Raw genomic sequence first — 134217 nt, 5'->3', positions numbered from 1 at the left:
CTCCGTCTCAAAGAAACAAACAAACAAATAAACAAACAAAAAAACATTTTGCAGAGCTGAAGAAAGGCCCAAGTCAAAATTAAAATAATTCACTAAGTGCTAGAAAATATTACTGCACAGGAAAAACAAAATCCCTAGACATATCTTGATTAAATTTCTGAATTTTGAAGACAGACACACACACACACACCAGAAAAAAAGAAGTTTTTCTCCAAAAAGAGAAGCTGGTTTGCCTCATGCTTCACATCTGCAATGCTCAATGCCAATAAAATTTGGAACAAGATTACAGGGCACCCATGAAAATAGGTCATAACTCAAATGCAACTCAAAAGTCTACATCTGGCCTAACATTCACAAACGAGTGCAAAAGGAAGTCACTTTGAGACATGTAATGACTGAAAAGGTTTATCAACTATCCATTTTTTCTGGAAAAAAAAAACCTCAAAAATTATTGTTTTTCAAAAGAAATAAAAATCAAAATAAAAAACAGGAGAAAAATTTCTTCATGATCTTGTGGTAGACAATGATTTCTTAAACATGACACCAAATATTCTAATCTTAAAGGAAATATTGGCAAATTGGACTACTTAACAATTAAGAACTTTGGTTCTTAATGGTTCATCTGATGGCACCATTAAGAGAATGAAAAAGGCCAAGCCCCATGGTACACGCCTGTTATCCCAGCACTTTGAAAGGCTGAGGCAGGAGGATCACTTGAGCCCAAGAGTTCAAGACTAGCCTGGGCAATTCTGAAACTCCATTTCTACAAAAAAAAAAAATCAATGATTAGCCAGACCTGGTGGCAGTGCCTATAGTCTCAGCTACTCTGAAGGCTGAGGTGGGAGGATCACTTGAGCCTGCGATTGTGGAGGCTGAATTGAGCCAAGATTGCGCCACTGAACTTCAGCCTTGGCAACAGAGTGAGGCCCTGTCTCAAAAAATAAAAAACAGAATGAAAAAGAAATCATCACAGTGAGACGAATTATTTGCAATACATTCAACCTTCATAAAACAGGGAGAGAGAGAACTCAACTCCAAAGTATATAAATAATCCGGATGGGTATGGTGGCTCATGCCTGTAATCTCGGCACTTTGGAAAGCCAAGGTGGGCAGATCACTTGAGCCCAGGAGTTCAAGACCAGCCCAGGCAACATCTCTACTGAAAAAAAAAAACAAAAATTAGCCAGGCCTGGTGGTGATTGCCTGTAGTCCCAGCTACCCGGGAGGCTGAGGTAGGAGAATCACTTGAGCCCAGGGAGTCGAAGCTGCAGTAAGCCGAGATCAGGCCACTGCACTCCAACCTGGGCAACAGAGCAACAGTGTGAGACCCTGTCTCAAAGAAAAATAGATGATAGATGATAGATGATAGATGATAGATAGATAGATAGATAGATAGATAGATAGATAGACAGATAGATAGATAGAGATAGATAGATAGATAGATAGATAGACAGATAGATAGATAGAGATAGATAGATAGATAGATAGATGTGTGTATGTATATATACGTGTATACATGTGTGCGTGTATTTGTGTGTGTGTGTGCATGTGTGTGTGTGTGTGTGTGTGTGTATACATATATAGACTCCGGGGCTGGGAGCGGTGGCTCACGCCTGTAATCCCAGCCCTTTGGGAGGCTGAGGCGGGTGGATCGCCTGAGGTCAGGAGTTCAAGACCAGCCTGGCCAACGTGGTAAAACCCCCGTCTCTACTAAAAATACAAAAAAAATTTAGCTGGGCATGGTGGTGGGCGCCTGTAATCCCAGCTACTCTGGGGGTTGAGGCAGGAGAATCGCTTGAACCCTGGAGATGGAAGTTGCAGTGAGCCAAGATTGCACCACTGCACTCCAGCCCGGGTGACAGAGCAAGACCCCATCTCAAAAAAAAAAAAAAGAAAAGAAAAAAAGAAAGAAAGAAAGAAAAGAATCCTACTAATCAATGGGAAAAAGGAAGAAACCTTCAGGAGAAACTGACAAGAGATCAAGAGATTTGAATAGTCACTTTACCACAGAGACTATCCAAATGGCCCAAGAACACGAAAAGATGCTCAACCTTGTTAATCATCCAATATATGCCATTGATATGACAATGAAATACCACCACACACCCGTGGAAGAGCTAAAATGGAAAGAGACTGGCTAAACCAGTGTTGGTGAGGATGCAGAGCCAGTGGGACTGTCATATAATGCATTTTGGTGGGAGGGAAACCAGTACAGTACTTTAGAGAGCTGTGTTTGCAGTATGCGCTAAGGCTAAGCAGTATGTACACTTCATGACCCAGCAATTTCACTTGTTCAACAGAAATGTGGATGTATTTACCACAAAAGGCATGCACTAGAATGTTTGTATTGGCAACATTTGTAATAGTCAAAAATTGGAACCACTTGAAGTCCCCATTGACAACACAGTGCATAAATAAAAAGGTGGTGTATTCATACAATACAATGAATTGTATGAATTCATAATCATACAAAGGTGGTGTATACATGGAAAGAAAAAGGAATGTATTCATGCTTCACCTAACAGTGGATGAAAATATGGATGAATCTCACAATGGAGGCTGAGCAAAAACACCAGATACAGAACAGTATATACTGTATGATTTCACTTACATCAAGTTTAAAAACAAGCAAAGTGAATCAATGGTAATAGAAGTCAGTATGGAATTTATCTTGGGGGAGCTGGGAAACGGTGCTGTAGTAGTGGGGAGGTGGCACACGGAGGACTTCTACAGTTCTGCTAACAGAAATGTCCAATTTCTTGATTTAAGTGGTGGTTATATTGAGAATACTCATTTTATAAAAATTTATCGAGCTCGATACTTATGAAGGTGCACTTCTCTGTATCATATTTTAAAAATTAATGTTTATATATAAATTAACAAATAGAAGCTTAAACACTTGGAAATTATAAGGCAGTCTTCTAAGTTATCTCTTAGATCAAAAAGGAAATCAAGAATGTAATTACAGAATATATAGAAACATACTACTATGTAAATATTGCATAAACACCCATAGTTTCACCTCAAAACTGCACTCAAAAGAAATTCATAGAGATAAATATTTTTATTGTTATCAGAAAGAAAGAAACAAATTATGCTTTTATCTCAAAAAGCCCAAAATGAGGAAAAATAGAAAATCAATATCAGCTGGTGGTAGTGGTTCACGCCTGTAATCCCAGTACTTTGGGAGGCCGAGGCAGGCGGATCACTTGAGGTCAGGAGTTTGAGACCAGCCTGACCAACATGGAGAAACCCCGTCTTTACTAAAAATACAAAAATTAGCTGGGCGTGGTGGCGCATGACTGTAATCCCAGCTACTCGGGAGGCTGAGGCGGGAGAATTGCTTGAACCCGGGAGGTGGAGGTTGCAGTGAGCCCAGATAGCCCTATTGCACTCTAGCCTGGGCAACAAGAGCCAAACTCCATCTCAAAAAAAAAAGAAGAAAAGAAAAGAAAATCAATATTAAGCAACATGGAGGAATACATTCATACAGGTAGTAGAAGAATAAGGATAAAAACAAAAATTAATAAATATAAAAATTACTGTTATGATAAAACAATAAAAGAAATATATGATGAGTCCAAGAGTGAAAACATAGATATGCAACATTAGGAATGAGAAAAGGGTAGTAGGTTCGGATTCCAATTCACAAACTCAGGTGTATTTTCCATGACCGGACTTTGCATTTTCAGACCCACTCTATGGTGTAGCAGAAACAATTTTAGGCATTGAAGTTATCTCCTTTTTCCTGTGTTGGCACTCGTTTTTCTCAGGGGAAGAGGGTGTGCCATACGTAGTGCCATGACTGGAGGGTGGAGGAGAGGTTGTTGAGCTTCAGCCCTGGGTTATTATTCTTATTTGCCATCATCTGCTCAGAAGCCTGTATGCATCCAATTTCTGGATGTCAGTTTAGGTCGCTGTTGAATATACCCTCATTACAGACCACAAGGTTTTTTCATGAGCCTATCTCTCTTCCACCTAACTCCAATGCCTACTTCTTATAAGTGCTAGGAGAAAATTCTACAGCTTCCATACCACTCTAAGATGATAAGCAACTCATTTGCACCTCTCCAAGATGCTTGGGTTCCCAGAAAACCCCCTATTGCAGTGGAGCAAACCTCCAAGCTAGGTCAGGTCTGTCTCTCTGCCTGCCTGCCTGGACCTAGCAGAGCCCTTTCCATTGTAACAGTCCATGCATTGCTTGCATGTTAACCTTAGATATCTTTCTTCTCTTTGGGGTTTTGATGGTAGAGGTAGGGTGGGTGCCAGGTGCAAAAATTAAAAATACCTAGGAAGTAGAGGAGCAAGGGGAGTTATCTGTTGGTTGATCATCAGAATCTCAGGTGACAACACGCAGATGTAGAGTCCAGAAGAATAATTTTAAGAGAATGTTACGTATTCTGTTTAATCTTGATTGAGTATTCACAGTTGGGAAGGCACTGTGGTAAAGGCAGGGCTACAGAAGTAAAGATAGACAAGAATTACTCTTGAATCTTCCCTTTCTCTCCTCTCTTCCCATCCCACCTTTTCTATTCTATCAATTTCTAAGTCCTTTTATTTCTACTAATACTTATGAATATTTGCTGGATCTGCCCAGCTTCCTCCCCACTTTTTTTTTTTTTTTTTTGAGACAGAATTTCGCTGTTGTTGCCCAGGCTGGAGTACAATGGCGCAATCTCGGCTCACTGCAACCTCCGCCTCCTGGGTTCAAGCGATTCTCCTGCCTCAGCCTCCCCAGTAGCTGGGATTACAGGTATACAGCACCACGCCTGGCTAATTTTGTATTTTTAGTTGAGATGGGGTTTCTACATGTTGGTCAGGCTGGTCTTGAACTCCCAACCTCAGTTGATCCACCCGCCTCAGCCTCCCAAAGTGTTGTGATTACAGGCATGAGCCACCATGCCCAGCCAGCTTCCTCCACTTTTGTGGCCATCACTCTGGCCTTCTGTCTGGATATTCCAGCAGTTCTTCCCGGTCTTCCCCTCCCTCCACCCTAATTGTGCGACTGTCCTCTGTTCCAACTGTTCTGAAATTCACCCAGCTTTTTGCAATGCAACTTATTTATTTTGCCTGTAAGTCCTCACACATGTGAATTCCTCTAGTGGGAGTACTTTTGACTCCTCTGTGGCTTTTTATGTTTTCTGTAATTTCATCTTTTATTTTAGGTTCAAGGAATACATGTGCAGGTTTGCTACATAAGTATATTGTGTAATGCTGAGGTTTTGGGTACGATTGATCCCATCACCCAGGTACTGAGCATAATACCCAATAGGTAGTTTTTCAAGCCTTGAAAAGCTCCCTCCCTCACCCTTTTCATAGTCCCCATTGTCTACTGTTGTCATATTTATAGCTGTGAGTACCCAATGTTTAGCTCCCACTTATAAGTGAGAATGTGCAGTATCTGGTTTTCTGTTTCTGCCTTAATTCACTTATGATAATGGCCTCCAGCTGCATCCATGTTGCTGCAGAGGACATGATTTCATTCTTTTTTATGGCTGTGTAGTATTCCATGGTACATATGTACCACACTTTCTTTATCCAATCCATTGTTGATGGGCACCAAGGCTGATTTCATGTCTTTGCTACTGTTCATGCTGCGATGAACATACGAGTTCATGTCATTCTGATAGAACAATTTATTTTGGTTTGGATATATACCCAGTAATGGGATTGCTGGATCGAGTGGTAGTTCTATCTTAAGTCCTTTGAGAAATATCCAAACTGTTTCCCACAGTGGCTGAACTAATGTACATTCCCACCAACACTATATGTGTTCCCTTTTCTCTGCAGCCTCACCAGCATCTGTTGTTTTTATACCTTTTTTTTTTTTTGAGGTGGAGTCTCTCTCTGTTGCCCGGCTGGAGTACAGTGTCACGATCTCGGCTCACTGCAACCTCCGCCTCCCAGGTGCAAGCGATTCTCCTGCCTCAGCCTCCCGAGTGGCTGGGATTACAGTTGTGCACCACTGCACCCGGCTAATTTTTTGTATTTTTAGTAGAGACAGGGTTTCACTTTGGGAGGCTGAGGCGAATCACCTGAGGTCAGGCAATTGTTACCTGCAATCTTCTTGTTATTAAATAAAATGAACACTTTTCAGTCCTTATCATTCCTACTAAACTGTGAACATGGGTACCCATTTACATTATGATCACAATGATGGCAATATAATTACATGATTAGTAGTATTGCATCAATACTTACTCTACTTCTGATTTTTGATTGTACCACTTTCTGACTCCTATCTTCACTTTTAGCATAATACTTTGCATATTCCATAGTTCACTATTTTACTTCCTCTATAGTCATATCCTGAGCCCCTGTTTCTGTTTTCTTGCTTTCATACCCATTTCTAAAGCACCCTCAACTTGGCTCAACCTGCCTCTCTGCCTTCTCTGCTTCCACTTTTGGGCGGTTGATGCTGTTGATGAAAAGTCCTACCATTGTGCAGAGGGCATGACCTCCAGTCAAGTTTTCCAACTCTTCCCAGGTATCCTTCTATGTCTCCCAATCAGTTCTCTCTCCCATTCTCCACAGCTCTTAATTCAGACATTATCCATTTTTATTAAAACTCCCACTTCATTCATCTTCTGCCCCATAGGTGAGTGTTATCTCTCCATCTTGTTTCAAGTATCAGATGGAAGCCATCCTCTGAAAATTTCCTCATTGTCCTCCCACCACACCTGTATGACCTGCACACAGACCTGCATCTCCACCCACCCTCCTCTTTCTCTCCTGCCTCAACATGCCAAAGGCAACCTAACCTGGATCTCATTATCTGCCTCCTTTTCTCTATCTTATACTACCTAATTCTCATTAGCTTTGAAATCAGCTCGTATCTCTCTCCTCTTGAAAATCAGTCCTTTAAATGTCTGACTGTCTGCTATGGTCTTGTGTGTCTTCTTCTTACATTGCCACACTTCTTGAGAGAAACACCTGGATTCACTGTCTCCACTTACTGACCTCCTTTTAATTCCTCAGTTTGTACCCACCTGGCCTCGCCACTACATCCAAATTGCTCTCACCTTGATTATAAACCACCTTCTTATTATTAAATCAAATGAACACTTTTCATTCCTTATCTTAGTGGAACACAGTAGCATTAGAAGGAATTAAAGACCCCCCTCTTTTCTGGAATTTTCTCCAGCCTTAGTGCTAGGAATACCAGCCCCTCCTGGTTTTCTAGCCACTCCCTCTCACTCTCCTTTGCCGATACCTTAAATGTTGGCATTCCTCAGGATCCTCTTTTATTCTCACTCCACATACTGTATAGGTCATAGCTATTCTCATGATTTCAGTTAACATCTGAATGCTGACCCCTTTCATATCTACATCTCCATTGAAGGCACTCTGAGCTCCAGACCTCTCTAGTGAAGACTTTTGGCTTGAGTGTCCCTCAGACACCAACTGATCAAAAATCAAATTCATTATTTTTCCTATCAAGTAACTCTTCCTCATCCTGGTCTTTACTTCTGTGAATGGCACTAACATACACACAAAATTGAGCTCTTCCTCCTCCAAATCCAGAACCTCTCTCTCCTTCACCATCCACATCCAATGATCAAGTCCCGTATTTTCCATTCTATTAACATGTATTCAAACCTACCTTCATCTCTCCATTTCCACCACCATCTGCCCTTTGGCTGGGTTATTGCCATGAGCTAAGTTGCTACCTTTACTTTTGCCTGCCTCCCAAACCCCATCATTCTTTTTTTTGAGACTGAGTCTTGCTCTGTCACCCAGGCTGGAGTGCAGTGGCATGATCTTGGCTCACTGCAACCTCTGCTTCCCAGGTTCAAGAGATTCTCCTACCTCAGCCTCCCATGTAGCTGGGACTACAGGCATGTGCCACCAAGCCCGGCTAATTTTTGCATTTTTAGTAGAGATGAGATTTCACCATGTTGGCCAGGCTGGTCTCGAACTCATGACCTCAGGTGATCCCTCCGCCTCGACCTCCCAAAGTGCTGGGATTACAGGCATGAGCCACCCCACTTGGCCACCCCATCATTCTTTATGTTCTAAATTCGATATGTCGGGTTACTCATCATTTCTCATGTCTGTAGAATAAGGAGGGTACAGCAATTTATCAGATGAATTCACACAAATGTACTATGCTGCCCTTCCCGTGTCCTTGACACTCCAATCCACCCTGTAGCTGGAATCATCTTTCTAAGGTGAAAGGGTTATGACAGCACTGTCTTGCTTAAAACTCTCCAGTGATGCCCCCCTGTCTTCAAAACAAGACTAGACTCCTCAATGTGTCTTATGAGTCCCTTCATGGTCTGGCCCCCATCTTGCCCCCTATTATGGGTTGAATTGTGTTCCCTCAAAATTCCTACATTGAAGTCCTAACCTTCAGCACCTCAGAATGTGAGCTTACTTGGAGCTGGGCCTTTATGGAGGTAATCAAGTTAAAATGAGGTCATTAGGCTGGGCACGGTGGCTCACGCCTGTAATCCCAGCACTCTGGGAGGCCGAGGCAGGTGGATCACCTGAGGTCGTGAGTTCAAGACCAGCCTCACCAATATGGAGAAACCCCATCTCTACTAAAAATACAAAATTAGCTGGATATGGTGGCAGGCACTTGTAATCCCAGCTACTTGGGAGGCTGAGGCAGGAGAATTTCTTGAACCTGGGAGGCAGAGGTTGCAGTGAGCTGAGATTGTGCCATTGCACTCCAGCCTAGACAACAAGAGTGAAACTCTGTCTCAAATAAATAAATAAATAAATAAATAAAATGAAGTCATTAGGATGGACTCTAATCCTAGACAGCTGGAGTCCTTATAAAAATGAGAAATTTGGACACAGAGATAGACACATACAGAGAGAAAATGATGCGGAGATACAGGGAGAATGCCATGTGGACATGAACATGGCCATCCGTAAGCCAAGGAGAAAGAATGGGAGCAGCTCCTTCCCTCACAGTCTCAGAGGGAACCAACCTCACTGACAGCTTGATTCCAAGCATCTGGCCTCCAGAATTGTGAGGCCACCCTGTTTGTAGTTCTTTTTTTGTTGTTGTTGTTGAAACGGAGTTTCGCTCTTTCACCTAGGCTGGAGTGCAGTGGCACGATCTTGGCTCACTGCAACCTCTGCCTCCTGGGTTCAAGCAATTCTCCTGCCTCAGCCTCCCGAGCACACCATCACGCTGGGCTAAATTTTGTGTTTTTAGTAGAGACAGGGTTTCACCATGTTGGCCAGGCTGGTCTCGAACTCCTGACCTCACGATCCGCCTGCCTTGGCCTCCCAAAGTGCTGGGATTACAGGCGGGAGCCGCCACGCCCGGCCACTGTGGTACTTTCTTCTGACAGCCCTGGCCCTCTTTTCTTTCCTACACTTCTGCCAGCGGCACCCCTGCCTCCTTGTTCTACCATCTACATCCCCTGAATACAGTCAATTCTCTTAAATCTTCAGGCCTTTGCACAGGCTATTTCCTCAGTCTGGAATGCTCCTTTCCTTAGCAGTTTGCCTGCCTAACTCCTGTGTCATTTAATGTCTTGGCGTAGTGCCTTCCTCCTCTGGAGAGTTCTTCCTGGCCATCCATCCTTCCTCCACCTCCACCCACCAAGACTTTATTAAATGCCCTTCTGGTAGCACATAGCATGCGATTATCAGACTACGCATTATTCCCTATTTTCTTGTCTCCTCACTAGATGGCAACTTCCTGAAAGTAGGAATTATGTCATAGAAATCTACTATTTCTGCTTTTTCAGCACCCTTTGGTACTAGCACCCCAATTTTCCCTTAGAAAAACTCACCTTCCCTACTGCCAGTCCATGAGATTCAAATGATCCCATTCCATAGCTCAGGGCCGAGCAGGGTATCCAGCTCCTGTGCATGTATTTATATCTGCTTCTCATGGCCATAGATATGGATTCAGGGATGACCATGACCTGCTGGGACCACTGAGAGCAAGCTCTGAGATTTCTGCTAGGATTCTCAGGACTGAGAAACTCTCTTGTTGCTGGAATTGCTACATGTGGGGCTGCTGGCAATCCATGGCCTTGTTGATTCTACATAGGAGAGCCAACCAGAAAGTAAGGCTGACGCAGGGGCAAAGAGAGCTGTGGTAGGGAGAAAGATCAGTTCTTAGCTAAACCAGGGCTTGGGACGTTTGTCCATTCCAGGGCTCTTTTCACAGTCTGATATTTCCCCTATGTGGTTTATAGGTTCACCAATGACAAAATAATAGGCAGGAATAAATTTAAGAGGAAAAAGTAGATTAAAAACTAGGTCTTATTCAGGAAGTCTATACATATAGGCCTCTTGATACCCAGTTTATCCTGTGTTATTATTCAACTTGCTCAGTTACTAAACTGATGAAAACATTGAATTCACTAAGTTGTATATGTATGTATGTATCTTAATGGGCATATACATAGCTTGAGAATCTGTTTTGCAAAAGTTCTGATTTTATTAGTATGATCCATAGTAAGTATCAGTTCAGGCAGTTTGTGCAGTGCTTAAGATCCGGGCTTTGGAGGCAGGCAAAGCACAGTCTGACTCTTGGCTCTGCCATTTCTCAGTTGTGTAACTTTAGGCAATTTACGTATCCTCTAAGCCTGGTTTCTTTATTTGCAAAAATGAGGATAATAATGGTACTACTTCATGGGCCCATTGTGGGAATAAAAGGAAATAACACATATAAATAGTACATAGCATAAGGCCTGGGTACATCACACAGCCACGAAAAAAAAAAAAGTTTTACATTTCTTTTTAAAATAAACATTTTATTTAAAAATATATGCATTTTTTTTTTAAAAAAAAGAACACATGCCAACTTTGGTATTTTAGCCACTGCTTTTTGTCTCTTCCCAATAACCCACATTTCTTTCTGATTATGCTCAATTGAGCCAAAGAGACCAACGTGAAAACACCACTCCACAAGGTCCCACAGAGAACCTATGCTTGCTCTTTTTTTCTTTACAAAGTGTCTCTTTGTGCTTCACTGAGGGAGGATTTTAAGCACCCAGCAATACATTGTCCTCCGTTCCTACTGCAGGGCCATTGGAAAGGAACTCTGGGGAGCAGTGTGGGTTCCTTTCCTTTGGAAAACATTAAAAAAGCTTCCAGCATCCCCATCATTATACTCCCCTTTTCCATGAACACACAGGAGCTATGAAACCACTTCTAGGAAATGCATGCTCCAGTGTTCACGATGGGAGCAGATGGTTAAAATAAGCACAGGAGACCTTCTGGCGTTGGTTTGTCTTAATCCACAGGGAAAATCGCTGATTCCCAGAATCAAAAGGGAACTTACTCACATGTTATTGCATTCAATGAGTCCTATGATAATTTCCCTGGCAGATGACAACAAAATTCTTCCCAGATCTCATCCTGTCTTGAAATCGTCTCCCCATGGGTAGACTCAATCTAGCCAGGGTTTCTCTATAAACCTGGACTCTAGAATCAAACCCAGCTCCTTAACGCAACTGACCAGATCTTGGCACTATAGGATTGTCTTGTTCCAGGACCTGGGCTCTGTGTGTCTATCAGTATCGTCTGTCTAATAAAGCATTGGCAATTTTGACCCTGAACCAACCTACAAATTTATATTGGATTTATGAGAAAACCAAGAACCCAGACTCTTCACTACAGGTTTTCTCATATCTGATATTTGATCGCAAACTGTGTACCAGCAATTTTGGGAACTTCCTTCTGTGAGGAAGGCAGCTGAGGGCTGTGGGGGGAAACCAAGTTGCCTTCATATTCTTAGATGATTTTCTTTTAAGGGCCAGAGGCTCACCAGTAAGTGTCCCTTTTGTCTATAGAGCTGCTATGATAAGTAGGGATAGGACACAAACATGCTTCCTCCACCCTTTCCTTATTTTCAAGGGGCTTCTGTATCTGGCAATCAACACAAATCTTCAAACTCTCATGGATGTTTTAAATGATGGGAGATATTAAAAGATCTCCAAGTGATAGACTACTGGTGTTTGTCCACAAAGAAAAAGACAAGAATTTTGAAGTGAGAGATAGCTTTTAGCTAAAAAGTGATCCCCACCTCCACCCCCTCTTGGAAAAATGAAGACCCTTTTTTTTTTTTTTTTTATCATAGCTGAAAGGTTTCTAGTTTGAGGACTGGGAGATTCTTAGTGTTCTTGCATGTAGCAAATACAACTCCCTGGTCATTCAAATCTGAACAATCTGTGCTGAATCAATTCAGTATTGTTTATCTGAAGATTTGTGTGCTCTGCCCATGGTGGGCATTAAATATTAGCCACTGGATGAGTAAATTTGATGTGGGAGTTTTCAGCCAGACCAGAATCTGTTTCTAAAAGAGCTGATTGACTTTAAAATAAATAACATTTGGAAAGGACTATTTTGAATGCTTGGGATAGGTTCTATTGATGCTTTTTTTTCAGGTTGGACATAAATGTTTTTGAATGGCAAAAGGCTGACAGTTCTCAGACCCTCTATTATTCAGGTGAAGATTGTCTTGGTTTCCTCAATTACTGGTACAATTATTGTAGCGCTAAGAATGACTTCTCCTTAAAAAAATTCTGATTTACTTCTCATAATGTGACAGCTGAACTGAGAAGTTCATACATCAGAAAATTTGGCCCTTTTTTTCCTTCCCTCCTTTCTTTCCTCTCTTCTTTCCTTCCTTCCCTTCTCCCTCCTTTTCTCTTTACCCCCCTACCCATCTCCTGTCTTCCTTCCTCGCTCCCTCCCTCTTCTTCCTCCCTCCCTCCCTCTCTTCCTCCCTCTTTCTCCCTTAGAATAGAATATGTGTTGTCTCAATAACGTTGATAGAAGCAGGGTCACTAATAAGCACTGGCTTCCTGCAAGCACTTGCACGAATAAATTTTTTGACTTCTTTAGATAAGTATGAATCTACCAGACTGCAGCAGATAGCTGCAAATGTCTTCAAGTCTTCATCACCATGGGGGTTCAGAGGTCTTAAGAAAACTACACATGGTCATCTTCAGGTTCTAAGAGCATTAGGGAACTTGACTGTGACCATCTTCGTAAGTCTCTGTACATCTTTTAGTCATGCCTGATTTGTCATCAGAAAAGACACAACGAAGAGTTTAAAAGAATTTAAAATAAAATTCTCAATGGGAGACAAATTCATGGATTATCTGATCTACTGGAAGCAGCCAACTTCATCAATTTTCTCCCAATTATCTCCAGTTTTCTCCCTCAAATTTCATGTCTGAGCTATGAAGAGAGAGGGTGAATGCGGTTTGTGGAGACTGTAGAAGCAGGTTGAGAGCAGTTATCCAGAGATCTGCTCTTTTAACTGTGTTGGTTTGCATTAGGATATAGGAACCATTTTATCTTTTGTCTTCCGTAAGGCATATCTATCAGTCCTGGGTCATAGCCTCAAAGATCCCCATAAAAAGGTACAATCTGGAGAAGTACAGAGGCCTCCTAACTAGGTCTAGTCTCTCAGATAGAAATACCCAAGGAAAAAATAATTAACACTCAGTCCCAGGTCTCAGAGTAGGGGCACTGTGTGAGTTTGTTTTCCAAAGGAAGTAAGGGGAAGAAAAAGAACATACAAACAGCAAAACGTGACACCTGAAAAGTGCACTGACCAGCAAGCTTTGTCAAGACCCCAAGAAAACACCAACAGCTGAGGAATGAACAAATGTGTGGAGTGTATTAATAAGGTTTTCTTCCCCAGTAGCTTCATCTTCAAAGGAAACACTGGCAATTTTTTCCTCTGGATTTTTTTGGTTCTGATGACTGACATAAAAGCAAAATAAAAAATTTACCATGTGGATCTTTTAAAGCACAATACAGATAAAGGAATGTAAAATGATTTTCTTGTTCCTTTCATATTCCTCTATAAGAGACTGTGATACCATTTCCAGCTACTAATGGTGAAGCTGTTCTGTCTTTTCACATCCATATTCATTGCCAAGATGAGCTTGTTCACGATAAGCAAGTAGCTGTGAGTCATCGGGTTGGAGCCGTTAGTCATACACAGAGAGGCAACGTGTAGTCTGGTTGGTTAATCAGAAATTCATAGTGAGAAAGGCCAGGTATCATTCACAGCAGATTAAGGGTTAAAGGCTTTTGGTGTAGAACTCTGTAACGCCGCTTTTGAAGATTCATGCACACACAGATATAATATACACATATGTATATATCTATTATACATACATGTATGTTTGTGTGTGTATGTGTATTCCTCCACATCCCACCCCCAGAATAAGATCTGGCAGCTTTCAGAGTAGCAATCACCAAAAACTCTCTGTGTTCACACATTTTTACAAGTTAACAATGGAATGACTTCTAAATCTTTGGTTTATCAAAAAGAGAGCTTCTAAAATCACAACATTTTTGATTACTTTTTCTATAAGTGCACAGTGAACAACTTTTTTTTTTTTTACAAAAGATAAAAACAGTGCCTTAGTGATTTAAATAAAAAAACAAAACAACAGCAATAGCTCCTTTCTACAGCATGCAACAATATAAAATGGTGAACTGGAGCCACAGTGAGCCTTACAGAGACTGTCCTGAAATTTTAGCTTTTTCCAACTCCCAGCCAAAGCCACGAGAGGTAATGAGGAATGCACATTAGACCACTGTCTTTTTCCTTCCGTCGTTTTCAATGTGCAATTCTGTTTTCTTTCAAAAACCCAGATCTGAAATTCTCTCCTGTAAATATCATCCATATTTGTCTTTACAATGTAATGATTTCCAATTTCCCCAGAGCAACACAAACCAATAATTTCTTGAAAACTAAACGAGAATAGAAAGAACTTCGTGACTGATGGACCAAGTCACCAGTTTCTTCCTCAAGAAATTCTTGCAACTTCCTTTTGCAGCAAACTGTGCGTGTGGAGAATGAGTTCTCCAGAAGAACCTGGATTGTTGAATTTTTCAAAAATGGCTTTCTTAGGAGTATGGCAGCTTGTTAGAACTGAGAAGTCCTCCCCTCCCAATGTTGGGGCAGAAAAAGAAAGATGGCCAAACGAGGAACAGGAAACCATTGGTACCTTTAAGGAAAAGTGGAGTGGGAGAAAGATAAACTGATAATAACAAAACAAAAGGAGAAGTTGGACTCCCATAAGTAATAGTCCTTTTATAGGAACCCAGGGTGTTTATCCCAGGGTGTGTGAAATGATGTTATTCTCTAGTCCTGTCTGAATTATCCCTGGTAGGGCTTCCTTCCTGTGCCTTGAGATATACTTCTACCAATGTGGTCATCTCTAGTCTTTGGAACTAAAGGGGGCTGTGTTGGAGAGCTTGTGGCATCTCCTTCAGGGGAAGAAGGTCTGCATCCTTCAGGGTTCTCATCTAGGACACGTACTTATCAGCACAGAGATGGTGGGAATGGTTGGGCCACTGGTTAAAAAAGAAGAAAGTTCTGAGTGGAGTTCTGTGGACTCAGTTCAGGTTAATTGTTATTAGTGACCACATCGAGTCCTGGGTACAGGTTCAGAACCACTCCAGCAGGGCAGTTTTGTGGTAGAGGGAAAATAGAGTTGATTAGCTTCCCTGGAAATAGATTGGTTTTGTTCCTCTGTCTCAAGAACTTTTGATCTGAAGCTGGGTCTGGCTTCTCTTTTGAAAGATAGTAATGGAGACATTGGGCAACAGCTTCCATTGCAGGTATGTCTTCCATAAGCTTTGAGGGGCTGGCTTCCCTGTACTCCCAAAAGACTACGTTTTCCTTCCACGTTATGTCTAGTGAATTCATGAGAAAAGCTTACAGTGTGAGCTTATGCCCCAACAATGCCTGAGAAAAATTATGGGCTAGAAAATATACTGGTCTTTGAAAAGGCAGTGAAATATCTTTTTTGGCATCCTTAATCTGAGAAAGCACATTCTTTTAATGCATTGTTGAAATCATTAACAGTTACTGACTGTTGGTAAATATTGCAGTATATGTATTTCTAAAAATGACTTTTGTTCTTGTTCATTGGCACAGAAATCATTGCTTCTTTTTAATTCTCTTCTTCTTCTTCTGTTTTTGGACAGTAAAGTATGTATGGCTGTGTGCTTTCCCCCATGGAACTCCATTGGTCTTCCATAGCACTGGTGCACTGGGCATTCTACCACTGCTGCAAGTGAAGGTCCATGGAAGAATTCAAATTGAGATCAGTGACATCCAGGAAATCGATGTTGAAGATGCTGGGGCTGCTGGTGGTGAGGGTGCTAAAGCCTGGTGTGGAATTTGGCGGAGTGAGGTCCAGCCACTCCATGGTTTCCCAGGGAGATTCAGTGAAGCTTAACTGCAGCCCATTGCTGTCCACAGAAGAGGGTGAAAACTGTGTCTGCATTGGAGAGAGGGGGCCTGGCAAGATCTCATGTGCATTGAAGAGGTCTTCTGCAGCCTTCCCAGAGAATCCATCCATTATCCCATCAAAGTGAGGCTCTTCACTCCCAATTTTTAGAAGGGTGACATCACTCACCTTTCCTAGGGGGCTCTGGGAATTTAATAAGACTTCAAGATGCTCATCACTGTCGGTGGCATAGGGATCAAAGGGGATCTGGCTGCCTGAAGAGGCTTGTTCAAAGGAAGCCGAGGGCTTGGTGAGGACAGCAGTTGGACTTCGGGAAGATCTGGGTATCTTTGGGACTTTTTGAAGACATGAGTGATCCTCTCTAGCGTCTGCTGGCATTTCTGTGGGCAATACACGATGTGACTTGTTAAATCACTTCAAATTGAGCATGCCACACAATATGAGTGAGTTACACTTCGATACAGAAGATGGCCACGCTTCCCTGGTCACCGCTCACCACCCAGTCTCATCTCTAAGCTGCTCTATCAATCTCCAATTCATCTTCCCTCTGGTTTTTCCCAAACCCTTTCCTCTTGGGAATTCCACTCTGTGATTATTAAACTCTCTTCTCTGAAGGTTCCTGGCCTACTCCTCTGACCCCTGGTAGTCCCTTGAGGACACTGAGTCCATCCCAACACCATCAGTGAGGGCCTGAAGATGAGGGACCAGGCGCCATGCCATTGCCACTTTCTGATTGCTACTCCCCCCGCTTCTGATGACAACTCAGCAGTTTTGGGTTTTGAGGGTGACACCAATGCCTCACCCCTAGCCTCTTGGTCACTCCCCCTCATCTACTGAAAACTCTACTTCCTACTCCATTGCCTTTTCCCCACTTGAACCCTTCTCATTCTGTAACCTGAGCATCCTTGGAAATCACAGTGTTCATGCTGGCCTCTCAGCTCCCGACTTCCTCCTCAACTCCAGTGATTCCCCCATTGCCACTCTGTCAGACACACCTTGGATTGTGTCATCTCCAAATACTGCATCCCTCTGAAAGCTCACTTTCAAGCTATATTTTCTATTCTCTGTCCATCCTCTCCCAACCCTCCAAGCCACTTATCATGTACCTTGTAACAATAATTTCCCAACCATTTACAGTCACACTAATCCATAGACTCTACTATGTTATCACTGTCCACCAGCCCCTCTGGTCTTCACTTCTTTCCTTGTCTAGCCTGTATTTTTGGCAGAACCCCACACCTGGAGGAACCTGATCATCTGCCTTCGCTGAGCATGCTCTGGATCAGCAGAACATTGCAAGAGAAAAATTAAACAACTAAGCTGACTTGGTTTCACTTTAGATTTCTGAGGTCAGACCTACAATTGGCATTTAAGACTGCAAAACAACCCAGCTGTGTTTCTCCAGAAAACTCAGTTCATTCATGATTAAGTCATAACTGCTCTTCTTCCCCTGAATCTTCCACACTCCCCTTCTGCATCCTCACGCTTTTCTGGCCTTGCCACATATTTCATTAAAAATATACAAGGGCAGGCTGGGCGTGGTGGCTCACGCCTGTAATCCCAGCACTTTGGGAGGCCTAGGTGGGCAGATCACGAGGTCAAGGGATTGAGACCATCCTGGCCAACATGGTGAAACCCCGTCTCTACTAAACATACAAAAAATTAGCTGGGCGTGGTGGCACGCGCCTGTAGTCCCAGCTACTCGGGAGGCTGAGGCAGGAGAATCGCTTGATCCCAGGAGGCGGAGGTCGCAGTGACCCGAGATCCCGCCACTGCACTCCAGCCTGGTGACAGAGTGAGACTCCGTCTCAAAAATGTGTGTGTGTGTGTGTGTGTGTGTCTGTGTGTGTGTGTGTGTGTATGGGCATCTGATATGAACTCTTCTCATCTTTCCATTACAGAACTCATTTACATACATATGTTTGTACCCATCTCTTTCTTCTTCCTTCTTGCTACAATGGAGGAAAGGTCTGTTCACTTGCTTGTTATCTGTCTCCCTTACCAGACTGTAAACTCCATAGAAATCAGGATCTTGTCTGATGCAGCACGGAGACTATGACAACGCCTGGCTACCCCTTCTCTGAGTCCTTTGCTACCTCCGTCTCTGAAATTTTAAATGTTTTTGGCTTAAGGACTCCTCCCTGAGTGCTTTTATTTTGATCTACACATGCTCCTTAGGTCATCTTATTCATTTGTGTGGTTTAAAATTCTAGGTACACACTCCATAATTTTTTAAGTAAATAAATGAACAAATTAAAAGGTGACAAAAAGAACATGCTGATTATGTTTTATTGCTAGCATGGATAACATTTAAGCATGAATGAACTATCCAGTGGAAGGTTGCTAATTGAATTTCACTTTGAGTAGGTAGCACAAAATGTTCATTATCTGCTTTTTTCTTTTATTATAATTGAGAAGGCAGGGGCATTGAGATTAGAACATAGAAAGAAGTAGTGCAGCAAGAGAAAACACTTAAGGAAACAAGGATTAGGCTGAAACATGAAAACTATTAAAATGATTGCTGAAAAATGCTCCTAGGACAAAGGCAGTGAGGAATCATCCACTAAGCCTTCTTTTATCAGCTCTAAAAATGTGCGAGAAGCTCAAAGGAAATGGCTCCCCCTGAGGACTACCTGGTACATCCAACTCACAGTGTGCATCTGATCTTGGTACCGAGAGTTCATTCCTTAGAGTTCATGTGGGCTCAGAATGTCCTAATGGACAGGACACAGGCAGTCTTACCTCCGCTTTCAATAAGCACGTCCAGGAGTTCATCCATCTGCTGACTCCGGGTCATTTGCTATTACAAATTAACCAAAGGAGGACAGACAATTTAGAAGGCGGTTATCTCCGTAGGAAATCATTAGAAGCAGCACTGCAAGATTTTGGACTAGGTTTGGTCAAGGTATTCTTTTTTCCAATTGTGGCAAAATACACATAACTTTAAATTTACTATCAACCATTTTTAAGTGTACAGTTAAGGGGCATTAAGTACATTCACACTATTGTGTGACCATCACCACCATCTGTCTTCAGAATTCTTTTCATCCTGCACGACTAAAATTGTGTACCCATTCAACCATAATTTCCCACACCCCATCCTTTAGCCCCCGGCAACTGCCATTTTCCTTTCTGCCTTAACGAATTTGACTATTCTATCTAAGTCCCTCATATAAGCGAATCATACAGTATTTAATCTTTTGCAACTAGCTTATTTCCCTAAGCGTAATGTCCTTAAGGTTGATCTATGTTGTGACATGTGTCAGAATTTCTTTTTTTTAAAGACTGAATAAAATTCCATTGTATAGATATAACACATGTTGTTTATCCATTCATTTGTCAATGAACATATGGGTTGTTTCTACCTTTGGGTTACAGTGAATAATGCTGCTATGAACATAGGTCTATTGCCTAAAAATTTTTAAACCATGTTTTATTAAGCTTCAGTAGTAATTTTAGGCAGATAATCTACTGAATGAAACAGTCTACTACAACAGGAGAAGGGAAAAAGAAGGCAGAATGCTTTCTAGCACAGGGTACTTTAGAGTCGGTTTAGTTGTTTGAGAGGTTTTCATCCCAGGAGCAGGACATCTTAATATATAGAAAATGTCTTTTTAGGCTCTTAATTTGAAGTGACCTGAATCTACCTCTTGCTTGGTTGCTCCAATGTGGCCCAAGAACTTGGCTCATATTTTGATGGTTCCTCATTGCAGTAGCTTGAGGAACCTGTAGACACCACCAGTAGGGTATGCCCCCTCCTCTCTGGCTCATCTTAGTAGAGTCTTATTTCTGGATGTCCACTTTGCCTGACCCTTTTCTTTTGAAACTGAAGAATTGGCTGATGTTTACAGAAACCAGGGGAGAGGAATGGGGAGAACAAAGGCATATATCCATCTCACTCCTCTGAGAGCCCAGACTCAATAAACACAGGTATCAGTAATCAATATGGATGGGAGCACTGACCAAAAAATGAGTCATTTATCAGTTCAGAAGGTACCAGATGCCTAAGGGTCTGGCAGGTAATGGAAATGAACTGAATATAGAATAAGAAGAAGAGGCAGAGAGCAGAGCATAGCTGTGGCTCAAAGTAGCAAAAGAACCTTGGTTTAGGCAATTGTTGTCTCGCAGCAGTGTGGCTCCTGGTTTGCCAGATCCTCTAATTTTTTAGAAATGAGAAAGCCCACTCTGCATACCATCTCCTGTTATTTAAAACATTCTTTAAGCCAAACAAAACTTAACTGCAGGCTGACTTTGATCTGTGGGATACCCGTATGCAGCAATTGATGTAAATGTTCTTCTCTGGGTTGAGCACATATGAAGGGCTATCGAATACCTTATCCAAGCTCAGACTATTTGAAATAGGGGATCATTAATTGTTTCTCTTTTTCTTTTTCTTTTTTTTTTTGAGATGGAGTTTTGCTCTTGTCACCCGGGCTGGAGTACAGTGCTACAAACTCGGCTCACTGCAACCTCCACCTCCCAGGTTCAAGCAATTCTCCTGCCTCAGCCTCTCGAGTAGCTGGGATTACAGGCACACACCACCACACCCAGCTAATTTTTGTATTTTTAGTAGAGACGGGGTCTCACCATGTTGGTCAGGCTGGTCTCAAACTCCTGACCTCAGGTGATCCACTCACCTTGGCCTCCCAAAGTGCTGGGATTACAGGTGTGAGCCACCAGACCCAGCCTTGTTTTTTCTTTTTCTTACTTTTTAATTTTGAGACTTTCCAAATCCAAATGAAAGTAGAGGATACAGTGAACCTCCTTGCATTTATTATCCAGCTTCAATACCTGTCAATGTTTTGCCAGGGTCATTGAATTTTAAAGCCAGGGAGAACCTTAGGAAGTATTACCCTGACAGTCACTCTCATCTATTTGAGAAGGTATTATGTGCCTGAACAATGTGGTAAGTGCGAGGCTATCTAGAATCCTTACCAAGTAAATATTATCCCCATTTTGCGTAAGAGAGGTGAAGTATTCACCTTAGTGACAGTGGCAGCTGGCAGATGGCAGAACTGGTACCAAAGCCAGACAGGTGACCCTCTTCTCTCCCTGCCTCACACAGCTACACATGCAACACTGTTTTCCAATTATTGTCTAGATAATTTGCTTATTTTGGTGGTGTGGCACATGACATACTCAATATCAGAATTTATAAACTGCATGAAGTTTAACCATATCAAACAATGTCTGTTCATTGAGTCAGTCTATTCTTCCATAAAGAACAAATCACATGGTTACCTGCTTTACGGCATCTTCATAGGATGGAGGCTGTGTTACCTCTGAAATTGCTGAACTTGACTTAGAAAAAGTTGGGGATGGAATTGAAAACTTTGGCCCCACCTTATCAGAAGAGTGTAAACCAGCCATCTGCATGGGTAAAATATGGAGAAAGGCATTGAATTCATGGATCTGAAATTATATTGTTTCTGTTCTAGAAACAACAGGCTAAATTTTGGAAAAATTGATCTAAGAGGAAAAAACAAAAGTCCAGGGCTTAGAAAATAACTCCCATATATTAACAGTAGTGAATGCTACTGTGGGTTCATTGGTGGTGGCGTCTTAGAATGGCAACCTTGCAAGATCTATTTTCCTCCTTAAGGTGCACCCTCTTATTTTAGGGGAAAATAAGTAACAGTCCAATTCAATACAAACAGATCAGGCTAGGCGTGATGGCTCATAGCTGTAATACTAGCACTTTGGGAGGCCGAGGTGGGGCAGATCACCTGAGGTCAGGAGTTCGAGAGCAGCCTGGCCAACATGGTGAAACCCCAACTCACTAAAAATAAAAAGATTAGCCAGGCATGGTGGCGCACCTGTAATCCCAGCTACTTGGGAGGCTGAGGCGGAAGAATCGCTTGAACCTGGGAGGTGGAGGTTGCAGTGAGCCGAGATCGCGCCACTGCACTCCAGTCTGGGCGACAGAGTGAGACTGTGTCTCAAAAATAAATAAATAATAAATAAAAAATAATCAACCCAGGAATTTCCAGACTAATCTACCCCACAGGTCATTTATTCCAAACTGGGTATTTTGCAAAGAGCTGGAGGCATTGCTGAGGTCTCTATGAACCAGCTTTGTTTATTTTGAGTGTGTTCTCCTGTGGAGTGCCTGACCCAATTCAGGGTCTCTGCCCCTTCCGACTTGTGGTATGTGGCACTTTTATGTCATGCTTATCTTGTTTGTCTCCTTTCTGCCACCTCTTCTTTGCCCCTTGAGACTCTCCATACCCTGGATCCTTCATACCCCTGACTTCTTCCACCAGCTGAAGGGTGATGTCTGTTCCTTTTCCATAAAGATATTGCACTGTGACCCCTGCTTTGCACATCTCGCCAATCCTGTCCATGGATCTGTGTCCCTCTCTCTTCCTCCAATGTTGTTTCCCACACACCCTGATCCCAATCTTTAACTTCACAGAAACTGGTTTATTGTTCACGTTGTTTTGCAAACATATGGCCATTTTAGTCATCATGATTTCTGGGATGACCCCAGGTAATGACTCCCTGGGAAAACTTCTAACTCATACCTGTACATCCTTTTAGATGCATTTGGAGTGGATTTGTTTCTCTCTAGAATGAAATTTACTTCTGCCTTGAAAGGGAACTTCATTATTTTTCACTTTGGAGGACCCTTCCAGCCCTTTATAATCAATCTGTCCCTCCCTCCCACCAGCATTTAATGTTGTAAGCATAGATCAGTCATTGTTAACCTATACTGTTCTTTATTTTTTTATTTTATTCATTTTTTTTTTTTGAGATGCAGTCTCACTCTGTCACCTGGGCTGGAGTGCAGTGGTGCAATCTCAGCTCACTGCAACCTCTGCCTCCCGGGTTACAGAAGAGAGAAGAGGCAAAGTGAATCCCAGGTTGAGGCCTTTTTTCAGGTGCCTACCTTTTGCTGTACACGTGGGCTTTTGGGACAAGGGTTGCCCCCGGCACCATGACTGCTGTCTGCTTGGGCTCCAGAGAAGGGCGGGTGGAGGCTGGAAGAATGGGGAGAGAAGCTTGGAGGATGGCCATCGTGTGCTCCTGAATTCTGCAAAGGAAGAAGTGACAAATTACATGGCCAGCAGCAGCTTACTTGAGTGTGACCTTTGCTGACAATTCTGGTTCCTGCCCTGTGTCCCCTGGTGTCATTTTTACAAACTTTCCTAAATTCCATTACCAGATGAACTTGCCTAAAATCTGGCTTTTTAGACATCACCTACTGCTCAGAAACTTCCAGTGGCTCCAGGTATCCACATCATAGGATTTCCGCTTTCAAACCGGATGGGTGTTCAAGACTGTACACTTTGGTGCTATTTACTTCTGCAAGCTTAAGTTCTACTATTCCCGCCATGGACCTCCAGCAGCATGCCCTGTACATTCCATCCCCCTACCTTGTCCCTTTCCTGGCCCTCTACTTTTTAACGTGACACTTCCTGTCAAGTCCAACCCCTTCATGAAAGCTTCCTGGACCTTTCCAGCCCTTTATAATCAATCTGTCCCTCCCTCCCACCAGCATTTAATGTTGTAAGCATAAATCAGTCATTGTTAACCTATATTGTTCTTTATTTTTTTATTTTATTCATTTATTTTTAGACGGAGTCTCACTCTGTCGCCCAGGCTGCAGTGCAGTGGTGCGATCTCGGCTCACTGCAACCTCTGCCTCCCAGGTTCAGGTTATTCCCCTACCTCAGCATCCCTAGTAGCTGGGACTACAGGCGCGTGCCACCATACCCGGCTAATTTTTGTACTTTTAGTAGAGATGGGGTCTCACCATATTGGCCAGGCTGGTCTCTATCTCCTGACCTTGTGATCCACCCGCCTCAGCCTCTCAAGCTGGGATTACAGGCGTCAACCATCGTGCCTGGCCTAATTTTTGTATTTTTAGTAGAAATGGGGTTTCACCATATTGGCTAGGCTGGTCTCGAACTCCTGACCTTGTGATCCACCCACTTGGCCTCCAAAGTGCTGGGATTACAGGCATGAGCCACTGTGCCTGGCCTAATTTTTGTATTTTTAGTAGAGATGGGGTTTCACTGTGTTGGCCAGGCTGGTCTCGAACTCTTGACCTTGTGATCCGCCCACCTCGGCCTCCCAAAGTGCTAGGATTACAGGTGTGAGCCAGTGCGCCTGGCCTGTTCTTTATCATTTTATCATGAAATTTTTAATGTCTTCAAAGAGTCTTTGTGAACCATAAATCACTGTACAACGTTAGTAGCAGTATCATCAGTACTGAAATTTTTGGTCCAGAGCTGTGTCTCAAGAGCTATTTTTACTTTTGTTTCCCAGGACACTACACACTCAATAAATGTTTGTTAATTATGACAATAAATTTTTTAGGTCCTAATTTCTCCCACAGTGCCCCTCAGGGGTAGACATCATTCATTGGAATGCATTGTTCCTGTAGGTTTGTAAAAATTACCTCTCATTACCTTTTGCCACACTTCACACTCTTGGGGTGGAGATATTCCACTTGAATAGGGCATTGTACTTAGAATTAACAAATCTTGGGTTCATGTGATCCTGGGTAACTAATTTAAGCTCTCTGAGCCTCATTTTCCTCAATGACAAATAAAGAATAATACATTGGAGCTCATAGGTTTCTTGTGGCAATAACTGAGATTACTCATAGACATGCCTTGTAATGCTTGGCACTTAGCAGGTATTCAGTTAATGTGAGTTTTCTTCTGATTCCTTTTCTGATAATGGTGATGTCAGAACCTTTTGATAATGTAACCTTTCTCAACTTGACTTATATAGGCTTTCCTAGTAATTCTTCAGCTCACGAGCATAAAGTCTTTGTCAGTCACCTTTGCCTAGTCTTTGAATTAGTGAGTCTTCTAAGCCATCTCCTGTGACCACTTCCATTCTGCTCCGGCCACTGGCCCTTTTTCTGATCCTTGAACAGTCCCTACAAGTTCCAACCTCAGTGCCTCTGCAAGTGCTATTTCTCGTTTGCCTTCAATGCCTTCACCCCAAATATCCACGACATTTTCTTTTTACTGCTTTCAAGGTTTTGCTAAATGTCCCTGGTTCTTCTATTTAAAGTTGCAAATTTCCGGCTGGGCATGGTGGCTCACACCTGTAATCCCAGCACTTTGGGAGGCCAAGGCGGGCGGATCACGAGGTCAGGAGTTAGAGACCAGCCTGGCCAACATGGTGAAACTCCGTCTCTACTAAAAATACAAAAATAGCCAGGCATGGTGGTGTGCGCCTGTAGTCCCACCTACTCGGGAGGCTGACGCAGAAAAATCACTTGAACCCGGGAGGCAGAGGTTGCAGTGAGCCAAGATCACGCCACTGCACTCTAGCCTGGGTGACAGAGCGAGACTCTATCTCAAAAAAACAGTTGCAAACTTCCAAACTACACACACAGACACACACACACACACACACACACACACACACACACACCTCTTTGCTTTTTCTCCATAAGATGTGTCATCTTCTAATATAGTACGTAATTAACTTTGAAATTGTTTAATTTACTTTTAAACTGTCTCTGTTCCCATGAGAATAGAAATTTTTGTTTGGCTAGTTCAGCACTAAGTCCCAGAGATGAGAACGGGGCCTGGCACATAGTAGGTGGTCAGTAAATGTTTGCACTATGCAGACCATTACATGAAGAGTAAGATCTGATGATTTCCCCTTTAAACCTCTGAGGCATTGGTTTGGCCTATGATAAGGTTGGACACCAAGGAATCCTGGGAATCCTGAGAACAGTGGTCAGCAAACTGCAGCCCACAAGCCAAGTTTTGCTCACTGACTATTTTTTAAAATAAAGTTTTATTGGGACAGAGCCATGTGCATTTGCTCACATGATATCTATGGCTGCTTTTGTGAAACAAAGGCAAAACTGGGTAGGTATGACACAGACAGTGTGACCTGCAAAGCAAAAAATATTTACCATCTGGCCCTTTACAGAGTAAGTTTGCCAACCCCTGCCTTAGAGGATGAGTGAGTTTGGTCTACCATGAAGATTCAAGGATTGTAGTGTCTGGGAGATTCTGCTATGCTTTTGGTAAACCCTTCCCATTGAAAGTTCTGACATTAGCTCTTCAGCAGTTGAAAATTTGTAACCCACTTCCAGAAAGAAGTGTGCACCACGCATGGCGCAAGGTGCTCTTACCTGTGCAGTGCACACCTGGCTGCTGATGGGCGAGGAGACCCTGTGCCCTTCTCCCTGGGCCCCGGAGGATGAGGGCAGAAAGTGAGGGTTGTTGGGTGATGGGGGCAAACTGATGTGCTGTGGGCTTTTCACAGCCCCCAGCGGTGAATGCTGAGGGGAACACTGGGGGCTGAGAAATGTGGAAGAAAGTACATTGGTTTGATCTGAGGACTCCACACAATGAGCATTTCCAAGAGGCTGGAGTTGAGCAGCTTCACAAGCCGGCGGGTGACACTCTGAGCTGCTGCTTTGTCTTTTCACAGGTACTTGGGATGCAAAAGGACAGCTGGAGACAGCCTCTTCCTGCTTGATGGAGGCAGCCAGGAAAGGCAGCGGCTTCTTCTCTGAACAGTTATTCCTTTTCTGCTTCTGAAGCTGCATCCTCAGCTCCTCCACCTGCCTCTGCTCTTGCTGGAGTTTCCAGGTGAGTTCATTGATCACCTTCTGCTTCTCCACCAGCATCTTGTCCTTCTCGGAGTCCAGCCCATCCAGCTCAGAAGGAACAGAGCCCCCGTTCAGGCTGCTCATGAGACTTTCCTCCGTGCACACGTGGACTGGGGACGGGTGCAGGCCGAAGGAGGGGGAGGCATCATTGAAGGTGTCCGGCAGGGACCCAGCGACTGACAGGTCAGAGGAGGCTGGGGAGATCGGGGGGCTGGAGCTGGTGCTGCCAAAGTGGTAGAAGCCGTTGGACAGGGCACTGGTAGAAGAGGAAGACTGGTAATTGGGCAGCGTGTTGGGTGTGACAGGAAAAGTGACAGTCGTTATATCCCCAAAGTTCGGCACTGGGTTGCCAGAGCAGTCCTGGAAGGGTCGAAGCCGGTCCATGAGAGCCGTTTTGGTGCCTGACACAGGCAAGCCCCGAATTCGAAGCTGTTGTCTTAATTCAGAGACCTAAAGAAATCAGAATGTGGTTAGTGTGCTGTTTAACGACAATATTTTTAAAAGTGTATTCATTATACAATTAGCTTCAAAACATCACAAATGGAATTCTACAATACCCACCTCTTTTTTATACTTCTTTCCGATTTCCTCTCCTACCCCTGATATAAATCAGTTTTGCACAATTTTAACAATTATTTTTAACTTTATCATATACGGTGTTTTCATGGCCTTAGAGTCATAGAAATGTAGAGCTTGAATGAATGGTAGAAGTCATCGAATCTACTGCCCGTCATCCCTCATGGCGATCTGTGTCCCCATTTTATAGATGAGAAAACATATCTGCCTGGGTTTAGACACAAGCCCTCCAACAATAGTCTTGAAGTACAGCAAAGTCTGCAGCTTTTCTGGCTTCCTTGGTGAGGGCTCTTCCTACCACGTTCTCTTCCTCAAACCTGAGCATGCGCCAGAACCACTGGAGGGTGTGTTACAAAGCAGACTGCAGGGCCCCACTGTGGGGTTTCTGACCCAGTTGATACACATTTCTAACAAGTCCTCAGGTGGTGCCCGGACCTGACTTTGAGAACCACGGCTCCATATAAACGTTTATGTCCTAATTTTAATGACCAGCTGAATAATAGTCATATACTGAGAGAGTATGTGGCGATAAGACCATCAGTTCAACTCCTGGCCCTGTCTGTTACTAACTCAGTGATCAATCACTTCGTGCCTCAGTTTCCCTTCTGGGAAATGGAGGAAATAATGCTTACTTTATGCATTTTTGTGAGGGTTAAAATGGCTTAAAATGTATAAAGCACTTGGAATAGTGCCTGGCAAATTGTTGTGCAATATAAAGTTTTACTAATATTATTATGTTAATTCACTTGTAATTATCTTATCCCTGTATTTTTTATAATGTTCATAAACTGGAAACTCTAAATATCTACAAATATGAGAAGTGGTTAGGTAAATGATAGTGTATGCAAATGATGGGACACTACAGATCCATAAAAGCTGATGCTATATTTGCTGACATTGGATGATTAATTGTTGTGGTATAGTAACAAATGAACAAAGTTTGAACTGATTGTATTTTTCTAAAAATTATATAAACAATGTATGTATATATATATATACATATATACATTTGAACCTATGTTTGCATATGAAAAATCCAGATAAAAATATGCTAAAATGTTAACGATGGTTCTCCTTATCTGTATGTTCTAAATATGCCACATAAACGTATTACGTTTGTAATTAAAACAGGAAACATATTAAATACCTAAATGTCAATTATTTCATAAAACAGAAGACTATAGGGAAATATTCTGATACTCTGTAGGAAAAGATAGTTTGAGAAAAATATTGAAAACAAAATTTAAAACTTCTGTAAGTCAAGAAACTACAAAGCGCAAATACAAATAGCTATCTTGGGAAAAACGAATTGTGACACAAATAATAAAGTGTTAAAAAGCTCAATGTATCAAGTGTGCTAATTGATTAAAAAGAAGATTGATATCCAGTATAAAAATGAGCAAGGGATATATGATCCAGCTTTTCAGAAACAGAAATAAAATTTAAAATATGGACAGTAATGTACGTATATCATCATTAGTAATCCAAGAAATGAAAATCTAATGAATATATATTTGTATTTATTAAGTTGGCAAATGAATAAGAAGACTTTGTGTTAGTTAAGTAGCAGCAAAAATTAAATTAGTTTTTTTTTGAGGCAGAGTCTTGCTCTGTTGGTCAGGCTGGAGTGCAGCGGCATAATCTCGGCTCACTGCAACCTCCACCTCCCGGGTTCAAGCAATTCTCCCGCCTCAGCCTCCCGAGTAGCTGGGATTACAGGCACGCACCACCACATCGGGCTAATTTTTGTATTTTAAGTAGAGACGGGGTTTCACCATGTTGGCCAGGCTGGTCTGGAACTCCTGACCTTAGATGATCCACTCGCCTCAGCCTCCCAAAGTGCTGGGATTACAGGCGTGAGCCATAGCGCCCGGCCCAAAATTACAACGTGTTTGTAAAGCTCTTTATTACATTGCTATTCAAAGTATGGTCCCTAGACAAGCAACATCAGCATCGCCTGGGAGCTAGTTGGAAATGCAGAATCTTGGGCCCCTCCCCAGACCTGAATCAGAATCTTCATGCTACCAAGAGCTCAGGTGATTCAGTTCACACATTAATGTTTGAGAAGTGCTGCTTTGACTTGCTGCTTCTGGGAACAGACACATAAATGTTCAGGGCAGAAATTTTAATATGTATCAAAAACTTTAGCCGGGCGCCGTGGCTCACTCCTGTAATCCCAGAACTTTGGGAGGCCGAGGCGGGCGGATCACGAGGTCAGGAGATGGAGACCACGGTGAAACCCCGTCTCTACTAAAAATACAAAAAATTAGCTGGGCATGATGGCGGGCGCCTGTAGTCCCAGCTATTCGGGAGGCTGAGGCAGGAGAAAGGCCTGAACCCGGAAGGCGGAGCTTGCAGTTAGCCGAGATCAGGCCACTGCACTCCAGCCTGGGCGACAGAGCGAGCCTCCGTCTCAAAAACAAACAAACAAAAAAACTTTAAACAATATTAATATATTTAATTCAGGAATTTTATTCTAGCCTGAGGAAATAATCAGAGAAACTAATAAATGTAGGCACAAAGATCATTGAAATCATATATATATATATATACACACACACACATATATACATATATATACATATATATGTATATATACACATATGTATGTGTATATACATATGTGTATATATACGTGTGTATATACACACGTATATATAGGTTTTGAGACATATATGTGTATATATATACACACATATATGTTTTGTATAGATACATATACATATGTATATACATACATATGTATATACATACATATGTGTATATATATGTGTGTGTATATATATACACACACATATATATATATATGTTTTGAGACAGAGTCTCGCTGTGTCACCCAGGCTGGAGTGTAGTGGTGCGATCTCAGCTCACTGCAACCTCCATCTCCTGGGTTCAAGCAATTCCCCTGCCTCAGCCTCCTGAGTAGCTGGGATTACAGGTGTGCACCACCACACCCGGCTAATTTTTTGTATTTTTAGTAGAGATGGGGTTTCACCATGTTGGCCATGCTGGTTTTGAACACCTGACCTCAAGCGATCCGCCCACCTTGGCCTCCCAAACACTAGGATTACAGGCGTGAGCCACTGCGCCCGGCCTGAAATCACATTTTGAATAGCAAAAATCTGGTAGCTAGTTAAGTGTCCAGCAGTGGAATGTTAACTAGGTGGTGAAGTGATATGCTGCTATTAAAAATAAAAAATTTATTGAATATTAACAGTTATGAAAAATGTTCACGATGTGTTAAGAAAAGAAGTATGCCAGTAATTTATGTACACGTAATTTTTTCAAGACAATTATTTTAAAACAAAATGTTTATATGCATTTTAAACCTAGAAGGAAATATAATCTGCTTTCTGTTAGTCTTAATTATCTTTCAAAATACTGTTTACTTTTCTACACACTATCATATTTCAAGTCAATATATGTTACTTTATAATCAGCTAAAAGTTATAGAAAGGATTGAATTAACTTACATTAGCAATTATTTATTTACCCTACAGTCTTGCTGGAATTGTTTTATCATTTTCTTTTAGATTTGCTAGTTTGAAAAAGTACAAAATGGCAACTCATTATTATTTTAATTTTGAATTACTTAAAATTGATGAGTTCTACATTTATTTTTAGAATCTGTCTTGCCACTGAATAATTTAACTACATTATTAAATAATGTAGCTCATATTCTAAAAATGAATACAGTTGAGTTTAATTTACCTTAAACTTCAGAATATTACACTGTATGGGCTTGTTTAGGACTAAGGTTTGTATACACCTCTTCCCTACATTCACTAATGTTTTCATCACTAATAACTTTTTAAACTATTATGGAAAAATTCACACATACACAAAAGTAGATAGAAAGTCTAATGAACCTCATATACTCATCAACAAACTTCAACAATTATCACTCATGCCCAATCTTGTTTCTTCTATACTCCAACCCACTTCTCCTACCTTTCCTGAATTATTTTGAAGCAAAGCATATATAATTTCATCCAAATAATTTGGTCTCTATCTCTAAAAGATAAGTACTCTTAAAAAGCCATAATATAATAACATTATCACACCTTAAAATATGAATTATTATTTCTTAATATCAATAAGGTATTCTCTCAGTTTTTTAAACTTTCAGTCTCTCTCTTTCTCTCTCTCTCCAGTTTTTTTTGTTTTTTTTTTTGTTTTGAGACGGAGTCAAGCTCTGTCATCAGGCTAGAGTGCAGTGGCACGATCTTGGCTCACTGCAACCTCCACCTCCCGGGTTCAAGCGATTCTCCCGCCTCAGCCTCCCGAGTAGCTGGATTACAGGCGTGCACCACCACACCCAGCTAATTTTTATATTTTTAGTAGAGATGGGGTTTCACCGTGTTGGTCAGGCTGGTCTTGATATTTTGACTTTATGATCCACCTACCTTGGCCTCCCAAAGTGCTGCGATTATAGGCGTGAGCCACCGCGCCCAGCCAGTTTTTTTTTTTTTTAAATAGGATGCAAAAAATTGTCCACATACTGTGATATATAACCATGAACTTTTCAAAAAGAAATCAAAGACTTTTCTCTCAGTGTTCTTTTACTTTTGTGTAGCAAAACATGAAAACTGCTTGCAAATGTCACCTTCATTATATGACCTTTCTGATTACTATTAGCGGGGTCACCTTCATCCATTCCTCTTATTTCTTCCTTTCCCCAATTGTGGTTGCATCATATGCCTCCTTCATTCCTCTTCTCTCTTTCCTTCTCACTCTTTCCATTTTGTTCTTCGTCAATCTCATTCACCCTTCTAGGTTCAATGCTCCATACATTGCACATGATTCTGAAATTTCTTTTCCCACCCCTGACAAGACAGCCTGGCTAATTCTTACTGATGGAAACGGATGACTTTTCTCTCGGTTGTCCTGCTGGTACCTGCGACTTGACTTTCCCAAACTGAATGAACTTGCCACTGTCCCTTCACATCAACTCCTCATTCTACTCTCCCTCTTTCTGTCATTGATGTCACTCTCCCAGGACTCAGATGGCGCCTCTCCCCATACACACAGTGAGTGGTCAAGTCCAGCCATGTTCTCTCCTGCCCATCTCTCTCTTTCCACTCATGTCTCATACAATAGCAAAGCCCTTGAAATAAGTTACTTAGCTTCAAGCCTCAGTTTTGTCATTCATAAGCTGGTTAAACTGCCTATGATTTGACCTCTTTATGATTCTGGTTTTTATTTTCACTTCTTAAATTGGGGAGAGAAAACTTATCTTGCAGGGTGAAAATTAAAGCAAATCTACACAGAATGAATGACGGATGGTTTATATTTAAAAAAAAAAATTGGTAGGGGCTGGGCAGGGTGGCTCATGCCTGTAATCCCAGCACTTTGGGAGGCCAAGACCGGTGGATCACCTGAGGTTAGGAGTTCGAGACCAGCCTGGCCAACTAGTGAAACCCTGTCTCTACTAAAAATACAAAAATTAGCTGGGTGTAGTGGTAGGTGCCTGTAGTCCCAGCTACTAGGGAAGCTAAGGGAGGAGAATCGCTTGAAGCCGGGAAGCAGAGCTTGCAGTGAGCCAAGATTGTGCCACTGCACTCCAGCCTGGATGACAGAGCAAGACTCCATCTCAAAAAAAAAAAAAAAAAAAAGGTAGGCACCATCATCATCATCATCTCCTTATACCTATACTAATTATTGTAACTCTCACCAGCCAATGATTCTGAGCATGTGTATCTAGAGGGATCCACCCGCCTCAGCCTCCCAAAAGTGGGTTTTGAGGGGTCTGACAGATGGCACTATCATATCTGGATCATGTTTCTCTTTGGCTAAAGCATCTCCTGTCTCACTTGTCTCCTGTCTTACTCTTATCTAGAAATAGCCTACTTAAAAATTATTTTTTGCTATGGTAAAATAAACATAAAGTTTGTCTTTTCCCTCTATCTCAAAAGAAAGGGCTCTTGCCCTTTCTTGCCCTTCCACCTTCTGCCATTCTACAATGGGATGGCATTTGCCAGATACTGGTGCCATGTCCTTGGACTTCTCAGTTCTAGAACTGTGAGAAATAAATTCCTTTTCTTTTCAAATTTCTCAGTTTCCAGTATCCTGTTACGGCTGCATAAAATGGACTAGACAACTGGGGTGTTCAACCACAGCAGGATAAATTCTGTCACCTCCTTCAGTGTTTCCTATAGTCTTCTTCCCCTCCCACTCTCTTACTCCAGATATCAGTTGGTCGTGGTGATGTTAACAACATACTGTTGTATTTGTTTAAAAAAAGAAAGAAACTCATGTCAAATCCTATACCTTCAGATCATCCAGGTTAGGTGGGAGTGGGCCTGGTTTGAAAGAAGAGACACCAGTTTGTCCAGAAAAACTGTTTTTGACAGGAGACAAGGGGGTATTGCTCAGTGGCGTTGAAGAAGAGTTTGGATTTCTGACCATCTGTTCATTTGGTTCCCTAAAAAACAAACAAAAAGGCATTTCAAGTACCATCAACTATCGGTGGGATAACTTGCATTTAGATCGGATCCCAAAGTGATTGCCTGCAAGGGTCAGGCATGTAATAAACCAGCAGAAGAGACCAGGGTGAGGAAAAACAACACTGCCGGCTAGATGGTAAGCGGTGCGTGACATCTGAACTTTGTTTAGGGAGATAAGAGGGAGTGGCAGGGACTCTGGCATATGAAAGAGGACACTTCCACCTGTGATTCAGCTGATGCTCTGTCCTGGGGAGGCCAAACACACCTGGTGAAGCTTGGTTGCGTTTAGTGCTCAGCATAATTGCTAGTATATAGTCTGAGGATGACACAGGAGGAATCTACATCTCAACTTTATATGTGGGGATATTGACAATTTAAAGGGTGACCTGGCCAGGCACGGTGACTCATGCCTGTAATCCGAGCACTTTGGGAGGCCGAGGTGGGTGGATCACCTGAGGTCGGGAGTTTGAGACCAGCCTGACCAACGTAGAGAGACCCTGTCTCTACTAAAAATACAAAATTAGCCGGGCGTGGTGGCGCATGCCTATAATCCTAGCTACTAGGGAGGCTGAGGCAGGAGAATCGCTTGAACCTGGGAGGCGGAGGTTGCAGTGAGCCAAGATCGCGCCACTGCACTCCAGCCTGGGCAACAAGAGTGAAACTCCATCTCGAAAAAATAAATGAATAAATAAATAAATATATTTAAAAAAAATAAAAGGTGACCTAGCAATGTGGTCACACAACCTGGGCTCAGGAGTCAATCTTTGAGGGTGTCTGTCAGCTGCTCAGCCCTGTTCCTTCCAAAAGCAGAAGGGCATCGGAATTGCTCATAATTCCAATATCACATTCTTAGACTTTCCATAGTCCAACTTGAAAGTGCTAATACTTTCCTTTTCCCCAAAGGGGCCTCTTATCAAGGGCATTGATTTATAATAGTCCCTCCACCTATTGGCAGTTTCACTTTACAAGATTTCAGTTACCTGAGGTCAACTGCAGTTCAAAAATAGTTGTGTCCAGTACAATAAGTTATTTTGAGAGAGAAACCACATCCAGATACCTTTTATTACAGTATCTTGCTATAATTGTTCTACATTATTGCTAGCTATTATTGTTATTCTCTCACTGTGCCTAATTTATAAGTGAAACCTTATCATAGGTATATATGCCTAAGAAAAATACAGTATATGTAGAGTTCAGTACTCTCTGCAGTTTCAGGGATCCACTGAGGGTTTGGAATACATCTGCAGATAAAGAGGGCCCTGTATTTGCTTCCTCCCAGTCTTACGGCTCTGAAAAGGTGTGCATAGTTTCTAAATTGAGTCACCTTCCAAACATATTGGATGAGGAAATGGTGCAATACAGGACTTGCTAGGCCCCATGGTGCTGGCAGATAGATATTAATAGACACCCTTCCCAACCTCTGCCCACAGCCACCCTCCCAGCCTTGCCGGACTTACTTAAGCTGAGCTTGGTGCATCCCTGGGTAGCTGAATCGGTGTTGCTGCTGCTGCTGCTGCTGGCTGAGGATTTGGAGCTGCAGGAACAGCTGCTGTTGCTGGAGTAGCCGAGCGTAGGCTGAGTCCATAGGTGGAGGGGACTTCTCTGCCTTCTGGTCTGGGGGAATGTACTGGTGATATTTAAGCTTCTTCACCTTTGGCTTGGGGTCCTTGGGCTTTTTGTGGCGGTTCTTACTGTCACCCAAGGATTTGGACTGCAAAGAGGATGAGGAAATGGCATGTGCTTTAGGTGATGGCTGAGGATGATTTTGCCTCATGGACACGTTGTGAGGCAGTTTTGTCTGATGGCCATTCTTGGATCTCAGAAATATAATACAGCAAAAGTATGATGTACAAAGAGCTCCTAGGACACTAACGTTGCTAATGAACAAATCCATTGCAAGTGTATCACACTGGAAGGACACTCCTTAGACGGGGAATGTTGAATCTTAGAAGCAGCTCCAGAGTTTTTCCTTTCTGGAGTACAGCAAAATGTAATCCTGTGTTTCAGTGAGTGCATTCTCCTAACCTAAAACCAACTGATGACCTAACAAAGGCTGCATTCTGATCTTGAGACTACTTGTAGAAAGTTCTTTCATGGCTGGGAGCGATGGCTCACACCTGTAATGCCAATGCCAACACTTTGGGAGGCCGAGGCAGGTGGATCACCTGAGGTCATGAGTTCGAGACTAGCCTGACCAACATGGTGAAACCCCTTCTCTACAAAAAATACAAAAAGTAGCCGGGTGTGGTGTCAGGCGCCTGTAACCCCAGCTACTTGGGAAACTGAGGCAGGAGAATCGCTTGAACCTGGGAGGCAGAGGTTGCAGTGAGCCGAGATCATGCCATTGCACTCCAGCCTGGGCAACAAGAGCGAAACTCCATCTCAAAAAAAAAAAAAAAAGAACTTTCATATGCATATGTGCAGTCACTTTTAGTTAAACACTTAATAAGTTGACTTATTAATGACATAAACTAAGATAAAACTAAGATTTTCTTTGAAAATCTAGAATGTGGTTATTTGTTGCTTTGGGCTGAAAGTAAGATAAACCTTGCCTATCTGCCTGCTGAACACCCTCTCGCCTGCCTGCCAAATACCGATGAAAGATCAGGAAGTAACACCTTTTGAAATAAGGACACTTTACTTATTACGGGAAGGGTTATCCCCCTAACTGGAACACTTGCCAGAGTTGGAACCCAAAGCATGTATTGCATGATTTGGACACACTGAATCAGGAAGTTAAGGGTATAGTCTTGGAAGATAAGACAAATTTTTGAAAGTGGTACAATTACTTAACTTTAATACATCTCAGTTTCCTCATCTGCAAGTTGGAGAAAATATTCTTTACTTTTTCTCTCACTAATCAATATAAAGACTATAAAAGATAATATTGAAATAATAACAGGTAGTCAATGAACAGGTAATTATGTCTACAACCTGCTCCTGAAATAAAAGACCTTCGTATATTAGGAAGGAATGGGTCCATCCTGTTATCAGGTTAAAAAAAAAGTAATTTTCAGGCCGGCGCGGTGGCTCATGCCTGTAATCCCAGCACTTTGGGAGGCGGAGGTGGGCGCATCACTTGTGGTCAGGAGTTCGAGACCAGCCTGGCCAACATGGTGAAACCCTGTCTCTGGTAAAAATACAAAAAATTAGCTGGGCTTGGTGGTAGATGCCTGTAGTCTCAGCTTCTCGGGAGGGTGAGGCAGTAGAATAGCTTGAACCCAGGAGGCGGAGGTTGCAGTAAGCCGAGACTGCGCCACTACACTCCAGCCTGGGTGATAGAGCGAGACTCCGCCTCAAAAAAAAATAATTTTCAAACCCTGACTTTATTACAGAAGGTTGAAATGAAGAACATGGATGTCATGACCACGAGTGAGCTAGGATTTGGGGGAACATTGGAAGGAAAGTGTGTTTCCACCGGTGTCCAGAAGAGGGGGCTCCTGAACAGCTGGCAAGCATATTCTGACTTGGCAGGTTCCCCACTTCAACCACAAACTACACATCTGAATGTGACCTTATCCAAAGGAGCTTACAACTCACTTGGACTCAGCACAATGCACCCCCAAAGGCTCTTTTGTTTTCCAAAGAGACTTCTTCCTGGCGACTAATGAATAATGAACACAAGTAGTTGGGTGTGTTTGGTGGCTCCGTTTCTCTCTGCTTACTAATCGATTAGCATTCTAGTTAGTTAATCAGTCTTCTGTCCTTGGAGAGTTTCTGCAGGGCTCCCGAAACCAGCTCTGCCCTGGCCTGCTCCAGACCAGCTGCTGTTGTCGCCTCATTCTGAGGCTTGCCTTGTCTGGGGAGGATGGGAGCTGCAGCCCTGGCAGGGTCCCGCAGCTAAGTCAGAGGTCCAGGAGCTTTTTTTCTCTATGTTGCCTTAGCACATTCCAGAAGATACTGAAATCGGACCATTTACTCTGGATAGTCTGGGGTAAAGGCTACTATTACTATTCTCTTTTTGAGCCCAGGGGACACTAAGGTTTCTGTGTTTGTTGACCAAGCAGAAGAAATGATGGCTCTTCTACAAACAACCAGCCTGCCGGGACCAGCTGGGTGTCTGTAAGAATTGCCTTTTTCACAGAAAGTGATCTGTTCATCTCCTGGGCTTCTATCATACTTTCTACTACAGTGAGGTTGAAGGCTTTGCTAATTTTTTTTTTTTTTATATATATACAGAGTCTCACTCTGTCGACCAGGCTAGAGTGCAGTGACTGCGATCTCGGGTCACTGCCACCACCGCCTCCTGGGTTCAAGCGATTCTCCTGCCTCAGCCTCCTGAGTAGCTGGGATTACAGGCACACGGCACCACGTCCGGCTAATTTTTGTATTTTTTGGTAGAGACGGGGTTTCACCATATTGGCCAGGCTGGTCTCGAACTCCTGACCTCAGGTGATCTGCCCGCCTCGGCCTCCCAAAGTGCTGGGATTACAGGCGTGAGCCACCATGCTCCGCTGCTAACTTAAATTATGCAAAATTTAAATACTGTGATAGAAATATGAATAACATTTCTCTTTATACTCAGCTTTAGAAATAACGGGACTCATCTCCTCCTCCTTCCCCTACAATGAACAAAATGCATTGATAGTCACATAATTTCCAACCTGTTGAGCTGAGTGAATTGTCAGCTGGGTTTAAGCTCTTGTGGTTTGGTGGGGGAGGCTTATTGGCAAACTGAAGTGTCTATCATCCATTAGGCCATAAAACTGTTACTATATCATTGATTTTTTCTTCAATTTACAATCTTTTTTAAATCCCGTAAGAGTCATTTTAACATTCATTAAGTGGTGGCACTCAAGCTGAGAAAACGTGTTCCCAAATCAGTTGGAAGTTATTTGGGATAGGCCAGGCACGGTGGCTTACGCCTGTAATCCCAGCACTCTGGGAGGCCGAGGCAGGTGGATTACCTGAGGTCAGGAGTTCAAGATCAGCCTGACCAACATGGAGAAACCCCGTCTTTACTAAAAATACAAAATTTGCCAGGCATGGTGGTATGCACCTATAATCCCAGCTACTGGGGAGGCTGAGGCAGGAGAATCACTTGAACCTGGGAGGCGGAGGTTGCGACGAGCTGAGATCACGCCACTGCACTCCATCCTGGGCAACAAGAGTGAAACTCCATCTCAAGAGAAAAAAAAAGGAACACAAAGAGAAGTTATTTGGGATAAAACAGTATAAAGAAAGCCACATGATTACCAGGCAATTAACTGAAGAGAGAGCAGCCTGCGTACTGTGAGATGCGATGCTGGTGTTTATAGAAGCACAAGTCGCAAGTGCAAAGATATGGACCCAACTGAAGTGCCCATCAACCAACAAGTGGATAAAGAAAATGTGGTACATATACAACATGGAATGCTACTCAGCCATAAAAAGGAACGAAATAATGTCTTTTGCAGCCACTTGGATGGAGCTGCAGGCCATTATTCTAAGTGAAGTAACTCAGGAATGGAAAACCAAGTATCATGTGTTCTCACTTATAAGTGGGAGCTAAGCTATGAGGATGCAGAAGCGTAAGAATTATGTAATGGAATTTGGGGATTGGGGGAAGATTGGGAGTGGGGTGAGGGATAAAAGATTCCATATTGTGTACAGTGTACACTGCTCAGGTGACAGGTGCACTACAATCTCCGAAATCGCCACTAAAGGGCTGGGCGCAGTGGCTCACGCCTGTAATCCCAGCACTTTGGGAGGCCAAGGCAGGTGGATCATGAGGTCAGGAGATGAAGACCATCCTGGCTAACACAGCGAAACCCCATCTCTATTAAAAACACAAAAAATTAGCCGGGCATGGTGGCGGGAGCCTGTAGTCCCAGATACTCGGGAGGCTGAGGCAGGAGAATCACTTGAACCTGGGAGGCAGAGGTTGCAGTGAGCTGACATCGCGCCACTGTATTCCAACCTGGGCAACAGAGAGAGACTCCGTCTCAAAAAAAAAAAAAAGAAAAAAGAAAAAGAAAAAAAATCACCACTAAAGAACTTCTCTGTGTAACCAAAAACCACCTGCACCCCCAAAACTATTGAAATAAAAATAAAAATTAACAAAAAGATATAATGCTGAGAAAACTAAACATTTGCTATAATGATTCTAGCTACCTGCCTACTATGAATGAAACCCCGTGTTTATTTCCATCGGAAGACTGGCTTGAATGATGTAAGTTTTACGTTATGCAAGCTTTTCAGGGCTACTTCCCTTGCATAAAATTCAACTGCTGTATACCTATTTTATGAAACTTGCAAATCCTGCCTTACAATCAGCTGTGTCTACCTCAAAGGTGAGCTTCTGAAATCTTTTAAGTGGGGAACGTGCTGGCTGGGCTGTGATTCCAAAGAAATGCAAACCCACAGCCTTCTCCGTGGCAGAGGGGACCTCTGCTGTGCTGCAAGGATGGTGACCCATTTCTCATCTCCTGTTTTGTGACCCTCCTAGTGAGCTGAACCTCTGCATGGGTCCTCCGTGTAATTCTCCTCGTGTTGTCAGACCTAACTCAGAAAGTTCTGCTCCAAGTCGGCTCTGTGAGCCGAGCGCTCAGGCAGGGCTTGGAGGCTGATGTGTCCGTACCTTTACAGCAGCATGCACGGCTATGGGGGTGCTGGGGGGGCCAAGCCCCTGCTTCCCCGCATCTGACTGGTGGCTGGGCTGTGAGGCTGAGTCATTTCTGTCATTTTCTGAGCCAGAAGCAAGATCCTGAAATCCAAATGTTACCGATATTAGGAAGATACAGGAATAAGTTGTGTGACACAGAAATGTTAGAGTCCGTATATATACCTCTGCTGCTTTCATCCTAGCTTCTCACCCAAGTAAATATCAGCCTACTCCCTCAGTGGGAGGAGTCACATACGTATATGTGTGTATATATGTGTGTGTGTATATATATGTATATGTGTATATACATATAAATATGTTTATGTGTATATACATATATACATATATATATATATATATATATATATATAAACTTATCATCCAGCTGAGAACACTTTTGAGAGAGAAAGGGAATCATTCTAAGTAATGATTCCAAAAGACAGGTATAAAACTGGTCTGTTCTAGGCAAACTGGGACATCTGGTCTCGGTGTGTGGGCGTTCCACCTGTGTGTGACAAGGTCCACCTGTCTTGATAATGCAACTGAAAAAGAGCAGCAGGGAAGAGTGAGTGTAGGAATTTGGGGGCAAAGTAGGACAATGAACAAGGTAGATAAAAAGGATGTTAGCAGAAAAACGGAAAGTGTGTGTTTGGAAGTGTGTGTGTGTATCTCCAAGTGTGTGTCTGAGTGTTTATATGTGCATGCATGTGTGTATGTGCATGTGTGCTTATGTGCATGTGTGTATATATGTGTGTGTGCATGTTAGGTGTATACGTGTGTGTGTGTGTGCACATGTGTGCACACAGGCATGTATATGTATATGTGGTTTTGTGTGTATACATATGTGAGTCTGTGTGTGTGTTTGTGTGTGCATGCGCGTGCATGTGTATAAAGTCATAAGAAACCTTTACCAGAGGTAGAGTCTGTAAAGGGAAAAATTATTTTCTCTTTCTCTCCTATATTCCTCTGTTTCAACTCTGACAAAAAGGAGCCAGGGCTGCCCATGATCTCTCCATGGGGGGTTAGGAATGAGCTTTGCAGTTCTTCCCTGAGCCCTGCCTGGCACCTGTCAAAGGCCCAAAGGATTCTTTTCTCTTGGAGCCTCAGTGTCCTCATCTGTCAAACATGATTGCCAGGAGAAATGACAAACAATGATTTTTGCATCTTGCCTGGCATTGTTCGGTGCTTGTTCTCTTCTTCCCCTCTCCTAAGGTGAAGCAGAAAAGAACTTGCCTTTTCCTCAAACCATTCTTAAATCAGAAGCTGAGGAATTTACTGTCAGAATAATGTGTACAAATGATCTGATATACCGTTTGATGTTATCAAAGAAATTTGGCTGCAAAGACCAGCTGTGGCATGCAGGGGAAGGAAAAATGCTTTGATTATACACTCTTGCACAATAAACACACAAGTATCTCAGCTCAGCTTTCCATGCCTCCCTTTTTCCTCCCATTTCACTTTTTCTCCTTGGCAGCTTTAGGTTTGCTCTGATGGGGTGAAGATAGGCATGACGGTGATCAGTAACTGGCATGGTTTTGGGAAACGAGGCACTGAATGATAATTATTTTAACTGTCCCTAATATCTGTATGGTACTTTTCAGTGGGAAAAAAAATAACCCAGCTTTCAAATGTATCTAATTTCAGTTCATTGCACAATTTCTGTGAGGCCAGGAGTGGTAAAGGGAAGGGGCTGAGGGTCTGAAGGGCTCTCTGGATAGAGACAGAGTTGGAAGAGCTCACATCTGGCTTTCACACTTACGCATCTCCTTCCCCTCATATGTGGATGCCCGGGTGCATCTCTCTTAAGGGCTCCATGCCTCTGGCTGGATTTCCCCAGCGTGGCTGACACTCTGCCATATTTCTAGAGCCCACCCAGTTGCTCGGCCTCTCAGAGCTTTAGTTCCTTCTCTGTCAGAATCAACCTCAATGATACCTACTTGGAGGGGTCTCTGATTTCAAATGAGGAAACTTTTGTGATGCACTTGGCACTGCCCCTGGCCCAGAGTGAGCACTTAATATGTAGCAGGAACTGTTGTTCATAATCATCATTATTCTTTTTTTTCCCCCCCTTTGAGGTGGAGTTTCACTCTTGTTGCCCAGGCTGGAGTGCAGTGGCATGATCTCAGCTCACTGCAACCTCTGCCTTCTGGTTTCAAGTGATTCTCCTGCCTCAGCCTCCCAAGTAGCTGGGATTACAGGCACGCACCACCATGCCCGGCTAATTTTTGTATTTTTAGTAGAGACGGGGTTTCACCGTGTTGGCCAGGCTGGTCTTGCACTCCTGATCTCAGGTGATCTGCCCGCCTCAGCCTCCCAAAGTGCTGGGATTGCAGGCGTGAGCCACCGTGCCCAGCCCATAATCATCATTATTCTTTATAAATGTGCTTTAAGAGTATTCTCAATACATGTTCCTCATGCTCAAGGGTTTGTAGATTTGTACAGAAAGAGGTGAATGTTATGGTTGGGTTGGGGCTGAATTTTACTGCAGCTTGCTAGGTAGAAACCTGCTAAAAGTAGAAGCAACGTGGGCCTCCCTGCCTTGGAGAGAGCCAGCGTTTCCTTCTCTCCACTCCCTGGAGCCCTGTAGTGAGTCCTCAGTGCACAGAGAGATGGTGAACTTTGAATCAGTCCTGCTCTGGCACTTTCTAGCTGGGAGATTGTTGGCGAGTCATCCAATCTCACTGAGTCTTAGCTAGTTTGTCCATAAAAATGGAGATAAAAGGTATCTGCTTGGCAGAGCAGATGCTTAATGGATAAGTTAAAGGGTGTAGTTCTGGAGGTTCTCTTTCAGTGTTTTCTGGAGCTTTTGTCACCCCACGCAGAGGCCTGCACTGAATAGAGTGAGAAGAGGCATCAAAATGCTGTGGCAGCCAGGGACATCTCTGCGTTCTCTAAGCAAAACCAGCTGTTAACAGTGTTGATGTTAAGACTGAAACGATAATACACTGAGATGCTGTTTTACTTTTTTCGTTTGTTTGTTTTGTTTTTTACCTGGTTTGTCCCCAGAGTACCTGTCGAAGGGGTATCTGAGGCTTTAGCGTCTGGCGGGGATCCCGCTGAGTTTTGGGGGTCTTCACTTCGAGTCTGATCTGGAGAAAGCCCATCGCTGCTGCTGTCCTCTTCAAAGGCAAAAGCATCCGTGGATTTGGAGAAACTCACCTGGTTACCTGAGGGGGTGAAATCCAGGAACTTGGTCAGTGGCTTAGGAGCATCAAAGGGCATTTTTGGAAATGCTTCGATGTGTCATTTCCATTAAAAGTACACCTCCCTCTCTCCAGTTTGTTTTAAGTTTAGGTAAGAGTGAAGCTACACTTTAAATTATTTGGTTTATAAAAAGCGGTTTGTTTGGCGTGGAGGAAAGAGTGCTCTATCAAAGGTCTATCATCATTTGTTAAACTTTATTTTCACCTTTCTGCATTTCTTCCTGTTTTCTTTGGGAACCCATATGTTTTTGAAACTAAACTGGGGAAGGTAAAGGAAAGAACAGGGAATGCTGGGTGCAGAATGAGGCCAGAGGAAAACGTGGCGGGAGCATGCGCCCGTGTCCCTCGGGTTTTACGATGAGAGATGGAATCGAGATGACAGCCTGCCATTTGCATCATCTTCAAACATAAAGCAGGGCGCACAGCACACAATGTTTAGCAAACTTTGTTAATAAGGATAAGCTAGGACAGCTACTAAGTTTAAATTCCTAAATGTCAGAATTAGCTAATGTCACCAGTGCATCCCAAAGAGCCATTCAACGAATGCATGACTGTTTACAAAAGCCATAAATGTGTCTCAGAAACCTCAGCTTGATCCTCATTTTTTATTATTTGGCATTTCTTTGTATTCCTCATATCTTTGTGTCTATTTTGGAATTCCTCAATGGCTCACACAAGCAGAGACTCTTCCTCAGCTGCCTGCATGGTTTTGCTAAGAGAACAGACAAATTGGTGTGGGAGAGGGGTTATCGCACCAGATGGGATTAGAATGACATCCTTATATGTCCCTTACGTTTTTATTTGCCAAATTTCATCTGGTTTATTATCCAGCTGCACAGTACACAATGTGCTGAAGCCACATAGCTCTCCTGACCCGAGTCCAGGGACTGCTCTGCTAAAGGAATTTAGGTATTATCAGGAAGTTTTCCAGTCTGATATTCTGCAATCACACTGACAAGAACTTTTGACTCTTGCCTTGTGCAGATAAGAGAAAGGAGCTCTCACCGCAGGGATTGCAAAGGCAACGAGGAGCTGGAAGTAATGGAACAAATGTGGCTTTGGGCTTGTCATCGCCACCACTGCTGGCATCTGTCACAGGCCCTCTCACAGGCATCCAAGTGTCACATCAGGAAGGAGGCCGTGCAAGGACAGGGCAGGGGGAAACTCCAGTCACAGGCCCATGGGGCGGCCCACTAACTGGGAAGGGTTTGGGGCTGAGCATTTCTGCTCCACGGGTTATTTATAAAAGTCATTATCGCTTTACCACGAATATAAAAGTAATACATGTTCATCATAGAAATTCATACCTTAGAAAAATGCCTAATGTGGCTGGGCACGGTGGCTCATGCCTGTAATCCCAGCACTTTGGGAGGCCGAGGCAGGTGGATCATGAGGTCAGGAATTCGAGACCAGCCTGGCCAACATGGTGAAACCCCGTCTCTACTAAAAATACAAAAATTAGCCGGACATGGTGGCGAGCACCTGTAATCCCAGCTACTCGGGAGGCTGAGGCAGGAGAATCGCTTGAACCCAGGAGGCAGTGGCTGCAGTCAGCAGAGATCACACCATTGAACTCTAGCCCGGGCGACAGAACAAGACTGTCTCTCAAAAAAAAAAAAAAAAAAAAGGATCATGTGTATTACTGAGGGCCAGGTAGGCAGGCAGTAGGTAGGTGGGTGGATGGGGGCTAGGGGGTTAAGTGTTCCGCACTCCAGAAGTCACTGCATTTTCTTGGGATCCACATGGCACGTGCCCCGGGCCAGTGCCATTCACACTCTCAGAGACCCTGCATGTGATTTTGTCAGCCTCTCAGGGCAGCCAGTCTTCTCTGCCCAGCAGGACCCTCGGTCTGAGAGCTTTGTGATGTCACCTCCCCTGCCCACTTCCTTCAGTCTAAATGCATGTGGACCTTCTCTGATCTGATACTTCTCATGACAAAGACTCCTCCTCTCTCCACACAGGGTATCACCTCCCAGATGTGTAAAAATTAGAGGAAATTAACCAAATTGCAAAATCTTCTACATATTCTAACATGGGTGGAAATGTTAAGAGAAGGGGAGAGAGGGTGGTTTCTCCTCTTATGACCCCAAAACCCTAATTTCATTGTTTCAAGTAGAGAGAGAGCAAATAATAAAAATAGCAGGTGGCTGAGTAGTTTACCTAGCAGTGGCAGCAATAGCAAAAACAGCCAACTTTGTTAGACTTCATAATAGTTCAGGAAGGGGGCACATTTTCTCATTTCTTTCTTTTTTTTTTTTTTTTTTTTTTTTTTTTTTTTTGAGACGGAGTCTTGCTCTGTCACCCAGGCTGGAGTGCAGTGACATGATCTCAACTCACTGAAACCTCCCCCTCCGAGGTTTAAGTGATTCTCTGGCCTCAGCCTCCCAAGTAGCTGGGACTACAGGCATGCGCCACCATGCCCAGCTAATTTTTGTATTTTTGTGGAGACAGGGTTTCACCATGTTAGCCAGGCTGGTCTTGAACTCCTGACCTCAGGTGATCCACCCACCTCGGCCTCCCAAAGTGCTGGGATTACAGGCGTGAGCCACTGCACCCAGCCTTCTCATTTCTTTTTAATAAATGAACACATTGTAAGGTCAGGTCTACCCAGTTATTTTGAGACTGAACTAGGACCACAGTATCAGCCGTTGGAATCTCAGACTCACCTGGTAGAGGGGGTGGCAGAATTAGTCATCCTTCCTGGAAGTCAGCAGGTGAAGCCATTGTGTGGTTTATGGTACATCATCAACCTGCCTGGTTGATTGGGGGATAGGTAGGGCAGGGGTAACACAGAAAATGACCAACATCTCTACTTTTTGTTTTTTTTTTTTTTTTGAGATGGAGTCTTGCTCTGTTGCCCAGGCTGGAGTGCAGTGGCACAATCTCGACTCACTGCAACCTCCACCTCCCGGGTTCAAGTAATTCTCCTGTCTCGACCTCCCAAGTAGCTGGTACTACAGGCACCCGCCACCACATCTGGCTAATTTTTTGTATTTTTAGTAGAGACAGGGTTTCACTGTGTTAGCCAGGATGGTTTCGATCTCCTGACCTCGTGATCCACCTGCTGTAGCCTCCCAAAGTGCTGGGATTACAGGCGTGAGTCACCGCGCCCAGCCTACTTTGTATACATAGGTCATATGCTAAGGGTGTCTCCAGAATTCCACAAAATAGCTGAATTTTTGAGATCTGAGGGACTGACTGTGACGTCTTGCTTTTGAGGAACAAAGAAGGCAGGAGATTCTGGGAAGGGAGAGTCCCAATGAATTTAATTTGGACTTGCCTCAGTAAAGGGGTGGAAAGATTGTTGGAGCCCTGAAGTTACTACCAGTGAATCAGCCCTTTCCACTCCGACACCTGGCATTTGGTGACCCCAAGTCGAAGCACAAGAATGATGTCGAAAAGTCTAGAAGTTGAGTATCTGGAATAAAGGTGTAGGTAATCAATCCCCCTTTCCCCAGGGCTGGACGGAGCATTCCTAAGTTGTTGCGTTTAACTCCAGCCTTCCCTTTTTAAGAGAAGCAGAGACAAGCTGAGGTGTGATCAGATAAGATATGGCTAAGAGAAGAGACAGAAAACCATGAGAAAGGAGATCCTTGTATCTGGATGGGACACAATCAGAGAATCTGTCACGGGCCAGACTGCCTGGTGAGTGCTGGTGGTGGTTACAGAGAGGAGACAGCGATGCGAAGTTGTCCAAGAAGCCTCCCGGAGGAGGTGGGATTGAATGGAGCCTGAAGTGACTGTCAGCGGTGGACAGGACAGCAGAAAGGGAGAGGGGCGCGTCTGACAATGAAAGGATGGGGCGCGTGGACGAGAAATGATAGAGTGGCCATTAGCATGCTTGGGTTGGGGAGGATGACAAAGAAGTGCTTTCAGCCAGGGGAGAGGGCTATTTTAGGAGCCAACCCCTGGAGAGACATTGCTTGTAGGAGTCTCCCTTGCTTAAGTCAATGAAATGAGGAAACCATGAGTGCATGGAACTACATCCCGAGTACGGGTTTACACCTGCGTAAACAACCAGGATGAGTGCCAAGGCCCCAAATATGACTCCTCTCCGGTATCTAAAAAGCACAATGTGCCAAGTTAGAACATACTGACAGCTGCACTGAGGACCACTGGTCGCTGTCCAGGCCACAAGATCTCACTATGGGGGCCCCTGTCAATCACCACTCTTTCAGGGCTACAAGTGACTGGTTTAGATTTGCCACTGCCAGGGAAGATGAGGGAAAGGGCAGGGAGCCCACACACAGCTATAGACTTAGCTCGTCGCTGTTGATGGGAAAAACCTTAGCAGTGGAGGGGCTCCTGTAAGTACATAGCAGTGGCTTCCTTTTGGCATGAACACCTTCTGTGGTGTTCGGTGTGGCCCACAAGGCCCTGGGTTCTGGAGTCAGACGCATTTGAGTTTGCTTTTTGGTTCTACCAGTTCAGGGATAGCGTGACAGTTGGCAAGTTATTTGACCTCTCTGAGCCTCAGTTTCCCCATCTATAAAATGGGAATCATCATCATAATAGCTAGCTTTCAGGGTTTCGAGGATTAGGTAACAACATATGGAAAGCACTGGGCCCAGTTCCTGACGTGTAAGTGATTAATAATTTCTTGCTGTTATTGTTGCTATTGTTTTTGGTAGGAGCATCTGTTTGTCTCAAGTTTAACATCATCAAAAATAAACAGACCACCCAGGAGGCAGTTTATCCTCTGGTCAGCTTTGCAAAGGTCAGCACAACTCCAGAACCAGAAAAACTGGTTGGTCCTGAGAGGTTCCTTCTGGGAAAGCAAAGGCGGACCTTCCTCAGAGTAGGAGGAGTGTGGGTGGAAAGGCTGGCATGCCACTCTCTCTCCTTCCTGGTTCAAGCCAAGCCCATGCAGAGAGGGACAAAGGTCACCTTATCTGACTGCCTCTGGAATGACCAAGTCTCCTGGCTGGTGTGACCCTGGGCCTCCGCTCCAATCTTCCCCAGCATGAGGCTGGCTGGGAGCTGATGGAGAGCGGTGTGCTGGCTATTGTCCCTGCAGACGCGTCAGGGGTGTGATGACAAGGACCTGCTTTGGGAAGCCCTGACATCATCCTCTGGCTATGCTCGCAGGACTGGCTCTGGGCACTGGCCCCTTGGGGATCTTGGGCTGGTGACTCGGAGCCTTTCCTCTCCCTCTTGGAAGTGATCAGATGAATGAGTCAGTTGTACTTTCTTTGCATAAACATTTAAAATGCCAAGATTAAAGCAAGATAATTGGAGTCCTAGTTACCTTTCTGTGAGGACCCACACCAAGGGCAGGAAACCATGAAGTGGAATGTGAAAATGCGCCTCCTTCCTTATCAACCTGTGAGCTGGCCCGGTCCACTGCAATAGAAGCTATTTTAAATCATGGACCGACTACCTCCTGACATCCTGGAAGAGACTGAAGCAAAATTTGTGTCCTAAGGGAGAAAGTCGTACACAGAAAGGTAGCTATAGTTTCAGTGTAGCTGTTGCCTAAAGACATTTGCATAGATTTAGCATGTCATAGTCTACAGACTGATTGGACTATCTAACCAAAGTCAGAACTCACTGCTCTGGAAGGGGATCAGATGCTTTTATTATGGAAATAGCATAATAGGTAGATGTTGGAATGACTAATTTTTTTTACTCAGATCCCTGGCACTTTAGAAATTTGCCTTATGTCTTTTTTTTTTTTTTGAGATGGAGTTTCACTCATCGCCCAAGCTGGAGTGCAATGGCGCGATCTTGGCTCACTGCAACTTCCACCTCCCAGGTTCAAGCGATTCTCCTGCCTCAGCCTCCCAAGTAGCTGGGATTACAGATGCCTGTCACCATGCCCAGCTAATTTTGTATTTTTAGTAGAGATGGGGTTTCTCCACGTTGGTCAGGTTGGTCTCGAACTTCTGATCCCAGGTGATCCACCCCCCCCCCCCCCTCAGCCTCCCAAAGTGCTGGGATTGCAGGCATGAGCCACCACCCCTGGCCTTTTTTTTCCTTGAGAGATAGGGTCTCACTCTGTCACCCAGGCTGGTGTGCAGTGGTTTGATCACAGCTTACTGCAGCCTCAAACTCCTGGGTTCAAGTGATCCTCCTGCCTCAGCCTCCCGAGTAACTAGGACTACAGGCATGCACCAGTATGCCTGGCTAATTTTAAATTTTTTTGTAAAGATGAGGTGTCACTATGCTGCCCAGGATGATCTTCATGTCTTTTGATACACCTGATCCTAGGGCCACACAAGTCAGGAAAAGCAGTTAACCTATGTAAATACCTGCCCTGCATTGCTCTTGAGGTGAATCCTCTAGGGATGAAAAATAACATTAGGCAAGGCGGGCAGATCACGAGGTCAGGAGTTCGAGACCAGCCTGGCCAACATGGTGAAACTCCGTCTCTACTAAAAATACAAAAATTAGCCGGGTGTGGTGCCACGCACCTGTAATCCCAGCTACTTGGAAGGCTGAGGCAGGAGAATTGTTTGAACCTGGGAGGTTGCAGTGAGCAGAGATCGCGCCATTGCACTCCAGCCTGGGCAACAAGAGCAAAAACTCCATCTCAAAAAAAAAAAAAAAAGTGCTTTATCCTGTCTCCCTTTTCTCTTTTACAGGATGCTCCTCAGCCCCTCCCAGAGCCTCAAGCTGCCCTCAGATTTCTAGAGGCCTCTCTCCAACTTCAGCTCCCACCTGGGCATGCCCTGCCCACCTCTCAATGATGCCTGAGATGGCTTCCACAGAGGCAAAGCCCTTACTTCACAGGGCGGCAGAGGCAGATTCCAGGCACTTCCTTTCTCTCTCAGTGCTCACCCTTTCCTCCTGCCACTCCCACACGCCCCAACACTCCCAGCTCCCTGATTGTCTTGCCCAACTCTTTCCCAGAACCATCCTCAGCAAAGTATTTGTCACGTATGCCTCAGTGTGTTTCTTTACCCCAAGGGTGGTTTACTCTTTGGAAATTATTTCTCATGATGGAATGATAGATTTTGTTCATGAGAAAGTTATGCCAAAGCAAAATGTTCTTTTTTATGCCAAAGCAAACAGCCCTACCATCTCACTCAGGGCCATGGTTATTATCTAGCTGCCTTCAAAATGAACGATCAGAGAGGGTGAAGACTTTTGGCGTCTCTGAAGAACGACTAGATTCTTAGTGAATAGGAGGGTTTTGTTATGAAGTCTAAGCGTGGGGCACACTGGTGAGCAGTGACTGGCACAGGATCTTTTATAAATGTAAGTGATAGAAATGGGTGACTTCTGGACCAGCCCTGGAGGGGCTGAATTATTGCTTTCTACATGAAACGGTCATGGTGATAAAAAGAACAAATTTAGGTTTGACAATGGGGCTATATATTCTAAATCACGGGTTCTTTTTTTAAAAAGACTGGCTGGGCACGGTGGCTCACGCCTGTAATCTCAGCACTTTGGGAGGCCAAGGCGGGTGGATCACCTGAGGTGGGGAGTTCAAGACAAGCCTGACCAATGTGGAGAAACCCCATCTCTACTAAAAATATAAAATTAGCTGGGCATGGTGGCGGATGCCTGTAATTCCAGCTACTTGGGAGGCTGAGGCAGGAGAATCACTTGAACCCGGGAGGCAGAGGTTGCGGTGAGCTGAAATCATGCCATTGCACTCCAGCCTGGGCAACAAGAGCAAAACTCTGTCTTAAAAAAAAACAACAAAAAAAACTGACTCAGGTGGGAAGACTGGCCCAGTCCCATGAAAAGGTGAGAACACTTTAGGAGAAGATGCTTGTCTTTTGGAGCTGAAAACCTGGGCCCTTCTACTGTTGGTAAAGCTGGGAAGGCCAGCCTGGGTTCTGTTTTACTCAAGCCAGGAGTCAGACATCTGGACAATATACGACTTTCGTGGGAGCTAAGGGATGTTCACGTTAAGTGAAGAAAATGCTCTGATGACCAGCGAGAGAATTAACAAGCTAGAAGTAAGCCTGTAGGGGTCTCAACACAGAGGGATATTTCAGTAATAATTACCACTCATAAACTGAGCAAGACCATGCTAAACTCCAGGATATCATTTCTGTTCTCATGAATCATCGCTTTCATGTAACACAATGCTTTTGGTATTCAGTGTTCTGGCCTGATAAGTGGTTTTCTACGAAGGGGAAATAGGCAATGAGGTGCATGCTCTCAGATACAGCCCCGAGGAGGACCAAGTCCCCTATTACCCTACAGAATGTCATTTTAGGGCGATGAACCTGTTTTTTTCCCTCCACCTGGAAACTGTAAGACTCTATGAATTCAGAAAGTCAACTTGCAGGCTGGGAGTGGGATCAGAAACTGGTACTCAAGAGGAGAGGGGAAGAGACGTGGTGCTTTCATCCAGCTGACTGCAAGAGGGATGATGTCTGGGAGTAAGAAGGAAAATCCCAGGGTAGGGACAGTCCTCTGTCAAAAATGTCCTTCCCTGTGTTGGGAGACGTTCTAGATTCTAGAGTTTCTATTGCAGGTTGGAGAATTGTTGGTCCTTAATGAAGTTTGGAGGGAGGGAGACAATGAGTAAATGATCCTCTCAGAGCTTGGCAGAAACTCAGAAACAGCTGCAGAGAGAGCTGGAAAATGTAAACACATCTGGAAAGGCACGTGGACAGGGGAGGGAAAATACACAGAGGCTGGAAGAATGATACACAGTGCAACCACAACCAAGGGAGAAGATATGATCACAAGAAGTGACATACAGAATAGTGAGCTGGGTCACCTTCGCCATTGGAAGGACTATAGCTGTCTCTATAGCTGTCTCTAAATGCGCTCTCTGTAGCTGTCTCTAAGCAACTCCCTCTGTCTTTATGATATTCCTGTTCACCTTTCCCCTAAAAACTCAGGCACATTTAAAGGGTCATTGCTAAAGAGGCTGATGCGTAGATGAGTAACAGGTGCTCAATTGCCCACTACTGCTGTCCACTTTTGGATTTTTCTTGGATTAAGTCACCCTGTATCTTCTGCCTCTTTCTCTAGCCATTCCTTTTGTTTATTAGTCACAGATTCCCTGCTTCTATGTTAAATACTACTGCATGGGAGCCTCATTTTAGACCTCTTCTCTTTTTATACATCCTAATTCCCCGCAACTACCTTCCTCCACTGGGCGCTCATGATTCTTCAGAGAAACTTAGAACAACTGGGAGCCAATACTGTCTACTACTTGAGGCCAATAACTTTAAAATTCAGGAGGGGAGTGAGAATTCTTAGTAATAGGTAAGTTGTACAAATTAAGAAGAAAATTTGAGTGGACAAATAATCATGGACAAAATTGAAAAAAACTCAAAGAACTACTCTTGGAAAAGGCACTGGTTTCTTAATTTCCTTGGTTTCCTATGATTTTAGTAAGCAAAGTTTTAAAGCAACCAATCATTATGATCATATTTAAGTGCTTCCAGAACATGAAAAAATATGAAAAGGTAATCATAAACTATTTTGTGAAGTATGTGTAGATTTGACATTTAAATCTGAAAAATAAAAAACAACAACATAGACCAGCATCATTTATGAATATTGTGGCAGACAGGACTAGCTACTTATCAAAAACCAGGATCCCCCTTCCATAATATAGAGGCAGTGCTGGAAATGGCTGTTCAGCCAGAGAATACCTTTCTCAGCCATTTGTACTGTTCTCACAATGGAATGTGAGTGGAAGTGATGTGTTCATTTCCAGGTTGAGATTTTTTTTAATAAGTGGATGAAACTTCTCATCTTTTCTTCCCCCTTTGCTGGATACATTCAGAGAATGACAAAGCTCTAGGGCAGAGATTGGCAAACTAAGGCCTGTGTGCCTGCAGCCTGTTTTTGTAAATAAAGTTTTATTGGAACATAGTCATGCCTATTTGTTTACTTACTGCCCATGGCAACCTTCCTGCTACAACATCAGAGTTGAGTAGTGACAGGGGCAGTCTCAAGTATTTATTATCTGCTCCCTTAAGAAAAAGTGCCACCCTCGCTGTAGGGAATGATGGCACAACAAGACTGAAGGAGGCTTTTCATGGAGGAAAAGCCTCTCTGAACTCTTTCTAAGCAAGAAATACACCTTTTTTGTTAAGCTGTTGAAGTTTTGTGGTTTGTTCCCCAGCCAGCGTTATCCCAACTAATAATGAAATAGATGCAAAATCCCAAATAAAATACTAGCAATTTCTAGAACCAAATTTATGACAGATTGTTTTCCCCTAGAAATTCAAGTAAGATTAGGAAAGGTAGCAATATCACATTACTTGGTCAAAGAAGAAAAGCCACCTCACATCTTTTGATATGCTTTAAAAGCGTTTAAAAAAACTCAACATCTATCTTGCAAACTACTCTTAGTGGGATAGGAATAGAGAAATACTTCCTTAGAATATCTATCCTATACCAAAGGCTACATCATATACAGATGTGAGTGACTAGAAAAATCCCCATGTAAGAGAGAAACAAAACAAAAATGTATGTAATCATCAATATAAGACATTATAACATAATATAAAACATACAGCAACACTAATATAATATAATACATATAATATAATATTACTTTTGAGGCACTGACAAGGTATCAATAATAATAGTATTCCACTATGTAATATATCAATAATTATTAAATTATATATTAACATATTATCGTATAATATAAACATGTGCTTTATATAATTCATACATATAGTTTTATATATAAGATAAACATCTATATGATATAGATATTTTATATAAGATATATATTATTTGGTTTGTGTAATATAGTATAGTATACTTTATAATATATAATTTATATAAAGTGTATAATGCATAAATAATATATACTATATTCATAAATAAAATACATAAACATTACATGTAATTTATTTTATTAATATACTACATAGATTTTTAGAAAATATATTAATTCTATAATATGCTAATCATGTTGTCTTTCAAGTACCAGCCAGTGAACCAAGGCAGAAAATAAAAATGAAGCAGAAAACAAATTTCCATTCCCTTAGACCTGGACAACTTAAGATAAACTGAGAAACTATTGGAACTATTAAGATCTTTGACACTGCCCAGTTATAAAATAAATGTGCGCAATTAATAGGTTTCCCATATATCAGCAATAATCAATATGACTTTACTTAAAAACAACAAACTTTGCAAAGGGAAAGAAAAAAAAGACTTGAATAAGTGGAGATAGATACTATGGAAGAATTTATAAAATTATATATTTTAAACATATGAATTCACCATAAATTAACATATAAATTCAGTGCAATCCTAAACAAAATTGCAATAGAATTGAAGTTGACACAAAAAATTGATTCTAATTTTCACTTAAAATATACTTGCAAGAGTAGCCATGAAACATTAGAAAAATCAGACAAATGTAAAGAAACTTGTGAAGACAGATACTAATACAAATTGTAAAATAGATCATAAAATTGTCATAAACAAAAAAATTAGACCTCTCTCTTAAACCAACCACTTAAATAGTTTCAGACACACTAAGGATTTAAATGTAAAAATAAAAGTATATAGACATTACAAGGCAATCTAGGTGAATAAACTCTATATTTTTAAGTTAGGAAATATTTTCAATAAAAATGAATTCAGAAAATATAATGAAAAAGATGAGCAGATTTGACTATAGATTAATTAGGAACTGCTATAGGTAAAATTGACTATATAAAAAAAAAAGTGAAGGACAAACTGGTAAAAGGATGTGAGATACCTGTGACAGATGGAGGATTAGCATTTTTTCCCTATATAAATAGCATACACAAAGCAGTAAAGTGAGAACATGCTCAGCTAGAAAGAAGAGAAAAAGTCATGTATTGCCAACGATACATAATCACAAGGAAAAATATAATCTACTAGAAACCAAAGAATGCAAATTGAAAGGAGACCTTTTTCCTATCATGTAAAAATAAATCTTAAATTTACATGCCACCATGCGCTCAACAAAAGAAAAATAAATAAATAAATTTACAGGCACAGAACAGAATGTTTTCAGAAACAATAAGAGATGCCTGATGGAGATTTTTACCTGCCCAAGAGCTTATCAGAGTAAACATGGTGGCAGTGCACTCTTGAATACTCAAGGCCAAGTTCAAAGGCCCCAGATATTTAGTGGGGAGGGAGAGAGTAGATGAGAGAGAAAATCACAGTGGGATATTTAAGTAGGCACCGACAGACGAGTATATTGCCTCTCCTGGAGTTGATATTTTCATATTTACCAGTTCCAAAGGCAAAATTCATGTGGCCTCTGAATTGCAGGGTGAGAGCAAGATTTTAGAATGTGAATAAACTTGATGACAAGTTTTATAATAAACTTAGTTTTGGATAAAATGCCCTTACACATACTTTTTGACAATGTGTCAAAACATTTAAATATACATTGCTTATTAATATCTACCAATAGTTCTCAGAGCGGATTGCGGCATAGCTGGAGAAAGCTAAGTGTGTCTGCAGGAGCATTAAGCTCCCCTTTCTCCCTGTTACCATAGTTTTCCTGGGTTCCACCCCAAAGCCTCTATGAGTGAATTCAGTACTGGCAGGCTGTTTGGGTCCACCTAGTATCAGTTGTTCAAAAAGTCTACAAAACGATTTTATACAGTTTATAACAGAATCAGTATTTGTGTCTCCTTTTTGAGTATTTGTCCTTTGACTTCGTGGAGCAAGTGAGAGCTGTCAGAGTTTTTACATGTACTGTTTACCATGAATTTCACTCCCAGGAGCCTGTGAGCTGGATAGGGTGAGTACTGTCACCTCCATCTCAAGGTGAAGTGACTTGGGCAACTGGATCTAGGGTCCGGGTTTTCTAGTCTGGGGCCAGTGCTCTTTCCGCTGACACAGTCTACCTCTCTTTAAACAAGGAAAGCTAAACAGGACCATGACTGTGACTCCTAAGTAATGGATGTCTTATAGGGGAGATGTTTTGAGGATTACGCCTGGTCAGGTTCTCAACTTGCCTGACTAGAGCAAAATTACCCTGTGTTGACTTGGCCTTGGGGTGTACAAGAATGGGGATTGCAACAAATGCCCAGGATCCCTGGTTATGGAGAACTAACTGGACTAACAACCCATGGTATGGCTCTTATCTGGTGAGAGGCCCTCATCCCCAAAGATCCTAGTATGTCAGAGCTCCGGGCTGCCCTCAGATCTCAATAGCACCAAGGAGACACATGCCATTTGTTCTAACTACCTTTTATGGCCTCTTTCACAGCAGAATCCACAGGAAGAATGTTTTTTTCCACCAGCTCCAGTGGCCCTGGTCGTAGAGCAATTTTTTCATTGAGATCATCGGCGAGTCGGGCTCTTTTCAGCTTCATCTGAGCAGTTGGAATGGACCTCTCTGCAGTGGAAGCTAAAGGGTTGAAATGAAAAGGATCAGTTCTAGAATTTGATGTCTCTCTCTCTGTCTCTCTTTTTTGTTTTTTGGCTTGTGGTTACAAAAGATTGTGTCACATTGTGCTCTACCATCCTAATAATTTTTCGATGCAATCATCATCACTTTACAGGGATTAGCACCAAAGCCTAGACACTTCCAAATAAAGGCAAATCGAGAGGCACATGGAAAAGTTAGAGAAGCTTGCTTTGCGAGGATTTGTGAAAAAATGTACAATTTGGAGATTTTGTAAGCAACCAGTCTGCAGGGCCTGTATTGTTTGCCTAACCCTAAGCTATGGCACTTGGATGCACATTTGGTCTGCATAGCGACTGGCACAGGCTAGGCCTGCAGTAAATGTTATCTGTTGTTATAATTAGTAGTACTAGTATGACTTTTAAAGGATTTTGGACTAGTCAATGCTGTGACCGACTGAGTCAAATGTCCAGGTCAGTTGCGAAAGAAAAAAAATTCCATTGAAACAGTTATTTAATTAAACAGAGGGATTTTTAAAAGTTGAATTCATCCACAGGCAGTTTCTCATCATTTGGAGGGTGTGAAAGGTCACGTACAGAGCCTTAAATCCACTTCGATACAGCTGACACCAAACTTCCTTTTTAGGTTGGGCCCTGACTTATTTCTGTGGAAGAACTCAGAAGAGAATCCAGCCAACTTATTGCTGTCATGGAGAACTGTAAGTTAAGATTCTATAAGAGTTTGCACCTTCACTCTCAACTTCATAAATCTAGAAAGTGAGATATTTACAGACAAGTCCCTTAGCCCCATTATTTTATTATTATCAACCTGCTAATCCCAGACCCTGTGTCTGGCACTGATCTAGAACTCTCCATACAGAAGAAGTCTAGGGATGTCTTATTGGTTGCCACAGGCTTGGCTGTGGAAGCTGCCTCTTCAAAGCATTTCACATTCAATGGAGGGAATGTCCATACTCCAAACCAAAGAATGGGCATACCAAAGCCCACATCCTCTCCAAAGCACCCCTTACAGTTCCTTGCAAGGGCAGCTTGCTGGCTCTCTGCCTCAGCCATCTTTCTGACTCATCCTGTGTACCAACTCAGGACTGATCTTCAGAAAGCCCTCTTTTCTTCTGGTGCCTCCATACAAGATGCTTCCCACCATCCACATCTCTCAGTCCAGTTTTTCAAGACTGCTACAAATTTAATCTACCTCCTGTCATGAACTGTGGCTCTCCAGCCCAAATCTACCATTCCAGAGAGCCTGGTCCTTATCCTTCTGTCCTCTGTGTCTTGCTGCATTCACCTTTGCACCTTGGCTTATCTCCTTTCCCCACCTTGAACTTCTTCCCCACTCCCCACTACCAACATCGTACTTTTGGGTCCCAGCATAAGGCTTTCCTAACTCTTCCTGTTCTTATAGATCTCTTTCGCTTTGACTGCCTCTAGCAGTTACAAGGACAAACCCTTCATCTTGTTGCTTCTGGAACTGGGCAAGAAATTCCTGGGCAGCAGGAGTCATTTTGTATCTAGCAGATCTTTTATGCTCCAAGAAGCTAATTCCCAATTTCTGTTGACAAAAGAGGACCCCATGGGAGGCACCAGAGACATGCAATTGAACTGGGGGTTGGTGCAGTTCACACCCTGTTATTTTAATTCAAGACCGTAATGATGGAAGAAATAACATTTCATATGTTTTTTGATTATAGCATTACTGTGTACTCATTGTCATAAATGTGAAAAATGCTAAAAAAAAAAAGTGTGCAAAAAAAATGAAGGCTTCAGGAAAATCCCTACTTAGAGTCACCTTTTTTTTTTTTTTTTTTTTTTTTTTTTTTGAGACAGAGTCTTGCTCTGTCACCCAGGCTGGAGTGCAGCGGCGTGATCTCGGCTCACTGCCAGCTCTGCCTCCCGGGTTCACGCCATTCTCCTGCCTCAGCCTCCCGAGTAGCTGGGACTACAGGCACCCGCCACCACGCCCAGCTAATTGTTTGTATTTTTAGTAGAGATGGGGTTTCACCATGTTAGCCAGGATGGTCTCGATCTCCTGACCTCATGATCCGCCCGCCTCGGCCTCCCAAAGTGCTGGGATTACAAGGCGTGAGCCACCGCACCCGGCCAGTGTCACCTATTTTTAAGACCTGTGTGTCTTTCTTAGTTATTTATATTGATTGGTAGGTTTATGTTTTTCTTCCCAGAATCTGACTATGAATAAAGTTTAAGTATATAATAAATATATAATTTTTCTTCCCAGAATTTGGCAGCAAATAGTTTTGATTTTTGCTCTTTTTCCTAAACATTGTCCTGTAAACCTTTTCTCATTAAATTACTCTTTGAAAGCCTTGTTTGTAGTAGCTCTATGGTATTGAAACGGGTCTGTTGTCTGGGATATATACCTGGTTCTCTGTCATGGTCGAGAAAGAATTCAGGACAGGGATACACACGAGGAATGGGTTTAGGAGCGGAAGGTTTAGTAGAAAAAGAAGAGAGAGAGAAAAACCTTCCTCATGCTGAGAAAGCGGATCGCCCAAGAAGGGTTTCCGGTTTGTGGCAGAGAGCAATCGATTTTGTACAGAGGCTTGAAGAGGCGGTGATTGATTTACATAGGTCCCAGGGGATTGGTTTGACCAGTTGTGTCATTTACATAGCCCGTGAAAAGACTGGCCCTCCCACCCTAGTCTTTTATTATGCAAATACGGCCTCCACTTGGAGGCGGCCATGATCCCTGTACATGTGGTACCTGGAGGCTGCCATGACACTGGTAAACGTGGTGACAAGGAAAAGAGCGGGAGACGCCATTTTCAATATTCCTGGCTTCCAGGTACAGCTGCCGACATTTACATATAAAAGCTCCTAGTTTGCATATCTATTTCAGACTGCTTTCTGTCAGAGAAGAAATGGTTTGGGGCTGCTTTTTATTAAAGGAAAATTCCACCGAGGATTCTTTTACCCTTTCTAGCTGCCTAAATTTTTTTTTTTTTTTTTTTTTCGAGACTCAGTCTCGCTCTTGTCACCCAGGCTGGAGTGCAACGGCACGATCTCGGCTCACTGCAACCTCCGCCTCCCGGGTTCAAGCGATTCTCCTGCCTCAGCCTCCCGAGTAGCTGGGATTACAGGCACGTGCCACCACGCCCGGCTAATTTTTTTTTTTTTTTTTTGTATTTTTAGTACAGACGGGGTTTCATCGTGTTGGCCAGGCTGGTCTCAAACTCCTGACCTCAGGTGATCCGCCCGCCTCGGCCTCCCAAAGTGCTAGGATTACAGGCGTGAGCCACTGTAGCCGGCCTAAAAATAATTTCTCAATAACTCTTGTATTAGCATTAAATTGTATGGTTGATCCATAGTTTATTCAGCCAATCCTCTATTGTTAGACATTTCACTATTTTTCACCATCTAAAGTAATTCCACGATAAGCATCATTGTGAGATAAATCTTTGTCTGATTATTTTCTTTGAATAAAATACTAGACATTATATTATGGGCTATTATAACTAGACATTATATTATGAGCTAAAGGGTGGGCACATTTTTAAGGAGTTTGATACAGGTTACCAAATTGCCCTCCTGAAAAGTTGATCCAATTGCACTCCCACCAGCAGTGTATGGGAACGCATGTAACTCTTGCCACACATGATACTTATTTTTATTTGTTAACAAGATCATTGAAAAGTCTGTATGTCTTTTTTTTTTTTTTTTTTTTTTTGAGACAGAGTCTCCCTCTGTGGCCCCGGCTGGAGTGCGGTGGCGCGATCTCAGCTCACTGCAACCTCCGCCTCCCAGGTTCAAGCAATTCTCCTGCTTCAGCCTCCTGAGTAGCTGGGACTACAGGCACCCACCACCACACCCGGCTAAGTTTTTGTATATTTAGTAGAGATGGGGTTTCACGGTGTTAGCCAGGCTGGTCTTGAATTCCTGACCTCAAATGATCTGCCCGCCTCAGCCTCCCAAAGTACTGGGATTACAGGCGTGAGCCACCACACCTGGCCTGAAAGGTCTGTATATCATTTGAAATGACATCGTTTGGATTTTTGTGCAGCTGTGATTTTTGTGCTGACATAGCAGCTGCTTCTAGGCTTGCAGACACCATTGCAAAGGAGGTAAGAATTCTGTCACCTCCCTTTGAGGGACTTTTTTCTCTGTTTTCCAGACACCTGGCATCCTTTGGCTGCCTCAGGCAGATCAAAGCCTCCCATCCCACACAGCCTTCCCTTGAGTTCAGCATTGGCCTCTTTCTTTTCCCTACCCTGAAAACAGTTCTCTGTCTTAAAATATCCCACCTACTTTAGGGTTGAAAAAGGGTCAGTCTTGGAAAGCCAGAATAAATAACAAATGATGTCAATCAAAGAACCAAGGTTCACAATTTCCAGGATATATTTCAGAGTCTTTCATGCGCTTTTAAGCTAGTGTTCAGTCGAAGGAAATCCACATTCTAGAGAAATAGCATGCAGGCCTTGTGCAGGCTGTTCCCTCAGACTGCGACCCCCTTCCATCTTTTTCTACCTGGCTCAGCCCTCACGTTCCAGCCCATTTCCTCAATCCTCCCCTGTCCATTCTGATTCCGATGGCTCTTTTCTTTGATCCTCTTCCATACACCCACCACACCAGGCATTTCCTTTCTTTTCATGCTGGATTGTAAATGTGATTCTCATGTCCTCTGTTATACTGTGAGACCCTCTGAGGGCACAAACCTGTGTCTTATTCATCGTTGAACCCACTGGCCTGGCAGAGCAGCCAACTCCTAGCAGACACCCAATACAGTGTGTGTTCAAGGAACAAATATCTCATAGGTAACTGTCAGATTAGGGGTTGGACCTCTTTTAGGGTGGGCACCAATGGTCTCGGGGATTCTGTCTCAGGGAAGGCAACTTATGAGGCGGGAGTAGAAGCCGCTCCTCCTGCATGCAGATGTCAGAATATGGGGACCAGTTAGTTGTTTGTTTGCCTTGTCTCACATACCCCAGCACAGAGGTGGCACCCTAAGGCAGAACTAGGCCTACTTTGATCAGCACTAATTTCCTCAGATTGTATTCCCTGCACACCAGAAGGTAAAGGCATCAGCAAAGGACAACCAATTACCTGGAGAATACAGAGGTAGCAAGGGAACTGTGATCCTCTTCCAAAGTGAGTGATGATCCAGATTAGTAATAATTGTCAGCACATGTTGGACGTGTTCCATGCACTCCTAGAAGTTATGTGATTTGCCCAGGCCTTAGAGTTAGGAGATCACACAGCTGAGATTAGAGCCCAAGTCTCTAACCCGCTTAACCATTTTATGGCTTCCCAACTTGGTTATCTACGTGGCCTAGAAGGCTTAGATGATTACTTGAAACTACCACTTTGTAACGGCAAGGGAGATTTTTAAGAGGGCTTAGCAACTGTACAGAGACAAGTAACTCTGGGAAAATGGCCCACCATTCTGCAGCATCTCTTGGTGTCTGATTTCTTGCAGCCTTACCTTGGAGTATGTGCATATTAACCAAGTCGGCACTGTTGCACCTGTTTCTGGCTTTGCGCTTCAGGGAATTTTTAGCCTGTAGAACCCAAACAAGAGAAATCACCTAGTTTTACCTTTTAAAAAACTCAATTTATCTCACAGGAGAAAATAACCTTTTAAAATAATAAATGAAACATGAAAATATCCTTGGTGTCCCACATTTTGATGAAGGAACATTTACAAAGACCCCTCAAGTAATTTTTAGATGGGAAAATAAGATAAGAAGGTGAAGAGCTTGGGTCCACATCTGGGCTACAAACCTAAAGCTCTTTCAGGGACAGGCAGGTTGGTACATGTTAATAACATGTCACTATAACAGAACACTAGGCTGTTTGTATTATAATGAATCTTATTCCATTGCCTTTTTTTTTCTTTTTCTTTTTTTTTTTTTTGAGACAGGGTCTCTGTCATCCAGGCTGGAATGCAGTGGCACAATCAAAGCTCACTGCAGCCTTGACCTCCTGGGCACAAGTGATCCTCCTGCCTTAGTCCCATGAGTAGCTGGGACCACAGGCATGCATCACCAAACCCAGCTAATTTTTTTCTTTAATTTTTAATTTTTAGTAGAGACAGGGTTTCACCATGTTTCCTAGGCTGGTCTTGAACTCCTGGACTCAAGCAATCTGCCCACCTCAGCCTCCCAAAGTACTGGGACAGCCGTGAGCCACAGCACCCAGCCTCCATTTCCTCTGAAAACAGTCACAAAATTAACCAAGACCAGAGTTAAAACATTGCCTAAATCCATCTAATATAACATGACAACGTATGCCTCTTTCCCGTTATTCGCTTGACTTCTCTTTTAGGACATGTGAAAATGTAAAGCCTACAGATTCAGACCCACCAGGAATTGGATGGGCACGAAGAGATGGGTTATTTACCCAGTCTCATTACCTTCTTGATGGGGCTGTCGGTAGGGCTGTTATAGGCTGTGGGAGGGCCAACACTGGACCCCAGGTTTCTGATGTCTAGTTCTGGGTTTTTATCTCACTATAGTGGATCTCCCAGTGGCCCCCTGAGAGGGGTCTGGGAATCACTCCAGTTCTGATAAGAGTCTGCTGTTCTTTGTTATTCTCCAGGTAGTAGGAATCACAGCCACTTGTGAGCTACTTTGAAGAGTTGCAGATCCCTCCTCTTCCTCTCTACCCATAGACAAGCTGCAAGGCTAGTACTCTCAGGTAAGGAAATACCAGCAGGCAGATACTCTGCCTTTCCTTCTCACTCAAAGTGTTGATACTTGCTAAATAGTATTTATTAATATATTATTGACAAATTCAAGTTGCAGAGATTTGTTATGAAGGTACAGAATATATGCCAAATCTCACCCTCAAATGTTACAAAAAAAGAAGGGAAAGAAGCAAAATAACCTTTTGCCTTTAAGTAGCTACAAATGAGTTCTGTATGCATAAACCATGCCTTACCCTTGAATTGGATTTTTTAAAATCTGATTGTTGTTAAGAAATGACAGTAATAACAGGTAAGGCAGCTTGAAAGCCAACTGCACTTCCTTCTCTAAAGTGTTTTTGACTCTAGTGCATCCCTACTGTAATTTCTTCCAACATTAGAAAAATTGGGGACTTTTTTAAAAAGGCTAAAAAATAGGAGTTTCAAAGCTAATATAGTTGATCCTATTTCTGTAGTTACCGGTTAATAGGAGTAAGATTCCACGTGATATGAGGGCAGGGGACTGGCAAATTGATTGTGTTTGTTGTAGGAATTCTACACGCATCCACCAAGGGTTAGCATTCAGAGATTCATAACCTATAGTCTAAGCTTGGGTCAAGAAATTTGCAAAAATTACCTTGTCACTATCCAAATGTTTTCTTTGCTCATGGAATTCAGCTGGACGTTTCAGTGCTGAAACAGAAACACAAAAACGTGAGTGGAGGCTGGGTTAATAAGGGCATTGGTCTGTATCGCAGAGTTTGCTGGTGTGCTTGCTGAGCTATGCACAGTAGGGAGGTGATTGCCTTTATCAGGCCACAAGCAATGAGAGAGGACAGGCCTGGAGGACACCCGCGGCCCTGAAGCCGTAGGAGACAGAGGAAGTGGAATCGAAGCCTCAAACAGGGGGAGTAGCAGAGGCAGGATGTGCAACAAGAAGAGAAGTGATGGAGGCAGGGCATTCCAAGTTCCGGAGGAAATAGAAGGGGTGGTGGAAAACTGAAAACAGAAATAACGCTCTGGTTTGAGGGAGAGGTGTAGACTTGGGTAACTACCACCCTCTTTGACTTTGCTCTGCCCTAGAGTGCAAAAGGCTCGGGGGATGACTGTGGTCTGCGTCTGTGGGGTGGGGTGGTGCTTTGGAGGAAGGGACTGTACTCTGGATAAAGTGTGTGGCTGGTAGGTCAGGAACATGCAACCAAGGGTGTTGAGTGAGAAGCAGAGAATCAAACTTTGAGGGCTGGAAGGAACCTTGGAGACAGGGAAGTTAACTCCAACCGTGAACAGAATGGGGAAACTGAGGTCCACAGAAATTGACTGACTTGCCCAGGATCAGTTAGGGCTAGGAGCATAGGTCCTGTGACAACTCTAACCTCTTTCAAGATGTGATATGTAAAATATTAACAACCAGTAGACACAGGCACTGGTCAGTCATACAGAACACACAGCAGCCGTGAACAACCTGGACAGAATGCCAGCCTTCACTCTCTTCCCATGACCTCCTCCTCATCACCCTTCATAGCACCTCTTGTGGGGATTTAATAAACTCCTTTGAGCAAAGAAGTAGAACATCATTTTGCAAAATTCTACATTTTGTCTTGATTTTCCTAATCTAGAACAATCTCAATCAAGAGCCACAAATAATCACTTTTCATGATTAGTGATGAGGCTTATTAGCAGTTACAGACTTGCATTGATTTTTTTTTCCCCTGAATTGTATGTCTGGACAACTTGAGGAATCACATGATCCCGAGTTCCAATGTTACTAGAACAGTGGTCTACTGTAAGCTGCAGGTGATGAAATATTCTTCCAAATCTTGGCCAGCACAAAAATTAGGTTTCTGACCAGATCGGGGTGTGTGTGTGTGTGTGTGTGTGTGTGTGTGTGTGTGTGTGTGTGTGCACGTGCCTCATTCAACCCTTAAGACCATGCTGAATCTGAACATAGTTTTCAGCAGGGTTTGCTGGAGATCAAGCAGACATAGTTGTAGTCATGACGGCTACCATAATGGTAGTTGGCCATAGTATCCTCTTTAAGGATGCTGCCTGGGGGGTTAATAGGTCACGCTCTCTATAAATCTCCCTGTTCACCCCAACATTAACAATGTTGGCTGAAGGAACATGCAGAATTGCCCCATCTGGCTTCCTTGTGCCAAAAATAGTTGACAGGCATCCTTCTCACTTTGACCAAAGATTAAGAGACTTCCCTTCTTATAGAAAAAAAAATGAACATGCTTCTTGAATACCATTGATCTAGAAACTGTTTTTCAGTTATCTTTGCTTTCTGCTTTTTACTCTTAAAATGAGCTTCTCTGCAAAACCTCCCTTTTTAGATGACCCTTTTCTCCCATTTCTCCCAACTCAGTGATTCTGATAAATTAACGTGCAGCTGTCCTGTGTTGCGCATGCATTTTCTTTGAGTTGGGTCTGGTCATCATCCTTAATAAGGCTTGCCTTTGCCTGTGTTTGATCGCAGGTGGAATTTATGTCGAGGGAGTTCTGCAAAGCAACTCCCTTTCCCCCTAAGCAACCAGATTATGATACAAAGTCTGCTTGAAGTCCAGCGGGCCATTGTGGATCTACACAATCTGTATCAATACCTCTGTCCCATCTCCTGGTAATCATTTAGTTAGGTATTGTATATTAGTGTAGTTTAATTACTTACATAACCCAGAAAATGAATGGATCTTCGTGTGGCCTTATTAAGTGGTTAAAAAGAATAACATGCCCTTTTCCTCTAGAAACTCCCTGAAAGGAATAGCATGAATAGATCTTGGGATATCGCTGACATTCCAAACACAATTGGTTTTAACTGGGCTTGGGGTTTAGGAGGAATTTAATGGGTTCTCACGTCTCTGAGGCTGTTCAATTCTTATTAGCAAAGCTTATTAATTGTTCTAAGAAACACTGTATTTCCTGTATCTCAGCTTCGTAGAACTACAATTCATCACTTCTTGGTGTTAATAACTCCCCTGTGAGATGATTCACACGGTCCAGTTCTCTGATGCCAGGAGCACAAAGGTCTTCTGGAACCTTCTGCCACAGGGTGGAAGAAACTATCTCCATTTAGCAAGCACTTGGGAAGAAAGCCAGAGAGGTTCACATGCTGCATTTTACCACATGCTCTTCTCCTCAGAGGTTAAGGGGTGTTATATGGGCCACTGGCTTGAGGTCACACCATGGAAAACTATCCTGCCATGGGCCTGGGGTTGAGGTTTGCTTTCTCAGTGACTTCAGAGACCGTGGGTTTTAGCCACCTCCCATGAAGGCCAACAAAAGCAATGGTGCCCCCCACCTCTCAGTTGGGTTTTTGGAAAATACACAAAAAACCACTTCTGCTGCCAGCCTGGGGAGTATCAAATGGCAACATTTTGTATTTAAAGAACTTTGACTTTTAAGATTGAAAAGGAATTTGGATTCTAAATTTTAAAAAAAGTCCATGTGATTTTGAATTAAAATACTGTTGTAAATTCAATCAGCCACACATCTAACTCATTCTCCCTGGAGGAAGATTAATGGCTCCTCACAAGGGAATTTGTGTTCTTGCCTCAGAGTTTTGTTGTGGGCTATTCCTATTTCTGTCCCCAAAGCTATCGCTAATTTGGGTCAGCCGAGCATATAAACATTTGCTGACTTAGAACTTAGAAAAAAGATCCCAAGATAAGAACAGTCTTCCTGCAGTCCTCTGCTCTCCACTGTAACCTCGTGCCTCCAGCAGGATCCCAGAAAAAGGAGAAAACAGGTCGTGGAACCACAGAGAACTCATTGAAGGCAGGGGCCTCACTCCTCAGCACAGGGTAGGGTCCCTGGAGTTGGGCAACTCCAGCAACAGAAGCAGGGGCTGTACCTGGTGTTGGGCTGTGCCTGGTGCAGACCCTGACTTCTCTTAATGGGACCATTCAGCTGCAGGCTTGGAGCAATACCAAATCCATTGCTACTAAGAGGACCAAGAGGAAGAATTAAAGAGCCAGAGACTTGGGGCAGCAACGAGTGCAGCGTTCTCTAAGTGCAGCTTCCGGACCAGCATCTTCAGCAATTGGGAACATGTTAGAAATTCCAATTCTTGGCCGGGTGTGGTGGCTCACACCCGTAATCTCAGCACTTTGGGAGGCCGAGGCAGGTGGATCGTGAGGTCAGGAGTTCAAGACCAGCCTGGCCAAGATGGTGAAACCCTGTCTCTTCTAAAAATACAAAAATTAGCTGGAACCCAGGTGGCAGAGGTTGCAGTGAGCCAAGATCGCGCCACTGCACTCCAGCCTGGGCGACAGAGTGAGACTCTGTCTCAAAAAAAAAAAAAAGAAAAAAAAAAGAAAAAAGAAATCCCAATTCCTGGGCCCCAAGCCAGCCCCATAGAATCAGAAACTCTCAGCAGAACCCAGGAATCTTTGTTTTAACAAGCCTTCTGGGTGATTCTGATGCAAAAGCTTCAGAACCGCTGTGATGGGATTTCTAAGTCCAGTGGATCTTGATCTCGGGGTGTTGGGAACCTAGGACTTCAAAAATGGAGCAATGAATCACCAGGACTGATTTTCAGCATTTCAAGAAGCTGAAGAGTAAGAGTATGTCTGTCCAGAGAAAGGCTGCTTGGACTAACAAAGCTGTCACTTTTCATTGCTCCTGCCTGGAATCATAGCAGCTTGGTTTAGTTACGGTTGTTCTCATCAACAAGCACTAGCTGGTACATTTATATACCATTAATTAGAAAATTAACTCAAAAACATAAAATTAGCTATTTAAAAGATGCAAGGATTAATAATTAATGTATGTAGGATTCTTTAGGTGGACAGGGAAGACAATACTATTTTAAACATAAGACCTGTGGCAGTGATGGGTAGAATTAAAGAAGTCCTGGGTAACTAAATATTTGGGAACCATCCATTTGAGCTCTGTTCTTGCTCTGCCATCTACTTTTGGTATAACCTTGAGTAAGCCTGAGAGTTTTCCTGTGCTCTCAGTTTCCCACTTATAAAAATGGGCCTATTCATGTTTGTCTTCTCTCTGTCTTGGTTTTAAAGACAAATTGGGTCATGAGAATTTTTTTTATATATATAATGATAATGCTTTGGAGATTATATTTTCTTTTATGCTTGGAAATAAATTGCTAGTTCAGTACTCCAATGATAGTCTTAAGGGTCTGTTACCCCAATAATAGTCTTAACAGTCTGAAAACAGTGCATTTTCCCAATGTAGCTTTCTAATGTTCAAGACCTGGCTAGCATACTTGGAGAATTTGATTGCAACGTCTGTGAACACTTTGGAATTTCTCAGAAGGAGGGTACAAGGACAAATTCAAAGTGTGCCTGTAATTACTAGTTTTCTAGTTTCTAAGGAACAGGGAAATGGAAAATTGAAGGAGAGATGGGGGAAAAGAAGGAAGGTCAGATTTTTGACCCAAATGGGATTGACATGAAAATCCAGGGCACCTTTTTCTATCTCTGAATTTGAGATGTTAGAAAGAAGGGAAGAGGCAGACAGATTAATTCCCTTGCGCCGTGTACTGCTCAGACAGCCGACAGTGTGTGGTAGGGTGCTGTGGGGGAAAAGCCAAGTCAAATGAATGCACTGAGAAAAGGAAGAGAGACTTTGTCCAGTCAACTGCTCAAAACTATCGTGAAGCTGCATGTGATATGGGTGCGGGAATTGCCCCGGTCATTCTTCTTGCTATTCAGAAGTACCACAAAATTCAGGGATTTACCAAGGTTTTGCAGTAAGTATGTGGCTGCTGTAGCTTGGATTAGTCTGCAAAAAAAATAAAGGCAGCACCATTCATAGACAGCTCATTGTATCTTTAAATTCATTTACATTGATCGGATCATGAAACCAAGCTGCCCAGACATTTCATTCTGGCCAGCAGGGGCTTTCTCTGAGACTCTGTGGACACGTAGCAGCCTCTCTGGGCCCCGTGTCCTCTCAAATCCACTTTAGATCTCTAATCTCATCTTCTGTATTCCAGGAGAATAAATTAAACCTTCTTTCATCTCTCCCCTGGGTTAAACATCATAGATTCACTTTAGTAGCAGAGGGAGACGGAGAGGAAAAAGTCATCTTTCCTTCAATCTTCCTGGATAGCCATTCCCATGTAGTGGTGTGAAGTTGTCCAAAATTATTAAATGGGATGATTAAACGGGGGTGGTTTGGGGCCCCTCCTAGACTGGAAGCGCTTTGAAATGGAAGTTGAGTCTGACTTCTCTGTGTGTGTTCCCCAGAGCCTTTCTCACAGCAGAGGATTAATAAAGATTTACTGAAATGCTCTATGACCAGTTTATTGAGTCTGATTTACATGGCTGGTCATCTTTCCACACTAAGTCTTCTGAAGCGGTTGGAATAAAATGGTGTTATTTAAAATTTTACCCAGGAGAGTGATACCCAGGGAGAAGAATTGCAGGAGAGAAAAATTTGCATAAGAAATGATGAACAGGCCCAATAGGTCTAGGGAAGGAGGTGGACTTTCTGTCCTAATGCCACGAGAATGTAGAGAACCTTGATGTCCTCTTGCAACCTTGAGCCCAAAAGGGTGGGATAGTGAAACCATTTCCTATGAATCCTGGTTGATGATGGCAAAGTAGGCAATTTGAAATCTCCATATTGAGATTTAGAGGTGAGATTTTGGAGATAAATCTAAACAATAAGTCATTTAAGTAATATTTCTAAGTTAACTTTGAGAGACTATTTTATTAAGGCTTCATGCCAATTTTGAAAATGTGAATTTCACAACTGCCATTGTAAATGCACCTGGTCTGAGAACCCTTAAGTTGTTCCAGTGATTCTGTGCTGGCCTCAGAACCCCGCCTGTCTTGACTAAAAGTCAAGAGATGGTGCCTTTAAATTCATTCAAAGCACGTAAAGAGGGAAATTAGCCTAAACTCATAATGCCCACACATAAGAACAAAGTGAACGTTTAAGAGAAGTGATTCATGGGGATTATAAAAAACAATTTGTTGCTGGTTGCTAACCACTGTTTATTACTCAGCAGCAACCTCAAAACCTGCAGAATGCATGCCCAGGAAAAGGGAAGGAAGAAAATTTCAATCCATTTGGATTAGTTTCACTAGAATTACACATGATTCACCTCATTAGAGTCAATGGGGGAGGAGCCTCATAATTTAATTATCAATTTGGAATGCAATTGAAGGGAGACCTGCCATACAGCTAAGTCAGTGAAACCTTTCATTCAATGCTCATCATGGCGAAACATAGATTATGATGTAGAATCTGAAGCCATTGCATTTAAATCATTGTTTTATCTTTGGCATTTTCGCACGATACACTTTTTAAATTTTCTAAGTTCTAACTGAATTTTTTGGCCATAAAATGCCTTATGATAGCAATATAAGTGTTTTTAAAGGCCAAGCGATTCATTTTGAACGTTTGAAAAAAGGAGCCTAGGCGGGGATCAGGAGACACAGGTTCTGGCCTCAGCTCTTCCACAATAGGAAGGGGTTGCATGTTATCCAGTGGATAAGCCCTGAAGATTTAACCTAATGTAAAACTCAAGACTAATTGGTGGCAGGTGCTTCTGTCGACCAGTTAAAAATAGTATTGCTGGCCAGGCGCGGTGGCTCACGCCTGTAATCCCAGCACTTTGGGAACCCGAGGTGGGTGGATCACGAAGTCAGGAGTTCGAGACCATCCTGGCCAACATGGTGAAACCCGTCTCTACTAAAAATACAAAAAATTAGCCAGGCATGGTGGCACGTGCCTGCAGTCCCAGCTACTCGGAGGCTGAGGCAGGAGAATGGCGTGAACCTGGGAGACGGAGGTTGCAGTGAGCCGAGATCACGCTACTGCACTCCAGCCTGGGTAACACAGTGAGACTCTGTCTCAAAAAAAAAAAAAATAGTATTTCTATTTGTTAAGGACAATTAACAGTTCACTTAGCCATCAACTTTGAGTTTTGACAATTTATGACATGTTTAGAAAGATTGCAACTATTTCAAATCTTATGAATAAAGCAAGATTTTATGAATAATTTTATCTGGCATGCATTTACATTCTCATCAATCAAACTGCAGAAAATGGGACCATATTAGATGTAGGCTTTGGGACATCTGAAAAACCTCTTAGGCCTCTTCAACCTCAGTTTCATGAACATTAAAGACAAACACGGATTGGGATAGGTCAGGGGTTTTCAAACTCTATTCTGAAGAGAACCAGCACTGCAGAGAGAATTATCAGGGGGCTTCTGGAAGGGACAAGGAGAGGCCCAGTAAATGGGGCATAGATCCTTGACCCTGCCTCAGCCAGTGCATATATATATATGTATATATGTATACGCACACACACATATATATATAGTGCATAAGATGTAACAATTAAAAAATTAGAAAATCACAGAATTAGGTAGGCTCTGAGGATGATTAACTTTTCTTCCTTCCTCTTTTCCTTTCTCCTTTTCTTTTACTTTCTGTTTCAAAAAATTTAAATAATAGAATGAAAAAATAAAGTCTTCTTGTGTAAGGTAATGAGTTGCACACTGGATTATGCTTCTGTGTGCTTTTTTTTTTATTTACTTATTTATTTATTTATTTTGAGACAGAGTCTCGCTCTGTTGCCCAGGCTGGAGTGCAGTGGCGCGATCTCTGCTCACTGCAAGCTCTGCCTCCTGGGTTCACGCCATTCTCCTGCCTCAGCCTCCCAAGTAGCTGGGACTACAGGTGCCTGCCACCACACCTGACTAATTTTTTCTTTTTTTTGTATTTTTAGTAGAGACGGGGTTTCTCCGTGTTAGCCACAATGGTCTCGATCTCCTGACCTCATGATCTGCCCACCTCCGCCTCCCAAAGTGCTGGGATTACAGGCTTGAGTCACCGTGCCCAGCCTGCTTCTGTGTGCTTTTTATCAGCTTTCCCCCTAATATCTTGACTCTCTCTGAGGGACCATCTTGCTTATTATTGTTGTCCCTAAAGTGCCTGGCACGGTCCCCTGTACATAGCCTGGTTTATAATAAAATTTGTTGAATTATATTGAATTGAAAATACCCTGAGGCCCTTGGTTCCTCTTTCCTTCTCCCAATTGTTTGCATTTAGACATGTTTCCTTAGGTGCCAGAGGAAACACACTGCTCTGCTGAAATGCATGTAGATTGCATGTTTAATCTCTGATTGGACTGAAGAGGCTAACCATCAGCAGGTGAAGAGATGCATCCTATCTCTAGCTTCCTGAGAAGAGCTAAGTAGAAAAGGTCTGTACAGGCAGGGCCTGCAGTGTGCACCAGCCGTGACTTGGACACTTTTCCACAGCAGACTCTACACTCTTGGAAAGCCTGGTTGAAAGGAGGTAGTTGCAGATTGGGGAAAACCTTCATCATAGTGTGTGATTTTAAAATGCTTTATTATTTCATGATTTGTAGGATTTTTTTCTAGAAATTATCTTAGTGATGCCATGGACTAATGACGCAAAATTTCTATTAAGTGGTATTTTGTTAATATGCATATTATTTGATTCTGGAATTCCTGGGGAACAAAATATTATATTTCATTGGACTCTACTATACAAATGAACATTTGATTTATATAACTTACATGATAGGTGTTATTTTACAATGTATGCTAGGGTTAATTACCATCTTCATTGGGTGTTTTTACTAATTTTCAGATTTAACCCCGTATCCCTCCAAAAATGTTTATTCTCAGCCAAATGCCAGCTGCAAGACCCAGGACCAGAGTATTTAAGCACATGAGTCAAACTTTAAATCAGATGTGTACAACTTGGGCTTACGGAAAGGTTGTGGGTCCATTTGCTCCATTTGCCTTTCCAGAATTAAAGAGAAAGAAACATCGGTGAAGGGATAGATTATCAGCTTTGAGTGAAATTGTCTTGACCTGATCTGACATCCGCAGACCTTTGGTTTCTTCCTGTCTTTAGCACCTCCAAGGAAAGGCTAAGATGAAACAGGCCACACATAGACTTGCTCCTTTGCTTCCTCAGCATAGTTGTCAATGTTGTTTAAACAGCCTTGAAATCACAGGGTGAGTTGTTTCTTTTGTACTTCACAAACCTCTAAAAGAGTTGTCCCACTTTAAGGTCACATACTGTTTACTATTGTAGAGCTTAGCCATGAACAAAGGATTACTTTTGAATTACAAAACAAGAGGCCTGAACAATTCTTAGTTCTGTTCTGGCTCTGAAACAAAGACTAAACTTTCAATGTTTAGCCATGGGTCATAGCGCTTCAATATAACTAACTACACAACATTTTTTCTAACTAATGTAACTAACTACACTATATAGGGCTATACATAGGGCTTCAATACAACTAACTACATTACAGTTTTTCAAGGGCAAACTTCTGCTTGTTGTATACTGAACTCTGAAGTAACAGTCACAACAGCATTTTACAGACACCTGAATTTCTGCACAAGTCATTATAGATCTTGATTTTTAAATTTTGTTGGAGAGGAAGTTAGAATCTATGACCTAGAGCAGCTTTACCCATGACTTATTCATCCAGGGTACCCTTTTCTCTATTTCTACAGATAACCAAGAGTTAGCTTTCATTGCTGAATTGGTAGAAAATTTAAAATATATCTTCTAAAAGATACAATAATCCTTCTTCTTTTACCCAGTTAGTGGCCAGTAATTCAACATTATATCATTTATGCTAAAATGGTATTGCCACTCCACCTTCTAGTAAGGAAATACTTGACCAATATTCAATTACTGGTGGACTCCAATATCCCAAACAGAACTGAAATTCAGGAGGTGAGAAAAAGATGATGTAATTGATGCTTCTGGAAAGAATATTAATTATATCCAATTTTAAAAGTAGATGAGTCGGGGGTGCCCATAATGAATTGTGTTTACCCTGAGAACAAATCCACTACATTGGAATTTTAGGCATAACCAGTATCATTAAAAGGAGCCCCTTGCAGGTGAGTAGGTAGCAGTCGGGGCAAAGCATCCAAGGTCTGGGATTTCTGCTGATAACAATGCTTTGAAGATCTTCGGAGACCAATGCATTGGCTTAAACTAAATGACCTCTGAGGCACTTTCCAGCTCCCAAATGGTGTGGCCCTATGTATATCAGTAATTAAGAGATGCAGGTACTCACGTGGTATTATGCCTTGGTTAGCCAGTTGTTCCTGGGTCCTTCTTTGTTGAAGTCTTAACTGTAAAACTTAGAAAAGGGAGTGTTAGTTTGTGAGTTGGGCTAAATATCATTACAATCATTATATTTTCATTACACATTCATAGATCGTCTCATTTTATTTCTAAAAGAGTTCTGTAAATTATTATGAAGTACATTTTAATTTCTGTTGTAGACACAGTGGAAGAAGAAGGAGAGAAGCTGAGAAGGTTACAAGGTTTGGCAGTAAGTCTGTCCCAAACTAGAATTAGAATACTTGTCTCCTCTTTGAAGTGATTGTTATTTTCGCAGTGCCACGCTCTCTCTCTCTACACTCTGTCATTTGCAAGATAAATATCATCTAATTCCACTTGGTTGGCAACCAGTGATATCAAAAGGGGAGACAGAGTCCCACCTAGGTTCACATCTCATCTCTACCCCCTTAATAGCTGTGTATCCCTAAGCAAGTTGCTTAACCTCTCTGACCCTCGGTTTCCTCATTTGTAAATAAAAACAATGCCTACCTGGTGGTATTGCCATAAAGTTTGATAAAACAATGTATGCACATTGCTTAGCAGAATGTCTGGCACATGTAATGACATTTTGATAAGTGGTAGTATTATGAGAATCTGGAATTCTCCTGGGAATTCAAAGAAGGACTATTGGAGTTGTGCTTTTCTTAGAAAAACTAAAACACTGTAAAATTCTCAAAATTATACATTATAAATAAATATAAGTATGTTCCCAATATTATGTATCTATAACACAAATAGATTATACATATCATATACATGTAATAGTAAAAATTAAATAATATTGAATTATTAACTTCTGAGGGCAGTATTTACAATGTTCTCCTTCCCATTGCCCCTCTCCTCCAAACACATTCTATCTTTGGAAATTCAGACTCCTCCTCATGGATATTCCATTTTCTCTGTATACACTGACAAGAGAGAGCTTAAAGCTTGAATCCACTTGGGTTAATCATCTGCTAAAATAAAAACCGTGTTTTCCAGAGGACTGCAACAGAACTTGGAGACTAGATAAGGCTCACAATGTCCAGAATACAATCTAAAATACTCTAACACAAAAAACTAGGAAAATGTGACCAATTCTAAATGGAAAAGACAATGAACAGATGCAAACCTCGAGATGAGTCAGATGTTGAAATTATCAGACAAATACTTTAAAATAGTTATTTCCAACTAGGTTCAATGAAGTAAAAGAAATGGACAAAAAATAGGAAATCTCAGCAGCAAAACAGAACACACAAAAAGAAACCAAGTAGAAACATTAAAACTTAACAATACAATATTTGGAATAAAAAATTATTGAATGGACTTAATAGAAGAATATCAAAGGAATGAGTCAGTAAACTTGAAGACAGATCAAACTGAAGAAGTGAGAGAAGAAAGATGAAAAAAAATGAGCAGAGCCTCAGGAACTAGTGTGACAATATCTAAAAGTCTAACATTAGCCTCAGGGATTCGTGTGACAATATCTAAAAGTCTAACGTTAGGGAATTAGAGTCCCAGAAGCAGAGCAGAGTCATAGAGCAAGTTTTAATTTAATTGAAGTGGAGCAGATTAATGTCACATAAAATAGATATCAAGTCACAGAGTATTGTCAGAGATAAAGAATGGAAATTTTGTAATTATAAGAGGGAAGACATAGCAATTATAAATGGATATGCATTTAAGAACAGAACCTCAAAATACATGAAGCAAAAATGGACAGAATTAAAGGAATAAATAGATGATTTCAAAATCACAAAAACTTCCTGAAATTGGTGAAAAAAAATGTACAGATTCAAAAGGCTCAATAAACCCTACGCCAAATATATTCACAGAAAACCACACTTAGATACATAATAATCCAATGGCTGAAGCTAAAGATAAAGAGAAAAATCTTAAAAACAGGTGGGGGAGACACAACATATTATATAAAGAAAAATGTTGATTTACATAGCCACAGAATTCTCTTCAGAAACAATGAAAGCTAGAAAATAAAAAACAAAAAGAGAAACAGATAAACACCCCGCCCCCCAATCTACCAACTCAGAATAGAAGATGACCTCTAGGAATGAAGGTGAAATAAAGATATTTTCAGGTAAAGAAAAAATAATATAATTTCTTACAAGAAATGCTTAAGTAAATTCTTCAGGCTCAAGGGAAATGATACCAGAAGATAACACAGATATTCAGGAATGAATAAAGAATGTCAGAAATGGCAACTCGATTAATAAACATTAAAGATATTTATATTTCTTCTTAAACATATACAACTTTATAAGGAAAAATTATAACATTGTCTTGCGATGCTCTTAAGGCACATAGATGTAATACAGATTACAGTGATAACATAAAGGACTTCTTATGACTGCCAAATTTCTATACTTTACATGTAGTGGTATAATACTAACTATAGGTAGACTGTCACAGTTAATGATTATATTGTAACCAATAATAAAAACACAAAGGGTGTAACTAAAAAAACCCAATAAATTGAAACAATGCTAAAAATATCAAGTAATCCAAAGAAGGCAAGAGAGGAGGAATATAGGAACAAAAAGTATAGGGACAAACAAAAAACAAGTAATATAATGGTAGATCCAAATCCAACCATGCCAATAATTACATCAAATTTTAATAGTTGAAATGCTCAAATAAAACAGAGTGTATCAGAAAGAATTTATAAAGGCCGTATTCAATTATATGTTGTCTGCAAGAGACACACTTTATATATAAAGTGTCAGATTGGTTGAAAGTAAGTAGATGGAAAAAAGATATACCATACAGACAGCAAGCATAAGAAAGCTGAAATAACTATATTAATGTCACATAAAATAGACATCAAGTCTATTTTGTCAGAGATAAATAATGGAAATTGTATAATTATAAGTGGGAGAATTCATCAGGAAGACATAGCAATTATAAATGGATATACATTTAAGAACAGAACCTCAAAATACATGAAACAAAAATGGACAGAATTAAAGGAATAAATAGACAATTTCAAAATGACAGTAGGAGATTTTAAGACTCCTCTCTCAACATCGGATATAACTAGATTTAAAAAAATACTAATGACATAGAGGATTTGAGCGATAATATCAAACATCTTGATATAATTAATATTTGTTTATCACTACACCCAACAACTGCAGAATAAACATTCTTTTCAAGCGTACATGGTACATTCACCAATATCCACTAGGCCACAGAATAAGTTTTAATAAATTTGAAATAATTGCTCTCATATAGAGTATGTTTTCTGACCACATTGGAATTAATTATAACTCAAAAGCAATATACTATTAACAAAAATATTTGACAATACATTTCTAGATAATTCATAGTCAAAACAAAATCATGAGAGTAATTAAAAATATTTTAAACTGAATAATAAAAAATATACAACATATTATAACTATTTCATATCATAATTTCCCATAACCCATATTACAACTTATGAGATACAGCTAAAGCAGTGATGAGAGGGAAACTTAGAGTTTTAAATACTTATATTAGAAAAAGAGACAGATTAAATCAGTGACCTAAGATTCTACTGTAAGAAGATAAAAAAGAAGTATGCTCATAGTAAGGAGAAATAAGAAATGATAAAGATTAAAGCAGAAATCTTTATAATAGAAAACAGACAAGTAGTAGAAAAAATTGACAATGCCAAAAGTAGTTATTTGCAAAGATCAACAAAACTGTCAAACTCCTAACTAGACTTATTTTATTTTATTTTATTTTATTTATTTTGAGACGGAGTCTCACTCTGTCACCGAGGCTGGAGTGCAGTGGCATGATCTCGGCTCACTGCAACCTCCACCTCCAGGTTCAAGCGATTCTCCTGCCTCTTCCTCCTGAGTAGCTGGGATTACAAGCGTGCACCACCATGCCAGGCTAATTTTTGTATTTTTAGTAGAGACGAGGTTTCGCCATGTTGGTGAGGTTGGTCTAGAACTCCTAACCTCAAGTGATCCACCTGCCTTGGCCTCCCAAAGTGACTGATTATAAAGGTAGAGAATAAAATTTATCAATAACAGGACTAAAAAAAGTGTTATAACCATATATTCTAGACATTAAAGATAATGAGAAAATATAATTAACAAATTTGTGTTAATAAATTAAACAACTTAAAGTGGACACATTTCTTGAAAACTAAAGCTTACCAAAATTGATACCAAAAACACAGAAAATCTGAATAGCAGTATGTTTATTAAATCATACATTGATTATTATAACCCCCCCACACACATACACACACATACAAAAATATTCAGGCCCCGGCAGTCTTACTGGTGAATTTCTATCCAGATGTGATAGGAACAAGTTGTTTTCCAAGTTTTCCATTAAATAACACATTTTATACATTATACCAATTATAAATAAGAATTCTCAATTATTTTATCTTTCAATATCATAGATCTTAATCAAATGAAGACAAAGTTTATAAAAATCTCCCATTGCCTCAAGCCTGTAATCCCAGCACTTTGGGAGGCCCAGGCGGGCGGATCACGAGGTCAGGAGATCGAGACCATTCTGGCCAAAATGGTGAAACCCCGTCTCTACTAAAAATACAAAAAAATTAGCTGGGTGTGGTGGGGGGCGCCTGTAGTCCCAGCTACTCGGGAGGCTGAGGCAGGAGAATGGCGTGAACCCAGGAGGCGGAACTTGCAGTGAGCCGAGATTGCGCCACTGCACTCCAGCAGTCTGGGCAACAGAGTGAGACTCCATCTCAAAAAAAAAAAAAAAAAAAAAAAAAATTCTCCCATTGCTCAAGTTAACCAATTAGAAGACTCTTTCAGTTCTCTAGATATTAAGCCATTTTGACTTAGATTGAGCTGGACAAAAGCAGTGGAAATGGAAACAAAAGATGAAAATATTAAAAACACTTTGAACAAAAAGAATTAGAAGAGTTTGGGGACATGAAGGAGGATAGAAATATATGCTTACCGACTGGTTGTGGTGGCTCACGCCTGTAATCCCAGCACTTTGGGAGGCCAAGGTGAGTGGATCACGAGGTCAGGACTCCAAGACCAGCCTGGCCAACATGACAAAACCCCGTCTCTACTAAAAATACAAAAAATTAGCCAGGCCTGGTGGTGGGCGCCTGTAGTCCCAGCTACTCGGGAGGCTGAGGCAGGAGAACTGCTTGAACTGGGAGGCAGAGGTTGCAGTGAGCCGAGATTGTGCCATTGCACTCCAGCCTGGGTGACAAGAGCAAGACTCCATCTCAAAAAAAAAAAAAAAAAAGGTAAAAAAAAAAAAGAAATATATATTACTATCTTTCAAGAGGTTGTTAGTCTGGGATCTTTGGATATGTTGCAAGAAATAAAGAAATACAGCTACTTGATGTATGCAACTATATCTGCGTATATGCATTATTTTCTTGGGTATGGGTCCGTAGCACACATTAGATTCCCAAAGAAAGCCAAGGCTTCCAAATTTAAGGTCCTTTAATTTAAAGCTTAAAGATTTAGGGTTCTGAAAACATGTATCAGAGTTATGTTATAATAAAGTTGACAGAGAACTCTGAAAAAACGATGAGCATAATTTTAGACAACCTGAATTTTTGTTGTCCTGGTAAATATGAAATAAGGTGCCTGATAAAACAATTGAGATATAGGGCTGGAGAAAGGCTGAGAGGTTAGGGCTGGAACACTGATTTCGGGCATCATCTTTAACTAAGTGGCCACAAAACATTTTAGCAGAATTTCTAAAAGAAGAGAAATATATGATCAAAGAAGGCTGGGCATGGTGGCTCATGCCTGTAATCCCAGCACTTTGAGAGGCCAAGGCGGGTGGATCACTTGAGGTCAGAGCTCAAGAGCAGCCTGGCCAAAATGGTGAAACCCCATCTCTACTAAAAATACAAAACTTAGCTGGGCATGGTGGTGCATGTCTGTGATCCCAGGTACTGGGGAGGCTGAGGCATGAGAATCACTTGAACCCAGGAAGAGGAGGTTGCAGTGAGCCAAGATTGGGCCAGTGCACGCCAGCCTGGGCAACAAGCAAGACCCTGTCTCAAAAAATATATATATATATTATCAGAAGAGAGGAGAGATAAGACAAAAACAGAGAGAAAAATTCCATTACAAATAATGAAAGAATGACATTAAAGAGGGTCTGGGGCCGGGCGCGGTGGCTCACACCTGTAATCCCAGCACTTTGGGAGGCCGAGGCGGGCAGATCATGAGGTCAGGAGATCGAGACCATCCTGGCTAACACGGGGAAACCCCGTCTTTACTAAAAATACAAAAAATTAGCCGGGCGTGGTGGCGGGCGTCTGTAGTCCCAACTACTCGGGAGGCTGAGGCAGGAGAATGGCATGAACCCGGGAGGCGGAGCTTGCAGTGAGCTGAGATCACGCCACTGCACTCCAGCCTGGGCGACAGAGCCAGACTCTGTCTCACAAAAAAAAAAAAAAAAAAAAAAAAGAGGGTCTGCTAGGAGACAAAATTTCTTTGCTTCTATATGGAGAAATCACTGGCCTACTTGACATCACTCATTTCCATACTTTTTTGGTTTAATTGTTTGCAGATTTTTCAGTTATAAAGATTGAAGGCATTAATTCATTACATTCGTTCAATCATTCATTACATATTAGACTGCCTACTATGTGAAAGCATTGCTTGCTGTTGGCATACAGTGGTGAATAGGAGAGTTACTATTCTCATGACCGTAACATGCTAGCTGGGGAGATAAACTCAATTTTCCCTGAATACAAAATAAATTCCTCTCCCTCTCACCTCAAGAACTTGGTCTTCAAGGGCCCTGTTAAATCACTGATACTGTATGCAAAAATGTTGCTTGCATGTGTGTAAATGCGTATTTCTATGGACTGGCTTATGACTTTTATCAGATTTTTGGAAGTCTCTGAGACTTACAAAAGTTAAGAACCTTCAGTTCAGATCTAGACTAAACCATCTCACATCTTTCTTTTCTTATTTTTATTAGTGGGTTATCTCCTTGCAATACATGTTACGCAGCATTAGCAGATCAATTTCCGTAAACTCCCTTTTTATAAGATTACTTCATATAGCATCTTGAGGTGGCTCCTTATACGAGCCTTTGAGGTCTTTTCCTATATGCACATTATTCCCCACACAAACTCTCTTTTCCAGTTCAGCCTGCCCCTCCTGAGCCTAACCTATGCATTCACATTCTTTGCCTTTGATTATGATATCCCTGCATACGGAATTTGGTATATGGTTTGAGGCTAGGCTCTAACTCTAATTTATCCCAAATAGTTGGGAAACTATATATAACTGCCACTTATTAAAAAATTTCCTTTGCTTACTGATTTATAATGTCAACTTCTTCATTTACTTAAGTTCTAATATAAGCCACAATCTGTTTCTAGGTGCTAAGTTCTAATTCATATTAATTTATACTTCCTATTTTTTTTTTAGCAGCAAAAATACTAAATGTTTTCTGTTTCAAGATGCAAACTGAGCAAACACCTGATTCCTATAAGTAACAGAAATGGTAGTTTTAAAAATGTATACCTAGGCCGGGGGCAGTGGCTCAAGCCTGTAATTCCCAGCACTTCGGGAGGCCGAGACGAGGTCAGGAGATCGAGATCATCCTGGCTAACGTGAAGAAACCCCATCTCTACTAAAGATACAAAAAATTAGCCGGGCGTAGTGGCGGGCGCCTGTAGTCTCAGCTACTCAGGAGGCTGAGGCAGGAGAATGGCATGAACCCAGGAGGCGGAGCTTGCAGTGAGCCGAGATTGTGCCACTGCACTCCAGCCTGGGCGACAGAGCGAGACCCCGTCTCAAAAAAAAAAAAAAATATATATATATATATATATATATATACACCTATACCAGAAAAGAAGAATGAGATTCCTCAGCGAATTGGAACCCTAAGTAATTTATGAAACACACAAAACATATGGGATTGGATTGAAAAACTAAGTTCTAAGATCTGCAAGTGAGGAATTGAAAGCTGTGCCAAGAGCCCTCCATGCCAAGGAGCAGGAGGGGACCCAAGGCTCAATCAAACAGGATTGTTAGCTGGGGTACTGAGACAGGAGGTCTACCCCTGTGACATCCTGTATCTGTCTCTACATTGGACTAGGCATTGGTTATGGGGCATGGGAATGTCTGTCTGCAGGTCTTCAAGTGGTAGCAGCAAATCCAGCCTGTTTGGAGACACAGCGATGGGCCCTATGGATTGCTGACAATATCCAAGAGCGTCATGATTTCTTCATCCTCTGAAACTAGCTCCTGGCTCATCCTATTCCTCCCTTACAATCCTTGAATTCACCAAAACACAAGTATCAGTGACATGTGTTTTCTCTGTAAGCTTGCTCACCTGTGCACTGTCTAACAGATATCTCCAAGGGCACGATGTTAGGGTACAATCAAGAATCGCCTAATCTGGGAGGAATATCAGCAGTATGAAAGAAAACTCTAAACTTAACCAAAGGAAAGAACATACCCTTAAGGTAACAGTATGAACAAAGGGAACAGGCCTTTCTCAGAAACAGGCAAGATAATTCATCAACAGAAAAATAATACATTAACCACCTCACAGCCATCAGGATGGCTACCGTCCATAAAACAGAAAACAAGTGGTGGCATGGATATGGAGAGATTAAAACCCTTGTGCATTGTTGATGGGAATGTAAAATGGGCAATTACTGTGGAAAAGAGTATGGTAGCTCCTCAAAATATTAAACACAGTATTACTGTATGATCCATCAATTCCACCTGTGGGTATATACTCAAAAGAATTGAAGGCAGGGACATGAAGAGATACTTGTACAGCTACCCTCATAGCAGCATTATTCTTAATAGCCAAAAGGGGGAAGTGACACCAGTGTCCATCGATGGACAAAGGATAAACACAATGTGATATATTTATAAAATGGGGCTGGGCACAGTGGCTCACACTTGTAATCCCAGCACTTTGGGAGGTCGAGGCAGGCGGACCATGAGGTCAAGAGATTAAGACCATCCTCGCCAACATGGTGAAACCCCGTCTCTACTAAAAAAAATAGGAGGTGGAGGTTGCAGTGAGCCGAGATTGCACCACTGCACTCCAGGCTGGTAACAGGGCGAGACTCTGTCTAAAACAACAACAACAACAACAACAACAACAACAACAACAAAGGAATATTATTCAGCCTTAAAAGGAAGGAAATTCTGACATGCTACGACATGGATGAAACTTGAAGACATGATGCTGAGTGAGATAAGCCAATTACAAAAGTAGAAACACTATATGAATCCACTTATATAAGGTACCTAGAGTAGTCCATCTCATAGAGGCAGAAAGTAGAAGGGGGGTTCCAGGGGCTGGGGGAAGAGAGAATGGGGGGTTATAGTTTAATGCAAACAGAGTTTCAGCTTTGCAAAATCTTAGTGATGATTATACAACAGTGTGAGTGTACGTAATGCCACTGAACTGTACAGTTAAAATGGTTAATAGGGTACATTTTATGTGTATTATACCACAATTCAAAAAATTAAAATTCAAAAAATAGTATCTTTCCTATTAACACTAATTGCAAAGTAAAAATTCATTCATTAAAATAAACTCAACTAAAAATGAATTTGTGAACTAGAAGATTGAGCTAAACTGTCCTCTTAGAATGTAGCACAAAGGGATAAAGGGGTAAGAAGCAAAAACAATATGAGCTTAATGCAGAAACATTGCAAAATATAGAAGAGCTTCTAGGAGAAAACATACTTATCTGCTCTGGTCTTAATGTTTGTGTACCTCCAAAAGCTATATGTTGCGATCTTAATCCTCAAGATGATGGTATTAAGAAGTTTGAGAGGTCACTAGGTCATGTGGGCACAGCCCTCATATTTGGGATTGGTGCCCTCATATTTGGGATTGGTGCCCTTATAAAGGAGGCTTCAGAGAGCTGTCTGGCCCCTTCCACCACGGGAGGAGGCAGTGAGAGGCTCCGGACTTCTATGAACTAGGAAAGGGGCCCTCATCAGACAGCAAGCCTGCCTGTACCTTTAACTTTCCAGCCTCTGGAACGGTGAGAAATAAATTTACTGTGGCTTATAAGTTACCCAGTTTACGGCATTTGGTTATGGCAGTCTGAATGGACTAAGATCATCTCTAAACTAGGGATACTTCTTGCTAATATTTCATTCATGAAGTTTAGGTCCTTTTTCCTATATGTTTGTGCGGGATCACATTATAAGTGTTCCTTCATTAGCTGATTTTTATTAGTAATATATCAAAGATACATTCACATGCCATTTAATACCCATCAAATGATGCTATTTTAGTAGCTGTAGAGCTACTAAATTTCTTTCCTTTTTTTTTTGGTTATTCCTTAAGTCATTGAACCATTGGCCATTATTGAAGGTTTAGATTTCTTAAAGTTTCAACATTAAAAATCACAGTGGACATTCTTTCTAGTTGATTTTTGGCCATGTCTTTGATATTACATTAAGAAACACTCCTAGAAGTAGAATGATTTCATCACAGGAAATGTCAAATTTGAAGGCGTTTGGTACGTATGACAATAGCTCTCCTAAAAGGTTGTTCTGATCTTCCCACAAAGTATGACCAGGTTGCCCATTTCTCTTGGCCTTGTTGCTCCTATCACATGGAAGCTACTGGAATCTTTCTCTCTGAAGCTGGAGGCCTGGCTGCTGGGTCAGGGTCTAACTCTAAAGGGAGTGGGCAGAGAGCTAAGTCCTGGATGATCTCAGCAGTGGAATTCGTCCCTGGGTGGCTTCTTCTCCAGGTTCGGCTGAGCTTTGATACTAGAGATTGAGCTCGAATGAGCCCATCCCTCTCTGCGGCTGCTTCCCACTGCAGATAGGAGAGTCCTGACACTTCAGACAGAAACCTTGCCCCACTGGCCTTATGCTTGGTGAAGCTGCCTTGCTCTCTGGGCACAGCCACCTGCAGCTTTTGCTTGGCCCCTTCCCGGATGCCTTTTTGTGCTTTGCTGAGCAGAGCTTCCCTTCCCTTCCCTGCTTTCAGCTTGCTGCGCCCATTTGTGTCCCAGAGCTCTTGGCAAACCTCCATGAACCCATCATAGCTAAAAGTACTGTTTGAGCAGAAGGTTACTTTTTGGCCCATGCCTTCTTTCCACTCCCAGTTCTACCCACCTCTAAGTGACAGGTATTCCTGGAGTTTTCTCTTCATTCACCTTTTTGGGGACCTCATTCTTATCTTTGGAAGGTCGTGGGAAGTGAGTTCTTGGTGTCTTTTCTACATCATCCCAATGTTTTATCAACAGCAGAAATCTCTCTCATGATTCTGACATTTGGGTGTCAGTCTTTCTAGGCTTCCAGAATCAAAGCAGTATTTTTTCTATTCTTGCATTCTTTTGGCCATTGTCATCAGAATTGGGAGTCATATGTTTGTGTTTAAGTTGTCTCTTTACTCAGAGGTCTGGGCTTTGGATTCTGATTTCCTCATTTGAATATTCTTGTTCCAGTGCTACACCATTTATTTTATTCTAGACTAATGATATATATTTTCATGTCTGGTAGGGAGCACCTTATTTTATTTTATTTTATTTTATTTTATTTTATTCTATTTTATTTTTTTTGAGATAGAGTCTCTCTGCGACTCCCAGGCTGGAATGCAATGGCACAATCTTGGCTCACTGCCACCTCTGCCTCCCAGGTTCAAGCGAATCTCCTGCCTCAGCCTCCTGAGTAGCTGGGATTACAGACACACACCATCATGTCCAGCTCATTTTTGTATTTTTAGTAGAGACAGGGTTTCACAATGTTGGCCAGGCTGGTCTTGAACTCCTGACCTTGGGTGATCCGCCCGCCTCGGCCTCCCAAAGTGCTGGGATTACAGGCGTGAGACACCGTGACTGGTCTATGTTTTTTGTTTGTTTGTTTGTTTTAAAAAAACATAAATGTCCCATGACAGCTCCACCCTGTGATTTTTCTCCACAATGAACTTCAGGAACAAGTAGCAAGTTCTACCACCACCCTACGCATGTACCTTCCTAAAGAAGGGAAAATATGTTCCCTTAATATTCTATAATCATAGAATAGGTGTGAAGCCTATTGAGTCAGAGAAGCAGCCCACTGTTTAATAATTATTTAAAAATGCATAGAAACTTGTAGGTCAAGTATAGTGGAGAACCAGAACTAGATTCCACGCTTGCAGCTCGGGGCTGGAACTAGGTTCCAACTCAAGAATGGGAGCTAAACTATCTCTGCACAACACGGGGGCTGCGACCAGAGAGTGTAGAGTTTAGCAAGTGATAAACTCGCTAATGCCTTCCCAATAATCCTGTGAAGTTGTTAACTATTATTTGTTGTTAATATTAAGGTTATTGCTATGTACAGATAGGTGGGCCAGGGCTCTTGGAAATTGAGGATTAGGAAGCTTGGCAGAGTTCACTCACCTGTGCCTGGGAGAGAAAGCAGAGGCACTCAGAAGAGGGAGAACCAGGTGCGGCTGTATAGGTCTCCTTAGAGTTTCAGGTTGAAGAGGAGGGAAATATCAGGATTGAAGGACATTGTGACATTTTGCTTATTACTTAGACAGTCACCTCTGCCACATGCCCGCTGCTGGTGGGCAGGCCTTTCTTGATGCCAAAGAGAAGCAACAGGATGGGGCAAGGACATTGGGAATGGAAAACATAGATTTAACTTTGAGTCTGCCAAGCGTCATAATCCTCAATGTCCAAGAGCCCCAGCCTTCTGTATAGATAGCATCTGTATATAGCTGTAATCTCAATATTAACAACAAATAATAGTTAACAACTTCAGGATTATTGGGCGGCATTAATGAGCTTACCACTTTCTAAACTCTACAAGGTTATCAAAGACCTTTATGCATTGTATTGATAATGGCTGCTTCACAAGAAAGCCCACCTATTTTCTGGATGGCAGAATCTAAAGAAGAAAAGGGAGCTTTAGGTTGCGATGGGAATGCAAGCATATACCTTTTAAAAAGTCATTACTGCCTTAAACATTGGCTGTGCCCGGGAGTGATGGTCCCTTAGAAGAGGTTATGCCATTTACATGAAGGGAAAACTGAAGGCACAGGAGTAACACATCACATCGAGTGAGATGGAAAAGGCAGAAAATGAGGTGAATAGAAGAAGTTGAGTCATTAATTCACTACAGGTCAGTTCTTTCCTATTCCTTTCTTTTATTCCTTTTCCCTCTCTCTCTCGTGTTGATAATTCCTAGTAAGAAAGTTGAAAGGGGTTGATTATTAACAGAATTGAAAAGTGCCAGTCTTGGGGACTGAAGTGTTTTACATAAATCATCTATTGAAATCTCCCAATAGTCCTTGAGGAGTGTGTATTATTATCCCCTGGTCATAGCTCCTAAGATATAAAAGCTCATCCAAGGCCATAGAGTTATAAACTTAGGCAGGCAAATTTCCAACCATGATTTTGGACTCTAAACTTTTATCTCATGAGTGTAAGTTCCAAATGGAACTATTAATATTTGGATGAGAAAACAGTAACTTTAGTCATATTATACCTTGTGTTTTAATGTATTTCTTCCATTTGGTGCGAGGGTGAAGGGCATGTCTTTTTAAATGAAGAATCAGAAGCCATTAGAACATGAGGCACGTTTCATGCTACCTGCCCCCTAGTAACTCAACATAAGGGATGCTCAGCTCAGAATCACTGTCCATAGTGTCTCCATGGCAACAGTCAGGTAGGGTACCGTTTTCTTTCTGAAGCCAACAGGCAGCTGGGTGACTGTTCTGACCAACACAGGTGATGGCCCCGACCAAGTCTCCAATTAGAATGAGGCTCCTGAATGATCCCAGACTCTGATGGCATCACATGGAGACGTTGCCATGGTTTTGATGACAAGTATTGCTTTTCTGAGGATTGCAAAACACTTTATGTTCCAACCCCATGCTCGCTCATTCTTCACAGAGTGGAAAATGTGTCTCCTTGGCTGAAATGTTCCTCTTGAGTCCAGCCCAAAGATGACATTTTTAGGAAAGTTTGAGAAGAATCCTGTGGCTGTTACTGAGTCACGATAGAGTAGAAATGGATCTTTTCTATTTAAAGAGTTTTGAGCTACTGTTTGAAAATGTCACATTGCTAGGGAACGGTGAAAATGGAAAACTTTCCATTCGCTATCAACAAAGAAAGGTCATTACCGAATGTGCAACAATAGAGCTAAGAACTTCTGCCACCTGTCTACAAAGGGATTAGGAAGTTGTTGGGAGTTAAATTTAAGAATATTAGTGAATATGCTTGGGGCTTTAAAAAGGGATTGCTCATCTGGAATTAGACACACGTAATTCTAGATCCCATTCTGCTACTAAATAGCTATTGCTTTTGACAGCTCCCCGAGCCTTGCTGGATCTCAGTCTCAATATTAATTGAAGAAAGAGTTTACAATAGATTTGATCAGGATTTCCCCAATTTACCTGATATAAAAACCACCTAGGGGGGCTTGATAAACACAAATTTCCCTGGTCCCCTTCCTGGAGACTATAGTCTAGTATGTCCGAGGTAGACTGGGAATACATTTTCACAAACATTCCAGGAAATTCTGAGAAAAAAAGTATGTTTGAGAAATCGAAATAAGCAAATATGCTACATGCAAAAGTGAGACCATGTTTTTATACTATTTTGTGCCTTGCTTTTCCATTTTTTTCAATATGTTCTTACTTTTTATGTGGGTTTGTATATATGAACTCTCATTCTCTATGGCCACATAGTATTTCATTATGCTTCAATATCTATTTAATCCCTTTTTACTGTAAACTTAATTTTCTTTCCTTCAGTAAAGATGAGCCATTTTGTACTCTTACCAGGACTATGGGAGTGTCTTAACTTCACTACGACCTTATTAACAATGGATGATGCTACTGAAGAAGAAGAAAAAAGCTTTGCTAATTTGATAAGTAACAATGGTATCTCATTATATTTTTTAATGAGTCAAACATGTTTTCTTAGATTTTTTTACTATTAGTATCTTTTCTTTTGCAAACTGTCTGATAACATTCTTTGACAGATTTTCCACTGGGATTTTTTTTTCCTTATAGACTTAGGAGATCTATTTATATTTGAAGTACATTAAACATAGTCAGTCATCTATGTTGTGAATTTCCATTGGTTTTTTTAGTTTGCCTTTCAATCTTGTGATGATTTTTGGCATTTAACATCTCTATATGCAATCCCTTAGAATATTCTTTTATGATTTCTATCTTTGATGTATACTTAGACCTTCTCCATCTCCAGATTATGTATCACTGAAATGTTCTTATATATTTATGTTTTGGTTTTTACATTTGCATTTAACTTTTCAGTGCATCTGGAATTAATTTTAGTGTATAGTGTTACAAAAGGCTCTAATTATTTTTTTCAAAAAAATTTTTTGAGACTGAGTCTCGCTCTGTCACCCAGGCTGGAGTGCAGTGGTGTGATCTCGGCCCACTGCAACCTTTGCCTCCCAGGTTCAAGCGATTCTCCTGCCTCAGCCTCCTGAGTAGCTGGGATTACAGTTGCCTGCCATCATGCCCAGCTAATTTTTGTATTTTAGTAGAGACGGGGTTTCACCATGTTGGCCAGGCTGGTCTTGACCTCCTGACCTCAAATGATCTGCCTGCCTTGGCCTCCCAAAGTGCTGGGATTACAGGTGTGACCCACTGTGCCTGGCCTCAAATTGTTAATTAGTTGTTCTAATATCATTCATTTCTATATCAAATGGATTTTAGATATATTGTTTGTCATATAATATATGCTTACATAACATCAAATCTGTCTCTACTTTTTCTTTACATCCTGACCTAAATATTTTGTTTTGTTTGGTGTCAGACTAGGTTTATATCTGACAAAATATATACTTTATAGGGTGTGGGAGTCTAAGTCCCCAAATCAAGGCTTCAGGATTATTTCCAAGAAGTTACAAGATTTCAAGAGACCAAAAATTATACCTACACCAGCAAAAGAAGCAATATATGAGATTATGATAGCAGTGCTATATATTCCTGTAAATGTTTATATGCAGCAGGTAGGAAAAGTTTCATCTGATTAAATCGGAGTGTGAGTCAATTCTAAATGTACTGAGGATTTTAGGGAAGAAGGGAGCAGACAAAAGAAGAGAAAGCAAGGATAAGGGAAAGGGTAGAAAGAAGAAGAAATAGAAAAGATAATGGGAATAGGAAAACAAAGTTTATTTTTTAATTTTAAGAACAACGTGTTTGTGTGTGTGCACATGGGTGTGAATATCTATTCCACTGACAACTAATTAATTCACATGTGTTTAATAGAAAATGAAAGATGTGTTAAACCGGGGGTACACTAGGTCTTGCTCCAGGAGGGAAACAAGAAATAGGCCAAGTGTCCTAGCAGAACTCTGATTTGTAAGGCAATACTTTTGCCCACATCATGGGCTGCCACCCAGGGCCCAAGAAGGAAAGGATCCTGAAGAAAGAAAGAAGGAAGGAAGGAAGGAAGGAGAGAGAGGAAGGAGATGGAAGAAAAAAAGGAAGGAAGGGAGGAAGGAAGGAAGGAAGAAAGGAATGAATGAAGGGGATGGAAGGAAGAAGATGGAAAGAAGGAAGGAAGGAGATGGAAGGAAGGAAGGACGGAGTTGGAAGGGAGGAGATGGAAGGAAAAAAGGAGATGGAAGGAAGGAAGGAAGAAGATGGAAGGAAGGAAGGAAGGAGATGGAAGGAAGGAAAGGAAGGAAAAAACTAAACTTTTTTTACATAAACGATTTGCTGTAAGAATTTCACAATGAATCTGGCTATCTGCTCAACTGTTTAGATAATTTGGAAGCCGCAAATAGTGGCCCAGGATCATTCCTATAAGCGATCTGTTCTGCTCTAATAAGCAGGGTTATTGCCCATCCATGCTTCAGTTCAGGTTGTACTGACAAAACTGGGGGATCAGCTGAAACCCAGAAGTCTGCTGTTGACAATCAAGGTGGAGAACAGCTGCCTTTTCCTCCATTGGGTGTAGGAGACTTTCCAATGCTTTCAGCAACACTGTTGTCCCAAACCAATAACACTAGGTATCTTAGTGCATCTCAACTCTTTGGCAATTGTTAGTTCTTGTCCATTTTTCATCCAGTATACAACATGGGCCCATGAAGTTTTATTATCCAAAGAATCACAGAGAAGTTACTGGAATCTGTGTGTTAATCTTCTGTTTCATCCAACCAAATAAATCATCCTTGCTAAAAGCATCATCCTTACCCATTTCTTCTCCCACGTTGCCATGGATACACTGCTTCCTTAACACCATCGTATTATTCAAATATGATTGATTTTCTTTCTACCTCCTCTCCACTCGACTATTTGGTTTTCGTCTACCCAACTACTCCATTTATCTTAAGTAAATTCCCCCTAGCCTTGCTCGACCTATTTGTGCCCCCTACTTGCTGCAACCTCTTCAGCCCCAAAGAATGGTCATATTTTCTAAAAGAACACCAGAATACATGGTTTGACCAGATATTTTTTTCGAACATAAATTAATTTATATTTAAACTTTTAACGAAATGATAAAATGGTTTCTGTTTATTATATACTTAATAAGTTATCATTTGGGGAAAGAAGAAAATATACATTTATTTCAAAAGAGTGATCAATAAAACAAAAATAAAAGATGAGGAGTCACTGTACCAGCCATACATCCCTCACCCACAAAGCCATCTTCCTCTATTTCTTCTAAATAGTCCACGAATTCTAGTCCCTCTAGGAATGGCTCTGCCTTGACTATGTGGGAAGGTGAAAATAACTCCCCAGATTTTACTGAGTAAACCCACATGTCTTTTTCTAGCAACACATCAAAATAATAATAATGCAAGAAATTCATCTCTCTGGGCTCCAGACTCTTTACTCATGAAGGGAAGGACTTGGTTAGAAAAAGGTGGTTTCAAATTTTTTTTAAAACATATTACTGAAAGTGTAGTGTTTTTTAGCTAAAAATCTTACACGGAAAGAAAAAAAAATAGCATGGAGGTGAACAACAAAAGCGAAACCTCTCACAAAATGTTAAAACTCTATGTTTTAAAATCATCGGTTTGCATGGTCCCCTAAACACCTTCCAACTTCGGTATGCTATTTTTATCATTTGGTTCTAAAAATCTCAAACCTCCTAAGAGATACTGCTTGGGAATAGATGAACGATTTTATTCAGGAGCAAAGAGCGGATGTAGATTACAGTGCCATTACACCAACATGGCTCTTTCTCCCAACCCATCTGGGTCCTTCGAAGCTTTCTTGCAGGATACTGAAGGCTCCAGAGCACTGGAAAGCTCTCAAATCCAGGAGAGAGCCAGCTCCCTTGGCAACAGCAGCAGAGGGAACCCTTCCTTTTCCATCAGCAGATGGTGGTGGGCTTTCACCACTTCTGCAGCACCTTTTCTTACAATGGACTCTTGGCTACTGTTAGACTCTTCTGTACCCTGCCTAGCAACCAGTGCCCTTGACAACTACAAGAGCTATCATTTCATCAGACCCATGATGCTGCTTGTACTCCCATGCCTCTAGACTGTGTCCATGTTTTGCAGATACAATAAGCCCTGTGTCTAAATGGAAACCTTCTTTATAACTTGAGTGTTGTACAGTTAGATGCCAAATTCCAGAATTTTGTGAAAAATCAAAGTGTCTTAAAAAGAAAACTGGGCCTACATTCAATTTCTGCTTTGCACACAGGTGAAATGCCTACAAGTGTTGACTAGAAGTTCATTCAAATTTCTCTCTGCCCTGATATATTGGCAGGATGTCTTGCAAGTCACATAAGAGCCTGGGAGAAGAGCCCTTGTTCCTCCCACTAAATAGCCATATGACTTTGGCTGAGACACCTCTGCAGCTTCAGTTTCCTCCTCTGTAAAGCAAGAGAGATGAGCTGATGATGTCAAAGGCTCCTTGGAGGGCTAACATTTCATGCCACTTGGCTTCATTTTTGACCAAGGTCTGTTTTTGTAAGTCTCCAAATTCAGGGCTCTGAGATTCCTCTTAATCTCAAGTTTTTCCCATGAGATTACAATATTTCTTGTAAAAGTTCTTAATGTTATGTTCAAAGGACAGGAAAACGCTGCAAGATTGTAAAGCATATCTCACCAAGGGGTCTAAGAGGTTAAGGGTGAAATGCAGGGTACCAAAGTGACCCTTTAGAGGGAAATGTCAACTAGAACAGCTATTACTTCTATGGTGACTCCAGAAGGCTTTGGGATCACCAGGCCAGCCTGGTGCTCATGCATTCGTGTGTGTATCTACAAATTCAAGTTCTCAAATAGTATTGAACAATTCCTTGCTATTTGTTGAGGTACCTCTAGACACCGGGAATTATACAAAGCAATTTAAGGCATATATACTCTGATGGAGAAAAGATACACATGCTTGAGTTAACTAAAGTGTTAGGCAACATGTTATTAAATAATCCATATATGTAGAAGGCTACTAAGGGCAGAAGAACTGAACCTTTAACTTTTCAAGTGAGAAATTTATGGGTAAGATGCTAAAGGGTATTCTTGACCAATAAAATAACTTTTTTTTTTTTTAAGCCAGTCTCAATCTGTCTCCCAGGCTTGGAGTGCAGTGGCATGATCTTGGCTCACCGCAACCTCCGCCTCCTGGGTTCAAGTGATTCTCCTGCCTCAGCCTCCCGAGTAGCTGGGACTACAGGCATGCACCACCACACCTGGCTAATCTTCTGTATTTTTAGTACAGATGGGGTTTCACCCTGTTGTCCAGGCTGGTCTTGAACTCCTGACCTCAAGTGATCCACCTGCCTTGGCCTCCCAAATTGCTGGGATTACAGGCGTGAGCCACCGTGCCCAGCCCCTCTGCTTTTTTTTGTTGTTGTTGAGACAGGGTCTTACTCTGTCACCCAGGCTGGAGTGCAGTAGTGTGATCTTGGCTCACTGCCAACCTCTCTCTCCTCGGTTTAAACATTTCTTGTGCCTTGGCCTCCTGAGTAGCTGGGATTACAGGCATGTGCCACCATGCCTGGCTAATATTTTTTCTACTTTTAGTAGAGATGGGGTTTCACCATGTTAGCCAGGCTAGTCTCGAACTCCTGACCTCAAGTTATCCACCTGATTCGGTCTTCCAAAGTGCTGGGATTACAGGCATGAGCCACTATGCCTGGCCCAAAATGAATAAAATCTTAAATCTGAAATAAACATGGCACTTCCTACCCAGGGCTGGCTTCATAAGTGTATAACTTGTGCTGTGAAAGAGCCCTATTTTTAGAAGGACCCTGTGCTTGGTTTAATGAGGTGCTATCACCATTGTGAAATTCTTTTTTTTTTTCTCTTTTGAGACGAATTCTCACTCTATTTCCCCAGCTGGAGTGCAGTGGCGTGATCTCAGCTCACCGCAACCCCCACCTCCCAGGTTCAAGCGATTCTCCTGCCTCAGCCTCCCGAGTAGCTGGGACTACAGGCATGTGCCACCATGCCTGGATAATTTTTGTATGTTTTAGTAGACACGGGGTTTCACTATGTTGGCCAGGCTAATCTTGCATTCCTGACCTTGTGATCCACCCACCTTGGCCTCCCAAAGTGCTGGGATTACAGGCATGAGCCACTGCCCCGGGTCACCATTGTGAAATTCTTAATCATTGTTGAACAATGGACCCTGCACTGTCATTTTGCACAGGGCTCCATAAAATATGTAGTGTTCCCCTAGACATTGCCTTGTTCAAGGAAAAGGTTCCTATTTGGGAGTGGTAAGGGATAACACTGTAACAGGAGTTAGGAATTCAGAAAAAGAGGGCCATGGATGCTACGTTCCACTTTCTCCTGTAGAAAGAGGGCTACACTGGCATGTTTTTGAGCAGCAGAGTAACTCAGCAACATTGACATTGTAGGAGGACTCATCTGATGCTAAGACGATGGGAAGAGACAGGGTTGGTTTGGAGACTCTCATCATGATCCATGGATAAGGAAGAAAGTCCACTTGGGAATAAATAAAAGAGGGCAAATTTGAGAAACAAATGGAAAAAAAGAATTGCTATGTCTTGATAACAAATTAATGAAAAATGGAGAGAGAGAGAGAGAGAATGAGAGAAAGAGAGATGTGAATTAGACTTACTTATATGACACACTCTTTGATCAGACTTTTGAAAACAACAAAAGCACTATTACTATGATTATTGGTAGCCAAATCGGTAGGGCTGCCAGGAGCCTTTGAAGTAATGTCTTCATCTGGGAATTTGCCAGTAAGGTGAACATGCTAACGTCATTGATTTGTCCATTCATTCATTTCATTCATTCAATATTTACTGATCACCTACTGTACGTCCAAACACTGTCTTAGACATGAGGGATCCAGCTGTGAATAAAACTGTCACAAGTTCTGCCTATGGAAAGTTTACAGCCTAGAGAGGGGGAAAGATGTTAAACAAATAATTACAATTTGGGGAGTGTCATGCCAGGAGCTTCATGTAGTTTGGGAATTAGGGAAGCTTGTCTGGCCTTTTCTCCCAGGAAACTCAAACAAATAAATAAAAGGAGTTGTCAGGCCCACAGCATTTAATTTGCCTCCTTCCAGTTCTACTTAACAACAGCTTGTATGTGTATGTGTATGTGTGTGTATCTGTGTATGTGTGAGTAATTTTCATTCCCGAAAGACTTGACAGGCCTGATAAGAAAGAAAGAATGAGAGACAGAGAGAAGGAGGGGGAGAGAGAGAGTGTGCGCGTGCACGAGAGAAAGCGACAGAGGAAGACAGAGACAGGTACTGACAGTAAAGTTGTTGGTGACAGTGACAAATGAAAGAAAGGAGGGGAAGCCAGTGATGCCTCCCTTTTATTCTCTTCCGAAACGGTTTTCCACTGGGTTTAATAGGAAATGCTTTTCTCCTCTGCCATCCACATGGTTTTTGTCTCTCTTCCTAGTCCTAGTTTTTGTTCTGAGGATGGGCATCCCTCAAGCCAGACTGAGCTTTTCCCTAGGAATTTTGGAAATGGGACTGAAAGAGAAAATTCAATAGCAGTCGGAGGTGGCCATTTTCACCCACGTGAATTGGGAAACAAAGCCAGTCAATATTGCGGGAGACGACGGAGCACAGAAGACGGCCAGAAGAGTAGCCTGAGAGTGTTCAAATCCCCAATTCCAGCTTATTTCCACCCAAGTCGCTAATACATTCCTGTCATTCAGTTTGATGAGATACCCCAGTATGTTTATAATAAGTGTTCCTTTTTGCTTAAGCTTGTTCAGGGTTTCTAGTGTTTGATTCTCTATTATTTGCAAACAAAGAGGTTCCATATGATAATTATTGAAGAGGGGCATCCCGTGGTGGCAGAAAGCTATCAGCACAACCAGGTAAAGCTTTGAGATCTACTTTTAAATCCTGTTCTACCAATCAAAGACTTCTGGGTATGTGGATGCAGGTATTTGTAAAAGTGAGCAAAACGTACACTTCTGACAGAATGCACATGGCAGTTATCATACTTAGGACCTGGGTTAAGAAGTGTTGAACAGCAGCTTGGATGGCTATTTATGATGCATCCTCTCCATATGGTGCCAGGTCAAGATCACAAACCCTGGATACAACAGAGCATGAGCCCCCTGAAAACTCTCTCCGCGAAAAGGGCAGTGGTACCTGTTTATAATTTAGTCTTTTACCTTCCCTTTTCTGTTGAATCCTACCCTAGGTTTAGCTGGACGCATCCTTATATGTAATCTTTGACCTTGACATTATTGCCTTCAAGGACACTACCAGGCATAGGTCTTTGGGAAAGCTATTGGCTGATAAATGAATAACTTCCTAGAAAGTAACAAGCAGGACCACCATCAGAGGCTTCTGGTCTCCTCCAGAGCTGGAAGCTGATACTGTGTGGCACACATCATATGTACAACTCTCCTCTGCTCTTCCTATGCATGGTTCACCCACCAAATTCTTTCCTTTGCCTGGCATTATCTGACTCTAGGACAAAGCCACTGTTCCCCACCAGTGGCCCGTGTCATCTGTGGGTCTGACATGTTCCTCTTTGGGGTACAGAAGCATCGAATTTCCCGGTAAAGAGAAGAGGGTGGCTGACAGAATGCTTGGAGAAGGTGAAACGAGAGACCTGGTTATCTGCGTCGGTCTTGCCCCAATCCTGGCCACATTTCCCAAACAAGGCTGACAGCCAGGGATGATTTTTGTGTGGAGTGCTAATGCCTGAGCTCAATTTGCTCCTTGCCTTCTGATTCCAGGTACCAATGATAACTGTTCCCTAGCCAAATGTTGCCCTGCATGCTGTTATCTGTTGTATTCACTGACCAAGAATAACATAGGCCTGACTGTCTGCTCATCTACTGCAGGGAGTACTCAGAGAGGACGAGGTGAAAATGATGATCAGGTCACTGAGGTAGCCCTCGATGGTCTCAAGGAACAAGGTGAGCTCTGGGGGGTGCTGGGCTGGCCTGGCCTCAGTGACTCTTACAGGAGAGCACTCAAGCAGCGAGGGCTGAGACCAGGTACACGCTGTTCTTTCTTCATCCTAAGGGATGTCCCGGCTCTGCTTCCTTTAGGGAGATTAAGAGATATGAATTCAGGCCAGCATCTAGTGCTGGGCACTTGGCGAGTCAAAACCAAGAGAATACTGAAAGCCAAAAGGCTCGGTCTCAGAATTACCATGCAGTGATTTCAATGATTGAGCCTCACGCATGGGCTCAAGTTGTTTTAGAAAGATGTCTGTTCACACGAACACTGCGAAGCTATTCTTTCCCTAAGCACCACACTCTGAGTTTGTCAAAACATTTGAAGAAGACTAATTCATGCCTCAAAAGGAATTCTCTCTCACTCACAAAGCTGCCAGGTTTGTGAGCTTGAGGCTTTCATGTTAAAATAACTCAAGACACTAGAGGAATAGGGAAGAAAAACCTCAAGTGGAAATGCCTTACGATGTCACTAAGAGGGCAGAATCCACAATTCACATGCTCACCGGGAGGATGGGGTGGCAAAGTCAGATGGCTCAAGCCAGCTCTGACTGGTTCGGATACTTGTGCGAAGCAGTACAGGGTAGCAGTCACAAGCATGGACTTAGAATCCAAAGGTGCATGAGATCAAGTCCCAGCTTTTCCATTTACAAAGCATGGGATTTTGTGATAGCTCCTTCAGCGCTGGAGGCTTGGTTTCTTCTTCTATGGATGGGAGGACGTAACAACAGTACCTCCTTACAGGATTGCTGTAAGGATTAAATTAGCACACGCAGCAGGCATGTGAGCATCAGATAGTTCCTGGGGTGCTCTATTGGGGTGTAGGGAACCTCATCAAAACCCTCTCCAAGTCAGGGAGGACTGGGAAGCAGCTGACAACACTGTCACTACAAGTGTTCAACTAGCATGGCTGTTTAGCCGCGGGGAACTTTTCCTTCCATCGCAAACAGGTCCCTGAAGTACAGAACAGAAACTCGGCAACTGACATAAACAATTTCAAACAATAATTTCAGAAGACAAATTGCTCCATCTGGGCACCAAGATTCCTCTCTGAGGCTTTCCCCACTTGTTTATGTATTCTGTGGCACAGAGCCATGAGTGAATTAAGCAGACAGCGCGCACACACGCCCGGGGCCGGTGGGAGGGGCCTCCGGGAAAAGGACCTGCCATTTGACCCGCGTTCCTTGAAAGCTATTGCTGCAGAGATGCCTGAGACAAAGGGACTCAGATTTACGCCTTCTTGTGTTCGCTTGTTCATCGAGAGAGGCCACAAGATTGGGTGCCAGGAGATCTGAGTTCAAGTGCTTCACCATGCTGTATGTGTAAATTCGGGCAGGTCATTCCCGTTTCTATACCTTAGTTTCCCATCCCTGTAAGACAGACGTCATTATACTCACCTCTAGGGTAATTATAGTGGTCAAATTAAGAGCCCTTTATCCCTAATAAATTACCACATGAAGATTAATGAGGTTAACCGTGGGCATCCACTAAGTAGCTGAATAAGAGTTCGATATAAAGGGGAATTAGAGTTTGGAAGAAAGGGTGTATTTTATGAGGCAAAGAAGTTCTTCTAAAATTAAGAGGAGAGTCTTTATTCCATGGGGCTGTGGTTCTTGAATACAGGTTTACGTTCTTTTGAGAGCCTAAGTTAAGCTTGTGATATATACTATTCTATTATAGCATTTAAAGCATGTATTGCCTTTTCTGACTATAAAACAAGTGCGTGTTCATTATAGAAAATTTGAAAAATGTATAAAAGTTTCAGGATGAAAGGCAAAATTAATAGGAATTCAAGTCTGCAGAGATAAGCAGCATCTGCTAATACTTTGCCTTTTTTCTTCTGATTCATATACCTGAACATGGATATAAAAAGGTACCTACCCTACAATTTCTCAAGAATTGGGACTATATCATATGCAATTCTGAAACCTCCTTCTTGCATTGTAAACATCTTTGCATCTCACGATCCTTTGAAAACACGATATTTAAAGTGCATGTTAAATCCCATTTTTTATGTATTTAAATATTTTCTTTTTGTTAAGCATCTCCAGTTTTTCCCTCGGTTTTACTGTAGCACATATACCGTTGCAAAGAGCATCCTCAAAGATAATCTTTACCTCTCTCATACTATATATATGTTATATATCATATACAAACATATGCATATACATATATATAAATGTAGGTATATTAACCATTCTTTAAATGTTAGAAAATAATCCTGGCTCTACTGTTAGACACAAGGTTTTGAAACAACCAAACATGATGCTTGAGAATACTTTCTGTCTCTGGGACATTCTGTAGTGTCATGCTCTAATCTATGTGTTAAGAACACAATCCTTTGTGAAGGCTGCATTTCTACTAAGCCAAGGATTCCTCTGCTATCCCTATGCCTCATTCTGTCCTCCTCTCCCAGCCAATCCTGAGTTACATTTGCTGAATTTCCATCTCTCCTTCTCATCTAATTCTTTCAATCTTGAAGCCAGTGCAGATGGCTACCATGTTAAAATAAAAAATAAAATTAAAAAAAAAAGCTTTAAGCAGACGGACTGTTAGGTTGAGAGAGGAAATAGGTTAAATGCCAGGCATCTGCCTATCTGAAAAGACCATGTTCCCTTGGGCTGCGCATTTCTCTGGGGGACCATGTGGTAAATTTGGTTTTGCAAGCCCCGAGACAAGAGTTCTAGGTCTGAATCTGCTGGGTGACCTTGAGCCAATTTCTTAATGTTTCTGGAAACTCAGTAACCTCATCTGTACAATCAAACTCGTAATCTCACAGAATTGGTAGAAAAATATCACGAGGTCAGGAGACTGAGACCATCCTGGCTAACACAGTGAAACCCCATCTCTACTAAAAAAAATACAAAAAATTAGCCAGGTGTGGTGGCAGGCACCTATAGTCCCAGCTACTTGGGAGGCTGAGGCAAGAGAATGCCATGAACTCGGGAGGTGGAGCTTGCAGTGAGCCGAGATCGCGCCACTGCACTCCAGCCTGGGCAACAGAGTGAGACTCCATCTCAAATAATAATAATAATAATAATAATAATAAAACAAAAAAATAAAAATATTAATGAATATGATCTTTTTTGGTGGGGGAGAGAGTTGAATACATCAAAGAAACAAGAGGTGCTATAATTTGGCAGACTGCCTCCAGCTGTCTATCCTCAAAACTTTGTTCTCTCTCTCTCTCTCTCTTTGGTTTTATATTTAGACAGAACAGCATTCTCAAGTATAAGAGAAGAGGATCTGGGCTCAGCCATGAGCCGTTGCTGGTCCTCATAGCATGTAATGATCTTGCTGAGACCCAGACAAGGCTTGGCACTGTCTTCAGAGGCATCAAAAGACCAGATCCAGAATAAAAACCACACCTCACCGGAGAATAAGTTTAATTATTATGCCTTTTCAGTTTTTTTTTTTGAAAGGAAAAGACTGATAATAGATATATAAAACACTTTGCAAAATACAGTATAAGTTATATAATGACAATAATTATCTTCATAACTCTCAAGCACAATCTGGGGTAAAAAGAAATGATAGGCTGGGCGTGGTGGCTTACACCTGTAATCCCAGCACTTTGGGAGGCTGAGGCGGGCAAATCACGAGGTCAGGAGATCGAGACCATCCAGGCCAACATGGTGAAACCCCATCTCTACTAAAAATACAAAAATTAGCCAGGCGTGGTGGTGCACGCCTGCAGTCCCAGCTACTCGAGAGGCTGAGGCAGGAGAATCGCTGGAACCTGGGAGGCGGAGGTTGCAGTGAGCCAAGATGGTGCCACTGCACTCCAGCCTGGGGACAGAGTGAGACTCCACCTCAAAAAAAAAAAACAAAAAAAGAAAGAGAAATGATAATAGCAGCGAATCTTAAGAGAAATTCATGAGAGGCTGGTCATTGTGAATTTAGAATCAATATGATATCTTATAATAACATAAATAATTGTAAATTAACATATCAAAGCATATTGATATAAACATTGATATGAGAATTAATATACATTTTTTTTTTTTTGAGACAGAGTCTCACTCTGTTGCCCAGGCTGGAGTACAGTGGCGTGATCTTGGCTCACTGCAAGCTCAGCCTCCTGGGTTCACACCATTCTCCTGCCTCAGCTTCCCTAGTAGCTGGGACTACAGGTGCCCGCCACCATGCCCGGCTAATTTTTTGTATTTTTAGTAGAGACAGGGTTTCACCGTGTTAGCCAGGATGGTCTTGATCTCCTGACCTCGTGATCCGCCCATCTTGGCCTCCCAAAGTGCTGGGATTACAGGTGTGAGCCACTGTGCCCGGCCTATATACTTTTTTTTAACTTTTATTTTAAGTTTAGGGGCACATGTGCAGGATGTGCAGGTTTGTTACCCAGGTAAACGTGTGTCATGGGGGTTTGTTGTACAGATTATTTCATCACTCAGGTATTGAGCCTAATACCCATTAGTTATTTTTCCTGATCTGCTCCCTCCTCCCATCCTCCACCCTCCGACAGGCCCCAGTATGTGTTGCTCCCCTCTATGGGTCCATGTGTTCTCATCACTGAGCTCCCACTTGTAAGTGAGAACATGTGGTATCTGGTTTTCTGTTCTTGCATTAGTTTGCTAAAGATAATGGCCTCCAGCTCCAACCATGTCCCTGCAAAGGACATGATCTCGTTCTTTTTTATGGCTGCATAGTGTGAATTAAAGTATAATTAATATTCATGTGTGAATAAGATAGCTACCATTTATTGAGTACATCAGCACATCCCTGCACTATGTCAAGCACTTTTTATATGCTTTTCCACTAAAACCTCAAAAATTTCCATTGAAGGAGGCATTCTTGTTTCCACATTCACGCATAGGAAAGTAGAGGGTTGAGAGCTTAAAAGCATGCACTCGAGTTCATATCATACAATCAATAAGGATGGAGGCCAGGATTTGAAGCCAAGTCAGCCAGATGGCATACCTATACCACATATACATTGAGATTTTCCAACAAAAAGTAATAGCAGAGTTGTGGGTTTTCGGTCTCTTAGTTGAGAAGCAAGTTTCATTGGTTGTAGTTTGAGTTGTGAGCACGACCCAGGATTAATGAGAATTTGAGAACAACTTAAACCTCCCATGGCCTCAGCCAACTCCCGATTTAGCTGCTATGCAAATATGGTATTGTCAACCCACTCCCTATCACTCCATATCTTAAAAAAAAAAAAGCAAATAATACTCAGTATAGGAGATACTGGATAATTGTAATCAAGAATATAAGAAAGAACATAGGAAAATTTAAAAATTACTGATAATCTCACCACCCAGAACTAATCATTTTGGGAATGGATCCTTCCAGGCTTTTTTCCATGCATGTGCTTTAGCACTTTTGGTATGTTTTGATTCTCAACTTGTTGGGATTAAAGTTTTTTAACTTTTAAAATAAATTTCTTTTTTTACTGTCTTATGGTCAAGACATTTCTGTGTGTGTGTGTGTGTGTGTGCACGCGCACGCACAGGGGGAGGGTGCTAAGTCTAAAATTGTATTCTATATCAAGTGAGAGGATTAAAATATGTAATCAAATTTTATTTAGTGTCCACGTCCTCTAAATCTTCACTTAAATCTTTGCCTACTTTATTAAAGACTTACAGATACGTTTTTTTTTCCCCCACCACTATTAGGATGTCAATTTCTTCTTATGTTTTAGGCATATTTAAAAATTATGTAGATACGAATACAGTTTTATTTTAAAAGATGCAAATGGTAAAGGAAAGATAAGGTGTTGCTCTCTGTACCCATGGATACCATAACGAACAGTTCTACTTATATCTTTGAAACTTCTTTTTTCTGTGTACTTATATATAAATACGATTGATTGATTGATTGATTGATTGAGACGGAGTCTTGCTCTGTCACCCAGGCTGGAGTGCAGTGGCGTGATCTCGTCTCACTGCAACCTCCGCCTCCTGGGTTCAAGCGGTTCTCCTGCCTCAGCCTTCCAGGTAGCTGGGACTACAGGCTCGCGCCACCAGTGCCGGGCTAATTTTTTGTATTTTTAGTAGGGACGGGTTTTCACCCTGTTAGCCAGGATGGTCTCGATCCCCTGAACTCATGATCCACCCATCTCGGCCTCCCAAATTGCTGGGATTACAGGTGTGAGCCACCGTGCCTGGCCAATACTTTTTAAAAAACATAAATGAAAATATGTTGCCGGATTGTTTTATAACCTGAATTTTAAAAAATTAATTCTGTTTTGGAGATCTTTTCACATCAGTTCATATAGAATTTTATCATTTCTTTTTGCTTTGCATTGTGTTTTATTGTATTCTATACTGTGAATATATTGTAATTTAATGAATCGTTCCCTTACAGATGATGTTTATGCTGTTTCTATCTTTTTTAGGTTAGGCATTATAAACTGTGATAAAATTGTATCTGTTAAGACTTTACAGTATGGATAGCTCACCAACACGATAGGTGTATCTATGTCTTCATGCCTATTCAATACTCGATATTATCAACATTTTAAAATTTTGCTAATTTGAAGTTTTTAAAAAATAGTATCTAGATCTTTCACTTTGCATTTTCTTGAACGCTAGTGAGCTGAGTATATTTCATGTGCTGACTGATTATTTTCCCCCTTGAATTGTCTTTCCCTTAGGTTGTTTGCTTTAAATCTTATTGTTCATATAAGTCCTTTTAATAATTTTGTCTCACGTATATTTCCAAGTATTTTTTTCAATCTACAGTTTGATTTTAAATTTATTTTGATGATTTTTTAATGTGGAGTTTTAAAGTGTTTAAGTGACCAAATATGTCCATTTTTATTTCTAACCTGTCCATGGCCATAAGCTTGGGAAGGCTTGTCCTACACTGAGATGAAAAGATTATTCTCCTCTGTTTCCTTCAAATATTTTATAGGTTTCCTTAGCTCTTTAATCCATATGGAATTGATTTTAAGGTATATCATAAAATATCTCAATTTACTTATTTCCAAAGAGATAGTCAATTTTCTCAACAAACCCATTACATATTTTATTGTAGATTTGGACAGCCACTGTTATCAGAGGTTAAATCTATGCGTATATACATAAGTGTATATATGTGTATGCATGCACATACACACAATTCTCATCCACTGATAATAATTGTCTGTTTTACTTCTGGTACTAACTCCTAGATATTTCTTATATAACTATGTTTAATGTCTTAGAGCAAATCTCTTCTTCTTGTTGCCTTTCAAAAATTTCTTAATTTTTTTTTTCTCAAATAAACTGAAGTTTAAAAAGTCAAGTTTTATTAAAACCCCTGGGACTTTGTAGGAATGACATGTGTAATTTATAGGTTAAGTACTAGAAACAACTAGTTTGATAAATCACTATTTAGGAAATCAAGGACGATAGCAGTAATTGGATATATGCCTGGAGTTGTAGCCCAGAAAGAGGCACATTAAATCTACTGGGTCAGGTATGTGTGTATGGTTATGCGGTGGGGCAGGGAAAGAAGGAAAGGAGCTGTAGGTTATAATAAAGATAATCATCATGGGACAGTGGAACAAACATGTTCATACCTGGCCTCCAAGTTGTCTAACATCTTTGAGCCTCAGCTTCTTCATCTCTAAGATAGGAATAATCACATTTTTGTAAGGATTAAATGAGATGATAAAGGTGCCCACAGATAATAGGTTCAGTAACTCCTAGTCCTCTTCTCTTCCCTTTTGATGAGGCATGAGTCATATTTGGTAACAGGTGGTCCCTAAATAGCAGACCACATGGAAGTTTCCAAAGGCATTAGGCAACTGTTACTCCTTTTCCTTTTCAATCTCTACTGAAAAGGTATGAAAGGCTCATCAGATACCAGCCACCATTGGGTAAGTACCCAAGGTTACTCTGAGTTAGTTACACAGTAGGGACAAGCATTCATCGCCAAATAGAAATAGGCCTAAAGTTAAGTTTGTTACGTTGTAAGTGCTCCAAAAATACTAGCCATCATTACAGCTCATAAATATTCAAATCCATTATTCCCACACTTAGGCATTTACTCTAAATAATGATCAGCCTACAAAACAATCCAAAGGGAGGAAAATATTTTCTTTCTTTACATGAAGGATTTCACAGTAGTGTTATGCATACAGATTTTCATAGTAGTGTTATTTATAATATAAAGATTATAACTGGCTTAATTTTCCAATACAAGTGGAAAAGATTTAGTAAATTACTATACACTCACTTGGGGGAATATTATACAGTCTTTAAAGCAAAAACTATGTTGCTATGTAGCCGCTTGAAAAATATTTATGCTATTATACTAACTGATAAAAAGGCTGAGTTTAAACTTATGTATATACTCTGATTATCATGTTGTAAAAATCTTTATGCAACTGGACAAGGACAGAAAGAGAACACAAATGACAAAAAATATAATGTATTGAGAAGAACTATTGACCTATTGTTCAATTAATGTTGAACAGCATTTTCTGGATTTAACTTTTTTGGAATCATTTTTTAGAAGCTCCAGACAGGGCAGTAAGTCTCAAATAAATAACAGAAAGTTCCTTGTGGAACTTTACCTAGGACTGAAAAACCAGCCCAACCAGTCAGGAGAAAACAAGACTGGCTTCCTAAGGAGAGTGTTTCCGGAAATAGAAAAGGCAGAATAGTTTATGGGGTATTTTCTAGTCATTTCACATCACCTGTGAAATGAGGATATTGCCTGGAGTTATTTGACCATATTTTATGAGAAACAACTAATTTGATGCTTTCGTACCACTTAAGAGGCCAAGGGGAAGGAGATACAAGTTGAGGAGTGAAAACTTACTCAATGCAGTAGTTCAAACTGAGGTGTCAGAAGGGATTGCTGATAAAGACATACTAAGTGTTTGAGGGTCTGTGTATCCATTAATCATTGCTGCACAAACCGAGTAAGAGCTAGGGGAACCCAATACATACATTTTACAATATTACAGTGGCTTGATTCACTTTGAATTCAATTTCTTCTCTAGTGATCTAAAGTAGCTGAATACAGCAAACATCCATGAGTCAGAGGGATTGTACTCATAAGAGAAGTACCCCAATAGTGAAAAGAAAGAACTTATCTTCCCTCACCAGCAGGAGAAAAGAAAGACATTATTCTCCATTTTGCTATGCTCTGGAAAAATAAAAGTCACAAAACAGTTTTATTTATTCTAAATTTCTGGGGATAAATGATACATTTTATTTTAACAAAAATTAGACACCTCTTTCTGTTTTATCTAAGAATAATGATCCAAATCTCATTAAGTAAAGCTTGACTTACTAGCTATTCTGAAACATATAAGCATTATCTGCCTAATAAAATAGAAATTCAAAGTACTAACATCATAAGGCTGCAAAACTATTATTGGGCTAATGGTCATTGTTGTTGTTATTAATCCTATTTGTGTTCAATGAAAACTTTTAACTACTCCACACATAAGCAAGAACTCTTATGCAACTCACATGCCACCAGATCCAGTAATCCATTTCCACGCAGTGAATAACGGTTCACTAATTTCTTTCTTTTCAGAAAGAAACCCTTAATAATTCTACAAAGATCTTTCCCTCATAGAGGTATGAGGATGTGAAGACCATGAGTCATTTTACCAATATGGAAACAGAGGCCCAGAGAGCCCTGGGAATATAAACATATTCCCAAGACCACGGAGTCCCAGATGGGCTCCCACTGTGACTTGGCCCACAAGACAGAAGGAATGGAACCAGGAAAGCAGAGACCTGTGAAATGCACCTGCTGGCTCCTCCCCCTTGATCTGGACAGAGATGTGGGATACCTGTTCACCATTCATTAGATGCTTGGGAAGCCTTGCTAATTAGATGAAAATAAAGGAAATGAAAAACAGTCTGTTCTAGCATCTCCTATTCAGGTTTGGCTTTTTTGAAGCACGTAAAATTCTAACCCTGGGTGGAGCATTTTGCTTCTGCCCTGCACTTCTGTTATTCTTCAATTTAATCCAATTAGAGTAGAGCACATTCAATCTGGTTCAAGCCAACTTGACACAATCTTGCTAACTGTTTCTGTCACATGCTGTAGCAGATAAAAGACAAATGCCACTCTTCCTGGTCTTAAATAATTTATATGTTTTTTAAAAAGTATCCTGGGTACACAGAATTGAATTAATCACAATCCTTGGTTCATGACACTGTCACACGATCGTCATTGAGCCATAGATGACCTTTGTTTAATTAATTTGCTTAATAACACATGGACACAACTACTGCCTAACCTAAGAACAATAGGGATAACCTGCTTCTTACCTTTCGGCTACACCCCTACCTCCTTATTTAGCCTCTCCCACTGTGCTATGACTTTGACTTTTGTATTTATAGTCACTCCTCTCCTTTTTGTTCTAGTTTTAGTACACACAAACACACATCTAACAATAAACCTATATTGCTTGTTTTTGATGTTTTTGAATAGACTTTAGAGGAAGAATAAAACCTATCTATTCAACATATATTTAACGGGTTCCTTCTCTGTGCCAAGCATAGATGATGTGAAATGACTGGAAAATACCCCATAAACTATGTTAGGTGCTAGAGAATAAAGACAGTAAAAACCAAACACGAATAAAAAAGTAATAATTTCTGCCATTATGGACAAATAATAAGCAAATAAACAAGTAAAAGGTTTAGTCTGTCCAATAGTGATAAGAGCTATGAATAAAACTAGGGCAGGGAAGGTGGGGGTTGGGGTTCTTGCTATAGTGATTAAGATGGTGAGGGAAGGGCATGGGAGCTGTGAGTGAATCGAATACAGCTGGACTTGAGGAGACAGGAATGGTCTCAAGCAGGTGGCTTGAGCCAGACCCCAAATGTTCCTTTAACTTTTACATTCCATGTAGAAATTAAAATATGTTCATTTTTTAAGGTCCATTAAATTGTATTCTCATATGTAATGCTTTGATCAAGCATTTACAAAAATATTTAGGGCCATTCCCTTGGAAAAGTATTGAATCTTAGGGCTAAAAGCAACTTGAAATAGAAACCAGTCAAAACCCTCTATTTTGTAGAAAGTAAAAATGAGATCTAAAAAGGTGAATTAAATTATATATACATACATAAATATTACATAACATGGGAAAGGTACTCTTGTAGGTTAAATTATTTGTTCTAAACTAGAAAACTAATTGCCAATGAAGGTAGATAGTCTGGGCTTCTCTCGAGCTCATGGTGAAAATTTCTTCAGTACTGTCCATTATGATAAAAATCTTGGGGGCCGACTTCTTAGGCTAACCTCAATGTCTGAGAGAGAAAATTCAGTGCCAGAGATGTTGAGGATTTAGCTTAAAGTAGGAATCAGTCATCCTTTTAGGTTGTCTGAAGGATGGAGAATAGAGAAACGACAGAGAGAGATGACTGCAGGGTCTTGCTGAGATGTCCCTTGCCCTCTCTGAAAGGACAAGCAACCAATTACAGGCACCAGGGGCCTGATCCTGCGTCTATTGGAGTAGAAGAACACAGTGGGGTGGGTCCCACTACCTGAGTTCAGCCACAGCCTCTTGAGTACCTGCTTTGCATGTTCTTTGCCTTCTTTTAACTACAGCTCCAACCTCTGGAGCCTCTGCTGCTTGAGCACCGGCCTGCCTGCTGAGCTTATCTTCCTCCTTGCCAGACGACCAGAGACCAGAGGTGAAGCTCCCATGTTCTTCCTCACCCATAAGCTGGCTGTACTCTGGGGGACCTAGGGTTCATTCTCATGGTACCCCCACCCCATCTGGAGTTTTCTGCTTTCATGCCTAAAATACAAGTTTTACATTTTGGGGAGTCCTTGGGGACCCAGAGAATCTCAAGAGCTTGACAGGATATTGGATGGGGCAGCAGAAAGTGTTGATCAAAAACCACTCGGATTGGTCAAGAGATCGAGACCATCCTGGCCAACATGGTGAAACCCCGTCTCTACTAAAAATACAAAAAATTAGCCGGGCGTGGTAGCGGGCACCTGTAGTCCCAGCTACTCAGGAGGCTGAGGCAGGAGAATGGCGTGAACCCCGGAGGCGGAGCTTGCAGTGAGCCGAGATCGTGACACTGCACTCCAGCCTGGGCAACAGAGCGAGACTCCGTCTCAGAAAACAAACAAACAAACAAAAAAAACCACTCAGATTGTAGGTAGGGTTGCCAAAAAGAATAACAGGGCCTAGTGAAATTTGGATTTCAGAGAAAAGTATGTCCCAAGTACTGCTATATAGTGAAAAAGTAATCACCATTGCTTGGAAATTCACATTGAACTGAGCATTCTGTATTTTTATTTGCTAAACTGAACAAGCTTATATTTGTGGGGGTGGGGTCAAGTTCATGGCAATTGCCAGACTTTGCCTCTGTTTGGGCGGTTTAAGATGGGGAAGTGGGAAAGAGAGAGAGAAGCAAAAGAAACACAATGATTCTTTAGAAGCAACATCCATTCATGGACCTCTCTCTCCACTTTTGATCCTTTATGTCTGAGGGCTGTGTGTGTCTGTGTGTGGCACACATACGTACCTCCCTGTGTGTTTTGTAGGACACAAGGATTGATATGGAGGAGAACTGTTGATAGTGACACTGATTAGATATTGAATAAACAACATGAGAAGATTAAAAACTGTATAAATGCAATTAGTTTAAAATCAGCACAAATTACTACATTCATGTAAACTGCCTCTCCTTCACACACAATTGCCACACAGCGCAATCACAGTTACACTTGTTCCCAGTCAATCTTTATGTGTTTTCAGAGAATGATAAAATGTTACCAAAGGGGTCTAAGACATTGCCTAATCCAACCTCAACATTTACCGATTAAATAACTGAGACAGAGAAACTGACCAACCGCCGGTCCCACTGCACATCAATATTAATAATAGAAAAATGTTTTGTAAGAGCCTTCTAAGGCCTGGGCATTTTTGAAGTTCTCTACTTCACATTTAATTCTCACAATGACCCTATAGTCATCCTCTTTATTCAGGTGAGGCAAGTTGAGGCACAGAGAATTATGTAATTTACCTAACGCTCAGGGTCATGTAGCTAGTGAGCAGAGACCACTATGAAAAACCCAGCTAGTCTGGCCCCCGAGACCCACGCACTCAACCAGGACACCCTTTGGCTTCTCAAATGAGTTTATATCACTAAACATGTTCATACATGTAAACTTTCAGAGCTTACTGCTGCTGTAGCATAATTTTGTCCTTAATCACGAGGTCACTCAAATACAGCTTATAGAAAGTTCGTCGGCCATGGTTGACATCGATGATGATTTCAGAGTAAAAGCAGTTATCTGCTCACTTATAAATAAACCCCGTCACAGTGGGTCTGTTGCTGTAATCAGAGAATGGTTCTGTTGCATTTATTTTTTGAAATATGTTTAATGGAATACATAATACCACGATCTACTATCAAAGCAAATATTCGCAGTGAGATAGAAACAGTTTTATGAGTTTACAGTTTGAGTTGCTTTTGAAAGAGAAGGAGGAGAAGAAGACGATGGAAGAGAAGGGAAAACAGTGAAAGAGAGAGAGAGAAATCAAAATAAAGTCAAGGCCCTTATTCCCTGTTGGTGACAAAATAAAAGACATTCTCTTAAAGAGAGGCCCTCTTGTTAGCATGCCGCGACCTCAGTGCTGCCACAGCCATAGTAGTAATTACATCCAGAAAGAATAACCACCATTCAAACATTACATTTTCTAAGTTTTACATTCCACTTGCTTTTTTCTCTTGTCTGTCAAGAGACTATCAATGTTTGCATCTCAAACTCCAGATTCCCTGTTTATCAATGACGGGAGGATTAAGGATCCCTGCTTCTGCTGTGATATCATGTTTTCCCGAAGCTACCTTTCCTTATGACACAAAAGCCTGCACAACTTTAAAAAAAGTGAGGCTGGAGTTCTCTGAAGCTCCAGGATCAGGGTCTTCAGGGTCTACTTAGGAGACACCAGGACTCCACAAATCCACTGAGACGGAAGTTGGGAGTGTGGCAAAAACTGTCTTCCCTCTCCACTGCACTTTAGCTGAAGGAGGGATTGATAAGCGTTTTGCAAGTCTACTATCAAGTACATCACCAGATCCTTTTAGAGACAAACCAGCACCCCCAGACCCTCCACATTTAAACTGGCAAGGAAGCATTTGAAATGAATGCAGCTTCATAGAAAACAAATCTACATCCTCTCTTCTTCAGAAAGGTGGCAGTGTTGCCTTACAGTTTTGACCGAATACAACGCCGTGGTGAGGTCTCTAGCTGATTAACAGATCCACCGCCTCACCTCACCATGGAAAGGAAAGGAAGGACTTCATCCACTGCCGACCCCGGTGGCTGGCAGACTCATCCCAGAGCTTCAGGGGCAGTGAGGCTTGTGACCGCCTAAGCTCTTGAGTTTTCAACTTGCATCAACAATGAAGATCCTAAGAAAATCTCCAGTTGACCCCACAGGCATCTAAAAACCAAGGGCATCTAAGAAAGTCACAGATGAACCTTACCTCCCAGCATCTACATTTTTCCTTTTTCAACCATCCATCCCAAGTGAAACAACTGAGTTGGCCCCATGTAGAAGGGCTAAGGAAACTTTAGCTTAGCAACCTATGCCAGCATCTTTCTGACACCTGTTATGTCTAATGTTCACATCAGAGTTCTCCTAAAAGTCATCAATCTAAGTAGAAGTCCTACATTGTTGAGTGTGTTGTTAACCAGTTTTCTAAAACCAACATTATACACAGAGCTACTGAAAAATAACTTCAGAAGTCAAGTGCTGCTTTGTCTAAACGTGGAGACCCACACAGACACCTTCCATGGGCGCGTGTACAAGCCCTTCTGGAGAAGCGGTTAGAGCTCCCGTCTCTCCCTTCCACTCACCTCCACTCAGCGTCCTTTGAGAAGTTTCTCCATGTGCCACTAACACAGAAATTTTGGGGGAAATTCTCTATTTATAAATATCAGATGGTTTGGGAAAAAATATTTGTGGCACTGGGCTTTCTTTTTTTTTCTACAGTGATGTCATTTTAAATACTTGGTGTGCTCCAAATTTGCTATTTTTACTTCCCCCAAGTGACTTTTTTTGGGAAATACATTTGTTTGGATTAGCTACATTTTAAGTGACCCCTGTACGTAACACACAACATCAGGTTCATCTTCTCAGCGATTATAACCGATACTACGCAGCTTCCAAACTTGAAATCCCTTATTTGTTCATTTCCAAAGTTGCTCCCTCTGAATGTATCCCTCCAAAATTTCTATTCATAGATGCAGAGAAAATAAGATAAAATAAAATAAAAGGATTGGCCTTTTCACAGATGAACAACCACACTCGACCACCCAAAGCACTTACAACGGAAGACACGAAAGGCCCCCAAAGTCAAACAAAACTCTTCGCTTCCACAGTGTGCTTTTGGGGAACAAAGTTGAGGTAGACCTGGCAGGCTTTGAAACATTTATTGGAAAGCAGTTCTAGAGTTGAGAATTGCAGAAGAGGAAAGTTTAAGAAGGAATGCTAAATGCCTTAGCCCTACCTGATCTGAACTTGCTCCTAATCAGCAAGGAATGCTCAGACCCCAGGAGTGTCATGTTGAGTCTCAGCAAGCCGCTGGTCCCTTGGCCAGGCGCCCCCTGTTCTCCACCAGCAACAGGCTCCCGGGAGCCCAGCTGACCGCAGCTAACAACCCAGAATTCATCCAACTCTCCGTGAGCTCCCCTGGGTAGGAGTACAGTGGCAGCCAGTGTCCCCAGAAAACTGGCGCCTCCCCCCTCGCCGTGCGGGGCTAATTAACTCTTAGCCGGCGGGACCCTCCTCCTCCTCGGAGGTTGGCCAGGAGCAGCGCGGCATCCCAGGCGTTCCTGTCTGATGTCATAGGCTGCCGGCGATTGCGGAGAATCGCCACCACGCCTTTATGAAGGTCCCAACTTTGCCATCTGATACTCTTTACTACTGACAGGCGCTCAGCCAATCAGGAGCGGCGAGCGGGGTCTGGGGACCTGGAGCCGCCGAAGCCGTCTCGGGAGCCGGCTCTTAACTCTTTGCGGCGGGCCCCGCAGCCGCCGAGGCACAGAGGGCGGGAGCAGGGCCAGGGGTCGGGAATCTGGGAGAGGGGCGCGAGCTGAAGAGCGGATGCCCGGAGGAAAGAAGGAAGGGCTGCGACGCCGCGGGGCTTGCAGGTGGTTCGCGGGGCTGCGGCAGCCGCTGGGAGCTCCGAGGACCTGGGGATGGGCGTGGGCAGCCGGGGCTTCCCCGGCCAGGCTTCTGCCTGCGAAAGGGAAGCGGCCGGGATCTCCCGCCAGCCGGCTGCAAAGGCTGCGCGAAAGGGCGTGCGCGCCCGCGGGACAGTTCACGCGGGGCAATTTGGAAATAAGCTGGACCCCTGAGAAGAAAAACTTCCGACGGACCGAAGCCCACGCATTCCCCTCGGTTTGAGGGGCTGAGGGCACTGGCAGAGACGATTCTGTATCTCGCAGCTCCAATACTGGACTTAGATGCATTTCCACGGGGAAATGGAAAGGCTTTCATTTTCTAGGATATGCTTTTTGGGGGGACAAATGTGACTCGGTGCATCTGGAGATCCAGCTGCGACACAACGCTCCCACCTCACAACCCCGAGGGAATGGGAAAAGATACCTGAGTTGGAGTGTAAAACCTACTGGGCTCTAAATAGGGAGGGGCTCTGGAGCAGGGGGCAAGTCAGAGCTCGGGCTGGGCTTAGCTTGGGAAGGCTCAAAAACTTTGCCTGCGAATGAGTCTCTCCTTAGGGGAAAATCCATTCCGTAACCGACCCAGAGTTATTTGTGCATCTGGCCGAGGTGTTATAGGCACATGGATCAATGAAATAAAACAAAGACCCATCTCTCAAGAAGCCCGTTAAATAGTTGGTGGCTCAGAACATAAAAACCACTCTGTATACGTATATAATTAGGGCTTATTTGCAACTTCATATGCACGTGGACCCCGGGTGTCGTCTATTACACACAAGCCTGCCTGTATCTCTACTACGAGTCCTTAAAAGATCAGTCGGTGACAGATGGAGACCCGAGGTGACAATAGCTCATGGGGACAACCTCTAATGTCCTGGTCCCGGCCTCTGCCCCATCCCCTGTTGCTGAAAACACATTAGAGGGGTTAGCCCTAGAGCTTACTCTCTGGATCTGAGCGGGGCGATTTTGTAAATAAGGTCTTCAGGGATAGACACCTTCTTGCTGATGTGTCAGAGACGAGGAAGAACAATCCATCCATGTTCCCTTTGGGGATCTAGTCCTGGCCTGGGCGCCTGTCTATAGGCTGATTTCGTGTGCAGGAGCATCTCAGCGATTATGTAACATCATTCTCCCATTCCTGCTATAACAAATTACCACGAATGTAGTGGCTTAAAACAGCACACGTTAATTATCTTGCTGTTATGGAGGGCAGAAGTCCAAAGTGGGTCTCAGGGGGTCAAAATCAAGGTGTCAGCAGGGCTGCGTTAGTTTCTGGAGGCTCTAGGGGAAAATCGATTTCCTCACCTTTTCCAGCTTCTAGAGGCCGCCCGAGTACTTGGCTCATGGCCGCTTCCTCCATTTTTGAAGCCAGCAATCGTGGGTCAAGTTCCTATTGCATCTTACCGCTTTAATGCTCCCTTCCCCACCTTCTGCTTCCCTCTTCTACATTAACCTTACGGCAAAAATAAACTCTATCATAAAGTCAGTTTATTATCCTCCCTAATCTCATCTACTGCCTGGATTCCCTTTGCTGTATAATGTAACCTATTCACAGATTCCTGGGATTAGGACATGAACATGGGAGGAGAGGGCATGATTCCGCCTGCGATCTTTCTTTCTCTTCTACCTCTCCTGGTCTTCAGTCAACCCCCAGCCCCCTGGTCTTCAATGAGAAGAAGGAAAGTGGAGGGAGGTTTGGGAACGGGTGCACACAGGAGTCTGGAAGGGCTCTGACCGGCTTTGAGATGTGTGTGGCAGGGAGGTACTCTGCAGGGAAGAGATTGGTGGGATAAGGAATATTGCAAAATTATCTGAGCAGAGAAAACTATTTTGAGCAACATTAAAAAAAGAAAAAAGAAAAAGCCAAACAGATTTTTATCCCGAAGGCTTTGGGGCTGAGAAGAGATACATGGCAACTTGGCAGAGAATTATTTTTTCAGTGCAAGTTGGGATGAAATTAGCTGAAGCCAGCATTGATTGTAGGGTCTGCATGACCTAGATGAGCTGGCCAGGAGTAAGTTGTTTTCTCTCTGCAGGCCTAGGGGGAGTGTGTGTGTGTGTGTGTGTGTGCGTGTGTGTATGTGTGGAGTGTGGTGTGTGTGTGTGTGCGTGTGTGTATGTGTGGAGTGTGGTGTGTGTGTATGTGTGTTTGCAGGGAAGCAGTTTCTTTTTTTCAGTGAGTTTGGGAAATGCCAATAACCATAGCCCCCCTCAATTTTCCCATCACAGTGTGGAGCTACTGACATATATCCTGAAATTTATACCTCCTATGGCTTGGAATATCTATGGTTATAAATATGCTCATATAGAAGTTCATCATTTCTCCTCTCTAGCCAAGCACTTTTGGTAAAACAAAAAAAATTTTTGAGAGGGGTGGAATTTGGAGATGTTCTCAAGGAGAACAGAACTCCTAAGCTGCTAGGCTCGAAAAGCAGCAGGCTAATGCAGCAGCGGCATGCCGCCAGGCTCTGTCCTGCAATGTCACCCACCACCTTGGAGTATGTTTTCCTTGCCAGGCTACTCCATGACCTTCTTTTCCTGGGGCTTGGAGTAAGCCCGTGATGTGACACAAAGGCAAGACATGAGCCTCCAGTGTGAGAAAGATCTTCTTTCCATCAGGATAATCCTGTACTTTGGAGTGAATTATTGGAGTTCTCTGGGATACTCAACGTCTTATCTGTAAAATGGAGTTCGAAATATTTACTTCCAGGAAGAGTTGGGATATTTAAATGAAAGAATACATGTGGGGTGCCCAGAACAATTTTGGTGTGTTTTATTTTATTATTATTATTTATTATTTTGAGACAGAGTCTCGCTCTGTTGCCCAGGCTGGAGTACAGTGGTGCGATCTGGGCTTACTGCAACCTTGCCTCCCGGGTTCAAGAGATTCTCCCTGCCTCAGCCTCCCGAGTAGCTGGGATTACAGATGCATGCCACTGCACCCAGATGATTTTGTATTTTTAGCAGAGATAGGGCTTCCCCCCATCAAGACCAGCCAAGCTGGTCTTGAACTCCTGCGCTCAGGTGATCTGCCTGCCTTGGCCTCCCAAAGTGCTGGGATTAGAGGTGTAAGCCACCGTGCCCGGCCCTGGTGTGTTTTGGACCCTTCTTTTTACTTCCCCTGCCCCAACCATCTCCAACCATTCATGAAGATTCCAAGCAATTCTGTCTCTTTTCCCTTCATTTTGGCTTTCTCTCCTTTGCTGTTAGTTACCTGTGTAATAAGTTGCTAGACATTTAGCAGCTTAAAACAATGCACGTATTTATTATCTCACAGTTTTCATGGTCAGGAGTCCAGGCATGGATTATCTGGGACCTCTGCTTAGGGTCTAACAATGCTGCACTCAAGGTGCTGGCTAGGGTGGCAGTCCCATGAGAAGCTCAGTGTCCCCTTCCAAGTTCACTGGTTATTGATAGAATTCAGGTCTTCGCAGTGTTAGAACTCACAATGGCTTGCTTTTTTCCAAGGCCAGCAGGAGAATGTCTTTTTCTTTCTTTCTTTCTTTTCTGAGACAGAGTTTTGCTCTTGTTGCCCAGGCTGGAGTGCAATGGCCTGATCTCGGCTCACCACAACCTCCGCCACCCTGGTTCAGGCGATTCTCCTGCCTCAGCCTCCTGAGTAGCTGAGATTACAGGCATGCACCACCACCCCTGGCTAATTTTTGCATTTTTAGTAGAGAAGGGGTTTATCCATGTTGGTCAGGCTGGTCTCCAACTCCTAACCTCAGGTGATCCACCCTCCTCAGCCTCCCAGTGTTGTGATTACAGGCATGAGCCACCGCACCTGGCTGAGAATGTCCTCTTTTAAAGGGCTCAGCTGATTAGGTCAGGCTTACCCAGGATAATCTTTCTTTTAACTGAAAGTCATAGTAATTAGGAAATTTATGTCTGAAAAACCTCTTCATCTTTGCAAATAATGTAACCTAATCATAACAGTGCATCCATCACAGTCCCTGGTCTCTCCCATATTGAAGGAGAGAAGATTATCCAAGGGGATAGCTCACTGAGACGTCACCTTTCAATTCTGCCTTCCATAGCTGTGGTCCTCAGCCTTCAGCCACAATGGAAGTGATTATGTCCATAGGTGTGAGTTCAAAGTACAGTGCAGAGTCACCACCTTAAATCTTGACCCCTTACACATCTCCTTTCCTAGGAGCACCATGAGGTCAGCTGCTGGGTCACAGACAGGGGATAGTGTGGTGAGCAGAGGGACAGCTCACCTATGTTGTCCTCAGGACCTCGAATTCTCCCTGTGGTCCTCTCTTAGCAAATCCCCTTCCCCACCAAGGTCATTATTGTGTGAATGGATCTCACGGTCTTCTTGAGACATGAAGAGTTCTTCAGTACCTGTCTCTAGTATCACCTCTTGTCCATTTTCTCTTTTTATTCTCTCACACATCGGTGAATAAGTAACTTCAGGGAAGCATTTATTCATCTTTCATTAGTTGATTTAAGATGCATTTAGGGGGCCAGGCATGGTGGCTCACACCTGTAATCCCAGCACTTTGGGAGACCAAGGCAGGTGGATCACTTGAGTCTAGGAGTTTGAGACCAGCCTGGGAAATATGATGAAACCCCGTCTCTGCTAAAAATACACACACACACACACACACACACACACACACACACACGCACGCACACACACACAAAAGTCAGGCATGGTGGCACATGCCTGTAGTCCCAGCTACACGGGAAGCTGAGGTGGGAGAATCACCTGATCACCTGAGCCCAGGAAGTTGAGGCTGCAGTGAGCCATGACTGTGTCACTGCACTCCAGCCTGGGTGACAGAGTGAGACCTTGTCTCAAAAAAAAAAAAAAAAAAAAAAGAAAGAAAGAAAGAAAGAAAAAAAAAAGAAAATGCATTTAGGGATGTGAGCACGTCACTGTGGCAAGTGCCCTGGCAGGCAGGCATGCATAGAGAGATAGGTTTGCAAACTCAAATGAGTCGAGTGAGCCAGAGATAAGATAAAATGTAGGCAGGAGGGGGTTTCACACAACAAACTGGACAGCAGGTGGCTCATCCAAGGGGGGCAGCCATGGCCTAGCTCTAGGTGACTGTAGCCATGAGAGAAGGAACACAGGCCCTCATTGCTATACTCCTTAACTGTTCAAAGACACTAGAAATCCAGGTTGTATGTGAAAGGTATTGGCTTTTAAAAATATGAACAACTAGGCTGGGTGTGGTGGCTCACACCTGTAATCCCAGCACTTTGGGAGGCTGAGGCGGGCGGATCACAAGGTCAGGAGTTCAAGACCAGCCTGGCCAATGTGGTAAAACCCTGTCTCTACTAAAAATACAAAAATTAGCCAGGAATGGTGGCGGGTGACTGTAGTCCCAGGCACTTGGGAGGCTGAGGCAGGAGAATTGCTTGAACCTGGGAGGTGGAGGTTGCAGTGAGCTGAGATCGCGCCACTGCACTCCAGCCTGGATGACAAAGCCAGACTCTGTCTCAAAAAAAGAAAAGATAAAAAAAAGAACAATTATCAGTACATTTAAAAAATGTATTAAAACACCATAGGTCAGCCAGGAGCAGATCCAAATTGTACAATCTGAGTCTCATAAAATTTGAGGGTTCTTTAAAAAATGAATGCAAAATTATAACTATGATTTTAAGTGCAAGGTTGACTTTTTACATAGAATGAGAAATGAAATCACAGCTAACAGTAGCATGGAAGATTTAGTATTTTTTTATTTCTAAGATTCTTCAGTCAATTTGACCAGAAATGGTAATGTAGAGATGCTTTCTAATTGCATCCTGCCTTCTCTCCTTTCTACCTTGAAGTCTCTCAAACTCCCAGTTACTCCAAGCACCCACAAGGCCCATACAAGTGTGTGTGTGTTTGTGTGTGTGTGTGTGTGTTTGTGTGTATGTATGTGTGGGGGGGGGGTGGGGTCGGGGGGAGAAGGGTCAAATGGAGCCAATAGAGCATGTCTGCACACTGAGTCAGACCCCTGTGAATCTTCTTTGTGAACTCTGTTGTGAAATTTCTCCTCTGCTTTCCAAGAGCTTGACTGCAGTAGGGAGGATGAGGTATGTACCATCAAGTCACCTACTTGAAGAATTACCTATTTAAGAAATGCAGCCCCAGCCTCTCAATTTCTTTCCATTCCAGAAATATTTATTAAGTGCAGACTGTGTTCTAGCACTGTAAGGAATATAAAGATAAAGCAGATATGGTCCAGAACCTCTAGGGGCTAAGAATATAGTGGTGGGGGTCATCCACAAACTCTCAACAAACCAGAAATCCGGTGTCATTATTCTACGAGTTAATGTCATGAAAGCACAGATGGAACTCATGTCAGCCACACTATTAACATAACCTGCTTTCTTTCATAAAAGTGAATGTAGAAGGACTTTTGCCTAATTTAAACAAAGATTTAAACAACGTAAAGAAAGTAGTTTCAGTTGCAGGATCGGTCACAGCCCCTTCCGAGTCTGCCTGACAGCCAGCAATGGTTTCACCTTTCCTCTCTCTCTTTGCACTTCTCCATCCTAGTTCCTGCCCAAGAAAAGGGAATACAATTTGCTCATCCTGATTTGGAGCCGCCGGGTTGGGCCACATTTACTAGACAGCAGGGTCACTGTGCTGAAAGTCATGCACCCCTGTGTGGTCTCTTCTTCTTCGTCTTCCTGGATCCTTGTTACTCTCACTTTAAGAGGGGTGAAGAGGAGTGTAAAATAGAAACAGTGAGCATTCTGGCAGTGTGTAAATACAAACCATTTGTGATTCCAGCTTCATTCTTGCCTTTAGGTTACATGACACAGAGATATTGCCCAAGCTTGTCTGCATTGGATCCATGCAATGATAGTTTCCTCGGGGTCCAAGTTATATCTGAGATGGCTGTCTCACTGCTGTGACTTGTTTGCCATAGAGAATATGGACAATGGAGAAGTGTGTTGTCTGGAGATGAACTCATAGTTGTCATTCATTTCTGGGTAGGTGCAATTTTCAGGGTGCAAATTCTTCAATTTCACTTGTTTTTTTTCCCCTCTATTTTAACAGTACCAATGTGAGTAAAGACTACCCAGTCTTCCAGTAGACATTTACCCATCTTTGTTTTTCCAGGTTCTCTTGAAATTGATCATTGCTGCTTCTTTTCTTCCTCCTAGAACTCCTTCCAAAGCTGTATATCTTTCTGAAATTCTTCTCTTGTGCTCTAGACCCATATATCCAAATGCTTTCTCCACTTGATTTCCCAAAAGCTCTTTGACAATAAGAGGTGCAAAACCAAATTTAACCACTTCCTCTCATCAAGTTTTCCTTCAGACCTAATCCTTTTCCCACACTTTCTTTCCTGAACTTTCCTGCTCATTCCAATGAATGGGGAAAAGTATCCACCTAATGACTGGTTTGGGGACGATGGCCACAATCTACGTTTCTGCATTCTCTCCATCCTCAATCGATCACCACGCCATATCCATTCTCCTCCCTAAATACCTATTGAATGTACCTCCTTTATTTATCCCTAATGCCTCTTACTTACTTCAAGCTCTTGTTGACTTTTCCCCTGGTTTACTGCATGTGTCTCTTGAGTGGTCTTCTTCCTCTTAGGCTTTCCCTGCTCCAGTCCATCTTCCACGTTGTCATCAAAGTGATAATCCTAAATCATAAGGCGGATCACATTGCTTCCTGCTTAAACTCCTTTTTGGCTCTCTCGTGCCAAAGGGTTATGTCCATGCTCCTAAGTGTGACATAGAAAGCCCCACATACTATGGCCCTTGTCAATTTCTCCTACTTTATTTCCTCCCCTTTCTTCCCAACCTCGTTTCCTTCCTTCCTTCCTTCCTTCCTTTTCCTTCCTTCCTTCCTTCTTTCTCTTTCTCTCTCTCTCTTTCTTTCTTTGTTTCTTTTGAAGTTTTGCTTTTGTCACCCTGTCTGGAGTGCAGTGGTGTGATCTCGGCTCACGGAAACCTCCACCTCCCGGGTTCAAGCAATTCTCCTGCCTCAGCCTCCTGAGTAGCTGGGATTACAGGCACCTGCCACCATGCCGGCTAATTTTTTTTATTTTTAGTAGAGATGGGCTTTCACCATGTTGGTCAGGCTGGTCTCGAACTCCTGAACTCAAGTGATCCACCTGCCTTGGCCTCCCAAAGTGCTGGGATTACATATGTGAGCCACCGTGCCCAGCCTGTTATTGCATTTTCAAAGTATCATCAATTATTTTTATTTTTTACTTTAATTTTATTATTTTATTTTACTTTACTTTTTACTTTATTTTATTTTATTTTATTTTATTTTATTTTATTTTATTTTATTTTATTTTATTTTAGACAAGGTCTTACTTTGCTGCCTAGGTTGGAGTGCAATGGCGTGATCTTGGCTCACTGTAGCTTCCATCTCCTAGGCTCAAGGGATCCTCCCACCTCAGCCCCATACCCAGCTAATTTTTGTATTTTTTGTAGGGAAGGGATTTTGCCATGTTGCCCAGGCTGGTCTTGGGCTCAAGCGATCTGAGTGCCTCGGCTTCCCAAAGTGTTGGGGTTATAGTCATGAGCCACCGTGCCTGGGCCATCAATTACTTTTTAGCATAAAAAATTCCTCCACTAGTTTGAAGGCTTCTGGAGCACAGGAATATAGTTTTCATTTATGTTTATAACCCATTATCTATTTTTCCTTTTATTACTATTTTGCTAATTTTCTATTATTCTTTCCATAATAAACTGCCCTTTGACATAATTTGTATTTGAATTATTATATACAGAATAGTGTTTGTTGTCTTTTGTCTTTTCTTCTGCGAATAGATTACACACTTCTTGAGAGCTCTGGCTTGTCCTGTATCCTTTGATTCTACCAAGGCATGATACATTGAGGCTTTCAAAAAGCAGCTGCCCAACAGGGGTTTGTTGCGTGATGCTTGGATGCAGCAACTGTTTTGTTCTGATTCACTCTGTTCAGGGCCTGATACAACATTATACACTTAAACCTCTTCTGGTTCATAAAGTGTGATCTGGGAGTTTGCTTTCTCTTCTAAATGTTTTCCTTTTCTTTCTTTCTTTTTTGCAACTGGTTGCGTTCTGTTTCCTAACTCCTCCTTTCTCTCAGTTTGCTTACTATCTCCCCCGCTTTGCAGAAAACATAATGGAGGCCCATAAATCCCTGACCTGCTTCAGGTGACCTTACAAATCATGCATCCCTCATCTCATTAACTCAGGATGCCTATTATGGCTAAGGAATGGTGAAGCACCACCCTGTATGCAACGGGAGTGAGGAGGGGGCGGAGGAAGGCCGGTGGTACTATTTAGTGGATAGAAATTCCCCCAGAGCTTTCTAAGTCTCTTCACCTCACCCCACATCTCCAGGGCTGTGAGTCAGGAAGGGGAGCTTTTCATTTTAGGGGGCACTAGGAAAGATATTTTTCTCTCTCTGAAAATAGCATGGCCCATTCAAGGAGCTACAACAAATTAGCTAAAACCAACATCTGACTATGAAAATTAGTACATTCCAAGTGAGAATGTCTGAAAAGGAAAAATTCCAAATGCTATTAAAACCAGCTATAATAACAGTAAAGAAAATTCACGGTGGGAGGCTTGTCCACCAGCGATACTCTCAGGAAGCCGGTCTCAGGAACCCAGTGTTCAGTTGAAGGAAACTTAACAAATAGTCATTCAATCCAGCAAATGGCCAAGGGACATTCAGATCCACTGAATGCTTTTGGAGCAAAATTCCTTTTTGCACATAAGATTTGAGCAGATATGCTAGTTTTATAGAAACTGACTCAAGCAGTCCTCAGACTTTAACCTGCCCAATGTCCCAGCAGCAGTTCACAGTCCTTAGCTGTCCTATGCTTGTCTTGATAAGGACCTTCCTGTTTTACAATTGCACTGTTTTTATGCTTCTTTTCTCCAACATCATATGTAATTTTAACTTTTTAAAGCCCGTTCGTGTGTATTTTCCTTTGCGATTTTTCATCTCAATCCTTTGAGAGATTTAAGAAACTTTTGGACCATTGAAAAAATGGACACAGGACAAAGAACCACTGATTCACCAACAGTGGCCTCTATTTAGAGACAGACCTAAGACCAGGTCTTGGTCACAAGGCTTCTGCGTGACTCTTGGACACATAGGGCCCCTAATGTGACAGATGACTGAGAAGCCTGCTCAGGTTTCCCTCTCTGGGTATCCACATACCCTGCCTGAATCCCTGCCTGCCTGGGACAGGTGTTTTTTTTTTATTCCCCTGGGTGGTCAGCATTCATGTCAGGGAAAATTTAAACATCCCTAAGTTGCTTCCTGGCTCATGCAGTCTTTTCTTACAGTACGTTGCCAATTCCTTTTCTTTGTTTCTGGAAAATTCTTTATTACAAACCGACCTTGGTACTGACCCATTCCATTAATAAAAACAGGATTTTGTTACATTATCATTTAAAACTAAAGAACAGTAACTGTGTCTATGGCTTTCAAGACACGAGTCTAGGATATCTTCCAGTGTGTTTGACAGCAAATTTGTTAAAAATGACCAAATGAGAATCCTAGAAGATCCGATAAAATGTATGTGACTGCAGATGGTTTCGGTTTGGAAAGAAGATGAATGAAACACCTAGTCATTGGTAGCTCTGTAAGTCTTCATCTTGTATATCTTGTATACATGTTTCAAGTCTTCAACTTTGGCAATACCAGCACAGAGGCTAGTTATGGCAAAGGATATGGGTTCTGGAGCCTGGCACCAGAATGCAATTCCCTAACTCCGCCTTTTATTACCTGCGTGACCTTGGGCAACTAACTTAACCTCTCTGTTCTTTGTGTCTTGGTTTCTTCATCTGTAAGCAAGGATATCTAGCTCATAGGTTATGGAGAGAATTCTGTGGGTAAACAGATATAAAGAAAACACTCGGGACAGAGCCTGGTACATGGTAGATTTCCTACAAATGAGAGCCATGATGATGATGTTGATGATGATGATGATAATGATGGTGGTGGTGATGGCAATGACAATGATAACGCTAGAATCCCTACACATCAACCAATCCATTTACAGGCAAAGCTAAAGTGCAAAGAAACACCTCTTCTCTTCTAAAGTACTCTACAAATGCCACATATTCAGACTCTGTAATGGTGATCCTTTGGGAAATAACAATTTTTTTGTGGTAAAACATCCAGACCAATTACAAACCAGGGGAAAGTTCAATATCATTTAAACGGCATCCAGTTCCATCAGACCAGGCTGGCATTGCATGAAATCAGTGCCTCGTGGTTGCTGTGGTGCCCCTGCGAGGGGGGTGGGGCAATCTCCAGGGATGCTGCCATCAGAACCCCTGAGATGCTGGCCTGGGTTAGCAGGCTTCTGAGTTTTCCGAAGGCTTCACTCAAAATATAAATGAGGAATGCTTCATGCTTAAGTTAATTATAACAATGGAAACAATTATATTCAGTTTTGAGGCATTTAGATTTTGGAAGTATTGTTTTTGCCCTATTTGAAAAGAAAAAAAATAAACCCTGCAGACGAATATCTGCTTGGCCAGAACTCTGTGAAACTAGAGCTAATAGTTCTAAAGATTTTTTGTGTCCTCTTTTTTTTTCCTTTGGCTGTATTTGAGGTTGCTCACCAGTAGTTTTGAAGACAGGCATATCACCACACCTGCTGGGGAACAGAGCCCAAAATTAAATGCTGATGAACACATCTGTCTTCAAAAAGTTTTCTGAAATTGGACTGCAACATCCTTATTTACGTGTGTGTATTTATATACACACACATGAGTACAACATTAGCCAATACTGAGAGAATGCTTACTATATGCTAGGAATCTGAATGGTGGTATTATCTCACTTAACACTTAACAATAACCTTAGCAAGAGGTAAAATTTTTATTCCCATCCTACGGATAGGGAAACTGAGGTTCAGAGAGAGTACCATCCTTAGACCAATGCAAGTAGGGCCTCCATCCTAGATGCCACATCTCAGGCATCCTCCTGTACTTTGGAGTGCCTCTCTTGAAATAGTTTAAGTCTTCCTGTGGTACCTGGGAACTGTGGAGGCGAGAGGTAGCATCTCAGCTAGGTGTTCTGACTCCATGTCACATACGGTGGGACCCTCACATAGGGTGGGCAAGTTCCTGTTGCTTTCCCTCAGGGTACTCTCCAACCCTCTGTCCTGTGGTGGGACCAACAAGATGCCCAAATGAGCTCTGAAACTTGAGCCTAATGAATTGTCCTGGGTCCCCATGACCAGACTTCAGGAGGGTAGCCTAGTGAGCTGATAACTTCCTTTGGCTTGTGCATTATTTCTTCTGTGGGATCGGCACAAGATTAGGCCTCAAGGGTGGAGCTGACGTGCTGATTTTGAGTGACTCAAATTATTTATATAGATGGGATCCCTGCTATATATATATAATATATATTATATAATACATATTATATATATAATATATAATATGTATTATATAATGTATAACATATATTATATATAATGTATAACATATATTATATATAATGTATAACATATATTATATATAATGTATAACATATATTATATAATATATATTATATATAATATATAAAATATATATTATATATAATATATAAAATATATATTATATATAATATATAAAATATATATTATATATAATATATAAAATATATATTATATATAATATATAAAATATATATTATATATAATATATAAAATATATATTATATATAATATATAAAATATATATTATATATAATATATAAAATATATATTATATATAATATATAAAATATATATTATATATAATATATAAAATATATATTATATAATACATAATATATAAAATATATTATATATTATATATAAAATATATATTATATATAATATATAAAATATATTATATATAATATATATTATATAATATATATAATACATAATATGTAAAATATATTATATATAATATATAATATGTAAAATATATAATATATAATATGTAAAATATATATAATATATAATATGTAAAATATATATTATATATAATATGTAAAATGTATATTATATATAATATGTAAAATATATATTATATATAATATGTAAAATATAATATATAAAATATATAATATATAAAATATATAATATATAATATATATTATATAAAATATATAATATATAAAATATATAATATATAATATATATTATATAATATATAATATATATTATATAAAATATATAATATATAAAATATATAATATATAATATATATTATATAAAATATATAATATATAAAATATATAATATATAATATATAAAATATAATATATAAAATATATAATATATAATATATAAAATATAATATATAAAATATATGATATATAAAATATATGATATATAAAATATATAAAATATATATTATATATACACACACATATATACAAATACACACTATACAAATATATATACAAATATATATATTTGTGTGTGTATATATATATTTGTGTATATATGTGTGTGTGTGTGTGTGTATATATATATACATATATTCATGCAAAGCCCTTGCATCTTCTAGGGTTAGCCCTGCTTACAGAGGTGAAGCAATTTGGTGAGCATAGGGGCTGACATTTGACCTCAGATGTGTCTGAAGTACTCACATATTTGTTCTTTGTTTTAAAAAATACTAGGGGTTTTGATCCTTACACGTAAATTTTGCAAAAAATGATCAGTTCTCTCTACAATATTTGTTACATCTTTTATGTGCAGAGGGACCAAACCATCCTTCCATGGTTCTCTTTGCTCTATGACCTCGTTCTGTGCTAGGCTTCCCTTACATAAGAATATAACTTTAAGAGTCTACACAGGTTTATTACGGGACACTGGGACTTCCCAGGAGTGAATTAATGTCTTGGGATTGGTATTATGACAGGTGCCATTAAGCTGCCATCACTGGTGTAGCCTGGTCCTTGAAGAAGCATTGATGGAATTTAGAAACAGCCTCACGACTCTATAGTTGGAAATGACACCCCATGTCTGGGGACAGAGCAAAAGCATTTCTGACGTCTGACAAAAGCATCACCAAAGAGAGAGAGAGAAAAGACAATTCTACAAACATTCATGACTATGAAATTAAAAAAATACCGATGTTATTTGTTTATTAAAGATTATAACTCACTTCAACATCACACAGAACGAATCCCCTTTAACCAGATAATAAGCACAGCCTGTTCTTTATGATAATGCCAACAATAAAACTGGAAGACTTTACTATTTGTTATTTGTCGGGTCGACTGAACAAATCATTTTTCTACATGCCGGGCTTGGAAAATTCTTTTATTTTCTTTCTCCTTATTATAAATAAAAATGGCATAGAGCTGATAAATTTATCTCAATGCTCTTTGCACCGTAAAAGCAACATGAGTTGGCACTGGCCAGAAGTTCCGGGGTTTGCAGCATGCACGGTGCACATATGTTCTTATTTTCCATTAGGGCTGCATGAAAGCTTCACTTTAGCTCACGGCAATGGTAGAAGTTGGGTTTATTTTTTTTTTAATTTTTATACCAATGTGGATCCCAAATCCATTTATTTCTCTTTATGTTCAGCCATCATGCTGAACCACATTAGCATGCATTTCTTACTTAAATGGTGTAATCGCCTCCTAAATATTCTCCCAACTTCTGATCTAGCCTCTCTAAAGTCTGGCTCCAAACAGCAGCCAGAAAGATCTTTTAACATAAATCAGTTCCAAGTACTCCCTTGCTTAAAACTCTCCTGCAGCTTCCCAGTGCCCTTAGCATAAAGCAAACACCTCATCACGGCTGCTCTATCTCCTGACAGCTTTGCTTTGCCCCTCTGCATCTTCCTCCTTCTCCTTTTGTCCCACTCTTCACCCTGGGGGGTCCGCAGGGAGGCTGGTCAATAGGACCTGCATTAGTGGACTCCTTTGCCCTTTAGCTTCTGAGTGTGTCCAGTTAATGGGGAGTTCTGCTGGGGATTGGAGGGAGGCAAAGGGTGAGGTCAGGGCATTTGTTTCCCAGGGTCCCCGCCAGGGCTCCAGTCAACAAGTTCCCTCTATTTGACTCCCTCCCTGTGGTCCCAGTGACCACTCTCTCCTGTTTGTTCAGTGCTAAGAGTGGTCAGGGGTCTGCTGTCCTACCTACTATGTTTGGTGGTTTTCCTATCCCACCCACAACTTTGTAAATATCCCTTTTTGTCAGAATCACCTCCATTTGCCCGATTTTTACATGCCTTCTGCCCCTTGCTGACTTAGAATCCGCACGAGCCTGGCACCTGCCTACCCTGCTAACCTCACTCCAGGCTCTCCTTGTTTACTGACCTCTGGCCACACTAGCCCCCTCTCCTTCTGCACATACCCCATGGCCATTTGCAGTCCACGCTGCCTGGAATGTCCAGCCCCCCAGATCTTTGCATGCCTGGACTCCATTCACAGAAGTAGCAGCCTCGCAGAAAGGAGTTCTCTGACCTTCCTGTCTTAAGTAGCCCACTCCTCCCAAATAATTACAATCCAATTAATTTTAGGTTCCTGATTATTAAAATGATTTCATTTAGTTATCTACTTTTTTTTTTGTCTCTACTACTGGAATACGAGCAGGAACCTTAATTCTCTTGTGCTCCTTTGAAACCTCAGTGCCCAGAATTTGTCCAGAGTAGGTTATCAGTGAGTGGTTGCTAAGCGTTTGTCCAATGAATCTGGTTATACCGTCTCATTTCAGAGATGAGGAAGCTGAGACCTGTGTAAATGGACCCTGGACCCATTTGCTCAGGTACTCACTCGGGGAATCAAACCAGGGTTTCTGTGACCCAGGGGCTCTTCCCTGTTTGGGGTAATTCCTATCTCATTTATGTCTTATTTTTCTTGTAGAAAGGGACCTGTCTTCTTTACTTTCTGAATTTATATTCAATAAAAATTTGTACTTTACTGAATTTGTATTCTTAAAATTATGAATACTTGGCTGGGTGCGGTGACTCACGCCTGTAATCCCAGCACTTTGGGAGGCTGCGGCGGGTGGATTACCTGAGGTCAGGGGTTCGAGACCAGCCTGACCAACATGGTGAAACCCTGCGTCTACTAAAAATACAAAATTAGCCAGGCGTGGTGGCGCATGCCTGTAATCTCAGCTACCCGGGAGGCTGAGGCAGGAAAATTGCAAGAACCCGGGAGGCAGAGGTTGCAGTGAGCCGAGATAGCACCACTGTACTCCAGCCTGGGCAAAAAGAGCAAAACTCCATCTCAAAAAAAAAAAAAAAAATTATGAATATTTTATTCTAAAGCATGGATTTTCTAACCTGCATTTTCTGCCAATCTTTTCTCATTCTTTCTTGCTCTCTTTCTTTTTCTTTTACCCATCTATCTTCCACATCGTCTTGTAGTTATGAATCACCGACTAAGAGTTAATGTTTAGGTAATGACTTAGAGAAACCATGTCAGTATCAGGAAGAAATTGAGGAAATCAAGCCTGGGGGAATCTTTAAGGAAATCAGGGCATTTGTACCACAAATAGTAGGAGTAAGAGTTACCACTACTTGGCTGATGAGTCCTCACTCTGGACCAAACATAGTATGAGGTTATTTACACATAAACCACATTTATTCCTTACATCAATCCTACTATTCATGCATCATTCTTCTATAGTAGGGGAAAAAGCTGATGTTCAGGGAGGTTAGGGGGTTGCCTAAGGCTACTGACAAGAGCATCCATTCCGACACAGGTGCTACTTGCCCTAAACCCATACACCACCTTCCTCAAGTCTAAGGAGGCTTCTGGTAAGGAAGAAACCCCCAGGGGGCAGGTTACCAGCCTTCACCCTGAGGGTGAGACAGATGTAAGACTGACTGGGAGTCCAGTTAAAGATTAGGAAATTGGGTGAAGCAAGAACGCCCAAGAAATAGCACAGAAGAACCAGGTTAAGGGTAAGGGACAGAAATTAGGTCTTGAGCACCTCAGGCCAGAGGCTGGGGATCAAGGCCTGTCGGAGGATGGTGCTTTCTGGCCCTCTGAAATTCTGACCCCTTCCTTATGTCTTTAAGAGTGTTCTTTGGAAGTGGTATGTAAAAGAAGAAGGAGAGGCCGTTGCGGTGGCTCACGCCTGTAATCCCAGCACTTTGGGAGGCCGAAGCAGGCAGATCATGAGGTCAGGAGATCAAGACCATCCTGGCTAACACAGTGAAACCCCATCTCTACTAAAAATACAAAAAATTAGCCAGGTGTGGTGGCACGCACCTGTAGTCCCAGCTACTCGGGCGGCTGAGGCAGGAGAATCACTTGAACCTGGGAGGTGGAGGTTGAAGTGAGCTGAGATCATGCCACTGCACTCCAGCCTGGGTGACAGAGTGAGACTTTGTCTCAAAAAAAAAAAAAAAAAAAAAGGAAGAATGAGGGTCTTTTTCTCTAACTCAGTGATAAGAGGAGATACTGGTTGGAAATATTCAGTGATAAGAGGAGATACCTCTCCAGGGAAGAGATAAGTGCACAAACATGGGACTAGCTCTTGAAGTCTAGTAAAACAACCATACAGGACAGAGTTGGGGGAAGCATTCAGAAGTTAGAAATATCTAGCAAGAAAGGAGGAGGCCAAGCTGAAAACTTAGTGACCATTAACTACTAACAGGACTCTTCAGACCACAGGCTATCAACTCTTACTTGAAGCCCAAGATTCAGTATTAAATATATTTCCCTTACTGGAGTCGCCTGCAAATGCTGCCTCATTGCCCCAGGAGAGTTTCTCTCTATTGCAGAAAAGAATGAATAGCCAGAAAGAATTGCTAGATGTATCCAGGTATATCCTGCCATCAGGGGATCAGGCAGGTAGAGACAGTATCTAGCCATGAAGTATTTAACCACCATACTTCAAGCATCCCTTAGAAATTTCTTAATTTATTACCATGCAGGGGCTGTTGTGCAATTGACACTGGCAAAAAAATACTTCTGCATTTTACTAAGTCTACTTTTGAGCCGCCCAATGTTTTCATCATAATATTTACTTCTGGGTAAATAGGCTAAATTCTCTGATTCTGATACAAAACAGAAAGATCAGAGAATGAAAATAAATAGATGACATGGCTGTTTAAAGATAATGTAAAATGTTTTCTAGCCGCATAAATATTTGATTGTAAAACTTTCAATATGTTGTGTCTATTAACTAGTAATGTACAACATTTAAGTAATTCGGCAAGCCAAAGTGGGCTAGGGTCATGCAGGGGGACAGAGTGAAGGCCCAGCCTGGCGAGATGCCAACTTGCAGTCAAAACACAACCCATGCTGACCCCAGACTCTCTATCCATTCCATCTGGAGCTCTTTGGTCAGGATCAAGCCATAGACCAGAGCAGAGGGTTAAATAGGACACTTTGGGGACATTTAAAATTTTCCTATCACTTTCTCTGGCTAATTGGGTTTGCACAGAAGTCTCTACATATCATTTATGTTTGATCCTTTTGATATCCCATTCTTTTGGTACTCTTTGAAATGACTCTTTGATTTGTGTGACTCTTTGGGATGAAAGGTATGAATGATGTTTCTGGAATAATATGCATCATTTCTATGGATTCACTTAAAAATTCCCTCCAGCTCACCGTATCCTCGTCTCTTCACATGCATTATCTGCCAAAGAGCATTGGATTTGCAGTTAAGAGGGCTGAGTTTGAGAGACCTGTTTTGCTAGTTGAATTTTGGCAATTCGCCTCATCTCTTTGGGCCTCACTTTTATCATCTGTTAAATGAGACTAGTAAGATGTACCCTACCCTTTCTCCGTGTGACGATACATATAACGTGCCATCTATGAGGAGCAAGCCCTCACCAGACACTGAATCTGCTGCCACCTTGATCTTGGACTTCCCAGCCTCTAGAGTTGACTCTGGTGAGGATTAAAGGTAAAAACATTGTAACATAGTTAACACAGTCCCTGACCCATTAGGGCGGTTTTCAATTTAGCCACATCCAGCAACCCACAAATCAATCTGTGAGGCACTATGAGGAAGACGGTTTTTACACTTTGGGCTCACATCACAAGATTCATTTTAAATTGTGGGAAGACATGAGGCAAGTGCAATATTTATTTCCTTATTGCATGGAATTAAAACTCCATTAAAAAGATGTATAACATAGAAATAATCTGTAAATTCTGGTGAACTTTAAAATGGCAAAATAAAAATATTTATACACACACACACACACATACACACATTTATACACACATACACACACGCACAAAGATATCCCCTAGCTATTACACTGGATGGTTGTGACTATCAAAACCAAAAACCAGATAGAACAATTAAAAGTATAAAAGTCCTAATTTAAGAGAGTATTGAAAAGAATTTGCCTCTCTTTGTATGTACTCCAATATTTAACACTGAGCCTAGCACACTGCAAGTCTCTTTCTTTTTTTTTAATTATACTTTAAGTTCTAGGGTACATATGCACAACGTGCAGGTTTGTTACATACGTATACATGTGCCATGTTGGTGTGCTGCACCCATTAATTCATTATTTACATTAGGTAAATGTTCCCCATCCTGTGTCCAAGTGTTCTCTTTGTTCAATTCCCACCTATGAGTGAGAACATGTCATGTTTGGTTTTCTGTCCTTGTGATAGTTTGCTCAGAATGATGGTTTCCAGTTTCATCCATGTTCCTACAAAGGACATGAACTCATCATTTTTTTATGGCTGCATAGTATTCCATGGTGTATATGTGCCACGTTTTCTTAATCCAATCTATCATTGATGGACACTTGGGTTGGTTCCAAGTCTTTGCTATTGTGAATAGTGCCGCAATAAACATACGTATGCATGTGTCTTTATAGCAGCATGATTTATAATCCTTTGGGTATATACCCAGTAATGGGATTGCTGGGTCAAATGGTATTTCTAGTTCTAGATCCTTGAGGAATCACCACACTGTCTTCCACATGGTTGAACTAGTTTACAGTCCCATCAACAGTGTAAAAGTGTTCCTATTTCTCCACATCCTCTCCAGCACCTGTTGTTTCCTGACTTTTTAATGATCGTCATTCTAACTGGTGTGAGATGGTATCTCATTGTGGTTTTGATTTGCATTTCTCTTACGGCCAGTGATGATGAGCATTTTTTCATGTGTCTGTTGGCTGCATAAATGTCTTCTTTTGAGAAATGTCTGTTCATATCCTTTGCCCACTTTTTGACAGGGTTGTTTGATTTTTTCTTGTGAATTTATTTAAGTTCTTTGCAGATTCTGGATATTAGCCCTTTAAGGAAC

General features: G+C 41.8%; 1 protein-coding gene and 1 long non-coding RNA gene across 2 annotated transcripts; one reads left to right on the top strand and one right to left on the bottom strand.

Annotated features, from left to right (window-relative positions):
- Nucleotides 1-13580: 13580 nt before the first annotated feature.
- Nucleotides 13581-113742, bottom strand: MYOCD (myocardin). Its single transcript, XM_019013327.4, has 14 exons — nucleotides 113389-113742; nucleotides 74587-74652; nucleotides 64175-64230; nucleotides 62338-62413; nucleotides 56725-56886; nucleotides 43393-43568; nucleotides 40378-40503; nucleotides 35276-35529; nucleotides 33643-33796; nucleotides 26314-27246; nucleotides 23092-23235; nucleotides 21444-21572; nucleotides 18945-19002; nucleotides 13581-16582 (listed from the first exon to the last, which is right to left on the bottom strand). Exons 1-14 carry the CDS (start codon nucleotides 113441-113443, stop codon nucleotides 16011-16013), a joined length of 2961 nt encoding a protein of 986 aa, XP_018868872.2. The 5' UTR covers nucleotides 113444-113742; the 3' UTR covers nucleotides 13581-16010.
- LOC134757589 (uncharacterized) lies at nucleotides 97728-107758 on the top strand. Its single transcript, XR_010131716.1, has 2 exons — nucleotides 97728-97891; nucleotides 107429-107758. It is a non-coding gene; the product is annotated as an uncharacterized lncRNA (long non-coding RNA).
- Nucleotides 113743-134217: the final 20475 nt, after the last annotated feature.

The sequence above is a fragment of the Gorilla gorilla genome, chromosome 19, assembly GCF_029281585.2.
Source record: "Gorilla gorilla gorilla isolate KB3781 chromosome 19, NHGRI_mGorGor1-v2.1_pri, whole genome shotgun sequence".
Taxonomy (NCBI): Eukaryota; Metazoa; Chordata; class Mammalia; order Primates; family Hominidae; genus Gorilla; species Gorilla gorilla.
The sequence above is the reverse complement of the archived record's forward strand: the minus strand, read 5'-3'. Positions and strand labels throughout refer to the sequence as shown.

Coding starts and splice junctions, on each gene's coding strand:
- MYOCD (XM_019013327.4), bottom strand. CDS start 113,443: ATGACACTCCTGGGGTCTGAGCATTCCTTGCTGATTAGGAGCAAGTTC. Junction 23,236..26,313: donor GCCAGGTGTGCACTGCACAG/GTAAGAGCACCT, acceptor CTTCCTTTGCAG/AATTCAGGAGCACACGATGG. Junction 21,573..23,091: donor GCCCACGTGTACAGCAAAAG/GTAGGCACCTGA, acceptor TTACCCATGCAG/ATGGCTGGTTTACACTCTTC.